We start from the raw sequence: 137,420 nt of genomic DNA on the forward strand, positions 1-137,420 counted from the left end.
TCATGCTTTTAATTTATTGCAGAAGAAAAGTGGAAACGGGAAAGGCTTTATGATTTTTAAATGTTCTAACATTTATTTTGGTGTTTCAGTTTTTATTACAATTATGCTTGTGACAAAGGAAATTTCTCAAGACCAAGAGCTAGTGTTTGCTTTCAGCCACTAATGCATTTTCAGTTATTGTCAGAATATGCTAAAACTATTCTTTTGCTGCCTCAATAGGGAAGAAAAGCCTCTGGCACATGAGTGTGCAACACTGTCAGTCTCATTACTTGTGAACACTGCTCAAACACACCTTTTTCTTACTATCCCTTTGCCTTTGACTGAGTCGTAATTGTCCTCTGTGGAATTTCTCTTGAGCTGGATTTCTCTCTGCAGAATTCTTGGTGACCATTGTGCTAAAGACACCTAGTCCTCTTCAGGCTGGTGTGTGAGAGGAAATCTGTTGTTTTCACTCTGTTCTGATCAGAAATGCTGAATATGCATCTCTTGAAATACTTATTTTCCTTTCCTGCAACCACACCTGTAAGTGCCACATTCCCTGTTGGAGCAATCAGAGCGATTCCAGTGATGTGCAAACTGGTGTCTTCATAGAATCACAGAGCAGTTTGGGTTGGAAGGGACCTTAAAGACCGAACCCCCTGCCATGGGCAGGTATGACACCCACTAGATCAGATTGCCCAGAGCTCCATTCAACCTGGCCCCATCCAAGCCATCAGCTGGTCTGGATCTCATTTCAAGGCTCTGTGTTCTTCCATGAGACATCTGAATCTCAAATAAAATGTTTAATTTAGTCACTTAACTCATGATCCCTGGATTTCCTATCTCAGCGTGGTAAATAGCTTACATCCACTTCTGGCATTATATATTTATTATAGCTGTGGAAGTCACGCCAGCCAGTGAATTAGATCATGTTATTACACTTCCTTGACCTCTGCTTCAGTACAAGCAAAGCAAACAAAATGATCGTTTAGGTGCTGTTCTTCCTTTTTGTGTTTCAGGTAGAAAACCTTGCAGGAATTTCAGATCTCAAAAGATAAGTACCAACAGAGGAAAGATACTTCTCTGTGTTCTGAAGCTTTGCTTGTATAATGCTTCCCCAGTCAACACCTGTTACTTAAATCCTTATGTTTTCCATCCCAGGAACAGCTTCCTGATGCCTGAGATGTGCAGCTGGGTTGTGGTTGCCTTCTTTCGTGGCCAAAGGCAGGCAGCCCCCAGTGCCTGGTGGAGAAGGGATGCGCTGCCCCCCCAGCAGATGTGCTTTGATCCAGCAGCCCTGCCCGCCCCCTCCATCTGTGGATCAGACCTGGCCGCACAACAGACGCTGCTCTGCAGAGGGAGCGGAAACTCAGGAGTAAACAGCTTCCTTGTGCTGCTCCAGGATCACCTAAAATCTTTTGACCCCTAATATTATAAGTTGTGATTGTATTAAATACAGTGAACATATGTGGTGTTCTCAGAGATGCAGGATGCAGGCACCACATCTTGAGCGCGTTAGGTAGAGCTCGGTGTCTGTACATGGTGCACAAATTCACAGGCAGCACGCCGGGAGGGAGGCCTGGACCGGGATGTGCACTTTGATCCGATCCTCTCTGGTGCTGCAAAGCCATTTCCATACATGTCCAGACATATTGGACTTGCAGTGGGCTTTTCCCAGGCGTGTGGATTGGGGTAGATGGTAGGAGGCAATAACACTAAAAGCCTTGCATGAGTCCCATGGTGTAGATAAAGAACATAGGAACTAAAAGAAGGATTAAAACAGTCTGACAGTGGAATAGCCAAGATAAGAAAAATCAGGATGGGGAAAACGTATTTCATCCTGGCAGTAAGACATATGGATTAATGTAAAAATGTAAGAAAGACTACAGTTGGGCACTGAGTGTTTAACTACCCTGGGAGTCTGTAGTCACCTGCAGTCAACACCACATCTGAGGACCACAGACCTGACTGTAGGACCAAGGTGAGTGTGTGGCCCCAGTTCACTTTCCCAGGTTATAGGCAGGGTTTTAAAAACTGTTTTATTTTAAAACTCTACATCCTTTAAACTGTTGTTCTTCTGCTTCCTAAAAATACCTTGGGTCATTTCATTCACCAGCACACTCAAAGGGGAGACTTGCAGGTGGGATGAGCTGCCCAGCTGGCACCTACTCCCATGCAGGGAGTATCCAGACTTTGCTCCCTGTGGTTGCAGAGGAAGGGAGCTGTGGGGCTCAGGGACAGCAGCATTAGTCACCTCCATACCAAGGCCCTTAGAGCTGTTTGCTGTTTGTGAAATGTTGCGATGAGTGTTTGGTTTCTATTGGTGACTAATCAATCTCACTGCCTTGGCACTATTTCTCCAGAACAAAGAATTCCCAGAAAAAGGGAACCCCGCTGCTGGGTTGTATAATATGAATGTGTGATCCTGTTGGCCAAATGGTATTTCCAATAACGATTTTTTTTCTGCAACCAGGATACAGGCAGGATGCTAATGAAAACAACACATGGAAGACCTCAGGATAAGCCCCAGCATCTGCTGAAGAGTACATAGCTCCGGTCTGAGTCCTAAAGCAAACACAGATTCATCTAAAATAACCATCAAAGGAAAACAAATGTGAGGCAAGAAGGAAAGTCTATATGTGCCTGCACACTGATGGCTGTCTTGTCCAGGATGTGGGGTTAAATTCCAGGCTTTGCATATGAAGAAGCAACATGTAGCAATAGGAATGGAAGTGTGTCCAGAGAAGGGCAATGGGAAAGGGGTTGGAGCACAAGTCTGATGAGGAGCAGCTGAAGGAACTGGGGGGGCTCAGCCTGGAGAAATGAGGCTCAGGGTGGACCTTCCTGCTCTCTACAACTCCCTGAAAGGAGGTTGTAGCCAGATGGGGATTGGGCTCTTCTCCTGTGTAATGAGATACAGGACAAGATAAAATGGACTCAAGTTGTGCCAGGGGACATTTAGATTGGATATTTCTTCGTGGAAGGAGTGGTCAAGCATTGGAATACCCTGACCTGGGAAGTGGTGGAATCACTGTCCATGGAAGTGTTCCAAAACTATGTAAATATGGCACCTGGGGACATGGTTTATTGGTGGCCTTGGTAGTCCTGGGCTGATGGTTGGACTAGATGATTTTCGAGGGCTTTTCCAGCCTTTAATCTATGATTCTGTAAGCTGAATGTGTGAGTGGCCAGGGAGAGAGTGTTGGGTGCTGCTTTTCCAGCTGAGATTCCGAGAGGAGCTGCTGCTCCCTGTGGCTGGGGAGAGCTTCTCCCCATCCCCGTTTTGCTGGCTGATGAACCACAGGGAATTGCCTGAACCTTCCCAAAATCCAGCCCCAGAGCCCTCCTGCATCTTGGTGCATTGAACAAGTCCTAGCAGAGAGATGAATTGTGAGCACCACAACTAAAATGAGAAAAAAACCCAAAGCCTCCAATCCTCAAATTGGAGCTCTCTGTCCAGAGGTATTCAAGGAGCAAGCTGTTTCTCCTACTGTGAAGGCTGAGGCAGCCCTGCGATAAGGTCTCCACTAACACCATTAAAATATTTTGACAGACTTTTAACAAAAATTTCTTCAGGGCAAAATCCTTTCTTTCAGGTTAGATCACACAAGTGACAAACATTTTTTTTTCAGCTATAAAACTGAGTATTTTCCCTAGTATTTTGGCAGGCAAATTTTATGATTATCACAGGTGATAGAACACAAATATCCAGAAGCATGCCCAGGCAGGCTGATTTTAATAAACCCATGATTTTTTAGGGGGTAATGTACTCAATGGAGAAATCAATGACTGAGCAGAAGATTACTTCAAGAAGAAAGTTTAAAAGCAAGTCCTTAACATGGCAGAAACCTTCCAGCCCAGTTTCACACTGGTCAGTGTACTGGTGGACACCTTCTTACACTACCCCTGCCTGCTCCAGCGGCATCCTCCCAGATTGCTAATTGGAGATTAATTATATCCTTTGGGTCTGATTCATGCATTTTTTTTCAGAGGGAAACGCTAAAGAACTACAAGTGGCAGGAAGTCATTCGTTTGGGAGGTGGGGCTTGGGGGCTTTTTCTGCCCGAAAATATCTCTGGCAGTGTGTGAAGTACATTTCCATTACCATTGGCCATTCAGTACATTCTTACGGGATTTTATCTTGCCTTATGATATTTGCCAGTTTGCTCCATGGAAAATTGTATTTTTGGGCACATTGTAGCAATACCCAAGAATTCAGAACATGGATTTCAACATCCCCCAGTTGGAAGAATCTTGGAGTGACAGCAGAGCTGTTTTCCAGTTTACACAGTAAGCAGCACTGCTATCCTCCAGGCAACACCTCCCTGCATCCAGCCTTGCTCTGACTCAGTGTGCAGAGCAGACGTTCATGAATTCTGATTTCTCTGAGTGTGTTTTCAATTTTTTCCTCTTTCCCATGAAACCCAAAATAAAATAAAAGTACCCAAAAGAAAAGAAAAATGCAAGTGATTTTACTATGAAACCCTGAGGCACCAACCTTTGGAGACATACCTGCAAAGGAATGAAGAAGCCATCCAAGGATCAGGAGTCAATGTCATGAAATTCGATATTTCTTGGGAACAAGTCTGAAAAAAAGAGAGCTGAGCACTTAGTTTAGAACATCGGGATTTATCAGGGTACAGTCACTGGCACCTGGTGCAGATCCTGGTGTGGATATGCCAGGCAGGACCGGGGCTCTGTGGGTTTAGGAATGAGGTGCAGGTGGGCAGCATCCTCCATGTTACCAGCACCACCAGAAAGTGACAAAAAAGAGAGTCAGGCATTCAAATCCTGAGGATTTTCTAATGCCCCACGGTGTATATACAGTGTACTTTCTGACCAGACTTTGAATATTTGAAATGACTAAATATTTAGATCAGGAAAGTGGATTGAATAGAGACATCCTAGCCTCATCAAAATCTCTCCTGTACCTCTTCTACTCATTAGCTTCAGCACTATATAGCTGCTCTTTTCTTGAAAAAAACAAATCTGTTCCCATATTTAGGTTCCTCTCTTCCTGTGAATCATACTCAGATGATTTTTGAGGACCTTTCGTTCTCTCTCTGCCTTCCATGTTAATCCAAATCTCCTTTCCTAATTAAAGTTTTATTCTACGAGAGTCTTTAATGTTCACTTCTAAGTGGCAAAGTCAAATCCAGCTCCTCTTGATAAGGAAAACTCATTCCTGGTTGATTGACAAGTTTAATTAAATACCAATATTTTCCTTTAATTGCTAGATTATTACTAAGACAACGGCCTCAAGGATTTTTAGGGATGTAAAGGGAAATGGCACCTGAAAGCTGAGCCAGCTGATCTGCACAACTATTTCAGGTTTGCAACTTCCCCTTTCCCAGAAGGAACTTTATCTGCTTAATGTTACCTGGAGGAGCAGGGTATGGGCATGGTCTGAGCTCTGATCACATGTGACCTTTCTGTGCTTACCTGTGGTTGGAAAAGACCTCAAAGATCATCAAGTGCAGCTGTTTCCCCCAGTACTGCCAAGTCCACCACTGGCCCAGGTCCCCACACACGGATGCCTTATGGCCTCTGTTAGGATTTCCCTTTCTGCTCCCTCCAGCTGCAGCCCCACTGAGCTGGCTGGCCCTGTAGCATTTTCAATTTGCTGAGATACAAGATGTGAACAGCCAAGCTGTGCCAAGCCTTGATCTGGATATATCTCTGTTTGCACTGAAAATTGCAATTACTAACCAAGAGATGGCAGGATGGAAACTTCATTATGAAAAATATCCCAGCCACATTCCTGGGGCTTCTCCATATTACAATGTTACGCACTGTTGCAACACAGTGTTCATCTCTGGAGAAAGTGGAAAAACCTGGTTATGGGTCTCTTGCACCCTGTGTGTGCCAAGAATCATTATCTTCCCAAAACCATTGAATTTCCAGAGAAAATAGGGTGGCTGTCACAGACCAGAGATTCTCTAATTAATTCCAACTCCATTTGCCATGAATCACTGTTTATTTCAGTTACAATCTGCAAGTGAAACATGTACATATGTGAAGGTTTGTTTTCAAGGATTTATTCTTGCCACTGTTTTTAAAAAATTACTGGTGAACAGTAGACAACTACAACTGTTTGGTTGTTTTCTTCCAGGAGTAACATTTACTTTGGTAAATTGTTATTACAGAAAATAACCTAACCATAATAAAAGAGGCTAATAGTTTTTTCTTTCAACAATCAACTAAGCCCTTCCCCTAATGTACCAATCTTATTTGTGGGATATGTGTCAGACCTTGCTTTTTTATGAAAAACAGAGGAGCAGAGCTGATTGACATGAAAGGTATCATGGTAATGATCTTGGTGACAGGATAAAGCCCCGAGAGCCAAGTCAGATAAACTTCTCTAGCAAGACCTTCCACCGTCCTCCGTAAACCAGATAATCTGTGCTCAGATAGGAAAGCTACTAAATAACTCTTTCAAAGAGGAATTTCATCCCAAGGCTCCTTATCTTGGCAGAGATGTTGTTGTGATGCCAAATTATTAATCACAGCCTATTAAGACGACAAATCTGGAAGTTCTCTTTAATTTGTTTATGCATCTTAGGAAACTGTTTATGGTTTCCCATCTGTTGAAGAAACACTGTTTAATATGTATTAACAGGGCTGTAATTTTCATATGGTCTCTACCATGCCTTTGATGACAGGGATGAATGAGATGCATTGAGGGGATTCTGATCACTGATCAGAGACATGGAGGGCCCTTGATACCTTTCCCAGGCTTCTTTCTGACCAGTCAATTAAAACATCAAGCCACAGGTTCACTAGAGCAGGACCATTACTGATCACTAAAAGCAAAAAATCTTGGCTGTCTGCCTGGTTCAACCCAATAAGGACTGACAGAGAAAATGTCCAAAAATGCAATTCCCTTAAACATACCTTTGAGATCTTCATTTATTACACACTTATTTGAAGGACAACTTAACCAGATATTTTTAGTTATGATTCTCACAAGGCACCTCCACCAAATTTGCATCAACATTACTATGTAACTGTGATTAGGTAATGGTTTAATTTTCCTTGATTTTCACAAATGAACTCAATGCTGGCAAACAATTCAGATACTCTAATATTGCAAAACCAAGTAGTCTCCTACCCTCCTTCTGAAATCCTAACATGGCCACAGTCTCTGGGCAGTTCCTCCATGTTAATATTACCCACAGCTCAGTCCATGCTTTGCCAAGCAAACACCACGGGTCAGAAGTGCTCATGTGAGTAAGAAGTTACAATAAAGATAATAAGATAAAATCAAAATCACTGGCCATCAATAGTTTCTACCAAGGGCAACCTTGACACATGCAGTGCAAAGTGAGGGATTCCAGATATTACACTCCCATTAAATTGAACAAAAGACATGAGACTGAATCTCCACATACATCACAGGCTTTATGTTGGCACAGAGGCTCAAAATTCAGCTTTCAATTTAAGCTTTGTATTTTATGATTTGTGTTCCCCATCCCATATTTCCATTCACATGCTGCTGTTTTTCTGTTTCATACACACTCTAGGTTGAGCTGTTGAGTATTTTGGAGTATGAGCATATGTGACATGCTAATGGGGGTTATCTTCGTACAACCAAGCTGCTCTTCCTTTTTTCAACAGATTTGATTACTCCTTCTTCAGCATTTAAAACTTCCTTTTCATTGCCAAGAAGAGATTGGCTTCAGCATCTCAAGATACCTTTTCTCACCCACCTCTCCCTGTTTCACTGGTTCCTCAGATGGCACCTGGGGTGGAGGGTCCCAGAGGATCATGCTCATGAGCAACTGCATCCCCCTTCCTCCCCATGGAGCCAACCTCACCTTGCAAGCTCCAGTGCAGGAATGTGCACCTTGGATGGGAAGAGGGTTATCCCCACTGAGTGGGAGCAAACCCCGAGCTCTTGCTCTGTGCTGAGAGCAGCGAGTGTGTGGGAGTGGTACTGGATTCACTAATTAGTTGAATTGTTTCATTTCCAACATCCTGTTATTTTACCCGCGTGGTGATTTTCTGATGTTAAAAGTTTGGGTTAGCAGGTGGAGTCTTCCTTGTTGTTGATAGCTGCCAGAAAAGCAGGTACTTTGTTTCTGATTTTAAGAGGCGCTTTTTTTTCCTTTCCATGGATACCTTTTTCTTTTTGAAAATACTTTCCCCTCCTTGTGGCTTTTTTCTTTGCAATTCCTATATTTTCCTTTTCTTTTGTCCTAATCTCTGACTTTGGAATGCTTTCATATTTGACTGTCACTGGTATTTAAATTACTTCCTAATCTCTAGGATTTCCTTCCTTCTGTAAATTACCTTTAAAATGCAGCAATGCCTTGTTATTTCCCCTTTTGTTTTCATTGTTTCTTCTATGACAAGTGTCCTGGGGTACAATGCAAAAATGTGTATTCTATCACAATCTGTTGAAATGTGGGAGGGGTGGTGATCCTTATCTCTGTGGGAGATATCCTCTGCTGATGTGCCATCTGATAAAATCAGGGGGATGATCATCGTTATCTTTTCACAACCCATCCTTCCTCCAGAAGATATCTTCTGTTAACGGGCCATTCAGTCCTATTGTGTGACTGATAAGATTACATCATCCCACTGGGAGATGCCCCAGCCAGGGGCAGGAGCCAAGCCTTTCCTACCCAGATAAAAAACTGGGGTTTGGGACGCGAGGGCAGACCTTTCTACTGGATCCCAGAGGAAAGTCGGACCATTTCCATATCATCGCTGGATCTTTGGATGAAAACTGCACCTTCTACAGGAGCACTGCTTCAACAGAACCACATCCGTCATCCAGGAGGACTGCAGCCACCATTTATACGGACTGCTACCAACACCCTGACTGACAGGGTGTCAGGCTGTATTTCTGACTGTGTCGGTGGTTGTTTCTTTTATATTATTGCATGTATTTTATTTTTTCTCTTTTCTCCTATTAAATTGTATTACTGACTTGGAGTCTCTCACTGGTTTTACTTTCAAACCAACACAACAAGCAAGATTCAATCCAGAGAGCATTTAAAACCAATTTCAATTTCTGCATTAAAAAAATCCCAACATTTTTTCAAGGCTGAAGGAGGATTTTTTGCCAGAGGGAATATTTGTTCTCTCTAGTAACAAGGTGACATGGTGCCAGTTTGGTCTAATTTCATGTGAGGCCAGGAAGGATTCATAGAAATGGCTGCAATATTCATTCAGCATTTCTTTCTGAGAGTGTCCTAAATAAACTGAGAGCTGCATGATGTCCATGGAGTTGTTTCCTTCCTCCCAGGGAAATGGGAGGACTGTGCTTATTCTCACAGGTAGCAACAAAAGAGACCATCTGCTTGCTTATTTTCTAATCAGCTTATTTATCTGCATGTGGGCACTGCAGGAGGCTTCAAACCTGCCCCCTGACGCCAATGGCTGGAGGGAAGCCACGATGGCTGCACATGTTTTTGGGCAGGGACCAGGCACCTGGTGAGTTCTGTGTAGGGTCAAGATCTGGGCTTTGGTGATCCTTGTGGGTCCCTCTCAATTCTCAGTTTCTCTGATTCTCTGCCCCGAGTGTGCCCCCATGAACAGCCCCTTTGGCTGCACTCCAAGCTGACATTACTTACACACATCATTATGTGCAAAGGAGTGGCTAAAAGCCAAAAGGGCAACAGGTGAGGCAAGGAATCAGCCACTTGGGCATTGCACAAGGGAGGGACTGGAGCAATGGGTTCTCTTGGCAATTTGCTGCCTGCAACCTTCAGAGATTGAAGGAGCCCAGCAGTGACAGTAATTGCAGTAATCAAAGTAAATCACACCTTGCCATTTGCCTACATGACATTTTTCTCCCTGTACATGAGAACAGAAATGAATTTTCTGGTCATATTTGAAGATTATGATTTCACAGATTTTACAGCAGGATTAATTATGCTTTTCAGCTTTCAGCGCTGGAAAAGGAAATTGTATGGAAAAGAGAACTTCAGTCCTTTTTGTGCGATTTTGAAGAAGGCTGTGGAGAGCATAAGTCAGAGCAAAAATGGACCCCATGTACATTGGATTGGTGATATCCTTAAATGAAAAGTCATGCTTTGATGTGCAGGGAGAAAATAGAGATTTTTATCTGAATAAAGTAGGAAGATAATTGCAGTCAGAAGCTTTAATCAGCATGCTTCAGATTTAAGCAGATGGATACACAGGGCAAATCTGTGAAGGATGAATTATTTATTTTAGGCACACTAAAACTTTGTCTCTTAAAGGTCATCAAACTTTCAACAGAGTTGACAAAGTCTGCTGCATTTGTGAATGAGATTAATCTTCTCATTAGTGAGAGGCAACATTTTCTTTTGAACTTGATATGCCTGGTAGGGGAACAAAAAAACCACAGAACAAAATCATTTATGGAAAAGTACAGCTGAAGAGCATCTGTTTGTCTTACAGCAGTGGTTCTGCCCAATTGATCAAAAAAATTAAACTGGAAACCTTAGAGCAGAATAATATGTTCTGACCAGCAGGCACAAATATTTGACATATCTATCATTCTTAATAGGATTATAAAATTGAAAGCCACCCCAATCAAGCAGCATTTATCAATTAGTGGGATGTCCCTGTAGTAGCTAAGGGATTTTGGTGTCAAAGGTAATAAAAGAGTAATTTATACCCAGTATCAGAAATTAGCAGTGAATAAAGAAGAAACGCCATTGTTCATAATTGACTTCAATGAGACTGCTTGCATGAGTGAGCCTAAATGCATGCAGGAACAGTTAAAATTATTTATGATACTTTGCATTTAAATCAGACGTGGGTCAAAACTGGGCCCCCAGCTTGAATTTATCCATCTGGATCCTGATCAGTGGGGGGGGGGCAAATTTTTATTTCTGAGGTTATGTTGCATTTCAGATGACACAAGATTGTTGCCCGCAGAGGCCTGGGGCCACGGTCATGTTGCTAGTCCTCCCAGTTGGAATTTGCATGGGAATTCCACACAAGTGAACTTGAGGTGTGCCCATGTGCCAAAGGGGTTTATAGGCAAAGGCAATTTAGACTCTTCCTGACCACCACAGAGAATCAATGGAAGAGCTAAAGAGAGAAACTGCATTATTAATGGAGATAAGTGATAAGATGAAGGCTCATGCACGACTAAAATACCATGTTGTTCAGTAAAGAAGGTCTCCAGTGAGCACATTGTAATATGGGACTGCAGACAGAACATCTGGTGGTTGAATATATGTGAATATTAAAACTCGTGTGGGATAGGAAAAAAAGCACCTGATATCCCAGCAGCTACTCAGATGCCACACTGAGTTAATGATACAGACCCGAGTTGAGTTTCACTCTCAGAGTGGGACCAGGATAAAATTAATGGTTATTTTTGTGACTTTAATAAGAGCACAGAGTCTTCATTGTGCTCAGCAAACACAAACATTTTAACAAACAATGTCTTTTTTTTAATTGTATGGACCTCAGCCTTACTACTTTGGAGCAAGGCATACACGTTTCAGTCTAAGCTTCTCTTTACTCAGGAAAGTATTTCAAGATGCACAAAAGTCCCTTCTTTAATCAAGAAGTGAGTGAAATAAAAAGCCTCAACAATGAGAAAACTTGCCTTTCATAAATAACTGCTTTGTAATAATTTCTTGAATATAATTGCAAAAAAAATGCTGCAGCAATTTCAAAAACCTGCACCCAACCTAAGTGCTGCCATACAGACAGCTTTGTCTGAAACTCGACCTCCTGAGAGGAATAGGTCACAGAAGTTTGTGGACTTCAACTTAAATGAAAAGCCCTTGGACACTTAATTTGCAACAATATGGTTTGGACGGGAAAACCTCACCAAAGAACAGAAGCCTGAGCACCCCAGAGCCCAGTGAGGGCAGGCTGGTGTCACCCCAACTTTGCTGCTGGTGTGATGCAGTTTGGGGACTTACACATGTTCTGATGACTTAAACTGGCCTCAAAATGACAAAGTCGGGAGAGCTGAAGCATCATTTCCAATGGAAAACTGGTCTGAAAGTTGGATACTGAGCACCCTCCAATCTGGAAATCCCCCAGCTCCATGGCAGGGTATCAGGCAGGGATGTCCCTCACTTCTTACCTGTCCCATGACTATTCATATTTATTTTCAGCGCAAGCCTAGCACTGAAATCCTCAAATTCAACTCTGAGATGCTGTGCATCTACCAGGACCACAGCAGTAATTAAAAAAGGGAAAGATCTGCTGCCTACTATCCCAGCGAGGTGGTTTTTGCATGGTGAGGGCTGAACCAAGTGAGGCCATGTCCTGTGCAGGGATTTTCTTTCTCAAGAGACGATTATAGCCAAACTACCCTGGGAGGAAAAAGGCCTTTGAACAACATACTCAATAAAATTCTAAATTTAAATTTGAACACACACACAAATCATTTCTGGATGTTTATTTCATTTCACTTCGGGAAAATCCCCCTTCCTTTTGTTAGAATTATTTTCTTTTAATGGATACCAGAATATTTGCTCACTGACATAATTTTTCCCAGGATTTTTCTTCCTTTGTGTGTCCACCGTGTTTCCCTGTTTTGGTCTTCCCAGGGACATGCTCTGTATTCAATTCAGTGGGACAACTTGGTGATTTCTGCAGTTCCTGAAATTTCCAGCCAGGTTAGAATAGACAATTTAGACAGGGGTTTTAGACTGGAGATTAGAACTAAAATAGCATGAAAAACAAAGGGGTAAGAGCTAAATGGTTGATATTATTAGTAACTTTTTTTGCTGTAAGGCACTGCACAAAACAGAGAGTGACTTTATGATTTCTTTGCAGTTTAGAGGTGCAATATTTGGGATATCTGATGTCCCTCGCTTAAAAAGAAAAGACAAACTGGTGTGAAAAATCAGTGGACTGGGGTGACATTAACTCATGATTTCTGGTTGTGTTTTTAGCAGAAGGAAATGTGGCATGTTCCTGGTATGGGCATGCAGATCTCCCACGCTGGAGAAGACTTTCAGCCCTGGGAAGGGGCTGGGAGCAGGATGCAGCAACACAGTCCCTTGTTGGCATAAGGGACTTGGAAATCACACTGACTTAATTTATTGCATGGAGGAGGGTCTGGAAAGTGGAAAATTACCCAAGACTGAACAAAGAGGCTCATCTGTAACCACGGGGGCACACAGAAGGGCAGAGCACCACCCAGGGCGACTCAGTGCAGAGGAAGGACTCTCAGAGGAGCTGCTGTAGAGGGACAGCTGGCTGTGCTCTCTCTGGGGACCAGCATGGTTACAGCATGCTGAGCTGGGCAGGGACAGAACCATCCAGCTGTTCTACAAAGAAGTTATAAGATGTAGGATAAATGTCTTGAACATCCCTGGATGGGTTTGACCCCTATGACTGTGTTACAAATGAGAGACAAAAGTCTCGATATTTAGCAAAATTTAGGTTGTTTTATTTGATATGGACAGAGCAAGCAGCGCGCTGGGGAATGTGAGGTGTCACTGCCCACTCCACGCTCCACTGAACCTTGGTTTGCAGCCTCTTCTTAGACTGTGGTTTCTCGTTGTAATCAATAATTTTGGGGTATTTTGGTGTCATAATTTTGCCAGGTAAGCAGTGGTGGTCGAATAAACATCCTTACATAAATTCACAAAGTCTCCGGGTGATATTCAGTCACAGATAGCCATCCGGTCCTTGTAGATAACCACCAGAGAAGTTCTGGAAGTCTGGTCCTTGAGATAGGAGGTATTGATTAGACAAAGGCAGGAAGGCCTATTGAGAAGTCTGATTTTGCAAGCCCATAGCCGATACAACTTATTTGGAAAACATAACATAACATAACATGACATAACGTAACATAATACAACATAATATAATATAACAAGGTGATTTTAAACAGAATGATTTTATCATATAATTTCCTTTATTTAGTGTCCATGCTTCACTTCAGAGCTTAGTATTCTGGTTTATACAAACCCCAATGCTTTTGTGATTAACACGAATCTTTTATCAATTATCACAACTGCAATGCATGCGTCAGTAGTGCATATACATATTTAGGCACCAAAAGGTTGCCCAAATTTGCCTCAGCCTCGCAAATGAGAGCTGTGGTGAGCAAAAGCAACCAAAAGAAGCAGAGGCAGATATGGGAAACCTGATGTAAAGCCAGGACTTCTTGTCTTCTTTCATTTAAATAAAATAATTACCTCTCCTAAATCCTATCCTCACCTTTCTCATGGAAAAGAAAGGACAATCCCATTTACTCTTTGAGAAATAATCTAATACATTAACCCTTATCTTGGTGCCCTGGTCAACCCCAACATCATCACAGGATTTCATTGGATTGCTGGAACTATTTCATTTGTTACTGGTAAATCAGACTTCGGTTTACCAAAGACTTAGTAAACTCCACTTACCACCTGTTTATCATCTGTCTAACACAATATTTTTTTAATGAAGAAATTATTTTTAAATCACTTTTTGGTCAAGGCTGTTGTTGCATTGCACTGTTTGTTTCGTAAGTTGCACTGTTCATAGTTTTATATTGCACTGTTATATTTATACATTGCACTGAGAAAATGGTTTGCCCTGTATCCCCCGGGAACTCGTGAAGTTGGTTCAGCCCACCCTTAGCCCCTCCCCATCGGGGGTGTCCCATTGGTCACGGGTCTGTTCCTCCCCGCCCCTTTCCCCGGGTTTAAAGGCGCCCGCCATCTTCTCTCGCTGTCACTTTCTCCTCACATCATGTGCGTGGTTGGATAGGATGTTGATAACCTTCCCACCGGAGAAAAGAGCCTTCTTTGGTTTTTTGCCTTGTCTATGAGGATTTCCCACCTCTCTCTGGTCCAGAGCTAGCTGGGCTAGCTAGGAGAGGAAAAAGGGATTTACCTCAGGCTGTCATTGCTTGAGAGAGGCACGTTACAAATACATTGCAATTACAAGTGCTTGAAAAGCTGGCAACAGGAGATTAACACTCTACAGACGAGTAAATGTTTGGGAATCTACTGTTAAAACAGTAGGAAATGAGGAATTGTGAAGAATCCAGAAATTTGTTCATAGTCTCCTTTTATCCATTTCAGTGGACCCTCACCATGTCATGAACCCTTCTGTACTCGCATAGAGGCCCACTTTGTAGGGAGAAATTAATTTATATGGAATAGGAACCAATTCCCAGCCTTGCTCTGAAGCCAGCCGCTCTCAGTACAGCCACAGAAGCAGCTTCCATGGCCAACATCCCTGCAAGTCATTAGAGCACTTGGGATCTGGAGATAGTCTTCACTTCCCAGACCCACTCCTGGCTTTAGGAAGACTCTGCAAACATCATCTGTTTGATTTTATCTGTTCGTTTTCACTTAGGGGGTGCAAGAAAAGACGACACCAAAAAAAGCCTTTCAAAACATTTCTCTTTTTTGATGTGGCTACTATCAGAGGCTGACATAAAACTGTCAGCCTCCATAGAAATTTCATGCAAGTATATATTATGCAGATACGTTGTGGAGAATAGCAGCCAAATTTTTACTCTCTGTCAAGATGATGTAAATCTGATTTTCTGTAGCTAAGCTGTAGGAGAAAGAATAATTCTTTGCATGAATGAGCTTTATTTACACGGGCAAATAGTGATAGGACAAGGGGGGAACAGTTTAAATTAAAAGAGGAGAGATTTAGTATAGATGTTAGGAGGAAATTCTTCCCTCTGAGGATGGCCCAGGTTAGTCCGAGAAGCTGTGGCTGCCCCATCCCTGAAACTGTCCAAGGCCAGGTTGGATGGGGCTTGAGGCATGTTTTAGTGGAAGGTGTTCCTGCAGTGCTGGGTGTAGAGGAGAGGCACTGCTCTTCCTGCAGCTTCATTTCTAGGGGATGCGTTCCAAAAGCCAAGGAAAGCTGAGGGAAGGGAGGACACTGCAGCCTGCCCATATCAAAGGGATCTGTGAAACGTGTAGAGCTCAAGCACAGGAACCCCTGCCAGGACTGTGATGTCTCCTAAATGACCAGGGTTAATTGGCTTAGCCCATAACCCACAACACAGCTCCCTTGTCCTGTCCACGAGGCACCAGGATCTCCCCACAGCTCCAGGGAGCCGGCAGCCCCGGCTGTCAGAGGAAGGACCACATTTGAAACCTATTTCCTGGAAAATGATGATTGCCAAATGGTCTCACAAGCCTGGAGAAACTCCCACTCCCACCTCTCATGTTTTGACAGTGCTCTCTGGCTTCAGCATGGGCAGCACAAGATGCTGAGCTTCAGTACCCCTTTGCAGGAGCAGGATGAGCCCAGGGGAAGAATCAGGCTGGGGGCAGATCTAAGAGGGGATGTGGGACAGAGCAGAGGGACCACACAGCAGAGAAGCCCATGTCTGTAGCACAGCTGCTGAGACGCCTCCTCACTGCGAAGCTGACAAGGAGGAATCCACAGCTGACACATACATATTATTGCTGGAGCATTCCATGTCTTTTCTCAGGCACTGTGACTAATTAGGAGAATGAAAAAAAAGCCCCCCAAAAACAAAAACAACAAAAAACCAACAAAAAACCCCAACAAAACAAAAACAAAGCAAAAAACCCTCAAAAAACTAACAGACAAACAAACAAAAAAAATCCCACAGATTTTGCCAGAAGATGTTAGACCTAAAACAAACAACAAAAAAAGGCAACCTACCAGGGGACAATTCACATGATTGACCATTAAAAATGATAAACAGCTGTGCCTTAGCATCTGTACTGTGGAGTAAGACTCTGCAAAAAGGAGTAAATGACCAGAACAGAAATTGTTAATAACACCTATAGGTCTAGGCCTTGCTTCAGGGAAGGAGGAAGCCAAGAGTCAGGCAGGCTCCTTTCCTCTCACAGGACAGAGTGGCTCAGGTTGAGATTGGTTAAAGGTGAAATTTCTACCACATTTGTCTAGAAAGGTTGACTCCAAATTCAGAGGTTTAAGCTCTCTTTGTTCCATCTCCCCTCTGCTGATACCTCCTGGATGAACCATCCTGGTGGGGACATGGTGTTTTGGTCTGTCACCAAAGCCATGTAACGTGCCTGTAATGTTCTTAAATTACAGAAATGAAAACTGTCATTGGTTTGCTTCTTGCATTTGCTCCTGTAGGCAAGATGGAAAGGAGTCCAACAGTGAGCACTTTAAGCAATCCCAGAAGATGCTCCTTACTCATAGGAAGCTTCACTCATAGGAAGCTTCATTGCTTCAATTGGATCCTGGTCCAATTGCAGTCAATTAGAGTTGTTGTTAGTTTCTCAATCTGGAGTAATGAGATTACACTAGATCCGGTTTTCTCAAACCCCTTTGGATGTACAGTGGAAATCTAGACATCCTTAGCCTGATGGCTCAAAATCAAAAGACAACCAACTTCTTCATTTACATTCACAGTTATTAAGCCCATCTTATGACAATTAGGGCAAGATTCCTCAGTTTCTAATATTTATGATTTGTTTTGCTACCAGGACAAAAGAGAAGTTCATGGATCACTGGCTTCTACTGCCTTTATAGACTCAGGCAAACACGTATTTGTAGAACACACTTATATGACTAAATCAATCCACTGGGCCATCTTGCCCTCAAAAGACTTCTAAATGCTGTCATGAATGCCTAGATTTTTTAAAAAACAATTGTAATTGCTACATGCTGAGGCTGCACCCTGGGTGAAGCTGTGTGCAGTGCAGCACCATCGCTCCTGTGCAGTCGGGATCCCAGGGATGCAGGGAGCTCCTCAGTCACGTCCCTCACAGCTCTGAGCTTTGCCAACACCTCTTAAAAGAAGGTATTTTTAAGCATCCAAAAGAGGTGAAGGCATATTTACTCCCCATACGCTTCTTTTTCTAATGATGAAAGTAATTAATGCCCTGTCTGTTGAAACGCAATGAAATGAATTTGCTGAAAACTGCACTTTAGGCCTGTTTGAGGTGAGATGAATTAATTAAAATACCAAGTAAATCCAAACAACAGACATATACAGAATTCAACCCAAAGTGATCTGAAACAGCCAGTAATAGCTTCTCATTCACAGGGGTGAGGCTTTTTCTCAGACTTTTGTAAAACAGTTCTCAAAAATAGATTAATATGTTTAAATTACATAATAACATATTCACTTGGCAGTATTTCTAAAAAGAAATATGAATATTTCCAAAATTGCCTATGTATTTTTTCAGCATTTCCTAGAAGAAATAGTTTAAGAGTTTAAATAAAATGAATAATATTTCTTTTTCCTTCCCTTTACAGAGGGAAGAAACAAAAGCCTAATAATTTGAAATGCCTGGAAACAATTTTTTCAGGAATGTTTTAGATCTTTCAGCTAAAGAAAAAGTTGCTGTATCTTAACTCTGACTCTCTAAAGAATGCACTTTGATATAATAATTTTTAAAAGCGTCTGAAGAACAGGCTACTGAGTTTGCCTCAGAATCTCAGGTTGCATAAATCAGAGGAGAACCATAAAAAGGCACTCGGTGGTTTACACAAGCTGTGAATCTGTCCCATTTTTGCTATAAATACATGCACTGGAATGTCACATACACTTCCACATGCTAATGGCAGTGTCATATTAATGCTGTGAAACCACACTTGTGAGACACAACGTTATTTGCTTGAAAGGATTTTAGAGAAGAGCACATAAGTTTCGAAGGCCTTTTTTTGGCTGAAGGATAAGGAAAATGGACAGCCCTTTTACACTTTCATTTGTGACTCCTGTGTCAATGATGACTGGCTGTGGCTTATCACATAATACAGCTGGCAACTTCCCAAACCCCAGTGAAACCAACAGAGAAAATCACCGTGAACATTTTGGGGCTAGCATTATTATGAGTTTTGGTAATGAATGTTTTAAGCTACTTTTGCAGCTCTCATTCCCAGGGCAGAAATGGATTTAAAAAACAAGCAGGGGATTCTGATGGGCTCTGACTTGAGCTGTCATGCTCAGCAAAACCATCTAATTCCATGAGTTCTAAAGTCCTGCAAAACCTGCTGTTTCCATGGGTAGAGCTTAGGAGTTAATACAAGTCTCTTCTTTAGATCATTTCTTGCTTTGCATTTTGTCTGAAGTGCTTTTTGTTGTTCTACATTTTGATGTATTTAATTAATTAATCCACTTAAGTGCTGTCAGCTTCATGTCAGATGGAGCTCTGTTGTGAGATGTGACTGAGCTGTTTTCCTCTGATCCATTGAGAGGTAGGAGAGCCTTGTGCAGACCTTGGAGATGACCTCTCCCACAGGATTGTTGATTGCCTTGGTAAACCTGCATTGTCCCCAGAGGAGAGACTGTATCTGATATCTCACAGGCTTTGGCTTCAATCTCTAATTTTACCAACTGTTACACCATTTGACATCATCATCATCATCATTAAGTTCTTTCATTTTTTCCCCCATTCTGTGGGCTTGAAATTAGGCACCTAAATTGATATATGGGCTTTTAAAGGCATGGCCTGATTTTCAGAGATCTAAGTACTGCAACATCCATTACTTTTCACTTTAGCACCCTAAAAATCAGTGGCCAAGGCTCCTTACTCTGTATTTCTCTATTATTTAAGAGTGAAAGCAATTGAGAAGAGAAATATCTGTCTGCTTGCATAACAAAAACTAGTGCAAGTAACTTTACCATAGCTGCACTGATCCTCTCATTTTGCACATAGAACCCACATTTACCACTTTTGCTTGGATTTTTCCATGCCTAATGCTCTGCACAGCTCCCAAGCCCAGAGCCTGCTTGCTGCAGGTAGGAAAGAGCATTCAGGCTCATGAACCTGCATGCCCCAGTCCCCCTGATAACCCAGAGCTATTGCTCTGTCATAGCATGTCACCATAAAATAGCAATGGAATGACTGGGAGTGGGCGAAGTGTTTATGTCTCCTGAGCCTCAAGACCAAAAAGGGAAAATTAACTCAAAATAGAGCTTGAGATGCTCCTCCCACAGAGATAGGAGATGTTCCTCCCTGCAATGTGGGAGTCATCCAAATGTGAGGAAGAGACCCTGCACAAATCTTTAAGGTTAGAACTAATCTCATGTTTCAACTCTGTAATCTAGGACCGTTAAATATTTATGCTGTTGGAATAAACACCAAGAAAATTAATACCCATTCAAATGAAAAGGATCAAGCTAGGATGAAGGCTAAAAGCAAAAGAGAACAAAATAATCAAGCTGGATTTTCTTTCTCTTTTTATTCTCAGCTCTCCTTCTGCTAATGTGTTATTTCACCCTCAATACCTCCAACAATACTAGCTGCTTTGATCCCTAAGGCTTATTTGCTCCCTAAGTCAGCAAGTTTGCAATAGCTTATATAAATTCGGAAAGGTTCAAAGCCCAACAGGAAAGAGAAAATATACTTTCAAAAGACATAAAGTCAGGAAGGCATGTGTTCCTTAGTGACTTTCCTGGAGGCATTATCTCTTCTTCCCCCACTCTCCTCCTCCTCATCTACCTTCCTTCTGTTTTCTAGCTTAAATTAGACTGTAAGATCTTCTGGAAGTGAACGCATCCTTCCTGTGCAATGGGCCATGATCTTCACTGGAGCCCCTGGTAATACTGGGACTCATTTTCCATCTGTTGTCAAGGGTACTTTTTTGGTTCCATTAACAAATATCAAAACAAAGAAAGAAAAAAGACCAGTTTACACATGATGTATTAATTCCCATCTCCACACTGCTCATTTCTTGTCTCCAGACACTCCTTTTAAAACACAACAGGTATTTTCCATGCATACCAATGTAGTAGAGAGGCTATGGACAATCAGAACAAGCCTAAACAAGTTATGCAAACTTCAGGAACTGCTTCTATACACAGTGTAATTTATTACCTGTTGCATTCTGCTGGTGGCAGGATTATGTCTGTCACAGGAAAGAAAGGAGGACTGAGGAGGTGCCACAGGAGTAGGATATCACACACAGAGTGTCCTAAAGCTGCAGCTGTAAAAAGCAACTGAGTGTAGGTGTGGGGAAGGAGGAACAAATGCACGAGAGATTAGTTGGTTTTCTTTGAACATAACAAGGTTTTTTTTCTATGACAGCAGTGAGATTAAAGCCATGTTTTACCTTGAGTTATGGCCCCTTCTCACCCTCTTTTTGGATAGTGATGCAAATACTGCACTCCCATATATTGCAGACTTCTACCCTTCTCCAGGCTTTCTCAGAAGTCAAATGCTAAGGGCATAACCAGACAGCTCTGCCAGGCTCCCAGGACTTCAAATGCCTCAAGTGAGGCCACATAGTCTTAAAACACAAGTTCTCCAAGACTGCAAAACTTTGCCATCCCGCAAAATGCCTGGGGAGGGTTAATGCTGTGAGAAAGTTGGGACTGTAACTTTCCACTAAATGGAGGGAAAAAAAGAGTTGAACATTATGTTTCCTGCCAGTACTCAAGCTTGGCTTAAGATGCTCTCCACCCCACCTTATCTCCTACTCTGCACACAGTGGCAGCGGGATGGGCCAGGCTGGACTGGTGGCACCACAATCCATACACAGTGTCAGCAGTCTGGAAGAGAGATGCCAACATGCCATCATGTCCCAAGGCCCCTCACTAGCCTCTGCACAGCAGGCTCCATTCTCCCAGAATTTGGGAAATCTGGTAAAGATTAAAATAAATGCTGCTCATTTTCTCATTAGCAAATACAGGAAAATTCTTTATTTTGTTTCCTGGCAGAACACAGTTTGTTAAATTATAATTGTTTTCATTTCAAGTAAACTGGTTTTATGGAGAGAGGTTGTTCATAGTCCTGAAGGATGATGGCATCTTCCCTTCTTCTTGCTTGAGGAGAATAGGGAGTCTATTTCACCTCATCTGGCATCCAGCATTTTGCCATGTAGCCCACACACATTGCTGGCTACCGCTGATTCATTTCACATAGAACTTTTGCTCATCCAGTTTGCATAAAGGAAAAACACTGATGCACAAAACTTTGGCAGGAAGGGAACAGAGAGGCACTAGGAGACACAAACTTCTTCAAAATCTACAGAAAATTTGGTGTATTTATATATATCCCTGCTACACCCACTAAGGGAACAGTCACAAGTCAATCTGAAATCATTACAGTCATGTCCCCATGTGCAACCTGTCAGGAGGTTGGAACTAGATGATCTTTAAGGTCCTCTCCAACTCAAACCATTCTACAATTCTATTCACAAGCATCTTTATCGAAACAGCCTCTGATTAACAACCTTCTCCACACAAAAGCCCATCCAACTGTCTTCTTGAAGAAGCAATTCCTGGACCCGATCTTAATCCAAGGCTTTCCAGCGGTAGAAAGTTACTGTGTATTGGAACCACATGTACATCTTTGGTAGATCATGTCCAAAAATGCTGGGAACAACAAACATTCACATTCAACCAGTAGCCACCAACTTTGTTCTAAATATATATATAAGAAAACAGGAACAAAAAACCTTCAAGCACTCAAAATTAAGGAACATTAAAGTGTATATGCAGCATTTGTTAGCTGAAAATCTGTTCTTGAAGTGAGAAATCCTGGGTTTAGTTACAGTCAGACAGTTTGATTCTCCTGAAGTGAACCCAAGGACTCCATATCATTGCTAGCAGCAAAAACAAGCTTTCATGGTCCATTCCCAGCAATGGCCAAGTAAATGCCCTAAAGGCTCCCAGTAAATATATTAAGTCAACATGTGACTGTATAGATCCAGCTTCACCCAGTCTCCTTCTATGGTTTACACTATGTTCACATCACAGTTCACAGTCCTTCAGAGCAGACTAAAAGATCTTCATTGGCAGCACTGTACCCTTTCTGATACTTTCATGAGGTGCTTATGCAGAAAATAATGGTCCAGAGCATAAATGGAGCCACAGCCAGCAGACACTTCCCAACTTGCATCTTTTCCATGTGCATTGCATGGCCTGGCTGTTGGAGCCAATATAGCTCCTCGGGATCCTATTCCCTCTGGTTTTTGCCATGAGTTCTTCCTCAGGCCAAGGCATTTGGCTGAAGCTGCCTCCCTTCCTTTGCTGCAGGGCAGGAAAAAGCCTGAGGACCCAGCTTCTGATTCCAGATTTGTAACGGAGCTAGAGATCAATCAGTGGGATGGCAGGAAGTGGACACCACCCCATCGACACAGAGTCAAGAACAAATCCTTCCTGATGTCTGTGGGCTCTGCTGGTTTCTCTCCCTTTTTCTCAGTCTATTGATGAGAAAGAGAGCTTTGTAAATTTGTGTTGGGATTTTTTTCCAGGATCCTCAAGGACAAGAGACTGGGCAGCAGATATAATTGGCCTGCCATCCATCAACCAACTGCAGGAAACTGAGGATTAGTGATCAACCCACAGATGGACAGTTGTTCCTTGAACCATCAACATTTTTCGTCTTTTGTGCAGCAAGTTGCTTTGGCAGATCCAAGCTTTAACTCCCCAAGCAAAGGGCATGGGTGCATGCTAAAGTAAGGGGATGAAGCAGCCTGTCCTTGGGGGACAGGGAAGTGCCTGCTGTCACAGCAGGGTGACCTGGACCATGCCCTGGAGAATGAACTGAATCAAGAAATTAGACTTTAATACATACAAAATTAATGGAGAGGGGAATATTTTTTAACCCTTCATTCATGACCACACAGAGGCCTTTAATGAATGGGTCACCCCTGAACACAGTTCCCAGAAACAGCTTAATGAACTCAGTCCTTGAAAAGAGAGAGGAGAACACTGATGAACATCTGACCTCACATAGGGACTGGCTAAAATAAACTTTTTTCCAATGGAGAAAACAACTGACTGTAAAGAACACAAAATAAGCCGCAGATGATCAAATCTGGAGTATTTCGCATTATATGTAAGGAGACAGTATTAGCTAAAGGATTTAACTTTACCTCAGTACCCTGTCCTATTCCTTTGGATTTCATAATCTTGATAATTTCCTATTTTGGATGTAAAGAAATAAGTAATAGTCACTTAGGGAAACTGTATCAAACATAGGAGAGGATTTTTTTTCACTTCTGTTGCTTAATAACTTTAGGAATGTGGGTAAAACTATTTCTTTCTCTACTTCTGTTACATTAGTGACACATGTAGAGTCCCATTCACCCCATTCCCCAGCATCTTTTTAAACTGCATGAACTTAAAGCAAGCTTCATTGTGAGACACCCCCAAAGAGTGCTATATACTTACTGGCACAGGATTAGGCTGTGCTTTCAAAGGTCTTGAGACCCTCAGAATAACATGTCAAATCTGATACATCACCAGACAGTTACCCTTCCTAACCTTGCTACCAGAGTGGAATTTGGCAGACTTGTTCAGTGAAAATCTTTGAGCGTACAAAAGCAGCATGTAGGAAAGAAAGGAACTGCAGGAACCCACAGAAAAGTAGCAAAAGAGAAAAAGAAGCTGATGCTTCTTAAAGACAATCAAAAAGCCTGTCCTCAGAGAGTATCCCAGAGAAAGGCACCCAAGGCAGCACTGAACAGGATGGGAGCAAGCCACAGATTGCCTGCTTTCTGTCAGAAGCAGGCAGGGCAGAACTGGAAGGAAAGGGAGTCCCTTAAAAGCATGCTTGGAGGTTAAACCCATAGGATGAATTCCCACCTGTGTAAGAAACAGCTCCCTCTCTCTCCTTGGATCACTGTGTAGAGGGTTTTTTTTAATCAGAAATACATACTAATCCTCAATTCTGCTAGCCAAAGGATGGTCTTAGAGCAAGGAAAGAGCTCAAATTAAACTCTGCTCCCAGCCTAAGCCAAACCTTGGTGCAGAGGGACTGTATTCACTGGATGCCACTGCTCAGCCTAACTCCAGCCCCCTGTAATCCCCTCAGAACAAACTCAGAGCTTTATCCCTATCCTACCTGGCTGTGGCCCATCAGCATCCATTGACCACTTCAAATGCCCCTCACAGATAAAAAGGGAAGGGCTCTTGTGTTCTCCTCCCCAGACCTTCAGTTGCACTGGCAGAGTAGGAGCCACAGGGAAACATTCACTGTGTGCCTTCAAAGCAAAATGTACAGTTGCTGGGTAATTCAGTAACTCTTGGCCTGATTCCTGATAAATGAGATCTGGCCAAGTCCTTCCATGGTGGCAACAAGATGGTAATGAAAGAATTATATCAATAGCTCTCAGGTTGTGTCCTTTATTTATACTAGAAGCTAGTAATAGACACTATTACAGTAGATTAACTCTGGCATAGCTTTAGCATGAAAACAACATACCAGGGCCAAATTATACTCCAAGTATCATGTATCTATTGCCCTGCCTGTGTTTCTATTTATTTTGCTTGGACTGACAAACTTTAATTCAAAGAACGTAATTACAGCATAACTTGCTGCTAGGTTTTTCCAAGACTATATTATTCATTTGAAGGGAAAGTAAGTTTACTTCTCATTGAGTTTAACTATGAAGGTTAATTTTCTTTTTGTTAAAGGAGTTTGGTTTTTGACTTGATTTCTATGCATTTGGGGCAACAAGCACAGCTGTGAAAACATAATAGTTCTTAAAAATTTTGGGATGTTCATCCTCATTTTCAAAATTGCTCACTCTTTTGTGTGCTTTCCTAATTTCAGCTCGCTGAAGTGGCTGCTGATTAGCAACCACAGGTGCAATCCTTCTGGACTGTTCACTACCTCCAGCTCTAGCATTTCCAACCACATTCTGCACTGCAGAAAATAGCCTAATTAGAGGCAAAAAGCTGATCTGGTAAAATAGCAGAGGGACCAGCTAGAGAATCAGGGACAGTTGTTTGCCCCATCAGAGTCAAGGGGAAATTTACCCTTACATCAGCAGAGAGGGACCAGGGAGATGCAGGGGATGAGCAGCTCTGTGGATCCACGGTGTCAGGAGTGAAAGATCAGCAGTAACCTATTATTTATGAGCCATTAATATAACTAATAACTGTACAGTAGCAGCATCCCCAGGACCTCACCCCTCTGCAGTCTCAGGACAGGACAGAGGCTTTTCTCTGTGAATATACAGAGGTGAAGTGATGCCCCTGTGCCGGTGCTGAGGCGTTGGGGGACAAACCAGTGAGGCACAGGGCAGTTTCCAGAGCTGTGGCTGTAATGAGCGCTTAAATCATCCCTAACGAGCCCTGAGCCAGCCAGCCTGCGTGGGGGACAGCGAGCTGGCCCACACTGCCGTGGCTGCTGGAGAAAGGCTTCAGGTTGCAGTGAGCATAAATGGCTCTTTCACACGTCTCAGCAGATGTTACTCATTTTCGCCTCATCTGACTTTAAGATTTGGCTCCATTCTTTCCCTGTTCCCAAAGCCTATCAGTTGTCCTAGAAACCTCTCCCAGCTCTCCATGGGCAATGGGCTATCCCAGCATTCGACAGGGGCTGGCCCATCTGCAGGCAACCCACTCCTCCAAGTCCTCATCTGGTTTGCTTCTGTGTTCCCCACTGAAACTCGCCTCATCTACTGACCATTTCCGCTGCTCCAGTGCACATGGTGTTATTCATCAAGGTGCTTCTCCTCCTGCACAGCCATGAGCTCTCCAAAATACTTAAGGACATTTGCAAAACTTGGATGGAGGTTAGATTAGCAAGCAGGACCAGATGTTCACTGGGAAAGACTAACACTGCACCTCTATAACACAATGTCCAAGGCTCACCCCTGGACCATAGGAGGATGAAGAGCAGCCAGCAGGGACAGTGCAGCTGGTCCTGGAATGGAGATGCACAAGAGCATCATCTGTACAGCCTTGACAGCCACACAGCTTTGGCTGAACAGTCATCCAGGTGAGTAGGAGTCTGTAATTTGCAATTCACTTTCCCATATCTATCTTTTAATTTCTTCTAAGGATCCCAGAAAAAAAAATGCAAAACAGCCTCAATAGATGCTTCAAATTTTCTGCCACTTTGATAGCTTAAGCTGTGTTGCACTTTGTAAAAGGAAAAGATAATATTGAGCAAACTCTTAGAAACAGATTGCTGACAATATGTGTGTGTGTGGTTTAGCTCAAATCTATGTACCAGTTGTGCACCATATGACATAGGAGTCACTAATCAATCTATAACTCAAGAAATAACAGTCCCTATGGATTCTGCTTGCTATATTAAACACACAGATCACCCAAAGTCACCTGTCATCACCAGCAGGAATTGACTTAAAATAAATCATCAGTGATAGCTGCAGTGCTGAGACTGGGAGCCCAGGGTGGGTGGAAGAAGATCTGATTCCTCTGGGTTCAGGGAGCAAATGTTTGCCTGCCTTGGTACTTAAAGCCCCCATGCTCAGCAAAGTGAAGGGACCTTCCCAGCCTGCAACATCCCAAGCACATTCTCAGCAATCCACAATTTCACGAGAAATCCTGAGAAGAAAATAAACTCCACAGTAAGGTGTGTTCATGGGAAATACAATTAAATGTTAACACGGAAGAAGGAAACAATCCATACACAGTACATGTTTTAATCCAGCTCTAAGTTCTCCAGAGAGGAGTTGAGAAAAGCCCTTGGATCCAAAGTAGTAAAATAAAACCAGTCAGAACCACAGTTAACCAATACATAACTCAAAGTTTGCAGCAGAACTTTCACATGGAGGAAGATGCTTACAAAGTCACTTTGTGATTGCTACACACTGTTATGAATGAGAAAAATACAGCTCAAGAATGGCTTCAGGTAAACAAACCCCAGCTGTCAGAACTAAAAGCTGTGTCCAACCAGTGATTTGTTTTTCTCTGGGAAGAGACTTGTGGCGATCCTCAACACTAGAAATGTGCCCACCAATTGCTGGGTTTATGAGCATGCCTCCACACCATCAGAAACCCCACAGTCACCAGTGAGGGACAGCACATCACACTGTCATCCCTGCAGTATTTTAACAAGGCTGTCATTTAATGAAAAGTTGTGAATATTTCACAAGTAGGGTGTCAGATGTTTGCCATACTCCAACCCAGAAATTAGGAATGCACAGCCACATACAAGTTCAGAAAATTACCATGTGCAAATCCAAATGCTTTGCTCCAAAATCACCAACTTTTGATGACAAACCTCAGCTCTCCTGTTGCCTACAGAAACTCAAAGAATCATAGAATCATTAAGGTTGGAAAAGACCTCTAAGTTCATTAAATCCAACCTTTTACTGAATAGCCCCATGCCCACTAAACCATACTGCGAAGTGCCATATTTACTCTTTTTTTTTAACACTTCCAGGGATGGTGATTTCACCACTACCCTGGGCAACCTCTTCCAGTGTTTAACTGCTTTTTCAGTGAAGAAATCTTTCCAAATATCCAACCAGAACCTCCCCGAGTGCAACTTGAGACCATTTACCCTTGTCCTGTCGCTGGTTGCCCAGGAGAAGTGACCAATTCCCACAACCTCATTTCCGGCAGTTCTGAGTGCATCCTTTTCTCAAGACTAAACAGCCCCATCTCCCTCAGCCACTTACCACAAGGCTTGTGCTCCAGACCCTTCATCATCTGATATATCCCATCACGTTACCACACCAAGGAACGTTTTTCCCTGGATGCACTTCCTGCCATCCCTGCGGATGCAGCGCAGGCAGCTGCAGCCTCAGTGCAGGGAAATGCTGCTGGCGCACTCGGTCTCCAAACAAAATGAATTAAAAGGGAAGCATTTCCCCAAACAGAGGCTGGGGGAGCCATCAGAAACAAATTAAAATCAAAACAACTTTTCAGCAGGAAACAATGGAACAGATGGAATAATATTTATTACTGGAAACTGCTAAATGTGCCAATTAATTCTGAAGGGGCTTAAGTGGATTAAGCATTTTTTACTGGAAAATATGAAGAAAAAAATCATGAATCACAGCAATATCTTCAGCGTTCTCAATGTATTTTTCTATAAGCCTGTTCAGAAATTAAAGAAAAAAACAAATCCAAAGAATCTCAAAGTGGACAATAATATTTCTGTTGCATAAATAATATCAATGTCCCCACTATAATGCCCAGAAATATTAGAGGAAGGCAAAAACTAAACCATTGCTTCTATGTATCAAGTTGGTAATTTTTGTCTGAGCCAGATAAGCTTTTGACTGGGGCAAAAATTTGCCATGGAAGCATTTTGTGATGCTGTAAGCACAGAAAGATTTTTGAGTTCATTTGTATGTTGAAAGCTGTACAGATGATTAAATGCTTGGACAGACCAGTGTGTAATCCAACCCTGTTACCACACGTAGTATTATTAAAAGTAGGAAATTAGTGAGCATCTTTATTTATTTTAGCACAAGAACATGGAAGTCCTTTCCCACAAAAATGTGTAATGTTTAAAAAATATTCATCCTACGCTAAGACATGGAGTAAAACATGAATAAAAAATATGTAATAATCCAATTCAATTTTAGGAGCACTTAGGGTAAAGGTTTTTAGTATTTTTACATGCTTGCTTAGAAACCTTTTATCTACATTGCTTCCTGCCAGAAAGAGAATTGAGAAGTGCCTTTCCGGTAAGGCTAGGAAATCAATTTAATTTTTCCAAAAGGAAATTAAAAATACTTCACAGCACTGAAATTTGCCCATTGCAAATATTGATTTTGCAAAGGGTCATTCTCCTTCACAAAACTATCCAGAAACATTCTGCTCAGCTCCACTTATCATCATTGCCTTCCCTTCCTTTCACATTTTATATAACACTTCGTATTTTCTTATGCAAAATGGTCATGTTCCTCCCAAAATAGTGCTATGTTTAGAGAGGTTATAAGGAGTAACTAATAAAATTGTGGTTATTTAAAGAGTACAAGATAAATATGACACACACGCTTTCATATATAGAAAGCAGCTGGAAGAAAACTAACAGTGTCAGGGTTATGTGTAAATTCCATTTTCTTATCAAAAATTATGGAAACAGAAAAAGAACCAAGAAAATTCACTGTTTGCCTTAACTTGCTTAGACTTATTGCTGCTGATTCTGAATATGCCTCATACAAGAGACAAATTGCTTCATGTTTTCCATGCTATTTGGATCTCAGCAAGAAATTTCTGATTTCTTCCTTAGTAGCTTGAATCTATTTTCTTTGCCAGATCCATTGCAATTGTGAAAGTATTTTGTCCCTAAATGTGAGCAGGCTTTCTTTTCCACTAAGTTACCCAAACCCCTGAGATTTTAACCTGTTTATACATGCTGATTAGCTGCTCAGTGGGAACTTTGGCTCTGTGAGGAACCTAAGATAAAACTTTTCACACAAGAGCATGGTGGTAGTTGAGCTATCTCTTCACAGTCCTTAAACAGGAAATGAGGGGAGACACTTCCAAAAACGAAGGAGAGATAACTCCTCCATCCTGAAGGAGTTAACTGGGAGGGAGGGAAGTAGAGAAACAAGACAAAAGTTCAATCTTATCTTGTTCATTCCCACCTGAGTTCCAAATATTACCATTATGCATCAGCCACAAGAGCCAGACTTGTGGAAAGGGTTAAAAAAGCCCCTCAAGTAATAAGACATGAGCTGCCTCAGGGCACTTCAGCTGTTGAAGTGCAGGTGTCACTTATGGAAACCTCACAAAATACAATCTTTTTCCTACCACCAATACTAAAGCCCACAAGGAATTATTCTCACACTTACAACCAGATGCTGCAATCAGCCACACTCAGAGAATAGGAGAAAGGATCCAACTCATCTCACAGTTTGGCTTTCCTCAGGCCGAGGACACCGGAGCCACTTCACACTCTGGGTGACACTGGCCATGCTGGAGCAGCACCAAGGATGCCAGAGGAGGAGGTGCTCACCTGTCTCCTACAGAAAGAGGGAGCCCATTGAGACAGTTTGCTCTTACTTATGGACTCCACTAAACCCATTTAGTTGTATCCCTTCCTTGTTTATTAAGTATTTGACTACTAACTCTCGATGCCTCTACAATAAGGACTCTTTTAAAATTTAAACACAGCTCAGGTTCGGTAAACTCTGGCATCATGGGACATTGCTCATCACCTGCTTTCTCTGGGTGATGCCCTGTTGTTTCCTCTGTCCTCCTTCAAGTGATGGGTGAGACTACAACATGGATTTAAATCCCAGGGGTTTAAGTAGTGCTCAGGGTCTGAATCACTGCATAAGACCCCACTGAGCAATCCATCCTTTTAGTCCCTCCCTGGGCATCAGGCACAGCAGGGCACAGTGCTGACCTGGGAAGGGAGAGGAGTGGCAGGTATAATACAGTTCAACAGTGTCCCAGCATCCAGACATCCTTCACTGGGCACTTTCTGGAGCTTTTTTCAGAACTAACATCACTGGTAACCAATAGCCCCTTGGAGTATACCTCCATTTCCAGCCCCTTTATACCCCCGTGCCCATAACTTCTCTCAGTTATGTATGCACCGGGTACAAAGCTGAAATAAATCTTTTCATTTAAAGCAAGCCTGATTTTGTTTGTCCTGTGCCTCTGTATTACAAAAGGTAATTCTGTACTGTACTCCTCCCATACTGCTCCTGGCTCAGCCCTCTTCCTCCCAGGTGATTTGGGAAGGGTGCAGCATCTCAAATCCAGATGCCCAACCATGAAACCTTTGGACTTGCTCACAGATGTCTTCCCTATCCAGAGCAGCAACTCTGTGCATAATGTTCAAACATTGCACAAAAACATTGTTTTTCTGTATCAATATCTCCTCACTGGATGAAGTATGACAGCAGATTTTACAGGAATGAAGGAATTAATCTGGTTGAGAAGGGTAATAATATCCATCACCATAGGCTAACATTCAAGTTGACATTGTTGCAAAGGCAGTAAGACATGTTTGCAGCCCACATTTCTTAACTCAAACACAAAGCAAGGAGCATGATGAGGAGAGGGAAAGGCTGAGGATGCCCTTCACCCACTTCTGCCATGTGGTGTGGTGCCCACAAGATGGGTGTTCACAGTCCCTTTGCTCACATCATTCCCTGTTTTAAAGAAGGACAAATCCACCACAGAAGCTATGAGTACAGGGAGAGAAACTAAGCAACACGATACTCATTTGACTCAGTCTCTGGAGAGGCCGTGTTTTACTAAATAATAATATAGTTAGATCTGTTCAGCTTCAGCTTCTTAAGAAACTAATCCGGACAAGCCCAGAAGTACTAATAACATTTCAGTCTGGGCTTGAAGAGAGATTAGAGAAAATTTATTTTGCTTCCAATATTTTCTGATTGCTCCTAACCTTTCCCTGCACAAGCACCTAAATGAAGAAATATGAACAAAATTACTAAGTAGTAGGGCTTATGTTGAATTAAACTCCATTGAGAAAAAAAAATCACAGGAAAACTGAACCACTTAACATTTAACAAAATAAATATACAGGAACATGCTGGGCTGTGCATGGAGAAAATTGGAGATTTATAGGTCCATATTTCAAAACTACTGCAACGAACTCTTTCATCTGCCACTTAAATCTCAGCTCCCAGCTCACCTACAACTCATAGAAAAATGTCAGACTTGAATTTTCTTGCTTTAATTGTTTTGGAGGGAGTTTTTTGATGCCTTAGCATAAGCATGTTGACTGAGGTCATGGAAATCCCTGCTAAGTTGGATTTTTTTAACCATAGAAAACACTCAACTTTTTCATAGAATCCCTAGTTTTGTCCTGAAAGGCAGCATAAATATATCAAGGCAAAGGAAAGTGGGAAGGTTCAGAAATGCAGATCTGGAATTCAGGTTGTTCTGACTGCTCTGGCCATGCCCAGGCTCAGGGAGAGGGCAGAGTGGTTTGCTACCCATGGGACAACGAGTGAATGAGGGTGGGTGCACAGGAAACATCTCAAGGTGAGAACAGCAAGCCATGCTGGCTGGAGAATAAACCTTACCCAGGTTCATGGCAGGAAGAACTGGGGCAAGGTGTTTGTTTTAAGCACCAGTGCAAAAACAGATTGTTTAGAAACTGCCTGAGTGCCACAGCCCAAGCCCAGGAAATCAATACCAGGAACCAGTGAATCCACCGTTATCCACTCTTTGGCCTTGCTCAGATTTATTGACTCATAAGTGGATCATGCAAGCAGGTACAAAGCTGTAACAAGATTATATGTGAATGATAGGGGGGGTTTAGTCTCTAAGGAAGCACAGGGCAGCCCAGGGAAAGGCTTTGGTGATTAATGGCAGGGAGGCACGGCAGGGGCTCGCACAGCACTTGGCAGTGGGACAAAATGCAAAAGTTGGATGAGGTTGTGTTAGAGGCATGAAAACAGAGGTGTGGGGCCAGTTTCACTTGCCCTACAATAGAGTGAGATAAATCATGGCTGTCAGCAACCACTGAGCCCTGGGGCTATCATCTCTCTGCTGACCCTCAGTAGGTTTTTCCTTGGCTAGTGCCTCCTGCACAGAGGAGCTGCTGCTCCTGCATTTCATGGGGACAAACCCACAGCAAGTGTAACTGCTGCATGGCATGCCCAAGGGTCGAAAGGTTTATTGAGGCTATTATATTGATTATGCACATTTCACCCTGTTTCAACAATTTCAAAACCTTAGAAATCCATAATGAGATTTTTTTTTTTAAGGAATCAAACGGTGTGATTTTTTGTCCCCACAAACTCATAGTACAGGATTGAGGAGCACTTCCCAGCCCTGATACAAACATTTCACCTTTGCTGCTTCCTTGTCCCCATATACCTTGTTTTTCACTGTGAAAGAAACCCAGACGTGTGCTTTGGAACAGAACTGCAATACCTGCGTATATATATATATGTTTAATCATATATTATAGAATCATTTAGGTTAGAAAAGCTCTCTAAGACCATTGAGTCCAACACCTAACCCAGCACTGCCAATTCTCCACCAGACCATGTCCACAAGGGCCATATATGTGTGTGTTTTAAATCCCTCAGGGGATGGTGACTCCACTGCTGCCCTGGGCATCCCATTCTAGTCCTTTAGGCGAAGAAATTTTTCCTAATAGTCAACCTAAATATTATTAATATAATCCAAATAATCTAATGTATTATTATTAGAATATTGTAAGCCTATGTCTTGGAAAACAAATGCTTACTCATACAAGGACGGTTCATGTTAATTCTGATTCTGATAATCTATTTATATATATAATAGTTTACAACCTTTGAAGGACCTTAACACTCCACCTATTTTTGGACACTAATTGGCACTGCTAATTTACAGTCAGAGAGAGCAAGACAAGTGAGCAGCACACATTTTCCACATTGAGCCACAACCTGGGAATGGAGAGCTGCAGCCCCAGGCTGTGCTCCAGGCTGAGTTTTTCCCCAGGTTCTGTGCTGCCAGCCCAGCATTGTGTGGGCTGGAAACAGCCCCAGGAGCTTCAACAACCTGGCAGTGACATGGTGGAGACAGGCAAAGAGAGATACAGTGGACATCACCCTAAGATTAGAAGAAGAAAATTTTTCTGTAGGGGCAGGAAAGCACAAATACATGCAGAAAAAACCCTTAGGGCTCTTTTTAGTGCCTGCATCCACCATCTCGCTAAAGGAAAGCTTCAGGCAGGGCCACAGGCTCTACTTCAAACTCTTGTGGAGGTGAGTAGCCATGTGCACAGCACAGCCAATATCAGACCTTCACATCTCCAACACAACACATAAAAAATCAGACAGATACAGGTGCCCAGAACTGTCACCTGCAACTCATCAGGTATAAGCCCTCTGTTAAGTTAATCTGAAAGTATCTATAAAGTTGAAATATTTACTGGGGGAGAAGAGAGTGACAGTGCAATCCTACAACCTCATTTCTGTAAGCACATGGCAAGAGTTGCTCATATTATCAGGTTACTAAAATGTTGCCTCAGTACAGGATACCTTCACCATGCCTCAAATAATTGCACACTTAATCTGCTCTAGAGCAAGAAGATTTATGGAGGTATTTAACATTGCTGACATCTGTCTTACTATATTATATGGTGTTTTCTAGTAAATCAGGTTCCTCACTCTAAGACACAAGTCTTAACATGAGACACAAAGAGCTGAGGAAAGACATCCACATGGACTCCAGCTGAGCACTTATCAAACCCACAGAGTCCTGGGCAACAATAGCCAGAGCTATCAGCAACCTACCCATTGTCATAAACAATGTTTTGACAAAAATTGATACAGAAAGGGATTTGTCAAGTTAGTTTCCTTCATGGGTCAGAATCAAGGGTGATTTATAGTGTGCGTCTTGAATGAATTAGGGAAAGACACACGATTTGGCTGGTGAGTTTGTTAAAAGTATGCACTGAAAAGAACCAGAATATTCTATACAGAGTTTCAGCTCATGGAGTTATGCTGGCTTATATGTCCTGGAGACCTCATACATGGTTTATGCTGTTCAAGACATTCTCCAAACAATGAGCAATACCCTGTCAATCCCATCAACTTTGTGTCCGCCATGAAAATTAGAGAAGGGAAATTGCTACGTCTACTTCTCCTTTTTTTTTGCTTGGTGGGCTTCTGTCAGCTTCCAAGCAAGCTGGATGAATCATGGTGAGATCAGAGAGGTGAATATTAATATCTAAACAAGAAATTGGTTCTACTGCATCTTTTTTTAGTCCTGGTAAGGAACGGTACCAAGTGATCTTGGCATGTCCAGAGAAGGGCAACAGAGCTGAGACAGGGTCTGGAGCACAAGTCTGGAGAGGAACAGTTGAGGGAGCTAAGGGGCTCAGCCTGGAGAAGAAGATGACTCAGGAAGGACCTTCTTGCTCGCTACAACTCCCTGACAGGAGGTTGTAGCCAGCAGAGGATCAGCCCCTTCTCTCAGGTAACAGCAGAACAAGAACAAACAGCCACAAGTTGCACCAGGGGAGGTTTAGGTTAGATACAAGGAAAAGTTTCTCCATCAAAATCGTTATCAAGCCCTGGCACAGGATGCCCAGGGAAATGGTGGAGTCACCATCCCTGAAGGGATTTAAAAGCTGTGTAGATGCATCACGTGGGGACATCACTTGGGTTTAGTGGTGGGTTTGGCAGCTCTGGGGAAATGGTTGGACTTGATTATCTTAGAGGGCTTTTCCAACCTATGAAATGATTTTATGGTTCCATGATTCTAACAATTCAAAGCAAGAGCTGGGCCTGTCAGGAGGCCAGGAGGGCACCTGAGGATCTTTTTGAAGCACAAGCACACTAAAACACGTGCCTGCCCTGTCCTGACCTGCGTGCACTTGAGGGGCTGGGCTCCCTGGGTTGGTGCAGGGGTAGGATCACCCCACCATGGTCTGGGCATGCAGGAGCAGACCCAACTTCTGTCTCAGTCATTGGGATTATTGTAATTTGCACCACAACTGTCATATTGCTTCTTTCCACTCCATCTTTTCTCCATAAATGTAAATCCAGCTGCATCGCCCTGAAGGTTGTCTCCTAGCAGCAAAGAACAAAAGCTAAAGAATGCTAAAGGGCAACTTGTTTTATCATGCTTTAGCTCTAGATGGATTTGTATAGACAGAAGCACAAATTACAGCTTAAAACAGTGGGGATTGGCATCAAGAAATAAACTACTTCACTTTTTTGCAATCTATTCTCATCAGCCACATTCTCTGCAACTTCAAGTGTTCCATCCAACCAAATTGCACATGAGGCCAGGGATGAAGTACAGGGCTGTAATGGAAATCCCTGGTGTATGTTATACTTAGTGGACAGAGATCAGCCCAGAGGGGATGAAAGTTGATATAACAGGCTTTAAAAGTGACATAGGTGTGCTACACCTGTGAATGGCTGCTGCTTCTGCATCCATAGTTCAAAAGAGAAAATTCTGAGAAACACTCTGAAACACCCTTGGACCTAACCACGGGGTTGAATGGAAAGGTAAAGAGATGGGCTTTTAGCTTGAGCTGGACCATTTTAAGAGCTTTTTTTAAGAAAAACAAGCCCACCCTGTCCTACACATACAAGTCAAATTAATACTAACATTCCTATCTAATATAACCCTCCTGACCAACTAGCTCAATCATGGATACAAGATCAGACTAATGTTGTGGGAAAGGCAAACCTGTCCTGGATTTTTCCTTCCTGCATCCAGCCTTACCCAATACCTACTTTGGAGCAATTTACATGCTAAAGAAATTAATACATTGGGTACAACATGGGTTTGTTTGGGTACAAACAGGTCTAAAGGCTGCGTGGGCTGCTTCTCATACTTAGAAACTTTATTTACTCTTCAAGAGCATTAAAGAATTCAATTTTCACTTCCAGACAGCATTTCCCAGGCGACTTTCTTCCGCTGCCCTGCTCCGGTGAGGAACATCAAGAACCACTGCAGACCTTTGAAGAACCAGCCAATAATTTCAACATCTCCTTGGCAAAAACAGACCCCACCTGACAGCTCTGGAGCAGAGGGGTGGGCTGTGCAGGGAGCAGGGGCACAGCTGCATTAGCAGCAGAACAGCCTTTCCCAAGCCAGGCACTAAATGCAATTAGAACAGAAAATCTCAAGCACAAGATATCAAAACAAAACACATTCAACGTCTGGAAGCTGAGTGTGGGGCAAGGCTGGGATTGTTTGGAGCTGGCCTCCTTTCTGTTGGCACCCACTGCTTGCAGACACAGAGAGCAGTGCAGTTTAAAAGCTTTTTTTGTTGTTCTTCTCTGTATCCGTGGGGAGTTTCGGTTTTGGAGTTTAACTGCCTGTTGTTAAAGCCAAGGTATTCTTACTGCTAAAATGTGGCTTCTTTGTCATCAAAGTGCCATATCTATGGGATGTGTACCGTGTCAAGGGGAAGAGACACTGCCTTGCATAGCCGAAGTCTCTGCTGAGGAAAGAAAAACCCATTCAGACACCTGGAAGGGAAACATGCCTAATCTATCGGATATCACCAGCAAACACATGCAAAGTACCCGAGATACAAATGCTAATGAAGAATTTATGAAAGTAAAGATGCTCATTAGAGAGACATCAGTCTCAAGAAACTCTGACAGTAGCACAAGGACAAATAATTCATCTTAGCCTCTGGCAGCAGTTGCCTGCTACCAGCCAGCTGGTCGGGGCATGAGGCCAAAGGCTTGTACATCAGGGAAGGAGGAAAACCGGAGTGTTTGTGAGCTCCCGAAGAGGAGGTGATTTGACAGCAGTGTGTGGCTGCAAAAACCTTGAATCTTTGCTCATCAAAGGCCAGTGCTGGCTGGAGTTGATCACCAACAGTTGACTGCTGGTGCCCCGAGGACCCGTTTACCCAAGAACACGGAAAGTTCCTTTTCAGCCTCCAGTGTAAGAATTTTCCCATTGACTTCCACCTGGCAGAAGCATAGTGGTTGCAGAAGAAGACAGGGAGTGTATGATCCATACAAAGCTCAGCAATTACCTGGAGCTACGGAATGGGCACAGCAAAATGCTTTAAAAGAAACAAAATCACAGCCCTAGGGAAATACGGGAACCAGAGCTACTGCTGGAATGACAACTCCTAGAAAGTATTTCTTTCTGTGAGGGCAAGTCCCTTGGGACACAAGTGCCAAAGTTCACACCTAACCTGAAGTCCCAGAAAGGATCTGCTGGATCTGCTTTAAGACATGAGGACTGTGACTGCTGAAGCACCACTGAAATGCTGGAAGGGAATGTCAGGAAAATTAATCCACAAACACCAGAGGTTTATGTCCAAAAAGGAGACAGAGGAGTCCTTTTTGCTTTATTCGAATAAAGGGAGAGGCCATGGGACATTCCCCTGGGATCTCTCAAATTTTCGGAGGACGCAGCCTCCTTTTTATCCTATTTTCCCGGCCGCATTTCTCTCTCTCTTTCCCCATTGGCTTAGGTACTTGAGAGGCACAGACTTCCCGGAACGCCTGATACCTGAAATTCCCCTCTAATGTATAACCCTCCCTTTTAATTTTTAATTCTTATAGAATTCATAGTTTTCCCCCCGTTGCTTCTTTCATCTTTCGATATCCAATTTCATTTATCAGCAGCCCTACAGTTTGTTTGTAAAGGCAAATATCTCTTTCCATTCATCAATCAGTGGAATCCATCCCATTGTTTCTTTTATCTCTCAGTGCTAACCTTATCTACAGGCTGATCCACAACTCATTTGTAAAGACAAATTCAACATTCCTCTCAGGAAGGACAGAGATCCTTGTCTCTGTCTTGGTTCTGAGCATCTGCACACTGCTCCATGAACAGCCTGGAGAGGGGAGGTGTGTCTCAGCCTCCCTGAGATGCTGGGAGCAATCCCCTGGTGTAGCTGTTCTGATGGCCCTGGACTTACAGCTCCAATAACTCAGCCCTCCAGGGGGAAGCCACGCTCTGGCAGATGCCACAGCTCTGTGTGGTTTCTGAGAGCACCAGGGGAGGAGACGTCCAGCAGTGTCCCACCACTTGTACCTGAAATGGATTGTTTCCTTCTGAATCTCTGCAGGGAACCAGTCTCCATCACGGGTTTCATCTTCACAGTCATGAGTTATCCAAATATGTTAAAAAAATAAGAGAATATTTGATCCCCTGAAGGGCAAATTTCCCAATTCACCATATGAAATAAGCTGTAAAGCAGCAATTCCTTTGATTTCTCATTTCCTTTTATTTTTTCCATTGATCTCATCACATTCTCTCATTGTCTCATCTTATAGAGCAAGGCAAGAGGACAGTTAATCTGTTTTCCCTCTGCTCTTCTTAATGGCTTCTTAATTGAAATTCATGTTAACTCTTAGGCACCCTGATCTCTGAGAGTATCCATAAAGCCACATCCACGTCTAGAAAATTCTGCTGCTCTGAGACTTCTCTTCCAAGCTACTGAGCTCTGGGAGCTCTCAGGAATGGGACAGATACTTGCATAATCCTGAGCAGGCATCAAAACAAATGCCGGCTGCTGAGCTTCTCCAAAATTTTCCTTGGGACAGAGCATTGGTCTGACACAGGAGATGAAGAAGGACAGAGGGGGACTTCACACCCATCTTCTTGCAAAGATGAACTGCTAGCACAAAGCCAGCCTCATCCACAATGGGAACAACCTTGGGTGCTGACCCTCTCCTGCAGCACTAGGGCTCCAGAGCTCCACTTCTGCCTCCAAATCACTTTAGCAACAGCTGCCTGCCTTTTCAGAAACAGCCAACTGCCAGGAGAGGCTGCCAAAGGCCTTTGGAAGGAATCACAAGCCGGACATATTTTTGTCCTCAAGAGTGAAAGCAGCAAAGCCCTGTATTTGGGGAAGACACCTAAGGCAGCCTACAAAAGCAGGGGCTGCACCACCAGTTTACCTGTCCCCAATCCCAGTCCCATGCCATCATTGTCCTTGGCATTTAAAGACTTTATCAGCCCTCTCTTGCTATCTAGGTGATTTCTCCTTTAATTTCTACAACAAAAAAACACTCTTGTTTCACCACATCAGTTCTGCACTGTGACATCTTTGTGTGATTCTTTTTGGGTTGTTAATAAAAAACCCCAAAAGTTCACTTCTATCTACTCAGGGGTATGACAGTACAGCAAAGCACAGCATGAATTTTCTGTGCTTTAGCTATTCTTGATGCAGGCACAGTCAGCATGGCCAAGCAGAGTGTAAAGAGGAGGGGGATGCTGCACAGTGGTCCCTGCTGTTCCCTTGCTGGTCTCTCTCTTTGATGATCTGCAAGCCTGGCCAAACCACCCTGTTCCTTGGGAGTGATAAACTCCAGAATATTTGCTGGCAAAGTGGGCTTGTGAAGTGCTTGGCCCAGCTCTTTTGCAGCCCACCCAGACCACACATGAAGAAGAGATGGGTGGCAAGGCATGTTCACACTTGACTAGGTAACCAGGTGGAAAACTTGAGAAAAGTGGGCAAATCCAGCCTGAGATTCAGAGCAATGAGGCTCCCCACCAAGTCCCTACTGGCTAAACCACTGCCAGAAGTGCACAGCTTGGCTGTAGCAGTAGGATGTCTCTTGGTTTGCTTGCAGAAATGCTGGTTTATTTGCAGAATGAACTGATTTTCTTAGGAACACTATGCATAACTACCTCCCTCTTCCCACTTCCCAAGTGGTATGGTAATTAAGCTTTTATCTGAGTAGTTAAAATAATTAACATATTTATTACTCAGAAGAAAAATATCTTTTTTTGATTGATTGCAGCCTACTAATGTTCCATCAAATATTCAAAGTCTGTATTGTTAAGCCATTAATTTTATTTATTTTTAAAGACACTACATATGTTTTCTATCCCAAGGGAAGGAAAAAAATCAGCATATGAAAAATTCCCATCATTACTAACACACAGCTCAGCAGAAAATGAACAGAGATAGGGAGCACCCTTCCTGTCTGCAGGAGAGTGGGCTTCATTAAGCTTGCAAGGGATTTTTGCACATTACAGAAAGCACTGAGGGGGTGGGAGAAGCCCTGCAGAGCCTTGTGGGCACCTACAGATGTTGTGGCTTTGTGCCCAAGCCAGTCTCAGTGTGTTGCAGGGCTTGGTCCTGGCACTCCCATCCTTGCATATACCCCTCTCCAATGGCACCCCAGGCACTCCTGCACATCACAGGAGATGCTGTGAGACAATTTCCCTCTATACCTAATCACTGTATTATGATAATTTTTATCTAATGGCTTTAATTCTTGGTGCTGGGTAGTTTTGTTGCTGTGCTTACTCTGTGGGCAAATGTAAACAGCTCCCAGTCAGCAGGAACAAGCACAAAAATAAACCTCTCAAAGGCTGCTGAGAAGATCTTCGGTCGAGTGCTGTATCCACACACGTTTTCTTTGGAAAGATAAAGCCACAAGTCCAAAAAAAGATGCTAGAAGCCACCAGAGAGAATAACTATAGAATACATCCAGGTAATCATCATATCCTCCTGGAGAGGCAGTCACCCCTTCCCAATCATTTCCTTGTGTGTGGGATCCCCAGGGCAGCTCCATGCCTGGATGCCACCCCCTGGGTTATGAAAGCAAGACTTGAGGTGCAGCAGAAAGGTGGATCTGACACCCTGCATGGCTCTGCCTCTGCAATTTCGTATGTATCAATCATTTTAAATCTTCATCTTTTTGCTTCAAAAGTCCTCCTAAAAGACATCAGAAAAGACTCTCACTGCAGGGCTCTGCAAAAGGCCTTGAAGATCTGCAAATATGTCCCTGCCACCAGATCTGCTGTCACTACTGCAGTGGCCATCACCCTCCAGGCACTACAGCTCCCACCCAGAGTGCCAGCAGGGCACTCTGCTGGCTCTGCTCCTGCCACTGTAGCTCATGGTAAATGGCCCCATACACACCAAGCATTGCTCCCCTCTCACCCACAGTCTCAGTTTCCTTACATTAAGGCCCATTAAACCATTGCAACGTGGACACTTCAGCAGGGTCCTGCTCGCCAGCTCTCCAAAGGGATTCTCATCCCATGGAGCCAGTGCTGGAAACGGATGTGCTGAAGCACGTTCCTGCCATTCCTGGAAATGTTTAAAATTATACCCAGCTCTATCAAGCTGCAGAAAGGAGAAGGGTCAGTAATGGGTTTTCTCATGCCTGAACATTTGTGGATATTGCTGTCACAGCTCCCCACCTGAGCAAACACTCACCTGTAATGGATTAGAAACTTTTCAGGTGCTGATCTCATTTGGTCCTATTGTCTTGCAAAAATAAAACACCTTGTGGTTCAGTTTTCCCCATTCCCTGTGCTTTTGAATATGGATGGTTTGGCAGCAGAGCCATTCCTTTTGAGAGATGTGGCATTAATAGCACAGAGACAGGCTGACTGTACTTCATTACATACAGTGACACCCTATTCTACTCTTAAAGCCTTTCATTGGAAAAGCTGGCACCCACAAATGACCCAAAACTACCTCCACACAAACGGAGATGTAATTAGCAAATCAGGATGGCACAAGGTGTTTTCAATCCTGGGGCAAAATGAAGGGTTTTCCATCCAATTGCTGATGTTTTATCTAGTGCTGTGATGTTCTAACTGCACACCTGGGCACTAACACCATGTCCTCACCTCAGTTCTCTCAGTCTGACTCAGGAATTAAAAAATAATTGGGAAAGGGAGAATACACAAACAAGGACAGGGCTTATGGCATCCCCATCCTTGTCCCAACTGTCTCTCATCCCATACAACTCTATGGAGACTTCTCAAGACTTTGGCCAGCACTATCAGGAATGTGAGTCAGTCAGATCAAACATATTGCCTTTCTTACCTTCACATTATTCCCTCTACACTACAGCAAGCATCGGGGTAGATGGTAAAGAAAGCCACCCAACTTGTTGTGTGATTAGGCACAAAATAAATACCTACATTCACAGTTGAAATGCCTATTAACAAAACTGTGTAAAGTGTAAGCTGTGCTTGCACATAAAAACTAATGGTAAGTTGTAACATGCAAGGAAATGAGTCAGTAGGAAATTAAACACAACTTATTATTCTCTCAATGTAAAAAGTCACAGTTGGGATTAATCCTTTTGTGCATATCTAGAAGTGACTCTCAAATCACCTACACAAAGAGCCAGTTCTCCCTTTTGCCATTTTATTGCAGCCCTTTTTAATGATTCATGACAAAGAGCTTCAAAGAGCTCCAAGCCATGACAACAGTCCCAGATCTGACCTCCTTGTTCTCATCTCAGCAAAAAATACTCATCGGTGAATAATTTAGGTTTAGGAAGAGAGCTGCCTTAAAGCTATTCCCAAGGGAAGAAGTAGTGTCTAGAATTTAATCTCATTATGGAAATAAAAATAAAAAGCAAGTATCAAAAGAACACAGCAACTGCAACAATACAAGCCTTATTTTGCAGAATTCATCCATTGTGAAACTCCACAGAAGGGAACACAGCTGTTTTCCTGAAATATGTTTCCTATTTCCAAAGACCAAAGATGAAATACAAAGCTTTGCCTTGCAACTTACGATGGACACATACATGCAAGGATGACACAACTACTGTTCAGGGCTATTGAGGAAAGAAAAAGGTCATTTAGAGCTAGAGGTGAAAACATGGGCTTGACCACAGGCTGCAACACATCCCCCAGTAAGTTCAGCACCGCAGGAGCAGGCTTGCAACAGCCTCCCAAAATCTGAGGCAATTCACCCCTGCCTTCAAACTTGGAACCAAGTTTTATATTTCCTCTGTTGCAAAGGCTAAGAGCCCATACAGAATGGTTACAACACCAAAAAGGCATAAAAAAAATGAAGTTCAGGACCCAGGGAAAAAAAAAGCATACAGCATGCATCACATCTGCACACTTCCACCTTAATGCTGAAATTTCTAGTGAGCATTTAAGTCTAATTCCTCCTCCAGATTCCTGACATGATATGCAGGGATTTTGTCACGTCACTACTAATGTTTAATCTTCTCCTTGATGAGCTGATAGGGATATTCTTAGACATTAAACTCAGATGAGCCATTCACAGTTTGCCTCAACAGCAATAAGTAGCTTCGGTTTCATGGCCATTTTGCAAAAATTTCTCATCATGATGAGCACCTTCATCTTCCCTCTACGAAACACTATGATATTTGGAAGGACAGTTAATCCAAATCATAGATTGCCCTGTGCTTGAAATAACCAGCATTTCCAAATCCAGCTGAATACTGAAACATTTCTAATAATGGGGAGGACTGAAATACTGTGTATCCTGGTCCTTGGGATGCAGATGAACACCTAAAGGACACTGTGTGATGGCTTAGGAAGTTGTGTACGTTCACAGCAGGAGGAAAAGCCTCACCTGAAATCAAATCAGGGTGTGGATCCCAGCCAATCTTGTTTTGAGCACAAAGACACAAATGTCCTTGCCCTGGCAGATTTAACAGTTCTTTTGGAGCCCTCCCATTTTGCCACCACAACTATTTATTTTGGAAGAGAACTGCCCCATTCCAGTAGCTCCCCCTTCAAAGGGCAACGTGCATTCGGGGGTTGTCTCCCTGTCTACAAGCACAAATATTTTGCTCCAGCTCAGGTACACATTGCATTCAACAATGTATGATTTCAGTTTCCAAGTGGACAAAAATTGTGAGGATTTTGCTTCAAATGGTAGTCCCTTGCTAAAACTCTTCTTTCTTATTTAGGAAGAGACAATCGCTCATCCATGCCCTCCATGTCACAAATCGCCCTCCCAGCATGGCAAATCACCTCTGGTCCCTCTGGGTCTCACCCTCAGAGGCAAAGCCAGGCTTCAGCCTTGGTTTTCTAGAGAGCCTTATGCTGGGGCAGAGACCTGAAAAGATCAGAGGATGAGATGAAATGAGAGTCCTTTCAGCAGCAACAATGACCCTCTAATTAGCCAGGCAGAGCAGGTGACATGCTCTGTGCACAGGTAGAGTGATGCTCCCCTGGGGACGCATGACTCTCTGAGCATGTCCCATCTGCAGAGCCGAGGACAAAAGCAGAACCCTGGTGACTGTGGCTGCTCTGAAACACTTCTTTTGTGTCGGGTGAAACCCAAGCCCTGATCAATTACCCTGCAACGGGGTGGCTTTGTGAGGTCTGAAAGGGATGCTTCAGTTGCTTGCCCTGTGCTCACCTGGCCAGCCCTGCACAGCCTGTGGAGCACTGGCTGCTCGTCAAAACACATTTGTGGGGCTTAGCAAATCTGCTGGAGATACCCCAGGTGCACCAGTGTATGCTGAGCAATTCAGCATATGATTGCACTAAGAAAATGTATCTGAATTATAGGAGATTCTTTTGGGCCAGGACTGTAGTGAATTCCATATATGTTTCTTTTTCCTCAAATAATTTGCTAAAACTTCTTCCGTGATTGTCATTTTAAGACAGAGCAGGTGTCAGAGACAGCTGTACATGGCCACCAAAATCTGTCACACTAGGCAAGAGGCACCTTTGAGCTCTCAGAAATAATTACTGTCAAAAACAGTGCCTGGCATAAAGACACTGAACTGCTTGGGCACACAGTGAAAGTCACCCTATGTGTACATACACCTCAAATACATTCATTTCTACATGAACTTTGCAATCAAAGCAGAAGTTTGCTTACTCCATACTTAATAAGCTTGGCTTATTCAGCATGAGAAGAGTCATACAAGAAGATAGGATTCACTTTTTGAAAGCACGAGAATTTCCTTTAATTTTTTTCCAGCCTATACATGAGTTCTCTGGTTTGGGGAAAGTTCAAATTGCCCTCAGCTAAAGCTGCACCCAAATTCTTATTAGCAGAGGGGGAGGGGAAAAGATTTTTCCTTGCCACAATTCTCCCTGAAGTTGTTCCTGCACACAGTGGAGAGAAAGGTGCAATGAGAGGATTGCCCTAAGATGCAGCAGGGAAGGATTACAGCTCTGGATGTGGATGCTTTTCAGCCAATTCTCCCCTCCTCACACCAACCCCCCCCCCCCCCCCCCCCCGCTCCCTCCCCCCCCCACCCGTGCCCAATGAACATCTTCACCACCAGCTGATAGTAATTCTTAAAAAAGCCTTTTGTACTCTCCTTGGGGTTTTGGGATGGTTTTTTTTGTGAAAGGAAATTGGGAATTTATTTGAAAGATTTGAACTGAGACCTTTCATACCTCATGTGCCCGTTTTCATCCCAGGCTCTTGAACAAATCTCTCTCTTGAGTCCTGTTGGCATTTAATAACACAGCCCACAAACCATCCCTAGCAGGGTGCAATGATAGCTGCTAGAGCTGGTTTAGAGCTGTGCAGCAGAAATACCGAAAGCACAACACAAACTGTACCATACCTTCCACCTCTGCCCCATTGCACCAGCAGCAGCCTCACAATCCCGAAACAGGCCTTTCATCCCAAAAGCTTCATGCCATGTCAGCCAGTGCCCCAGCCTTGTCCCCAGTGTGCAGCCCCTGGTGTTCCCCCATGGCAGGCAGACAGAGGAAGGATTGTGCAGGCAGGGCAGTGCAGGAAGGGCAGGGAAGTGCAGGCAGGACAGTGCAGGCAGGGCTGTGCAGGCAGGGCAGAGTGGGCAGGAAGGGCAGTGCAGGCAGGGCAGTGCAGGCAGGGCTGTGCAGGCAGGGCAGTGCAGGCAGGGCAGTGCAGGCAGGGCAGTGCAGGCAGGGCTGTGCAGGCAGGGAAGAGCGGGCAGGCTGTTCCCGGCGTGTCAGCACGTCTCGCATGGGAGCCAGGGCCAGGAGCACGGCAGCTGCCTGTGCGCAACGTGCAGCCTGTGTGTGGTAGGGCTGTACTCGCAGCCTGCCAACACCCGGGCCGGGAACGCAGCGGGATGGCCGCTGCCAATGGGAGCCGGCAGGAACGAAGCCATGTGGGAAACTTAAAATGCAAGTAGAGCTGGGAGTGCGTGGCAAGTTCTCCCCAAGCGCTGCCTGGGCTGGCAGGGTGGCTGGTTTCGGTCGGTTCTAATAACGGGAATGGCTGTGAGTGGGGAGCGCGGGGCTGGGAGCGGGGCTGGGATGAACCGCGGACCCGCACGGGCGTTTGGCTGCGGCGTGTTTGGAATACACTGCTGTGAAGGCGATTCGACCCCACTCTGATCTCCACCCGTTTCATATAGTCAAAAATTTGGAATCTGGATTCAAAGATGTTCTTTTAGCTGTTTCTGAAATCAGAAACAGACTCCGCAAGGGAGGAGGAACATGCATTTACATCCATGAAGTTCCTGAAGTTGATACCCTGTTCTTCATGGAGCAGAATATCGTTCGAGTGTTCATTAAAGCAACGATAAACCGAGCTTATTTCCTAAAGCATTCCACATGCTAAACCCACATAACAACGCTTTTAGGAATTTTCCCATTTGATTCACTAAACTTTGCTTTAGATTTAAAAGCCTGCTAAAGCTAGAAAAATTAATATTTAAGTCAATCTGTGACAAAAAGTGACACCCCTTCCCAGGTAAGACTGTCCAAATCTTATTTCCAAGGTACATGGGAATTTCCGCGGAGCGCGGCATCCCCGGAGCGCTCACAAGCGGATGGTTTTCCAGATAACAGCCCTATTCATACAAATGCACACACCACCCTCCCCAGCAGCCCTCCTCTGATGGGGAAGGTCCCAGCTGGGCAGGGGCAGAAGCAGCAGCCCCATCGCCTGCGCTCCCTCCGGGGCGTTCGGGGCGGGGATGGGGGATGTGTCCCCCCCGGGGTGCCGGTCTCCCCCTCCCCGCCGGGGGTGAGGAAGCGGAGGGAGCCGTGGAGTTGCTCTGCATATTAATGAGCCGGGAGCGAGGGCAGCGGGAACCGCTTTAAAGGAGGAGAAGGGAAGGCGGCGGCAGAGCGCAGGCAGCGCCGGGCAGCCGCTCCGCCGGGAGCCGCTCCGCCGTCCCCTGCCTGGTGATCCAGCCCCGGGACAGCGGGACTGGGGGGACGAGCCCCAGGAGAACAAACACATCAACCCCCAAGCGTCTCCTTGGGTACCTGCTGTCTCACAATGAAGCTCCTGACAGCAGCCCTGCTCCTGCTCTTCATCGCGATGTGCTTAGCCAGCGCGGAAGGTAAAGTGGTTTAATCTGCTTATTCCCATGTAAATCTCTTTTCCAGTAATTTGTTTTTGTGTCTTGATAGCCCTGGCTTGGGTTCAGCTATCCCCTGCACGGTGGAAAGGTGCGATGTATGGAATCTGGGAGTAAGGGAGTTGCAAGTTATTTTAAGGTGAAGTCGAGGTAAAACACAAGGGAAAAAGTTGTGTCTCCATTGTGTCTTCACTGCAAGGCAAAGAGCTCGCAGTGAATCAAGTCATGCCACGTTCTTCATTATTCAGGAATAGAGCTCAAGCATCTCCTTTGAAACTGAGGGTGGCTCTCAGGGCAAATAGAGCAGAGCTGGATGTGAGGTGGTAGCAGTCTGCGTTTTCTGCTGTGCACAAAAATGAGGATTAAAAAATGCTCAGCTTTTGTCCTACGACTGCACCACAGCATCTATGCAAAGGAGAAATTACTCAAAGTCCTACGAAGTCCAAGTGAGAGACAAGTCAATGAGAAGGTAGCCCAGACATGCACTTGCTTGCTCAGTTTAAAGCTAGTTCTGATTCTTTAATTTCCTTTTGTTAAATACAATTGTATTTAATCACAGCAGGTGCACTTTAAAAAATCTGCTATTTACAAAGTCCTAGAACATATGTAGTGCTCTAAAACATATTTCCCAGAGAGTCACTACCTTTTTCTGGGATATACCAAAGGGAAAAAAAAATCTCTTTTTAAGCTCAACAGCATTTAAAAAATTCATCTTTTCCCACCAAGGCTAGAAAAGCAAACTGAAGTTTTCCTGGATGCACATAGGCGGGAGGAGAAGGGACGCTTGGTATGCAGGAGGCTTTGCACGCAAATGAGAAAATGCTTTCTCTTGTAGGCGTGAAGTGCAAATGTTCAAGAAAAGGTCCTAAAATAAGATTCTCTAATGTACGGAAGCTGGAAATAAAACCGAGATACCCATTTTGCGTGGAAGAGATGATTATGTAAGTTTTCCTTCATTTACTGCTTTATGTTTCCCTGTCAGCTGAACTGCTTCACCTTATCTGCAAATTCCTTCTTTGTTCTTTGTTTTCCTCATGCCCTGGCATGCAAATTCCTGGGAATAGTAATTTGCTGCATCAGATGGAAAAAAGAAAAGGTGCAATTCCGACCAAAACCCCAGGTATCATTTTTTGACACAATATTTTTTAAATCAAATAAATATTTCCAGAATGGGGAGCAGAAAAAAGATTAGCATTAGTTCAAGTGAAAATAGGGACAAATTCTACTCCAAGCTGCCGGATACAAAACTCAGAACTTTTCACTCAAGTTATTCTAAGCATGCAGAATAAATATGAGCAGAGTTTGGTCCGTGGTGGCTTCTGCAAGGAAGAGTTACCCCAGCCTGCATTGTACTAGAGGAATCCCCTTCACCTGGCAAGTTACTCAGCATGTAATAAAATGTTTTCCTCCCAGTGTCCTTGCAATTCAGGACCAATGCTCCTGTGAAATCTCAAACTGATGTAGTGGGTAACTAAGCTGAGGCAGGTACAGCAATTTTCTACGTAACTGGCTAAAAAAGGAAGGAGTTTTTAGATTTTTTTATATGGGTCGGTTTGTCTTTTTTCCTGTCCTGTTTGATATCTTAAGATTCCCCCAACAAAGCACCATCAAACCAGCACATGATGCAGCTGGATAAGAACCAGAAGGGCAGATAGTCCAAAAAGACTGCACTGAGTCCCCCTGCCACCTAAGACGGGGGAAAGGGTCCCGGGGTCAGCCACAGCCCAGGACACCAAGGAGTGCTTTGATCTAGCTCCCCCATGGAACAGTTACTTAACAGCGGGATCTGTGCAGGCTGCACACCACCTCCAGCACCTTGCCGTGCCCATGGGCTGAATCTGCCCATCCACCTGGCACAAATGCAGGAGGTAACACAGACTTCCCACATGGAACTGTCTCGCCAGGCTCAGCAGAGGGCTTGTGGAGAAGGAATGGAGATTCAAGCTTCCTTACACTTCCTCCAGAGGCAGAGCAGCATCACTGGGAGCAATGCTGAGCTCAGGGAATGTCAGACCCACATCTTTGAAGCCCAAGCCAGCTGACGGTGACCTGAATGGAAAAATTCTTGCAGAGCAACTCTGCCTGAATCAGCTCCTCACAGCTTTACTCTCTTTGCTTTGGCCCTTCAACAGTAAAATGATGTCATAGAGGGACACTAACTCTTGGCATCCCACTCCAGTTATTTGCCCAAAAGCAGATGGTGACCAGGGGGTATGAAATAAATCTCATTAATGCAACATTTTACTTCCAATCAGAAATCAGGGAAAGCCAGAATGCCGTGTAGGAACAGTTGCTTTTCCAGCCTGACAGGGCAGATGTTGAGCAATACCATTCAAGGCTGAAGGTTGTCCAGGGTTTGCAGCAGCTGCTGGGATAGAACTGTTCCATTGCTGTCTCATCACTGGGGGTATCTGTGGGGCAGGCAGGGCAAACCCACTGCCATCACTGCCTTTCCAGCTACCCTGTTGCAGCCTGAACTCAGCACTGAAAGCACTGAAATTAATATTCTGGGAACCAATTTATCCAGGAGTCTCTGGACACGGCACAGAGGAGCTAAATTCCTGCAACCGAGTTTTTGTTGCTGCAGAGATCATCTAAAACGAGCTGTCGAAGCTGCGTCCCCTTCTGCCCTCCTTAAAAGCTCCCGTATAGCAGAAACATGATACACAAATTAGGTTGAATAGAGAAACTTTGGGTATGGGGAGTGCAGTTAGGGAGGTTGCAGCCATAACCCCCCCAGCAGAGCTGTGCCACAGGGTAAGAGACAGTTAAACCGAGTCCTCAGTCTAGTCAAAACCTATCAAGATTCACGGTATATCTAGCAGTAATTGTGAGTGTATCTGTCTCCTGGCATAAGGGGAAGCAACAGAAAATAGGAGGGAAGTTTAATTCTTTCTACCTGAAATGTTCTGAAACACCCCCACCCACGTTTGCCCCATCCCAGAGTGTGAAGATAGATCAGGCTGAGAAGAACTGATGGGAAATAGGTTCACAGTAGTGCATTTCTCCAGAGGCACTAAAGGCAGATGGCAGTTCTCACACCAGCCTGGGATGAAAGGACCAGAGCCAGGATCCCTGAGGTCATGTTGTAGGCAGAGGTGCAGCCTCTCTGTCCCTGCAGATGAGATGTGTGGGGGCACAGGGTGCTGGGGTAGCAGATTGACTTGGGGTGTTTCTCACAGCCCTGGAGGCATGGAAATACTGGGGAGAATTTTGGCACAGAAACACTCAGACACCAGGGTGAAGGCTCCAGCCACCAAGCCCTGGGCAGCAAGGGACAAATCCCATTGGAAGAACCTTACTGGAGGCGTTCTGGTGTTTTATTTCTTCATCTCTCTCAGCCTCTTCTTGCAGCCCATCCAGGTAACTCCTCACTCAGGTAGAAGCTTCCACAGCATGTCTTAGGCACATTCCCTTACCTTTGTCAGACCAGCATCCTCTAAAGCAGGTCCAGGTCATCTCAGGGTGCCCAAACACATTGCCAACCCAACCCTGCATCCATCAGGGACTTTCTGAGAATGGCAGAGGACCATGGAGCTGCCTTGGGAACATTTCTGCTGTAGATCCTCCAGAACCAAAGCAGAAAAGTTTCGTGTGATATCAAAACAATGCATCTCAGCCTGAGGAAAGAGACAGTTCACCTGAGAGGCAAACCATGGATCTTTTCCTGCTCAGACTGCAGACTGGTAAATCCAGAGTGTTCTTCACTGCTTCTGGTGCAAATGTAGGGCTTGCAGCTTTTCAGAGGTGGTCCTCTCCTCCTGCAATTCAGCTTGTCGATCACTTTCTGGAAATATCCTCTATGGTCTGTCAGAAGAGAAACCCACACCAAGGTCTGGATCAGCCAGTGCAGATGGCACAGCTGAGGAGGTGGCTGGTGCATGGAGAAACCTTGCTCTGCCCTCAAACCCCTTAAAACTCTCATCATTCAAAGCTCCAGGAAAACTCTCCTTCTGAAGCACACACTGCTCTCAGAGGAATAGGCTGAGAACACCCTTAGAACAGAGTTAGTCCATAGTTATTAGCTCTGACCCTTCCCTTTCTGATGCCCACAGCCATTAAAGGCTCTTCCACTGCTTTCCCATGCAGTGGGAAAAGTCCACATACTCCCAGAAGATAACCTGGAAATTACACCTTAACATTTTGTGACCTTAGCTGGAGATAGAACAGAAAAGGGGAGCAAGGAGGAAGGTTAATTGAATAGAAAGTCCTACTTGAACACCTTATGAAACCTTGAAATTGAAATCATGGTGAGACCCTCAGTTCAGTTCAGTTCACTCAGGCAAGGCCTTCTGTCTTCCTTTCTGAACCAAACCATTAAAGAAGCCCTTCGGTATATGCAGGTATTTCTGGGTTTCTGCTATCATTACACTCATGTCTCTAGCAGCATTTCATTAATTCCACTGTAGGGTTTTAGTTAAACCAATGACTGGTTTTCCCTGTTATGGATGGTTTTTCCAGAAAATTATTAGTTCCAATAAAAATTGTCATTGTGGGTTAGTTTTTGGATGTTGTTTTGGGGTTTTTTAATAACAAAATTAATAAGAATACCAGAAAAGTGCTCAATTTTGAGCCCCAAAAGTGGGGTGGTGTTGATGTTTCTGGAAAGCTATCCTGTTGGGACCAGTTCCAGATTCCTCATGTCACCTCAGCTGTGGCAGCCTCATTGAGCCCTCCAGGAGGGAACCTCAAATGATGAAAAGACTTTTGCCATGTTTTGTCTCCCAGCATGCTTGGTTCTGACAATAAAGGGACACCAAGCCGGCAAGGAGAGCAGGATCAGAGGAGGCTGAAACCCCCAGGGCTGATGCTGAGACTCAGAGCTTGCCTGTTGGGCACACAAGCACTCTGCCACATGCAAGTTTTTAAAATACTACAGAATTAAGGGGGAAAAATTAAAAATAATCAATGAAGCAGTTATGATAATTTCTCTTGGATGAAGTATTGTTGAGTGTACTGGAACCGTCTCTTCATGCATGTTCCTCAAGCATGAGGTTGCTTGAATGAGCTCTAATTAAATTAATTAGGCTCAAAAGGTGATATCTAACACTTAGGCAGAGCAAACCCACTGATTAAGACCAGTGGGTATGTCTTCATCTGGTACAGCCTCAGTGCCCTGCACTGAGTTCTGACCTTATCCCAGTAAAATATCTGCATCCATAATGCATAAAGCTGGAAAACCCCTATCCTGCCCCACTGGGTGAGAGTCCCCTGGCCCATGCTGGCACGGAGTGGAGTGGGAGCAGGGGAGATTTTCTCATATTCTGTGACCTGTCCCCTTGCCTTGCAGTGTGACACTGTGGACACGGGTGAGGGGAGAGCAGCAGCACTGCCTCAACCCCAAGCGCCAGAACACCGTGAGGCTGCTCAAATGGTACCGGGTATGGAAGGAGAAAGGCAGGTAAGTCCCAGTTTGCTGAATGGGTGACGATCTTGGAGGCAAGTCAGGCAATCAGCAGCGTTCAGAAGTGGAAAAAACAGGAAAATGCACATGCTGGCAAATGCTCCATCCAGCACAGAGGATGCATTTCATTACTAAAATTACAATTTTAAATGGGTGTTCTTGATATTAATTCTTTCCTGCTACATGCAATTCTCACTTCTATTTTGGCATTAGGCTGTTCTGACTATAAATAGTAATTATTTTTGGTTAAAATATTCATCAGCTGACGTTCTCAGTTATTTACATACACTCGCCTCCCTTCTACGGGTAAAAATCCAAGATGAAAAGCTAAACTTCTTTCACACAGTCATGAGAAAAGCAGTCAGGAGAGATGGAAAGAGGGAGCCCTGTCCCACACTTCAGTCACACCACCTCAACGTCATCAATACTTGATGATGCACGTATATGCCAATTTTATTAGTGTGTCATTCCCAGAAATATAATAATTTTATGATAAAAATCTCTGACAGCTTCTCCCTTGTAAAGAGGGTTGAGGTTTTTTCTAAGTCATAGGCAGAAGACAGAGAGCAAGATACAAATCCCTGGTGATGTCCTCATAGGTAAATAATGGGAGCAGCCCAACTCCTGCCATGTCTCCAGCCATGGCCAAGAAAGAGCCTCCACAGGTCCATCAAAGCCTCATCTTTCTCATCTGGTAGGGCATTTTCTCCCCAAAGTGAGCTCAAGTAAGGCCAGGGATCACAGGCTCCTGTCCCTGCAGGCCCAAGGGTGCCAGTGATCCCCAGCACGGCCCCGGCGGTGCCTCAGGCGATGCCAGGGCACAGCAAGCCCCTGGCCATCTCCCCGAATTCCTGCCAGCTCCCTGCATCTGCTTCACAAACAGAGCACGTGGAGAAGCCTTGGCTATTGCATAACCACATATTGACACTCTTCCCCTGTTTGTTTTTTTTTTTATTTTTACATAAAGCAGTCATTAAGATGACGAAGGATGCTTAGCCCCAGCCTTGTGCCCGCAGACAGACAAACCCAACACGTTGTGCTGTCAGGAGATAATCTAGAAAAATTAAATAGAGTAATATTATTGCAAACAACAGCTATTGTGAATGTATTGTAAAATATATACAGCTCATGATAAGCTTCAACATTCGTATACAAGATAGGGATTTTCCAGCATTTAAAGTGAATTAGTAGATGTGGATTTCTTCATGTTATTTACCTAGATAATTATGGTAAAGTGTGTCACTCCCCACATGCCTCTAAGATGTGACAGTGTCGAAGTTCAACACTCCTCCCGGATGCTTTTTGGATATAGGTAGCAATCTGGTGACTGATGAAGTCAGTAACTTACTTTCCAAATTACTCAGGAACAGGCTAAAAATCAGGTTTTTTGGTTTTACTATTTTTATTTATTATTTTTTTATAATTCTTATTTGAAATGGAATTTTTACATTGCTGGTTTAAATACCCAGGTCTTCTTCTTTTGTTTAGGGTTTATGAAGAGTAAGAGAAAGTGGTACAAGGAATGGAGTGGACTCCCTTGGCTGGCATAGGACTGGGCTCTACAGAAGATCATTTCTCTCTCGCAGGCATAAGACACAAATTCTATATTATTATAAAGCACTTTTTACCAAGGGTCAGTTTTTACATTTTATAGCCGTATGCAAAAGGCTTCTAGATTTCACAAGCATCGGTTGCATTTTTGATTTCATACCCGTCTGCTCTGTACTTAAATTAGGAAAACACATGTTTTTCGTTTTAAATAATTTCTTTTGGGAGTTTTTTGTTTTTAATTATTATTCATTCATATTTCACTATGATTGCAATTGAGCTTTATAAGCTCATTAGGCAAACAGAACTGTTTGTGACAGTGTTGTACAGCCATGGCCCTCACCCCCTGGCAGTGGGAAAACTTCAGGCTGGGGTTGTTGCTCGTGTTTGCAGCCTCCACCTCAGTCAGGTAGAGCAGGGACCAAAGATGAGTTTGCTGGGGAAGATGCCACTAAAATGCTGTGGCTGTACCTGCAGAAGTGAGGTCCCTCAGCACCTTGTCAAATGAGCGTGAGCATCACTTGTGTACCTCTTCTTTAATGGACTTGAGGTCTCGCTGCAAGGCGAAGCGTCCTGTATCTCCCATTTAACCTCTCATGCATTAGAAAGCATTTCTAGGTCACTTTTATTACTAAGAAAATGTTTAATTTTTTTTCACCTGAAGCACTTACAGAAAGTTTGTGGCTTCAGTACTGAGACATCTTAAGCTTCAAGACTATTGTGTATGTTTTCCTAGATTTGTAGCAACAACAAAAAAAAGCCTTTAAAAGGTACCTTTTTATGAAAAATATGATAGGGCAAACATATAAATACCTATGTATGTTTTAGTCACAATACCACATATTAATTATTTTGAATGTAATACTTTCAATGGTAAGCAGTGCATTCCTCTTTTTAATATAACAAAACTACCTTTTCATTTGTAAATATACCATAGGAAGTCTCCCTATATTATCTCGCTGTATAATGTACTGTACTGCTAAATTATCATATGCTATTTAAATGTTTGAAATATTTAGAAAGTTGCATGCAGATTTCATATTTCTTTCTAAGACAAATGAAAAAAAAAGTAATAAAAAAAGTATTTAAAAAAATTTTACAATTGCTTGTAAATTTCCTTAAGCCATCAGAGAACTCCTGCCACTTTCAATCACTTGGTAGCTGAATTGGTTTTGGGGGATGGGGGGAAAGAGAAGATCAGAGAAGCTGATTAGAGATAAGATATCTTGATGACACTGGAATTAGAAAACATTATTCCAGTACAATTTACTTGCCTTTCTCATTTTAGGATTTGGACTTTAGCCAAACACTGAGGAATGCTGAGACATAAAGAAGGGTGATGCCATTTGCCTATAACCATTGGTCTAGTGTTGTATTAGGTAAACATAAATCAACAACTTCAGTTCATAGAAAACCATGTAAAAAGTGATTTGGACAAGAGCTGGGTTAGATTAGGGATGGTCATACAACAAAAGTCAGGCAACCAAAACCTGTGAGGCACCATCTCCTCTTCCTGCCCCGTTCTGCCTTCAGCCACAGGGAGGGACTTTGTACCCAACAAGGCTCCTACATCACTCCCCAAATGAAATGAAAGTAACAGCTTAGGATGGTAAATCCAGCAAGAGTTTAAACACATTAAAAGCTCCTGGTGCTCCCTGAACAGCACCACGGGCCTTCCTGCCTTCTCCCAGCTGTGCAAGGACAGCTGCACACAGGACTGCTCCTGGGATTGGCACGAACTCGGTGACAGCAGCCTTGTCCTGCAAAACCAGGACAATGCCTGGCCGCAGCTCAAGGGTTCCTTTAGTTCAGACACCTGGCAGAGAAAGAGGATTTCAAAGTAGTTTCCTATTCTGCAGAAGGATGAAGATCAAGCTTCAGATACCTATGAGTAAAAATCTTGAGAAATATCCCAGGGTATTTAAGAAATTTAATCTCTGGGGATATCAACCACAGGGGGCTATTTCTGGCTGATGATCTGAACCCAATCTCTGGGAAAACCCAAACCTGTGATTGAGCCAAGCTGCCCCTCTCCTTTCTTGAGTCACATTTTAGGAAAACCAGTAGCTTTTCCTTGAGAAGATTTGATTTCAACATGCTGGCAGACTTCAAAAAAATTTCATTTTATTTAGTGACTACTGGGCAATATATTTCCTGGGAAAATATTGATATGGTTGCATAAGAGGTAGTTAAACTACACAGGGAATGATGTGCCCAGTTCTGATTGCCCAAGCACAGGACTCACTGACTCATACCTCACAGGGCAGAGCATATACAAATGACTTAGCTCCAGGTTCATCTGCCAGACCAAAACAACCAGTGCCAACAAAAACTAAGCACGGAGGAAATCAATTGCAATTATTTTCCACTTGACAGATTGGGAGACAAAAAAAAAACCAAAACAAACAACCTCAAAACAACCAAAACAAAAAAAAAATTACAACAGACAAATTAAAAACAAACAAAATTGCTTGTTTCAATATTTTTGTTTCCTTTAACTGAAAATCCCTTGAATAAAACAACTCTCAGAAACAAGAATTAAAAACCTAAAGAGAAAAACCTGACTCTGAGCTGGTTTTCCCAAGCCTGCATCTCCAGGCAGGGTTGTTAATTTACTGGGAACAAGAGGAGAATCCCTTGCTGTCCCTGATATGCAGTTGTAAAGGGAAATACTGAATCAGAAAGTAACAGCCACACACAAAGCATCAGCCACTTTCCCTCAGACTCAAATATCTCTGCTAAAACATTTAAATAAATTGTATATGTACATGTACATGTAGGTACTTCCTCTACCGAGATTTAGCAGCAATCTTAAGCTTTGGCTTTGTTTTCCCCAGATTTCAGGTTGTGAAGCCTCAGGAGACCCTTCAGTCCAGCCTCCCTAACACACAGAACATACATTTGTGCTCTGAGACTGAAAATGAAGCCGCTGAAGTATGGTCTGAGCACACACCAGCCAGCCATGACTGCTCCCCAGTTAGCAATTTACCTTCCCAAGAGCCTGAACATTTCAGGGTAAGCAGGAGCCTTGCTTCATCCTGGGGAACAGGAGTAGGACACACAGGTCCCACAGGTCCTTTACTTGAGCACCAGTGCTGCACCACAAGGGTGTGAACCCATCCCAGAGCCTCCAGAAAGGGCAGTAGGCAACTGCAAATCCAGACGGCAAATCTGCTCCCTGGCACTCTGCAGGAGCACCAAGCCCTGCACAGGAGACCTGTCCACACTCCCCATCCTTCACCTGGGCATTGGGTACCCACAGGCTGCACCCATTCCAAAACAGTGCTATTAGATTTTATTTCACTAAAGGCACAGCCTTCACCCGAGCAGCTGCAATGAGAGGACACAATAGCAGGGAGACCTGCCTGGCCTTTTCAGTGAGAGCACTACATGGGATTAGTAATGTTACACAGAGCCTTTCACCACTTGCTTTTCACTACTTCATATATGGTCTAGGTCAGCAATGGTCAAAAAAGTTTATTAAGAAATGATGGTTGCTTGGTGCTCTGTGTGAGATGGCTCTTGGCAGGTCCTGCTGTGCCCCAGCTCCCACAGGCTCCCTAAATCAAGGCATGAGGCCATGCCAGATTGTTACACACATGGAGACCTTTCCTGACCACGTCCATGTGGTGGAAGTGCTGGTTCCACACCAACAAAGTTTTATCAGGACTGTGGGAGGAAACGTGGGGATCGATGGTAAAGTCATTGTTGGGGCTGGGGGTTTGCACTGGTCACCCCTGAGACCTGAGTGGGAAGTTGAAGGCAGTGTTACAGAAACACAAATGCTCTCTGAGCTAATTCAACAGCAGAGTTGGGTCCCTTCCGGGCCCATATTTTCAGAGAATAGGAACAAATGTAAATAAAAAAGCCACCGTCCCCAGGATTCACCATCCCACTGGGATCCAGAGCCAGAGAGCTGTGCCTGTTTAAGGGTAAAGGGCCTCTGTGCCTCCTGACATCACTTAACAGGTTTTATATGAGCCCAGACAGAGGGCCCTTGCACTCTCCAAAACACACTTCCCCTGTAGTCAAATGAAGCTTCAGTCACGTTTGGGGTATTTTTCCTCCAAAGCCAGTTTTCAAAATTGAAACACTGAAATCCAGCATCTGACGACCTCACTTATTCCTGGTTGTTTCAGCATCTTTGGGAAAAGTTAAGATGGTTTGGGCTGAGTTTGGGCTTGAGATCCAGGAGGATGGACAGCCCATCTTGAAAACCCTGAATGCACCAAGGTCATGCCAGGGCTTTCTGTAGATCTTCCATGCCTGGCATTCATGCTGGGATTTGTTGTTCAGTTTGCTCCCTTCAGCGGGTTAGGGTGTGTGTGGCCACAACTGGAAATACAGGTATTTTTGAGGACTGCTGTTTGCAGTGCTCACTAACTCTGTGTTTGCTCCATCAGAAGCTCTGTGTCTGTTATTCATTGATTTCCCTCTGATCCTAAACCGCAAACAGCCAAGTGTTTCCTGGAAATTCCTTGGTTTGCCTAGAAAGGCTGCACCCCATGAGCCTCCAGATATCCTTGTAACCAGCACACATTTCTGGCAAAGATCTCCCCTAATTCCTTTACCCAGAATAGCAACAGGGATTGCCATTGCCTGAAAGACAGTGGATGCAGCTGCATTTTCAAGCAGCTCCAGGTGCTTAGAGGGACCACCAGTGCTTGTAGATATCAATACACACCTCACAGAAATATGAACTGTTTTCAAAATCCTGGGCATTCAGGCAACTTGGAAAACACCACAAAATTTTTGGCTGTGCTTTCTGAGAACACATACCTGCATCTCTATGGAATATGCCTGCAAAGATATCTGAACTACAATTTCATGGAGAGATAGTTGAGAATCTGCATTAAATGGGGTCACCATCCTTTTACCTTCCAAGGCTTTCCCTTGGATCATCACCTCTGCTATCCACCAGTGCTATAGCAACAGTTCCTGAGTCATGCTAGAAGTATTAAAGTATTTAATATCCCATACAGTACACATCCAGAAGTTGGGTTTTGAGCATTTCTATGAGCCAGCACTACTTGAGGCAAAGCCCAATGAGATCAAAAGGATGGTTGGGAGGCCCCAGCAGCCTGGGATTCAGGCCCCTTGTTTTCTCTCACTGGCACTTTGGTGTCCAGCCGCTCCTCGGCCATGGCCATCAAATCCCAGCCCAGATGTTCTGAAAGAGCAGTGGGGAAAGCAGGGCTGAAAGGACATCTAGTGGCAATCAAAAGTCTTCTCAGTCAGCCAAGGGGCACCTCTACGGCTGTCTGCACTATAAATCAATTTGGAGCCTGCTCATTGTGCTGCTGTTGCTGAGAATGCTCCTTCCCAGCTCTGCAAGAAAAGCCTCAACTATTGCATTTTGGTTTAGGAAACACCTCCAAAGAATTAAAAAAAACAAACAAAAAAAGGCAAAGCAGCTGTGGTTTTGGGAAGCTTGCTCAGAGGTTCACACAGTTATATTAGGCTGTCAATTTGGACCTTGTACTCTAATGGAAAAGAGAACACCTGGCTGCTCTGTCTACAGGAGCCACGTCCCTCACACCAGTATGGGAAACTGGATTGCAACACAACTCAGGGCAGACTAATTCCCAAAACACCTGCCCCAAATCCTTTAAAAACACCAAGCGTTTCTGATCAATATGATTTTCTTGCCCAGAGGTTCTCCTTCCTGCCACCTGCACCCCAGCAAGCCCAGCACCCCATGTGGTTGCCATTACTCTGGTGTTGCATTGGTGTCCTGTCCTCAGGTAGGTCCCTTTGACCTCTCAGCAGTAAAACCCACACATGCACAGTATCACCTGCAGTGCCTGAAGTGGAGGACTTGCTCCCTTTTGCTGGGTACCAGCACAGCTACATCCAACCAGCACAACAAAGCCAAGATCCCTGGAAAAAAATGCCTGTAGGGATGTAACATGCATTAGTTTTTTCTCTGAACATCCAGCAACAGGTTGCATTTCTAGTCCTTTCGCCAACCTCTGAAGTCCTCAAATCCCCTTTGATTTTTCTCTCATGTTTTGCCTGTTCGTGTTATCAGTTCTTTGGGCAGTGACTGCTCTGACGACACACATGGAGGGCGTCCAGCCCAACAGGAGCTACTCCCTGTGAGCAGGCACGCAGGACCTGGGAGAGAGCAGTGACATGACATGAAGTGACAGAAAAGAAGGCAGGCAGCCAAGGCCTGGAAAATCACCATGCCTGTGTTTTTGGTTTTCATCCTGCACAATAAAAGAGGTTAGTGAATTCCTCTTGAATGGTTTTCAGAATCTCCTCCAAGTAAAAAAAAAAGAATCCTGTTCATGTTCACTTAAGGCTGATAATTACAGGAATAATTATGATTTATTCCCATCATAAATCTTGGAAGAAGAAAAAGGTTCTGAGGTTTTCAAGATTTGCTGGATGACAAAAGAAAAACACAGCTCTAATTGCCCTCCTTTGTTGTGTTTAATTAAGGATTCAGAAGCAACTGATCTCAGGGTTTTTTTCATGGTTACAAACCTGCAAGGAAAAGAAAATCTTTCTGCAGAGGCACCAATCAAAGCTTTGTTGGGTTACTAGGCACTAAGTGTGCTACATCTGAATACTCAGGACACCCAGAAAAAGAAGCTTATTAAAGGAAAAGAAATGCTACAACAGGCTTCTTTCCACCCCCCCCCACCCCACCCCCCCCACTTCCAGTAGGCCTTGGCAATTTCGAGCTCACTTCTAATCCTGGAAGAAATGTCTTTTGTCTTTACTCATGAGCATTTTTACCTCATTATTGACCATTCAATTGTGTTGCATAAAAACACTTCTCCATTTCTATTACCTTCATAATTCTACCATTTATATATTTTCTTATGGTTTGCTTCAACTTCCTATATTATCTCTCCAGACTTACGACTTCTGCAACTACATCAGGAAAATCAAACCAGCCCAGAGCTCTTCAGCTCCTTCCCTGGGCCAGCAATTCCCAGTCAAGCACCACTTCTCCCGAGCAAGAACCAGTTTGCCAAGTGCTACTTCTCCAATTCAAAGTGTAAGTGACTGTCAGGGTGTTCCCTCTCCATTTTGTGCAATAACTAAAACAGTTCTGCCATGAAAATCCAGTTCCTCATTATAGCAAATTATAGTGTGAAATCATCACGTCTGGGTCCGAGTGATGCCACCAGCCCACAAATTACATTATGCTCAGCCAAGGCTGCAGGAAGTTAGAGAATAAAACAGGCAAGAAATCCTTGGGATTACTTTCAATCTGAAGGCACTTGGGACAGTGTTTTTGCAGAAAGCAGTGGCACTTGAAAAGTGTGGCACTCCCAGGCTGAAAGCAGGACCAGCCCACACCGCATGCCCAAAGGGAACACAGAAACACAGAATATTCTGAGTTGGAAGGGACCCACAAGTTTCATCGAGTCCAACACTCGAGTGAATGGTCCTGTGAGGAAACAGAGGTTTGGGTTGCCCAGAAGGTAAAATCCCAACACTTCCACTGCACAGAACATCCTAGATAATGATGCCTTGAAATGCTGCTCTACAAAGGGAAAATACCAGCTTTAAAGGAGAAAAAAAAAGACTTCTTGGGTTTGTCATGATGTTTGGGAAATGTTCATTTAGGGTCAGGAGAAAAGGATGAAGGGAAACACTGAATTTGGCTAAAGCTTGTTGTGGAAAATAAAAAAGCTAAATAGAAATGAAGAACAGCCATAAAGCAAAGAATGGAGGGGAAACAATCATTTTTCCGTGTTACAGGAGATATTTTCCCACTTACTTGAAGCAGGTGCCCGGGTTTTCCAGCAGAGCCTCTACACAGGGTTATCCATCCCAGCCACTGCTGGGAGAGCAGAACCGGCTCCAAGCGGCAGCTTGGTGGAGGTTGACACCTTGTGGCGATTCCCATCACTTACAAGTCAGGAAAACAGGGTTTATTCCTTTTTTTTTTCTTTTTCCCCTTCTGGCGAAGATGGTGGGTGGGGTTCATAGCCGCAGAGCTAAATTCCCAGCACCTGGCACGTTATCTGTGGGCTAGGGGTTGGGGGTCATTAACAGTTTAATGAAGATAAATAACACCAAACACTGAAAACTATATAAAAAGACATCCAAGTCATATCCCATCTGTTTATGGGGGAAAAATAAAGAAAAGGAAATAAAGATTCCTTGGGATAACACCAGCTGTATATACACAAGGCCCACAAGACAAGTAATAGAAAATGATCTAGTGAAAGATATTTCTCACCGATTTTTCAGTCTTATTGGATCCCCTCCTGTTTGCACAGTGGGGTAAGAGGGGCAAAGCCCTGACTAACTCCAACAGCTGCTTTGGAGAACTGAAGCTGCATCAGCTCCAGAGAAATCATCTCTAAGGAGTAAACAGAAAGAGGCACAAGACCTGCCATGCATTAAACCTGGGGTGAAGGAAAAATTACCCTGGGTTTCATGTCTTGGGTTTAAGAAGTACATTCACTTATTCATTTATAAATAGCTATTTTAATGCAATTTACTACATCCTTAAATTGGAAGAGAAAGGGCATCCCCTCACCAGAGGCCCAGCAGAAACATGTCAGCCAAACTTGTCTCCCCTCATTAGCCAAGTACTTGTTCCAAAGGAGCTTCGTATTGTCGAAGTGCATCCAGCCCCAGGAGAAAAAAAACTTCACCTAGGACATTTACTTTCCCTTAATCATGTTGCTCCATTGTCTAATTTCCTGAATACTGAATTCCTGAATACTAGAACTAGTACTTTGTATTTACTTAGCATTTTACCCCTGCAAGCCATTCCAAAATATGTATTAGCAGGCCTAAAACTCAGAGTGGACAAATGTTCAGGTATTATAAGGGCTAATATATACCTTGAAAACTCTTCTTTCCACTTAACTGTTGGTCAGGCTTAGCTGCATCCCCCGATCCTCCACAGTCCCACTCCAGGCATAAAGCTTAGCACCTTCTCTGTCTTCCTAGAGAATTTTTTCTTCTCACTCTCTCCCCAGTTCAGCTGCACCATTTTGTACTGGTGCCAGCAAATCCAGCAGTTTGGACCTATATGCTGCCTGAGAGTTTTCAAGGGCTGTTACACATGTAGCTTAAAACTATTACTTTTCTCTTCTTTCGTCTTTATACCTGGAGGCATTATCATGAAGAGCTACTGAAAGAGATGGTACCTGGCTGTGAGTATGATGGAGAGCAAGAGGGACTCTCTCATCTTCACAGCTGCTTTCACCAATAAGGGGTTGAATCCAGACTAGAATTTCAGATGTTCAAACCTGTGGGTTCGTCCCTGAAAAATGGGAACTTTAAGGGATATATTGCCCATATAATATTAAGGTAAATGGTAAGTTAAATGGATAACCAGAGGCCATTTAAGTCAGTACAAAGGGTTCCTTTAAATTCCAGACAGTAGAGCAAATCTACGCATTATGTACCATACGCTGAGATGCAAACCCTTGTCCCTGCATGGCCGAATTTGCAGCACTGAGCCTTGGGGTGTCACCCTCATCCCTCTCATGGCCAGAGTGGCAGGACCTGCACCCCAAAGCGTCATCCCTGAGGTCAGGGTGCAGGACCCTGAGCCCAGGACTGTTGGCTGGAGCTGTCTCCTCTCCGTTCCCACCTGCCCACTTTGCCCAGGCTCTGGGGCACCTGCAAGCACTGCAAGCACTGTCAGGTGCCTGCCTAGCCCTCACATCTCATTTGGGGTGAATTCACCTGCTTTTTTTTTTTTTTTATTAGAAATTGTTAGCTTCTTCCTCACTAATATAATCTTTTACTATAGATTGCCTCTATTTATGTATGTAATACATCCAGTTTCCTTTGATGTGAAAGGCATCTGGATGGTTTCATACTGATGTCCCTTTGGAGAAAAACCTTTCCCACCTGCCCCAACAGCCTGGAAGTGGATGCACTTCAAAATGGCTCCCCACTTAAAACTATGTGAAGCATCTCTATTTTCTTTTATGTACATTGTGCTCTAATTGCTAGGGCAGAGCAGCAACTGAGGTGTGACAGGGAATTTTGATCAAGGCTCCCTGGGAATGCGAGTGACCCAGCCTTCCTCTCCTACTCTGTATGCAGAAGTACATACATTTATGTGTGTACCAGCTGGTATCATCACAAGAGCTGCACGTGTGCATGTGTGTGACTGTGTTTCTGCACACATCTGAGTGTGGGGATGTGGCTGGGTGGCTGCACATGTGGGACACGTGTCTGTGTGGCACGTCCATGGGATGATGCTCCCCAGCCTTGCCCTCCCGGCCCAGATCCTGAGGAAGGAAGCAGGCAATTCCCTTCGGGTGTAACCCTTGTCCATACAATGCCAGAGAAGGGATTATAGCAGGGATTAACATTTTAAACTCTCCTTCTAGACCTACTCAATCAAAGATCCTCAGGCCAGTAATTGTATTTCTGTCCTGGGATTACTGCGTTCCTGAGTCCAAACCTCAATTTCAGAAGTTGAGGTGAGCTTCACCCCCCAGTGCCTGTGTACCCCAAACTCCCTGGGTCGGGGCAGAAGCCTCTGCATTTGGGTTTTCTTCCATTTTTTAGCCATTCTCTCCAATTCCCTTGCCACAGTCGGGAGAAGACTCCATGAGTGTTTTTCTTGTCGCCTGCCTCCTCCTAATTCCCAGTAATTTATCCCATATTAAAACTCCCTTAAGGAAGAATGGCCCGGGACCCAACACCTGCTATGCAAATGGCAGCAAATCTCCCGGGACCCCGCGGCGGGGCTGACAACGCTCCTGGGCCATCCTCCCCAGCTGCAAGGCTGCATCCTCAGAGCCCTCCAGAGTTCAGGCTCAGTTTCACCCCCAACATTATGGTGCTTAAGTCTTTCAGGTTATCTTTGCCCCTCCTAAGCTGAATTATTGATATGGAAGGTATAAAAGAAAACCTGAGTATCTCAGCACGTAGTTAAGCTTCTTGTTTTGGATGTTGTTGGGGGATTTCTTCTGCAGGGCAGTTAGTGAATTTTGTCCCTTTCTTTCAGGATAATTATCCGAGCTTCAATTAGCAAAATAAAAATCAACAAAAGAGGGAGAATTGTGGGAGGGAGAAGGTGGAAGGGGAAAAAGAGAAGAAAAATCTCTTTCACAATAGAGGTGCAGGGGGAAAGGGCTCGTTTCTCAGAGGTGACATCCTAATCTCATTTTTCCCAGTTAATGTGGTAGCCAGGAAGCTGGGGAAGGGCCAGGCAGGGAGTGTGGCTCAGCAACATGACCGCAGCAGGAGGGTTTGGCCCTTTTCCTTGCACAACTTGGATTAGGGTTGTTGAAACCTTGGGCAGCCAGTTGCATCCCCAGGCACCTTCACCCCACACGGATCCAGCCCATCTCCCCGGGGGATCCCATGCTGGGGAGCCCCACAGGGACCCCACAAGCCCTCCATCTCCACGCTTTCTTCCCATGGCCCTTTACCATGATCACACATTTCCCAGCCCTGAGCACTTGAGTGACATTTGGGCTATTATTCGAGGAGATAGATTGTTTGGCCTGAAGATGCATTGTTTGGGCTCCTCATAAAAGAAACAAGTTAAATGCCACAGCTACCACACACAAAAATGACTCCTTCTGGCCATAAAACCAGTGGGACAAGGAAGTGGCTGTAAGAGTCAAACATAATTGATGCTCAGAAAGATGTTATAAATAATCTGCGCCGAGTCCTCCTCTCTCATGTGCCTCAAAACCACAGAAAGTGGCACTTTTCTTTTTCCTCTTTATCTCCCCTTGAATTCAGAAGCTTAATACACCGTGAGCACCAATAATTGATGTATGTTATAATTCTTCATTACCCTATCAGTAGTCTGGGAAAATTGGAAGAAAAGAAAATGCCAGAAAGTTATGGTAAAACTTAAGATGCGACAGAAGTAGCTTTCTTTGCTCATGCTGTGAGTGTTTGAATAAGAAGAATGTCCCTGCACTGTAACAAGCTAAAAGAATGAGGAAGACAAAGGATTTCACGAAAAAGGTTTAGATAGAAGACAAGGCAAGTGAAACTGAAAGGAAGGGAAAAAAAACGTTTACAATGGAACAATGCGTGTACTAATCGCTTTGATATATTATACAAACCCAAAGACCCAAAACATTGTGTAATTATTTATAAATGACTTCTCCACTCCTGTGTATAATACCACAGCAAGAATAAAACTGCAGGCTACTCTCTAAACTATTTCTAAATAGACCTAGCTCAAAAGGAAGCAGAAGTGTTTGAAAAAAAATAATTAATGGTTGATTTTATGGTTGTCTCATTAAAACATTTTAATTACAACAAACAAAATACATTTGTGCTTGCAGGGAACAATCGTTTACCAACTCAACCCCCACTTCTAAAGAGAAGCAAAATGTTACATCACATGTTTAAAACCTGAAAATAAAGCATTCCCACTATTTCTGCAGATCCCCCAGGAGGGGTTGAGCCCTGACTGCAACTCCTAGGCACTTGAGCGGGATTTCAGAGAGGATTTGCCTTGCTGGGCCAGGGCCCCACTGGTACATGGGGACACTCCCTGTGATGCCCCCGTGCTCTCCACCCCAGGCAGCCCCTGGCACCCAAGGCCTCACACTGGCCACAGGAAGGTAGGAGAGAGGCCAAATCCTTTACAAAGCCCTTGAGCTGCTCCCAAAGTGTTTCCCTGGCAGAAGAACTGCCTCCTGTTCCAAAAAGAGCTAATGCTGCCTCCCTGCAGGCTGAGTTTCCTTTCAAATATTGGGCTTCCAGGGCTGTCCATTAGCCAGCAGCCACAGCATCAATCCCTGAACCCCCTGTGAGCCTCGGGCTGGAGCTGCAAGGTGACTCCAGCTGCGTGAAGGGTCCCAGGAGCACAGCACCGTTTGTCCATCCCTACCCTCACAGCCCTCACCACATGGCTGTCCCCAAACCAGGCTGGACAGAAGCCACTGTGCTCTGCACCTTGTCCAGACAAGCACAAGGAGACAAGCTGCCCCACTGAACCATCTCCTGGTTTTCTACCTGCTTTTAAAATTCCTGCTGCCTCCGCCCAGGCATCTCCAGGGGTGAGGGGACCAGATCCTTCCTTTACTCCTGCAAGGCACTGGGTCCAGCTTTCTGCTCCGGGTGACAGCTTTGCTGTCAGCCATGTCAGCTCTCCAAATTTAGTTCAAGCATTCTCCACAGGCAGCTCTGCCTTCTCTTTCTGGCCATACTTTCAAACAATGAGGGAGCAAAAAAGCAGTATTCTTCTGGTTGATTTGTTATTTTGACACTCATCCCAAGAACTCATCATTAGTTCAAGCCCTCTTACAATAACGTAACAAAAGACAGAGTTTGCTGAATTGCTGTAATGATGTGCATCTTAAGACTTGAGAAAATAATATGTACCTCTGACTTCTCTGAAGCATTCCAGTTGCAGGAGCAGTTTTACTGTAACCTGCTAATTTCCATGCTTGAAGAGTGATGCTAACACTGCTCTAATGACCATAATTCTGGTTGAGTTTGAAATGTGAAGCTGAATACCTTGGAGTTTTATTTACTTTTACAAGGTACAGCAAACACTTGCCAGGGAATGGCATCTTCTCACAGACTGGCTTTGTCTTGGAAGGAAACAGTGCATCCCAAGAGCTGCAGGGAGCCTTGTGGCACATTTTCTCCAAAAGCCCTTCTTCCACCTTTATTCATCAATTCCTACTTTTTTTGGAGTCCAGCCACGAGTGAGACGCCACACATGATGTCTCAACATGAGGGCAGAGGAACAAGCTTCATGCTCGAGGCCTTACAAGCGATAAATGTGCTGCATGGAAATGCACCCACGACAATTTGGATTTTGGATAAGCAGTTTGCCATCACTTGTAAGGGAGGATGGGCCAATCCAGCCATGCTTTTGTAGTTTTCTTAGTAAAAAAAAAAAAATTACATCTTTTTCCCTCTCACTTTTTTTAAGTGCTGTCTCTCAAAGCAAATTATGAGGTATTTCTGAAAACTTCCTTAGAGTTCAAAATATGAAATTAATAGCATCCATGAGCACAGCTGAGCCCAGCTACATTTTCATTAAGGTGGATAAATTAACATCAAAGGCTAAAACTCAGGATAAGGCCATCACATCACAGTGAGATGTTAGCAAGACACTGTGTGTTTCTTGCAATCATTGCTCATGTTTCATTTTGGAATTTTTTCTTTTCCTATCCCAGAAAACTTCACATAACTTCAGCAGCCGACTTCCATAGGAGCAGGCTCATAAGGTGTAAGAGCTATTATCTGTGTTGGCTGAATAATTTATCTGCAAAATTAGTAGAGGGCTTGTGATAGAACTGGTTGAATTATTCATCGGGAATAAATTATCCAAGATATTTAGCACTTCTTTCTGTTTGCGAAGGCTTCCTGAAACAATTCTGGTTCTGTGAATGCATTCGTTATTCATAAGTACGTAGTGAATAGATTATGCAAACAAATTTCAGCCTATGGGTTGTTTGTGAAACATTCACTTCAGCCCTGGCTATTCATGGCTATGACTGATCACAGAGACACATGGTGCTCTCTCCCCTCCTTGATTGGAGCACAAACTTTTAAAACAAGAGAATAACAAATGACAAACTGCAAATGATGGATAAGGACTAATGAATAATGCGCTTTCACTGCAAACTTTCAGACAAGTGATTGGTTGTGCCAAAGTCTGTGAAACTCTAGGGAATCATAAACATTTTAATGAATAAACTATTGACTGCTCAAACACAACTAAAAAAAGACAATAAAAGTGTTGCAGACAACACTGGAGTTTATATCACTATATATAAAACGCACAGTAACAAAAGTTGAACACTTTTTGCCATATGCTTCCATAACCTTTAAATTTTGCCCCTTCTGGCTTTCTGGTTACTGCTGGAAACTCCACTGTCGGTCTCTGCCTGCTGACAGAATCCTCTAATTGTGCCGTCACTTAAGGACATGAGTAACTCAGTGAAGTGGAACTGCTTAGTGCAGAAAGTCACTTATGTATGCAGAGGCCCTGAAAACATCAGCCTGATTGCAGGTCCAGTGAATGAGATAGCCCAGTCCCTCCCGAGAACAGCCAGGCCCCCCCACCCTGTCGCCTGCCGTACCTGGATATATTGCACAGCCCTGGTCTGCAAGTGTATAAAGATATAAAAAAGCAGAAAGCGAGCTGATCCTGCAAGCTCGGCCACTGCCAAACTACTTCTAGTTTGAGACTCGTTAATATTCATCACCCAGGGCTTTTTGGATTGCTCACTTCTGTGCATGATCTTCTTGGCACAAGGAAAACAGTAATAACTCTCATAGCAAACTCCTCGCTCAGGTTCAAGTAAAGAATGGTTGCTAAGAACCTAAAACGCAGAGATATACAATAATTTATTGTATAACTATCAATTTTCCCTGTTTATCAAAGATCAAAGGCATAAGAGAAAATCAAAGGAGAGGGAATCATTCTACATTTTGTATAAGGGGAAATCAGGTAAATACATGTGTGTTTAGGCATAGGCATCTGAAAACAGCTATTGATGGGCGATGAAACTGAAAACCTTCCAAGGACAGAAGTACCTGAGTGCTGACAATGGGACTTCTTCCAAGCAGGGAGAACAGGATGCAAAGAGCCAGATGTCAGAATTAGGAAACTTTTTAGCCACTTACAAAACTGTGGCTTCCCAAAACATGAGAGAGTGATACCCTGGTTCTGAATGGGGACTAGCAGAAGCAGCAAGAACTTTACAATCAAAACAGTGCAATTCTTTGGTTTTATCCAGACAAAGAAGAATTCTATCTGTACATTGTATACATATATTACAACCACCGAATCTTATAAATGTCCCTTGGAACTTTTAACTTTCTGAACACCTGCAAAACCCTTTTCAAAGCGAAGCACGTGAAAGCCAAAGCGCACGTGTTGATATTCACCTCAGAAACGCAGGAGGGAAATACCTGCTTTGAGTTTCACCGTTTTTAGAGTATTTTCACTTTGACGGGCGGATGTAGAAAAACCGCAAGGTGCAACGAAAACTTGACAAAATCTTACGCCCGCATCTGGCTGGGGAATAATCCACGGCTCATCCTCTGGAAATCCAGATTAACCTTTCTCTTTCCCCAAACCCCGTGCTCTCAGCGGTTTAAACTCACACTGGAGCCCCTCCGGCCGGAGCGGGACGGTGACCCCTCCACCCGCGCGCTGAGCCGCGACCCCCCTGCCCCGCTTTGTCCTGCCGTCTCCCTGCCTGCACACGGGGGGGAAAAAGCGGGGGGACCCCCCCTCTCTCCCCCGTCCCCCGGGGGCGCGGCAGATGCGCGGCCGCCCGCGGTAATTGCGGGCACGCTCCGGAGGGCGCGGCGCACGGGGCCGACCTGCCGCCTCGGCGCGGCCCCGCGGGGCGGCCACGGGGCCATTGTCCGCCCAACGCTATAAGAACGGGCGGCCGCGCCGTCGTGTGCCAAAGCCGCCGCTCACACGAGCGGATCGCAGCCCGCAGCACTTCAAAGCCACGCGCGGTCGCGTGTCCCCCCGCCCCGCCTTTCCCCGGGCTTTGGCTTTTTTTTTCGCCTTTTTTTTTTTTTTTTCCCGGTGCTGAATACCCTGCTTTTTCCCATAGCGGCCGGCTCGGCTTTTTCCTCGCAGTGTTTTTATACCGTTATTGCTTAACCGCATCCCCGGGAGTGCCTTTCCATGTGAGTACAGGAGCGCCGGCACCTGCCAAGCACCCGCACCGCCACCCTCTTCCTTATATTTACTTTTTTTCCTTCCCCCCACCCCCACATTTTCCCCGGCAGCTTCGCACCTTCCCCTTCGCTCCCCCCTCCATCCTCCCGTGCCCCGCGTGGCAGTGACGGGGCTCCGGCTTCTCTCCCGCAGGATGCCCGCCGAGGCGCCCAGCAGCGGCGACTGCGCGGAGGCCGGAGCTCCGCGGGAGCGGCGCAGACGGCGCGGCCGTGCGCGGGCGCGGACCGAGGCGCTGCTGCACACGCTCAAGCGCAGCCGGCGGGTCAAGGCCAACGACCGGGAGCGGAACCGCATGCACCACCTCAACGCCGCCCTGGACGAGCTCCGCAGCGTCCTGCCCACCTTCCCCGACGACACCAAGCTCACCAAGATCGAGACCCTGCGCTTCGCCTACAACTACATCTGGGCCCTCTCCGAGACCCTCCGCCTGGCCGAGCAGTGCCTCCCGCCGGCCCCCGCCTTCCGCGGGGCCGCCGCGCCCCCCAGCCCCGGCAGCGACGCGGGGTCCTGGCTGTCCAGCGCCTCCCCGTCCGCCCCTTCGCTGTGCGCCTCCGCCTCCGGCCCCAGCAGCCCCGCCACCTCCGAGGACTGCGCTTATGCGCCCGCCGACAGCCTCAGGGGCTTCCGCGGGCTGCCCGCCGGCCCGGGCGCGCCCCTCCGCTAGCGCGCACCGCCCGCGCCCCCCGCACCGCCCGGCGGAGGGGGGTGAGGGGGGCCTCGTCCCGTTGCACTTTTCATCACTCTCCTTCCCCCCAGGCCCTTCCCCTCGACCCCCACCTCGTCTCCCGCACCACTCTGAAAAACTGGGAAGAAGAAAAGCGACAGATTTGCTGCCGCAGACGAGGTGAAAAGTCAATTTTACAATTTGTAGCTCTCCAGCGAAGAAAAACGAGCATGAAAATTTGGTTTGAACGCCCTGACAATGCCATGAAAAGGCTTAAGGGGCCGATGCGGGCCGGGGCGCAGCGCGGGGCTCAGTGCGCCTCCCCGGCCCTGCCCCGGGGCGGCTCAGCCCCTCCCGGGGGTCCCAGCACCGGCCCCGATGGGACCCCGCACCCGGCGGACAGCGGAGAGGCTCATGCATTATAGATGCTGACCCCCAGCGCGGCCGGCCTGCTTTAGACTGGGAGCAGACACGGGGTATTCAGCGACTGGACCAGACAGCGGTTTAATTTATTCAAGATGTTCATTCATATGAAAATTGTATTTTTGTACATAGAGAGCTTTATTCTATTATTATAACTCTTATCAAAGTGGAGGTTTTGTTTTTGTTTGGATTTTTTTTAAGAAATTGTACTTTACCCTGTAAATAAAATTTTTAACGTTTGTACTGAATTTTGGCAGTGCCTCTGGAGTTTTGTTTCTTGAACTGGAGGGGGTCACTCATCAGAAGAAGGCTGGGGTGGAAGGGAAGGGATCACCCCAAGGCAGCAGCCAGCACCTCCCACACCCCACTGGCCACAGACACATGCGGCTACCTGCGAACATCTTCTGGCCCCCAAGTCTCCTAGAGAGGGGATTAGAGCCTGTTGAGGAGATGCAGGCAGAGAACAGGAGCAGAGTGGTGACGCCAGCAGCGCTGGTGTTTCAGGCTGTCCTTGCCATGGTTCACAGCAGGAGCTGTAAGGCGTCAGGAGCTTTGGGGCAAGGAGAAGGTGCTGAACTCCTGAACAGGGTACACAGCTTGTAACTTTCCCTGAACCTGTAACACTGGCAGAACTTGACTGGCATGTGCCCCCTATTTTCCTCAAGTCACAAGGTGGGACGGCGGCTCTCCCAGTTCACTCACGGGCAGGGAAAGGAAAAAGAGTGGCCAAAGGTGTCATGTCATGGTCTCGGCACAAGCTGTGGCACAGTTCTGGCTCTCAGATAGAGATTGAGGGTGTCAAGAGTACCCTCGTCTCCAGGAAATCTGATCCACCGTTGCAAAATCCCAAATTTCCCTTTCTCCTGCAATTGTGTGTAATGGGGGAGCCCTCTGACCCCCGAAATCCTACCTTGTACTCTTCCTGAACTCCATCCGCCCTCTCTTTAGCAGTACTCAATGCTCTCATATTGCACTGGGCACACAGACCCTTAAAAACAAGTTTTATCCTCTTTGCCTTGTTTTATGGGGCAAATGAGGCAGCTCAGACATGTCTCTACAGCCATCTCCAAAACATGGGTGAGCTGGGGCTGTATGTGCAGTTAGCAGGGAGTTTTGTGGGAAAAGATGGAGAGATGGTGTTGTGCAAGCCCAAATAAATCAGATCTCTGATGGGACTGCCAAGGATTATGGCATGAATTTACTTTCATTTTTCTGTGCCTCAGTTTCCCATCTGTAAAACTGGGGTACCACCATCCTTTCATCACTGAATTTAAGGATTTAATTATGCAGAGCTTTCAGAGCACTCAGGTGCTCAGGGCTACAGGAAAAGCCCAGGTAGAAATTCTTTAGGACATGATCATACATGGTGTGGGGGAAAAGGCAGAGGGCAAACGTTGAAAGCATCAGACAGAACACTGAGAAGCTGTTCATCACACAGGCACACCTCTGCCTGGAAGTTAAACATCCTGTGGGAAGAAGATGGAGATATTATTAAAATTAGAAGGAGAAAAGCTGAATTAAGTTTGCATAGATTCTTCAGTGTCAGCATTTCCTCCTCTTTTAGTGCCTCAGCCTGCAATATAGATAAATATTTCTTTAACACAGTTTTCATATGCATGTCTATACAGACACACATCCACCTCTGCTTCTCAGCAATTAAAAATGCTGAAAAGTGTTATTTTTTTGAAATCCTAATAGCAGCATAATACTTGTATTAATTAAAGACACCATCCACCAGTATAGGGCAGTTCCTTAATGATGTCCTGTTAAATAAAAGAGATTTGTGAAATCTAATTCTGGCAGTAACAGGTCTTGATCTGTGACGCAGTGAAGCTTTGCTTGCACCTGCCCTTGGAAGCCAGAAGGTTTTGTATGCAGGAGCCTCCAGGGGCTGAAATTTAGTACAGTCCATGGAGGCGGAAGGTCATCTAAAGTCACAGGGTCCCAAGACACTGGACTTCAATCTCAAAGAAGAAAAAAAAAACCACTCCACAAAACTTCAAAATATCCTCTATTCTTTTGTGTTTTCTTAGCTGCCAGCAGAGATCTGTGGACATTATGCAGTATATAAAGACCATACATCTCGCAGGACTCAGTGTATGATGTTAATGTTCCTAATGGGCAGTGAAAGCTGCAAATTGCATGAGGACACAATTAGATTCATACATTAACATGAGTCAGAGAACAGTTTTTCCCTGGAGCAGTGATAGGTTCAGACATAGTTGAACAAATCTGCCGCCAGGACAGATGGAATGCCCATATTCAGAGGCTGCAGGGCCAACCTGCACCCCTGTTTGCAACAAGGAGGTTTGTATTTACTTTTATCAAAAGAATAGTTTGGTGAATTGGAACAGGCTTCCCCAGCTGGAAACAGGCGGCTATTTTTAATTAAACGAAAATCATCTCCTTGCATTAGTACGGGGGGTAAAATATGTGAATTAAATACTAGGGCTGATTAAAGCAAATGTTTTTGAAATACCAGATTGTTCTGTGGTAAAAAATAGCTATAAACAGGCAACAGTCTCAGTCCCACTGAAACCAGTGGCAAGATCCTTATTGACTTCAGAAATAACTGAAATAGAATCTTGATTTTTAATCCTGGCACCATATTGCATGTATGTATATGCAATTTTTTTATGTCTGCTGATATGTGTTGTTAACACTTTAGCTCTGTTGGATCCATTCAACCACCTCCAGGGCATGCAAGCATTAGGGACCCTCTGCCAGGAGATTCTGCAAGTCCTTAGGTCTCTCTTAATTCCCCTTTAGTTAGGAGAGAAAGTCTGAGATGGCTCCATTGATAGGGAATCCCTGCTGGCTGGAGACATCCAGCACAGACTTTCTTGAAATACAACTGGGATTATCCCACTTTCTCTCTGCTGGAATTTACTGGGGTGAAACAGTCCCCTACCAAGTGCAAGATGCTTGTGTGCTCTGATGTGAAGGACCCACAGCAGCTGGAACTACTCTGTTTCAGCCTTTTCCAACTGATTTGAAGCTCTGGAGATTCTCTGTGAATTACCTGTGCTCAACAAGTGAGCAATTAACTGCAAATCCAAAATTCTGTGCAGGTTTTAGATAACAAGTATTATCTGTAGTTTCAATGTCATGTGGTGCCCTACTTAGTGTCATCCTTGCTGTGATGAGGCTCAAATGATGTTTAGCATTTAGTTATGAACAAGAGCATCCTCAGAAAGATTTTCATTATTGGGCCTCAATCAGTCATAGATTTTGATTTTACTCTGTACGTGATCTGTAAAATACAGTCTGCACTACTACTTCTGAGTGCATGAAACCTAATATTATAATTACAGACCTCTGGGGCTCAAATGCTCCATTTAGACTGATTTGTATAGTAGGAAGAGCTCATCAGAGCAGAAGCAATGAGAACTAATTTTCAGGAGCTTTTTTTTGTTGGTGGCACGTGCAATTAAAAGAAGTCATCTGTTGAGCAGATCTGCTAAGGACCAAACAGATTTACTGTCCGCACTGTATGTGAGCAGAAGAGAGATGCAAAAATACTGCGTAAATACTTTCAGCTGATACTTTGCCTCTTACTTGTATAGTCTTCAAACAACCCTGCTAGAAGTTTTTTAAGTCTAGATTAACAAATTAAATTACTTGTTAGAACCAGGTTTATGTCCAGTAGCCTGGTAGCAGTGCCCATGAACAACTAATCCCTGTTCTCTCTTCCAAAAGAGACCAAAAGGTCTAATGGTCAATGAACTACTGAAGACCCCACAGATGTCACAGTACTTCACATGGTGAAGTAGCAGATCCCTTTAAAAGCCCTGTGGGACCCAGCCCCAGGGCAATGAGGAGTGTGACACGGAGCTGAGGGGGAAAAATAGCCATGCCCCTGGAAAAGGGGGTTTCCCCCCATGCTGAGGGTACTGTTCTCTCAAGAGAAATAGCAAAGGGTTCATATGAGGCACTACTGGTGTAGACCAAGACTCCACACACCGAGCAATGCTCCTCTATTATCATCTCTATTATTTTTCACTTTTCAATCTTCCAGTTTAAGATCCACTAGACAAGAGTAAAAAGACTCTTCCCAATGGATAATGCTCTTCTCTGACAGTGTGGAAATGCTGATGGCACAGCACTCGTTGTAATTCACTTTTGCCTCTATTTGACTGTGCAGAGCCTCTGTTAGAACCTCCCATCTTACTGCTTGAAAATCTCATGAAACTGGTCATTTGAAAAGGAAAATGAAATATCACATTAGAGAGGCTGGGGCAGATGCCACCCTTCTTCATGCCATGTGTATTGTTCCACAAGTACAAGAAACTCTTCTCACTCAGCTCCTATCCCGTTTGTTTTACTCATTGACTGCCTGTAGGAATTTGGCAAATGTCAGTAGGACGGAGCACATGGCATAGCTCTGCATAGAGTAAAAACTCGTGGAAGAAAGACTTTTAGAGAAGATATTAACTTTATTCTTTGAGTAATCATGAGTAAGGGTACACAGACACAGACTTGCATGCACTCTGCCAAATGGAAGTGTCAAAATCAAGTCCAGAACTTTGGCATCCTATCACAGAAATTGGAAAGAAAATGCTTTGGGTATCTCACTAACATCCCTGCTCCAGCTCATTCATTTAGTTTCACTATTCAGCCTCCTGATCTCTTGCTTTCAATCCAAGAGATGCATTGTGCTTCAGGGAAGCCTGTGTCAGTGCATGGTCTCCCTTCCACTCTTCCTTCATGATTGTGAGAGGTACTTAATTACAAATTGAAGCATGTGAGGGGACTGATGCCTCTATTTCCCAAACAGGGATTTGGCAGAGTCCTCAGGACTTCACTGTCTCTTTCTTGGATTATTACATTCTGCACATTCCAGGATAATCTTTTTCTTTAACCTGAAGATTTCACAAAATTGCCTTCTAGGAAAGCATTTAAAGCTGTCTAATGGCAGTCCAAGGTGATTACAGACCTAAATGGTTTGTTGCACAAATAATGGATTAAGTTCCATCTGTAGGAGTTAATTGGACTTACTTTCATAAACAATCCACCTGCTCTGCCTCTCTCTATATGGCAGATGTCAGCAATCTTTATAAAATCATACCCAGGAATGCCTCCAGCAGGACTGTCTAGGGCAGCACCTACAGCTGCATCTACAGCCCAGCACAAATCTGGCAGAACATAGTGCTTTTCCAACTTGCAGGTTCCATTGAGATGACAAGCCTGAAGAAAGACAACATTTGCAAATATGAAAATACAAAATCCCAAACCTAAGATGGTGTTAGTCCACTTTTGGAGGTGCAGGAGAAGAGACACATAACCAAGGGACACTGCGGAATTAAAAGTTTGTCCCTTTTTCTGTTGTATGGACCAAGAGATCTGGGGGCCCTTGATGAACACTTCAGTTAGATAAATGAGGCCAAACAGAGGAGGCAAATATTACTAATTAAATGGAGGAAGACAAAATTCCCAGTGTGGTCATTTTCATGTTGGATTCCCCATGCTGACCTTCAGGATAATGCACAAATAAGAGAGTCTCAAAAACAGAGTCAGAAATAATGAAAATCACCAGTTGCAGGTAAAAGTTGATCAAACTATCCTAAACAGTCCTTTCCCACCTGGATATCTCCTTTAAAATATTCACTTTTGAGGAAGCAATATGCTTCTAGGCAAGGCTGCTGTCTGTGTGGAAGAATGGGACATGGCTTTCCAATGTAAATTTAACATGGACCAGAAGAAGTCTCTCTTCCCCTGTAGCTTCCAGTTTGGTCTCTGGGACTCACAGAAAACAGGTAATATTTACCTATACATTATTTTACTCAGACCCTAGAAAAGCTAGAGACCTTGCCATAAAAACCAGCAACTACAAGCAGCTGAGCCAATCCCTTCTTTCAAAGCCTAAAACCTTGATTTACTTTCCTACTTTTTCACTTGACAATCCCTAGGTATCAAAGCAGTTTTCTCTACTTCATTGGTAGTAGCATTCAAACCGAAGGGATTTAACTCCTGAGATAAAAGAATATGGGTTTTTTGTCCTTCCTATTTGAGTACCATCTCTTCTGCAACAAGTCTTTTGTAACCTGAAAGGAAAACCCTTCCTGTCACAACACCAGTAATGGATATTGCTCTCTAAATTACCACTTGCTTCACCAGGAGAGCAACTGATGCGCATCGTGTTTATCCAGCTCACTGAAGTGCTTTCATTATCTAAGAAAAGAGGTTAATTAGTATTTAATCAATCTTTTCACAGGGTACAGTTTCCTCCTCTCCTATTTGCAATCCAAAAAGACGTCAGCTTCCAAAGCCATAATGCCCTCTTGATAAATCAAGTGGCAACTAATGAGGTCTGTAGTCCCAGGGAAGGAAGGTCTGGGCTACCTGTCATCAGCACGGCTGTCACCTGCACTGCTTTCCCCCGGGAAGCACTTGTTGGGATGCTGGGAGATGCAGGGAGCCATATGGGATACAGGGAAGGGAAGGGAATTATCAGCTGGAGGAAGGTGCTGGTGACAGTGTACACTCCAAACTGGAGTGTGAGTGTGTATATCCAGTGCATGCCTCACTCTAATCCAGCTTGGAGGATTCACAGATAAATCTCACAGAAACTCTACCCTTAAGAGGAAAGAGATGGGTATTTATTCTCTCTTTCTTTTCTTTTCTTTTCTTTTCTTTTCTTTTCTTTTCTTTTCTTTTCTTTTCTTTTCTTTTCTTTTCTTTTCTTTTCTTTTCTTTTCTTTTCTTTTCTTTTCTCCTTTCTTTCTTTCTTTCTTTCTTTCTTTCTTTCTTTCTTTCTTTCTTTCTTTCTTTCTTTCTTTCTTTCTTTCTTTCTTTCTTTCTTTCTTTCTTTCTTTCTTTCTTTCTTTCTTTCTTTCTTTCTTTCTTTCTTTCTTTCTTTCTTTCTTTCTTTCTTTCTTTCTTTCTTTCTTTCTTTTCCTTCCTTCCTTCCTTCCTTCCTTCCTTCCTTCCTTCCTTCCTTCCTTCCTTCCTTCCTTCCTTCCTTCCTTCCTTCCTTCCTTCCTTCCTTCCTTCCTTCCTTCCTTCCTCCCTCTCTCCACTTCTTTCCTCCTTTCTTAAAGATAACTCAGGAGCCATCCCTGCATCTGCATGGGCTTGAACTTCAGAGGTAAGAGCCACTAATTATGCTTGTTGCCCAAAAGTTATGGATAATAAAAACATTATCCTGTTTCAAAGACACATATGTCGAACAATAGAGTTTTCATCATTAAGCAATAGGCAAGTATTTGTTCTCTTCCCTGAAAAACGCCAAAACCAAACCTCTCTCTCTTACCATTTCCACTGTGTTAGTTCTGTGGCTGTGGCTCTGCACAGGTTTTGCTGAAGCTAAACTGAGCTGAGACAAACACCTATTAAAGCAAAAAACCTTAATTTTGACCAGTCTTAGAGAGGATCTTGAGTGATCTGGTCCAAAAGAGCTGTTCCAACTGCCCAACCTTCACTTCTTTAAAAATACCCAGCAGCACTTGCAGTGGTATTTTTTTCTGAGATACCTAAACAGATAAAGTGCCCATGTATCCATATGCTCAAGCCCCTTTGGCTACTGGGCTATTCTCCCCATAGCCACCGCTGTTGACAATGAGGGACTGAGCAACATGCCCTGTGGTGGCCATGCTCTGGATTTCTTTCCCTGACTTTGGGAAATTCATTGTCTTTAGCATCATCAGTAGGTTCAAAGTCCACTTTCACTCCGTGGGGCGCCCTTTCTGGGTTCATAAAGCTACGTTCAGAAATCTTTGGGCAGACCCAAAGCTGACAAAAGTGTCATTAAATAATGCCGCCAATGAATGAAGCTACCAAAGAAGACATAGTCCAGTTTGCATCTCAGTTACAAGAAGAAAGTGCAATGACAGAGTGAGTAATTGGCTAATTGTCTATACGAGCTCTATTTTAACAGTGCAGTCGTGCGATCGCACCATCTGGGGGGAGCTTGGGGAGGGAGCCCCAGCGCACACAAAGCCAGCACGGCTCCCGACACGCAGGCCAGGCAACTGCCTCCTTCCCGGGCCAGAGGTGGAAGCTGCAGCCCCGAGTCTCCCCAAATATAGGCTGAGATGCTGAACCTCTGCTGATGGTGAAAGTTGGGGTGGTTGCCAAGCAATATCTGCGTTTTTTGAAGTGCATGCTGAAGCCCACCTAAGTTGCACAGTGCAGTAACCGAGTGTTAGTGCACAGCGATGCTGCCTGATTGCAGGGCTGCTAATGAGCACAATTAGACGGGTGGTTGGTGTCATGAGCCAGCATCCCTGGCCCAGATGTGCGAGGGTGCTGCCGGTGGCAGCCAGGGAGCTCAGCACTGGTGTGATTTCTGGGACATTCAGAAATGATGGCATTTCCCCCTCCTTGTCTTGGAAAAGCTGAATTACTGCCTTTCAATTCCCACCTTTTTTCCTCCAAAGTTACCATGAAGAAAAAAGTATAAAAAGTATAAATCACACTTCTAAGTGGGGCTGGCACTCTGCTCACAAGAAGGAAAAAGGAGGAAAAAAAAAAAAAAAAGAGAGGTAATGCCATAATGTAAAATAGTTAAAAGCTTATTAGAGCCGTTCAGGGCAGTATGATTTCCACTTTGTTTCAGAACACCCCAAGCCCATCCTTTCATGCTATTGTGAACGCAGCAATTCAAATCTCCCTTTGTCAGTATGAATGGCCCCTCTTAAAGCTCTTTTATGCCAACATATTCCCTACAGGCATATGCCCTTTAGCTCTATTACTGATTTACCCAAGTATTCAGCCCATACCTTCTGCTTTTCTTTTTCACTTACTGAAGTTCCACATGACACGAGCTGCAGGCTCTGCTTTGGTGCCTGCCCCACACCCGGCCCCAGCCAGGATGCTGCGTGCTCTGCTGCTATCTATCTCACCAGGAAAAGCCACCAAAAAAACTAACAGAGGAAACTTTTCAAATGATTGATTTTTCTACTCCCCCCGCCCTTTCTACCTCTCCCCCTTCTTTTCATCTCTACATTTGTTAGCACAAATAAATGGGAGAGGGTATATACCACCACCACCCCCCAGCCACAGGGGAAAAAAAGCCTTGCAGGCTTTGAGGGAGGAAAAATTCGAGTGTAAAAAACGCAAGTGGGCCTATTACCTCTACTTACCCTAATTAGACTTGCTTTGAAGGGCTATTCAGAGATTTTGAAAGGCTGTCCTCTCCCTGCATCTCATTGTGCAATGTTTGCAGAGACATTTGCATCTGTTTGTGCTTCTGAAAATAGCAATGGATGCTTTCAAGAAAGCAAAGCCACCTCCGAGCCCCTTGCACCAAGCCAAGGGCCGCAGTAGTCGAGGTATGTGTGGCCGGCGCTGGGCGGGGGGACACCCCGATTTCAAGGGTTTCAGGGTTCTCCACCGGTCCCCATTTAAACAATTCTCTTTAACAATGCAATTTTAGGCATAAAATCTGCTAACTAGATTAAATCCAGATGACACAGGACGTAGAAATGGAATAAAAAAAATCAACGCTAAAGTAAATGGTAGGCATCCTAACAGGATAGAAAGTGTGAAATCCATGCAGAGCTAGAGAGAATAGCTGGCAGCACAGCCCAGGCTTTCATACGCATATGGCCTTGACCATTTGACTCTGGTCCCATTGAGGTGATCAGCTGGAGACGTGAAGGGGCATCTCTGGCAACACACACGTCCCGCTCGCTCCTTGAAGAAAGCCCACGAAATAAAGCTGCATGAAGGTGAATGGTAGTAAACATTTTGTAATTTGGAGGGATTAAATTTGAGGGATGATCTTGATCAGGTTCTCAAGGCATTGCCAGAATGCACTTACATTAGAATAGCCGCTGCTGGATCGCTGCTGGCAAAGCCACAATATCCGCCAAAGAAAGGGGGTGTGAATGGGACAAAAGGGTTAATTTGAATACGTGCTGAAAAGACTGGAGGTGGACAAGGAGCTCTGCAAGGACTTCATCAGGAGCCATGGGCAGAAGGAGACGGTTTTGCAAATACAGAGGGCGAGTGGGGAGGATGTTTTTAAAGCACACTTGGAAAGGGGAGAGAAAAGGAGAAGAGAAAAGCCCCACAAAGCTCAAACTGCTTCTTTCTTACACTGCCCTTGGCTACGCTCAGAGAAGCACTTTAGATGGATTAATCACAGGGAAGAACAATGGGATAAAAGTCTTCTCCTCCGTCTGTGCCCAGCCGCGCTGATCTTTCCCCACCGGCACAGGGTGAGCTCTGGCTTCTGGCCTGGGATGGACCCAGCCGGGTCACGGCGGGAGACCACATCTCCTGGTCTGCACGTTTGGGAGCTGGAAGTCCCACTGGCCTTTTCTGAGGGACATCCGATCAAAGTTATGCTATCAGCAGGTTGAAGATTTTATCAGATTACTCCTTCAAAAATGCTTAGTGGGAATTAAGCATGCAAATCCACTTGGCCAGCTCTGGGGACAATACATTCCCTCATGACAGTGAAATTCTCCTTCTAGCTTGGGCACCCATGACATGAGCTTTTCCACTCATCTTTTTACACTTTAAACACACACTGGCATCTGGAAAATGCTCTCATGCATGGACCAGGCTCGGATGTGCTGGGTGGGCCGGGAGGGGGCATGTTCCACCTCTCTAAAGTGATGAAAAGTTGTTGCACTGTCACCTCCTCCCGATCTCTGTCACTGAGGCTGCCACAGAGGCAATGCATGGAGCACGTCCTGCATCTCTCAAAGTGCAGAATCCGAGCAGGGACTGAAGCCAGTGGGGATGGACGGCACAGGTGGAGAAGCCCAGATTTCAAGAGAGGAGATGGGAACACGATGACATCACTGCTGGCTTCTGATTTATGACAGACCTGACATTCTCTGTGCAGTAGCCAGAGGCTGTATGAGGATGTCGCTGTCTCAGTGAGGCAGAAAGCAGCAGCTGGGCATGGGTTTGGGGCCAGGCAGGGTGGTGACCCTCAACACCCCAAACCGGCACAAAGGTCCTGGAGGGATGTGGCTGTTTGCACAAGCATCCCTCTCTGCAGGGAGCCACTGCTTGGGGCAGGGTGGCCTCTCTCAGGCATTAAGAACAGTTCAAAGTGAAGCATTGGCTGTGTGTAACAGCTTACAGACCCCTGAGCCATCCTGCCTGCCCCAGCCACCATGCCCTGCCCCGGGACAGCGCCAGACCCAGCGACAGTGCCCAGCCTGGCCCTCTGATCCACTTATTGGTGACCGTACCCTCTAAGAGATCAGGTCAGGGTTTGGCATCCTCCACAGCACGGGCGCTTGGGCTGCTCCAGCCCCTTTTCGACATTTGAAATTCCAAATGAAGTTTCAGCGTGTTTTGTGCAGGGCTGAGCTCTGATGTTTTCCTTTGGGACATCTGGATATAGTACATAATTTCCACACCGTATCTCTATCCCCAAAACACTCTTCAAATGCAAACCCAGCCTATTTTCTTTTTATATTTAGAAATGCAGAACCCACAGGGAAACCCATTTTCCATTACCCCATTTCAGCTTGCTGCTCCTAAATCCAGCAGAGACTCCTCGACAGAAGGACCCAGCTTGTCCCCCGCACCCCCAGCAGTGAGCTTTCCTGGGGTGCCTTTGCCCAGAGCACGTGTGCCTGCGCTTTCTCCCCGGCTGTCCCTCGCTGCCAGTGTGGGGAGGGTTTTTTTCCACTGGGTTTTTGTTTCCTTTGAGAACACCCAGTGTTTGTGTTGCTCTTTCTCCGCGGCACAATGCCCCTCTCCAGTTCGTCAGATCCCGGCAGAGCCAAGGCGCAGGGGTCGCGGGTCACCCGAGGGCATCGCGGACAGACAAAGTCTCTTCAGCCGCTAATGTAAGCCGGGGTAACGGCACGCTGAAAGCGCATCCACTTGAGACTATCTACAAGGCACTCAGCCCTCTCTAAGGGCTTATAATGTTGACTCTCCTGTCATTGGATCCAACCTTACTATAAGCCCTGGAGGTATGAGGGGCTTAGAGACATTCATTCAGAAAAATAAATCCCCCTGCTACCATTCTCTTCATGAAGATAAATATACCACAAACAGAACAAGGAAAGAGGCTGAACTCCTGATCTCTGCTCCAGCCGCTAAAAAACGGCCATTAAAAAACAACGCTTTATTAGACTCCTCTATTATTTGCCATTAAAAAACACAACACAGTTCATGAGTCTCCAAAGCAGTTTATTAGTATATTTTACTAGCAAAACTTGCCTTCAGTTCAATGCCCTTTCTAGTTCACTCAAAGAGAGAATTTTGCAAATAAAATGGGTTTTGTTTGTATTTGAACATGCTGTTTCTTGAGATGCTGCAACCTGAGCTGCTCCAGCCTGGGGAGAGTTTGTATTCCATGCTGGAGGGGTTGTTGCTCAGCTCCATCCTATTGTGCTTTGCGTTGATATTAAACATAGAGAGGCTCCTTGGCCTTCAGGACTGCAGCTTCTCTGGGGCTCTGCAGACACTGGGGAACACAGAGCACCAGTTCAGAGCCCAGCAAAACTTTTTTGGCACCATGGCACGTGATGTAAGACTGTCACCCTTTCTCATTACCTCTTTAGCCTCCATATATCTGTCCAAAGCTGTGTCAAACTGGAATGATAGTCTGGTGTAAAACCTGCGCCAGAAGGATATATTTAGCTCATATTCAGTCACAAGGGAAAACAGCTGCCATGGGGATGTTCTTCCATATAGCAATTGGAAGTCAGTCTCCATCCCCACCACTTCTCTTGCATCAAATCTTGCTGAAATACCCCACACCTCTGGTTGCACTGGTAGAGTTTTTGGTGGTTGTGAATCTTTCCATATTTACAGATTCTTTCCTGAGGAAGGTGCCTTAGTGTCCCCCAGGAGTTCAAAGGGCAGCAAGTTGTCTCTAAGTCCCTGTCTTTAAGTGCATCCAACCTGGCATGTTCCCCGTAGATACAGGTCCCAGTGAGGTGCCTTCTCCAGAGCATCAGCTGCGAGGATGGAGGAGCCATGTGGCCAGAGCTCCCTGCCTCATCCTTATGAACAGAGGTTAGAGATGCCCATAAGCTGCTTTAAACTCAGTCAGTCTGGGAAGGGGGATGTGTAGAAGGTCTCCAGCAGATGCAAAGCACTGACAGGTTTCTGCTCAACAGACTTGGGCTGGTGTCAGCATTTCTTCTTCCACTCCTCCGTAGCTGGCTCCCTTAAAAATCACCCAGATCATTGATTTTTAGCACAATTTCACCTTTCACTGCAAACACTTAACTCTGGATGAAGATGTGAGTTTTATACTATCTGGTTTTGTCTCCAAACATCAGGTGCTAAAGTAAAGTCTAAGAGCATTTCACTTTTAAATGTATCACATTCTTTCTTTTAAGAAAAATATCCTGGTGAATGCAGGTGCTCTTGCAGGCAGATTTCCCTCCTCTACCTCTATCTGTTCATTTTCTGGCATGATGGGGACAGCAAGTCAATGCCACTTTCAAGGGCTCAGGGGAGAAGGGGACCAGGCTCTGGGCATAGTGTGTGTACATGGTAAGGTGCTTAGATTTTGGGGGAAAAACATGCACAAAGGGGTAAAGTTGTTGCCTTGGGGAGGGAAAAGGCTGAACTGATCAAACTGCTGATATAAAAGAGGAATAATGGGATTTTGTGGGATTCACATTGATGTTCAGATGAGAAGAGACTTTGGTTGCTTTTTTTCTTTCAAGCCACTGAACAAGAACTTTAAAGCCCCTTTAAAATCTGCTTTGGGTGAGCTAATTATTATCACAGGAGTTATTTGACAAAAGCTCAATGGCTTTTCCAGTGCCTCTTCAACAGTTTCTGGGCTGATTTAACAACAAGAACCAGAGCTCCCTTTTATCATTGCTATATTCCTTCTCAGAGTTTTCAACTACTGATCTTTATGTTAAGCCTTACAGGAAACACAGACAGACAAGAGGGGTGCCCATCAGCCTGGCTCTCTCTCACTCCACAGCTTGCAGCATCACTGTTCCCCAGCACAGCTGGCCTGCACACAGCTGTTTTATTTTCTGAGATGCATCAGAGGAAAAACAAATGTCACAACAGAGTATCTGGTTTTTGAGTAGTGAGACAGCAACGTACAGGAAACAGCAGCCAGCCTGAGACTGGCCAAGGCTATCCAGTGACTTATTCAAGGAAGCCATTCACACCTTCTCCCCAAGGAGAGAGCTGCCCTGCGAAGTGATCAGCCTCAGCACAGAGACGTGCTTGTGGGTTTTTATCTGAGGTTGCCCTCCTGGGACACAGCCTGGGCTCTGAAGCCCCAGTACTTCAGCCTTTGTTCTTCACCAAAGCTTCAAGATCTTCCCAGTTTGATAAACTTTTTTCCTTAGGAGAAGCATTAATTGCATGGGTTTTAAACAGGGATATCCAAGGAAAAGCAAAAAGCAATAAACAAAGCAATAACAAAAAACCAAAAAAACAAACAAACAAAAAAAGTGAGGACAGTAATAAAGGCTGCTTGTAGTGGTATTCTCCAGGAACTCCTCAGCATTGAAGGGGACCTGGGACCTCATTCAGCTCCACTGAGTCAGATAAACCTTCAGTACTTCCCAGGGGGGAGAATTTCCTCACTTCCAAGCAGAATGGCAGTGCATGGAAAATGGACACCAGCTATCAGTGCCCTTGCAGCTCTCCCATTCCACACCTCTGCCCAGCCCAGGGGCTGTGGGGTGCTTTGCGCATCCCACTATCCAGAAGTGAAGGCACCTTTTCCCATGCTTTCACCTCACAGGTGCAAATTTAGCACTGCTTTCCCTTCTTTTTGGAAACTTCTGCTACAAAAAAGCTGCTGATGGCGTAAGCAAACTGGGAATGGGTGGTGGCACTGGCTGGAAGGTGTTCTACAGCAGAATGGGAGCTGCTGGCTCCATCCCGCTGGTCCCAAGTCCACAGGCTGCTCCTTGCAGAACTCCCAGCAGTAGCACCAAGCTTCTGCAGTGATTTCTTTTGCATTGTTTTCAGAGGGTCCTACAAGATAAATGGACATTTTTTTCCTTCCCTAACTGGACATCTAAATAAAACCTTTCCAAGGACTCGGAGGAGATGCCTGATGAACAGACAGGAAATGGGAATGATTGATCAAGTGCTGATGGCCACAGCACTGGCACCCGGGCTCAGGTTTCAGGACAGAGCTCATTAAGAAAGCACCTTTCACCTGCACAGCTGCCACACCCTGGACTGCCTGCAGCTCCCTGCCTTCCTCTGCAGAGGGTGACCACAATTTTTTCTGCACCTGCAGCCGCCATCCCTGGCAAAGCAGGCGCTGGGGCAGCCGACACAGGCACTGGCTGGGTGGAAGGAGGAGCCTGCCACACTTCCTTAGACTTATCTAACCAAAAAGTTATCTTAAGGCAAGAGAGGAAAGTAGAGAAAAATCTTCAGTGCTAAATAGTCTAGCGTTCACCCATGGGAGGGGTGTTGGGGACTAAATGATCTTTAACATCCTTTCCAGTCCAAACCATTCTGAGGTTCAATGATTCTGTGAAATAAATCACAGGTGAACTGAAATGGGCTGCTCCTTCAAGACCTGACAGTCGTTTTCAGGTGTCACTGTGGCTATATCGTCAGGCTGGGACTAGGAGATTTAAATTCCCACCTGACTCATGTCACTGATGGGGTAACATTTACTTTCTCCCAGACAAGGCTGTGGACAAACCCACTGCCTTTTGCAGGGGCAGAGACCAAGCACATACCAGGTCAAGGCTGGCTGGTGACTTCACCATGTCCCCACAGAGCACCAGGTCCAAATTTGCCAGAAGGAAACACCATTCTACTTGGATTGAGCAGTGGTGGGGGTTTATGATAAGCTGTGCATCCTGAGCATGCCAAGATGGGAATTTTGAAGAAAGATGAGATATGTTTTCCCCCACTACCTTTCCAATTAATATTTTAAGTGATTTTTAGGCTTGTCCTCTCTTTCTGCCCGGAGCTGAGTTTGAGTTGAAGCGCTGACCAAGCAAGAAGAAAGCAACACCCTCTTCTGATTTCCTGGGTAGGGGTAGGTGCAGAGCAGCATCCCCAGTCCACAGCCTACAAATGCTCCAAGACAACTTTCTGTCTCTGCAGAAGGTCAAAGCCTTCTGCAAGAGGGAAAAGGCTCATCACTCCTCTTCCCCCTTACCTTCTTCTGACCCTTCTCCATCTCCCTCTGTTCCTGGAGTTGTGCACTGGGAAAGTCATGGACTGCAGGGCACTGACCTCTCCCTCACGCCAGTGACACCAGGATGTGCAGATCTCCTGGCCAGGCCCTGGCTCCTCTCCCTTCCCATCTCTAGAAGTCATCTATTTTGTTGTGTGTACACACAGAAAACAAGGGGCTGCCCCTTGTTCTCCTCCAGCCATGACACATCAAATTATCCAGCCTCCACATATCCCATCTGGCTGTTAGTTTTTAGCTTTTTTTTCCTCCTTCTAGGTTGTTTCTGCTTTCCTCCTCCTCCTTTCTCTGCTCCCCAACCCATGTGTAAAAGTAGCAGGGGGGCCTTTATTAAAGGCAAAGCCCCACGGCAGCAGCTTCCCAGCCAAACTGCTCTTGTATTACTTTTTGATGAGTTTTCAATTTAGGCCTTTGCAGACAGGGGTAAGAAGGCGACTTGAGAGACAGAGGGGGGAAAAAAATGCAACAGATGGGGCCGATTGTGCTCTCTAGGCAAATTAAGGAAGACATCTGTAGCTCCCAAATACTGGTGGTCTAAAGCAATTAGTCCCCTGTGAAAAGGGGCCTCTCTGAGCCTCCTCCAGCCAATCCGCGCCCCGGCAGCACTCACGTTACAATGGCCTTGACCACAATTCACTGAGCCAAAAAAAAGAAAGATTAATCCAGGAGGAGCTGTGCAGCCAGGCTGGAGTTGCTAGGCTTAAAAGGGAAGGTTACGTCTGTTTCTGCCTGAGTTTGGAGCAGAAAAGCAGGGCGGGGGGAGTTTTTTATCCTTCTTTCTGATGGTCACCCACAGTGTACCTGGTCTATGTCGGATGTGTGGAGCGGGCCTGTGTGTGTACACACACACACATGTCCCTGTACCAGGAGAGAGCTGTAATCTGTAAATTGCTCAGGGACCTCAATTTTCCACTGGCTTGTTTGGAAAGTGATGAATGAAGACGCAAACCCCTGTGGTTGGAATTATCTCCCCCAGCCCCCTTTGGTCCCACTCCATCCTGAATAAAAAGAAGTTGTCATATGATAAGCCCCCTCTGCAAGTGATAATTATAATGATTGTTATGATGCCAGGGTTCTGCTTTTACAATTGGAAATAGGAACTCCGGCTGAGCTAATCCGGCGGTGTGGTCCCTTATTTCATTCGACGTCAGGAAGCCGAGAGTGGAAAATTTAGAAAAGGACTTTATCCAAGCTGGTTATGAGCTCCCTTCCCCCTCCCCTCCTCTCCCCTGGCTCTTTTATTCATGCATATTTATGATCAGGAGATTTCAGTGGAGGAAAAAAAACACATACAGAAAACAAAACCAGTCTCACAATGGGGAGAGCTGCTCATGGGAGGTCACAGCACCTTTAAATTACACCTCTTGGCTTTGTTCACCCCCGCACAATGGCGCTAAGAGATAGGAAGAATAGCACTCTGCACCCTGGTGCATGACAATTCTCCCAGTGATTTCAAAAAGGACACAGAGCCTCAACTAATTTGATATCTTATTGCATTTCTGCTAACCTAAGGCCATGCCTCATCCCAGCCACAGAGGCTTGGCAGGGGCCGAGCTTGTACAAAGAGCATGGCTGTGGCTCCGTAGAGCACTGGGGTTTGCCAGTCAAAGCAGATCTGTCTTGGTCAGCTTTGAATTTGAGCTGAGTTAACTGATTTGGAAATACAAAAGCACCACCCGCCCACTGAACCTTTGCCCCTTTAAATTAATTAATTTAATTAACATGTTTATTGTCATGGCGCCCATCAGAATGGGATCTTCCCGGGGCCACACCAAACTCTAGCCTGCCCTCACACACAAAGGAGATGGGCTTATGGTTTTGGAGATGAGTCGGAACCAAATGACTTCTCAAGACTCTGAAATTTGAGCCTATAATTTATTTTTCCTAGGATAGGAAAACGGGTAACCAAAGCTGCGGTTCATGATGGAGGACATGAAGGGAACAAAGTTAAGGTGGAAAATTGCTGGAAGTAAGCTGCTGTCTTGAGGCTGATATTGTGCAATAAGCTGGTAAATGCACTAACCTGAATATTTGGTAATAACTGTCTCCGAAGGCAAACTAGAAGGGAAAAGGTGAAGCTGGTGCTGATAAAGAGCCAAATAAGGGACCTTCAAGGGAGAGCAAGGCTCTTTAGGGGAGGACCTGCTAATTCTCCAAGAATACCAGTGTCTTAGGGTGACTTTATGACGCTTATATCCCCAATTGTCTGTTCTGATAGTATTGAATATTAAATTCTTCAGCTTTAAGACTGGTTCCAAGAGTGAAGGGGGAGAGAAGAGGTGCAGAGTTTGTTTTCAGAGACTGCACTTGCTCCCCTGCATCCTTCACACACAGACTGTGGTGTCTGCAGTGGACAGCAGGAGAGAGCTCTCCTTTGCTCTTAGTTAGTTTTCTGGCTAGCTAAGACAGAAAAACTCCCTAGACTAGTTTTTTCCTTTTTCTTAAAACTGTTCGAACCTGCTCTAAACTGAAAACCCAAAAAACCACGAAGAACTCACACCTATAGCCCACCAGTCCTGGCCTAAACCACGACATTTCCCAGCACTGGAGGGACTGAAAACAAACTAAGTAAGCTGAGCTACAACCCACGAAAAAGCTCTTCTGAATCTGTCATCTCTTCAGAGCGGCAAAAAGTTTTGCTGTTTAGTATTGTTCATTTTTGTGCTGGAAAGTATTTTGCCTATTAAATAAACAGGGTATTTTCCCACTTCTCTGCAAAAAAATATTTCCCTGAACCAGCTGGGGGAGCGACTGCTTGAATCTGTTTCCTAAAAGAACCCCATTCAAAAATTTCCTCCCAAATTTACCCTAAACCAAGATAACCAGGTAGTCTGTGAATTCCAGCCCATAAAACCCAGTCTTTTTCCTCTCTCTTGTCCATTGTTGGCACAGTTTGCAGATTAAAATCAGGACAGGGGAGCAAATAATCCCACAGCATTTTCAGATCCTGCATGTTGAAAATATTTAAATGTTGCAACCTAGTTGCTGCCTATGTTAAATATGAAATATATTACTTGGCCAAAGGGTTGCTGGAAATTTAGAAAGTTATTTAAATTTACTAAATGCTTAATGGAGTCATTACCATCCCATGATGAGCTGGAAGAGCATAACCTTAAATCTCTGTACCCGTGAGACATACAAACCTTTTTGGAGTCCAACCATATCCCATTGGGTCGGGTTACATTGCCACGCCTAAGAGACACTAAAAACTCTTTGCTATAAACAAACTCAGATTTCAAAGTGCAGAAAAAACATATAAAAAAGCAGTATTCGTACTTTATCACCTTACTTTATTATTCATAATGACCAAAATAAATGTTTAAATTTATTTGCATTTTAATAGCAACAAAGTTATGTCCCTCCAAGACTACAAGACTCCCAAATCTGCCTAGGAATGCCATTAGAAGAAGAAGGAAAGTCTCCTATCTATCCCTGAGGAAGGAAAGAGATAGAGAAGCTTTCAAGTTCCTTCCAGCAGCAAGAGAATGCTGCTTAGCAATATAATCATATCTGCTGCAAGCATCCTGCAGAAAGCCACTCACCCTGGCCTATGCAGGAGGCTAGCTGGGACAAAGTATGGATTTCTCTGCCCAGGAGCTGGGGTAGGGCTTGACTGACATCACCATGGGGACTAATGACAGAAGATTTCCCCAAAGACGCTGAGGGCTTTGAAGAATGGTCTTTCATTCTGTGTTGAACATACAGATAAAATGTCCACAGCAGAAAACTAATCAGATCATCTCTGGTTTGCTTTGCTGTTTGCTCAGTTCACTATCCCGTGGTTACAATTATCTCAGTAAAAAACCATACAGATGTCCAAATTGGCTTCCTGGCTTTTACCTTGAAGAGTTCTGCTTCAGAGAATAGTGATTTCTACCAGGAAGTTCTTGGCCAAGTCTCTCACATTTATACCTGTATCCAAGGAGAGAGTCTCTCTCTGGCCTCCAGGCAAGGCTGGAATATTCCACCACCAGACATTGCCAAAATAAGCATTTTAAAATCATAACTCTCACATCAGAAGCACAGATTTATACGTGGATAGGTAGTGAAGTAGGGAAAGGAGGTAAGACACACAAGATGCCTGCGGAACTAGACATCCTCAGCTTTTTGAAACAGTTGGGAATTCATTGTGCACGTTTTTGGTGTATCTCTGGGAATTTCAGAATTAAATTCTGCAGCTTTTCCAGTGGGCATAATTGCTCATCTGCTTCACTTCACTCTCTTCTGGTTGCTCAGGATTGATGTCTAGTTAAAGCAACAGCAGTGTAGCTATGGAAGTCTTGCTGCTTGCTCAGGGCATCAATCTTTCCACTGTAAAATTGCTTTATAAATAGGATAACCATTAATAATGTACTTAATTACATTGATGGGTATAATGAGGATGCATGACCATGAGGAAGCTTTTGCCTGTGCTGGATCATGATGGGGATATCCTTGGAGACACTGAAATACTGCTGGTAAGGGAAATAAAGGGCTGCTGGCCCCAAAATTCAGACTCTCTGCCCATCTTTCTCTCAGCAGAAATCTGGGAATTGTTTCTGCATTTTAATTTATTCTGTTTTGCTCAAGACTTTGATCCTGCAGAAGCAGGATGGGGCTTGGAGCAACCTGGTCTAGTGACAGGTGTCCCTGCCCATGACAGGGGGATTGGAGTGAGGTGAGCTTTAAGTTCCCTTCCAACCCAAACCATTCTGTCATTCTGTGTAATTTATTCTTTTAACCACATAAGAATTTACAAAGCTGAAACAATAATCCTAAACATATATAATACCTAATATATCCTTAAATTTGATTAGTGTGAGACAGAAGATCATGACAAGCAACCTGTAGAAAGTTAAGTAAAAACTTTAGAAACGCTTTACAGGCCAAACTCAGAGATCTCCGTTCAGGGTGAGTTGAGGTGGAATATTCCCCAGATGGCCCAACCCAGGCGGTTGTTTGTGCTGCCGAAGGCGGAGTGGGCGCATCCTCGCCGAGCCCGCTCGGTGCCTCCGCCCCGAGCACCGCCCGGGAGCGGGAGCGGGAGGCAGAGCTTGTGTCGAGCACCACCCTCTGGCACAACGCTAAAGTGGAGACCAGAGGAGAAAGGACTTCGGTCCGTGAAGAGAAATAAAAGTTGAGTACGGCACCTAGGGCTGCGGTCTCAGCACGAGAAGGACAAGGGCAGGTCCGAGGAGGCCATGGAGATGCTCCGAGGGCTGGAACCCCTCTGCTCCGGACACAGGCTGAGAGAGCTGAGGGTGTTCGTCCTGGAGAAGAGAAAGTGCCAGGGAGACTTAGAGCCTTCAGTGCCAAAGGGGAGCTCACCAAAACGATGGAGAGTGACTTTTTACACAGGCAGATAGTGACAGGACAAGGGGAAATTGCTTTAAACAGAGAGTAGGTTTAGCTGAGTAGGTTTAGCTTGGACATTAGAAGGAAATTCTTCCCTGTGAGGATGGTGAGGCCCTGGCATAGGCTGCCCAGAGAAGCTGTGGCTGCCCCATCCCTGGAAGTGTTCAAGGCCAGGTTGGATGGGGCTTGGAGCAACCTGGGATAGTGGAAGGTGTCCCTGCCCATGGCAGGGGGCTGGAACGCGATTATCTTTAAGGTCCCTTCCAACCCAAAGCATTCTGAGATTCTACAAAGACTCCTTTGTGCTGATGCTGGGTATGGCACTGCAACTCTGAGAGGGGCAAGGATGCTCTTGTGCAACTACAGTAGTTACAGGATATTAATAAGTACCTCTAAGAGAATCTGCAGGGCTTAGAATTTGCAGGCAAAATGCACCCCCAGAACAAAAGAGCAACAGGAAACTTCTAGACCTGTGCTCCTGGGGCCTGTGTTTGACTGTCTCAGTGTACTCCAGATTTGCAGCATCCCGGGCAAATGTCTGCTAGGCACAACACAGCAGCAGCACCCACAGCTAAAGGGAGGTCAACCACAGGAACCTAAATCTGGCAGCATAAAACAAAATGAAGCTAGTGGAGGAGGAGTCTGTTTGGCAGACACTGAGCATAAGGCTGTGGAAAATCTACTGCATCTTAAATGGAATGCTGCCCTCAGGCAGCATCCTGACACTGGGTGGAGAAATGTCAACACCTGGGCTGCTGATTTTTGCACTTAGGATGCTCCATCCTGTGTGTGCTGAGGCTACTCAGCAAAGCTCTGAAATAATCTCTTAGCTATTTCTCTTCTTCTTTTCCTAACTGAAAGGCTACTGAGTGACCACAGTGCTTTTATGCTTTGGATCCCCTGTCATCCCATACCAGTTGGGGAATGACTTAAAAAGGAGACAGAAAATACTGTTTCTCTTTTGGCTTTGCTGCCAGATACATCAAAAAACCCCATAGCCAACCTGTATGGTTAAGCTCTGAAATGCTTCCTCTCATGCTCCTTACCTGCAGCTTGGGTTTCACTTAAATTCTGCCATGTCCTCCTTTCATATTTTCTTGCAGAGGTGTTTTACAGAGATGAACTACAGGTTTCATACATTATGAAAGGGATTTATTTGTGCCAGACATATTGCAGGGCCCACATTTGCATGACATTGTTATAAACTCATTATACAAGCTCAGGCTTTGAGAAATCTCTACTTTGTCTCACTTCCAGAAGATGGAGCCAGAAAGCTGGGAGTACTTGCTGTGGCGTGGGAAAGCCACCTTATCCTCCTGCTCATGCACAAACCCTGCTCCTTCTCAAGAGCCATCCTGAGGTGATGCAGGTGGCTCAAAGTGGGGAGAGGAGATGTCGTGGGGTACCAGTGAGTTATTGGAAGAAGACTGATTTTTCTCTTTTCTGCTGCACAGCCCTCTTCACCCTGTCAGAGGAAGAACATGCAGCTAATTAGCAGGATGGGATCAGAAGACATGAGTTTTATTTGCAGTCCTGTGGCTGATTTTGTCCAAACCAGAACAAGAGCCTGAACCAGTCAGTGTCTCTGTGTTAGCTGAGGGGACAGATTCAGGAGCAAGGGATGCTAAACCTGCCTGTGATGAAAAGCAGAGGTGCTGCACAGAGCACACTGCTGTCACAAACTATAACTCAATGCCAGGTTTTATCCTCTTTTCCCAGCCGATGGCCTATCTTTGATCAGAGCATAGTTTCTGGGAAAATATTCCTCAAACATAGTAACCTGATGGATATTTTCAAGGCATTTTGGTTTTGGATTCATAGCATAACTTCAAAATTTGGGAGAGGAAGTGAATGATTTGGATGATGTTTTCATAACAGTTATCACCTATTTTTTTCTGTCTACAGAGCTATCCAGTTTGTAATTTTCATATGTTTCAATTACAAAGGTAGCATTTTTTTTAAAGTGACATCTTAGTGGAAGACTTCTTACTGGTTTCCTTCTTTAGGGCTCACTGGTTTTATTTTGGCAAGAGGACAAGTTAGACCAGACCAGTGCTAGGAGGATTTTGCAGGAAGACTTCAGCCCTGTTACCTTGGAGGTTTGATGAGTCTCAAGAAGGGTCCTGCTGGCTGCTCTGTCCCCTTCTCCTCGATATCAGGGTTCAGAGAGAATCTGACAGCAGGAGGCAGACAGAACACCTTGTGTGTGCTTTGCAGCCTGCAGGGGTCTCCTGCTTTATCCCTGCTCCTGCTTCGTCTCACGGGATGCTGCCAGTGCGGCAGCATGTCTGCAAATCCATCCAGGGTTGAGTGATGCTGATTTGGGTGAGCACCAGTTTGCATATCATCCAGGGTAGAAAAGCACTGGAATGTTCCAGCTTTCCTTCCTCATGCCAGGTAGATGCCTGCAAAGGGCTGCACCCCTTTTTTGGCTACCATCCCTTCTAGCATGCATAACTTCTCCAGCTAAATTTCTCCAGCTAAATATAGCCTGACTGACAATTTGAAGGCTTTTTTTTGGCTGTAATACTTTCCTCTTTCTAGTAGCAAGAAACAACTTGTGTTTTGTTTTGTATATTCAGGTAACAACATTGTTTCAGTGCTGCTGATGATTTATGTCCCTTTCAGCAGCAGGACTCTGGAAAACTACTTGGAAGACATGAACAGCAAGCATTTTTTCATTTTCTCATCAGATTTCAATTGTTATGATATATGCCCTCAGGAGACGGCGAGGAGGGAAGGGGGGGGTAGGGGAAAATCTTTTATGGCATATTGTGATCCATATGGAAAAAATATATATTTCCCACACATCTGATTCAACACAGTGTGCACATTTGTAAGGCACATGTGAATGAATGCCAAGAGAAGGGAATTTTTATGAAAGCAGACTGATTACATGGCAAAAAATCTATCAGTTGAGGTTAGATTTATTTACAGCATAGTAAATTGCGTGTTCAGAGGGGCTGGTACTGTTCTGGTGACCAAGATGTCTGGGGAAATGTTGAGTTATGTTTGATAAAACCCACCCGGGACAGCCAAAGTATCCATGTATTATGCTTTTCTTGCGTCACAAGAAACCCAAGTGCTGAATGTGTCTGTACCAGTCTCCTGCACATAAAGTTGGAGAAGGGAAGGAAGGATGGTGTAGGATTAAAATGTCCACTAATGCATTAAATGAGGCTCCAGAGACTTGGGGTCCTGGCCAAGCTATTTTACTGTCTTCGTATCAGCTAGAAGAAGCAAAGTGCCTCCTCCACTGGGATTTCAAGAACTGCAAGGGAAGGGGAGGAAGAGGAAGATGGGATCCTCCATCCTAGATTTGTGTGCAACCACCTTGGCACCATCTTTCCAGGTCAGAGATGCTGCCCACTGCAGAGCTGGACCCAGGATGGTAGAGATGAAGCTGGTGGAGGATTTGACTAGGAAAATGGATTTCCAGAAAAGATGGGGAAAACCCTGTCTCCTCTTAGTGGCACACAACCACTCCTGCCAGTCTTCCTCCACTCCAGAGAGAAAAAAACATCTGAAGGAATAGGAATTTTTCCATTTTCCTTTAGCAACTTCAGGCTATGGGTTTTCAGTATTAGAAAGAGTTTTCTGTAATTCAGAGTTGTTCTTTGGTTAGTTTTTTCTTGTATTTCTCATTCCTGTTGTCATATCTTCATCTGTGTCCCATTTCCAAGGTGTAAAAAGAGACTTGTCTTTTATCTCCCCAAGATCAGGGATTATTTTTAAATCCAGTCCTTTAATTAGGGGATCCCCTTCTAACTGGAGATCAACTGGAGGAAAAGGGATAATGAAAAACCTGAAGGAAGCATGCTGAACTACTGAGCACCTCTGGAGATGCTCAGTAGATGGTAAAGCTCTTACTCTCTCACAACAGTATGTTGTTCCATTGGATTTCTTTCCACTGAAATGATAGGGCAGGTGGAATCTATCATCCTGCTTGGAATGAGGCTGATTTGGGAAAGAGCTAATGAGCTATGAAATATTTATTTGGATTGCAAAACAGTGAAAAGAGTTTGAAAGAAGACATCAGAATCTGGATTAAAAACTCCCAAACCTAACCCTAAGCCTAATGGCAGCTTGATGTTGGGGCTCAGATCCCCAACACCATGACTGGTGCAGATCAGAAAGATGTAGGAGCAGCAATGTTGGGGCCCTGCTGGGTTCACCTTGGGACACCTTTTCCAGCCCCAGTGCTCCTGGAGCTGTAGGTTATTTGACTCTCAACCCCAACCCTAATCCTCCTGGCATCTTGTGCTATTGCTGAGATCCTCACCTCCAGAGATGGCCCACATTAACACAGGGTAGTGTCAACAATGCTGAGGCCCTGCCATGGTGCCCTTACAATGGCTTTTCCAGCCCCATTGTCCCTGGAGCTCTCGGCTCTCTGGCTCCCTGAAACCCTAACACCAAACTTCCAGCAAGCTTGGGGCTGCCACTGGAGTGCCCATCCCCATGTGTGGCCCTAGCCTGGAAGGTGTGGAGGCAGCAGTGCTGTGGGCACACTGGTGTGTATGAGACACACATACACACACACACAGGCTTTCCTTTAAGCAAAAGCAAACCAGATTGCATTACCCCATAAGATTAGTACTTTATTGAACCTCATTATAGGTTCACGTCCTCCCATAGTCATATCCCACTGTGTTATTTCTGGCATATGTAGCCATCATGATTTAGTATCCCGTGTGAGAAAAATGAAGTCTCTTTCTAAAATATGTTGACTATTATTCCAGATGTGGTAGTTGCCTGAGTTTCTTTTCAAACAGGTTTTTATAGCTAAGGTTGTTTGAATCAAGCATTATTTATTTATATGTTCAAACTAAAGAAGGGGCAGGAGCAGTTTTTAATGAAAGCTAAAGCAAAAGGGATAATAAAGTGAGCTTGCTGGAGAAAGAAATATTTACACATAACTTTTTTATGTTCCCCAAGAAAAATAAAACAAGGCTATATTAAAAAGCATAATTATTATTTGGCATTCTTCTGCAGCAGCAAAATCAGGAAAGGACTGAATTTTAAGTAATTAGACTTTACAGTTAATTAACTGTTTAGAATTAACTGTGTTATTGACAGGAGAGGCAGTGAGTCATTACAGATTTTTTCAAGGCAAGATCACACATTTGGAGATATAAATGAGGCAGATGCTGAGAGGGAGAAAGGACCTGAGTTCCCTACTGCCATACAGAGCTTCCATGTCCTCACCTGGAAGTTTGATTTACTATGGACCTGCTAAAAACAGAAGAGTCATTTGCACAATCAGATCAGGGGCATCAATGCATGAAACAAACATACTGGGGGCAGAAGAGAAGTGGGAATAAAGAAGATTAATAAATTAATGTATTGGATGAGAAATAGTGAGAAATGAAAGTGGGGATGAAATACACCCAGAGGAAGAGGATTTTGCCATGATGTCAGTAGGGCCAGACCTGATGCTGGTGTGTGGGACAGGACAGGGCAAACATTGGCATAGCAACGCAAAGTGCCCATCGTTGCACTTCTGGGCATTAATTGAGCTTTAATTATTGCTATTAGGGAGTACTTTTTCCATGAGTAAACTCTTTCTAAATGCTCATGGAGGAGCAGTACATGGGTGGTCCCAGGCAGGACATGTGATACAGAGCAGCAGCTCCCCTGGACTGCAAACTGTGAGCCTCTCCACAGAGCAGTGGGCTGGGATTTCGATTTCAGGTTACAAAGAATCCTCTTCAAAGCAGGCCAAAAATAAATTATTAAAAAAAAAAAAAAAAAAAAAAGCTGCAAATGCTGAAGAAAACTCAGCCAGAAGACAAGCTTACATCAGACTCGGAAACAAGGATTCAAGTCCAAATTTCCACTGAAACATCCAACTGAACCAGCCTCAGGTCTGTTACTACAGTGATTTTGTCATGTACCTTCTCTCCTGTGTGTGTTGAACAGATCTGGAAATGGAAGCAGAAAAACACCAGGTGGAAACCTATTTCATGGACTTTCCTCAACTTCTAGGAAGAACAAAGCCCTGGAATCCACACTGCACTTCTAACCCTTTTTGTCAGATGGAGCAGGGTGAGCCAGCAGAGCCAGAGCTGAGCACAAAGGTGGGTTTGAATTGTCCTCCAAATGTGCTTCCTTCCCGCTTTTTGGTTTCTTTGGCTTTACCATAAGGAACGAGTTTGTGTATCTGATGATTTTAATTTGAGCACAAATTATGATGGAGCAAATTCTCCTGTGTGGACCTGGCACGACATTCCCATTGCCTCCAGTTAATCAGGGATTTTTAAGCACACTAGCAAATCCGTCACCTGTCTGGCAGGAGCAGCACTGAGGGGAGGATGTGCAGCTGTAAGAGGCCCCTTTTCACCAGCTGGGTGGGATGAGTGGAGCTGCAGCCCCTCACCTGCCCATCCACAGCAGGACACGTCCCCAGCAGGAGCCCCTTGTGACCACAGGAATGATGTTGGGATGCAGCCCAGCAGCCAGCTCTGTTCCATGCGCCTCCCAATTTCCGTGACAGCTTGTGTGCTAGGACATCTCCTCACCACTAGTAAAATCAGGAATGAGTCTCTTTCAGTTTTTCCTTCCCCCTTGAGATCAGAAATTCTTCAAACAAAACAAAAAAACAAAAACCAAAAAACAACAACAAAGCAAAAAAACACACAAAAAAACCAAAAAAAACCCAAACAAACAAAAAACAAAACCAAAACCAAAACAAAACAAAGGCAAAAAAAAAAAAAAAAATAACCAACCAATTAAATTCCACATCTGTGCTCACAGCCAGGCTCACTCCTAGTTATTGTGGATCTCCATTCAGTGGGGCTGTCTGCTCCACAGCTCTCCACATGAGAGGTGTAAATCCATGTGTTTGCACACACAGGAACAGCCTGGCCTCACTGACATCCCTCATTCCACTAGGGGAGCAGAGCAGTGCTGGAGATGGATCACACACTGTAGGCAAAGGAGAATTAAACCCTGTGCCTGAAGCTCCATGTTCATCTTCCCCCATTCCACCCTCTCCGAGCCCCCCACACAGCAGTGGGGTCACACTGGGCCTTGTCCTGCCTCAGCCCACACAGCATCTCACTGAAGGAATGAGCATGGAGAGGTAAAATATTGAGGAGGTGGAAGGCCAATGTTAAATGTTGAGTTTTAATATCTCTGGTCTTTTTGTATTTCAGCTAAACCCCCTAAGGCGGTCCACACAAAGCTGGGAGATTTTAGAGACACTGAACCCTGAATCTCCACATTTCACCTGATGCTTGTGCCTTTAGAATGCTGGTCCATCACTAAGCCTTAGAGCTGGGAGGTTGAAATTGAGATGAGAAGTAGGCATCAAAACTATACAAAATCAATACAAATTCATTCATCTGCTGTTAAAAGACTTTTCTACTTTTAATTAATGACACCAGGTCCTAAATTATCCCTGAATTCAGTGGCAAGATCTGGCTTATTATTAAAGCATCTCAGGGCTGGCAATACAATAGATGTAGAATTTGCTTTTGTAAATTAATCCCTCACCCACTTAATCATCTGCATCAATAATAGTCCCTGTGAGTTTAGTTCAGTCTGCACTGGAATGGATGAAGACTCAAACAGTTATCACAACATCTCAATACAGTGGGAACAGGGGCTTCTCAAGCTGTTGTTGCTGTTTCACGCTCCATGCTTTTTTCAAATCCAGAGCAAAACAACCTCCAGAGGAAAAAATAGCTTTCTGCGGTCTGGCCTTCAAATAAAATAAAATTCAGCCCAGGCTCAATGCAATTCTGATTCGCTAGCATCTCTGTGTGAATGCAATAAGAAAAATGGAACTCTCAGCATCACAGTGGATCCCATGGCAGCAAGGAGAGCCTGTGGGGAGTGAGTGGGGTGCTGCAACTCTGCAATAAATTTGTGAGGCTGCTTCTGCTGCCCCCCAACTCTGGGCTCCTGCCCTGAGCTCCTGCAGGCCTCCAGATGGTTGTACCTGAGCACTAGCCCAGCTCACTGGCACATAAGACACATTTGCATGGATAAAAGAGCTATGAACTGCTTTAGAAACAATCCTGAGGAGAAAACCAATGACCTGCGTGGCCATAAGAGAAGTGGGCTGGGTTACCATAATTTTATTTCCCCTTGAGCAGCACCTGATGGCACAAGCAGCATCCCCAGGCTGAGTCTAAAAACACCAGGATGCCACAACAGGTGGCTCTTGGTGACCTTGGGAGCCTGTGCCTGATTTTGCTTTTATTTATGCCAGACTGACACCACCAGCAATCTGCAACTGGCCTGCACAAGTGAGAAGAGAAATTAGGCGGTTTTTTGGCAAAATTTCAAAAGAGTCATCAGCAGCTCCTCAGATTCTCACTATTGGCAAAAAAATAAAGGGGATATATCTAGAAAATTAAATAAATATCTGCTGTTCTAAATCTATTTGCTGATAGCCAGATGTTAGCTTCAGTCTAGGTATTTCTGCTAGGAGGCACAGAAGGGCCAGCTGCAGATTAGCTCCAGGGAGGTTAGCTTTTATCCTACATTGTCAGGAAACTGAGGAAAAAATAGATATTATGCACTTCATAGTGTGATAAGGTGGAGTAGACTGAGCTGAGGTAAGGGCATGACATGAAGGACTGTTGTCAAAGGAACAGACCCTGACACTGTTATACCCTCCATTTTTGGCAGCTTTTCGTTTCCTCTGCACAACACCTGATGAGCTTTTTTATGCTGAAGACTCTTTTTGGGGTAAAGAAGGGAGAATTTCACACTCTGGCCGTTCCACAGGCACACTGAGGTACTAGTATGAGGTTTAACATTACTCAGCACTCGGGGAAAAAAAAGTCAGATGACAGATTTACATCTCTGAATTTCAGTGGATGTGAAGGGTCTAAAATCTCCCTCATGTTTCTTTTTATTGATTGCTCCCAAGATGAAACAATTGCTAGTCTGAATGAATTTATAACTAGCTTGTGAAATAAACCTCACATCTAGCAAAGATATTACATTGTTACAGGAAACAAGCCCACAGAAATTCATTATGTTCCTAGAATTAAATGAAAACAATATAGTTTATGGACCATAGAAGGCAGTTACAGTAAAAAATGAAACGAAAATCCCTGGCCTGTGCAGAAAGGCAGCACAAAGGTCCGAGATCCTCCAGAGTGAGGACGTTTCAGCTGCCAGTTTTGTGTCATCATTTCAGCAGTCCTGCTCTCAGGGTGTGCAACGCAGCACAAAGCACAGGCACACACTCTCGTGGCTCCATTCACCTAAGGAATTCAGCAGCAGCACTGGGAGTGCCGTTCACATCCATCCCCGATGTCAGGGACCACCAAAGCAGAGAGGGATTGCAGGGGATGGCACCGCAGCAGCTGCCTGAGCCAGAGCACAGCGTCCCTCAGCTCCCAGCACCTGGGGGAAAGAATCACCAGAGCTGGAGCCTTTTAAGCTGGCAATGAAAGAGGGAAAAAGGTCTTGATAACCAGCCCTCCTGTGTTTATTTTTAGCAAGAAACATTCCTCTCCCAGCTCTTCTGTGACTGGCGCTGGATTGCTGCAGTGGGCAATGCGTGAGCTGAATTTCCAGCAGTGGAAATCTCCTTGCTCCTCGGTAAACACTGAGCAATATAAATATATATACCTATATGCATGCATATTTATGTATGTTTCTTTTGGGAAAGCCAGATGACAGCAGCCCCAGCAGCACCAGCCCATACCTGTCTGCTGGCATTGCCCCATGGTTGGCTGGGGGGTGACAGACACAGCCATGTCACACCTGGGGAGAGGAGCAGCTTTTGACCCCACATTTTGCCTCTGGGAATAATTAACTTCTCATTGCTGGGGTCAGCCTGAGGAGGTGAGACAAAAGCCAGGACAACAAAGATGTCCACACCCAGAGAAAAGCACGTGAGTATCACTGAGGGGACACAGCACGGTGTCCCCGAAAAATTCATTCATGTCAGCAGACATTTTATTTGGTTATGAAAACAAGTTGGAACATGAAAAAGAACTAGAGTAAAATGCAGTCATCTCACCCATTCACAGTGCAGCAGCAAGGAAGATTTTAAAAAGCTGAGTCAGAAGAGGAATGCAAATGGAATTAAACCCCAGTGTTGGAGAGCAGGAGACACGCAGAGCTGAGGCTGCCCCAGGGGCAGCCTGAACTGGAGGATTTTTTCCTCGAAATAGGCTCAGCTGAAGCGCTGGAGGTTTATACAGAACCAGAGCACTGTGCAAGTGATAAACGATGTTTCCATATCACAGACAGTCGCTGGGATATAAAAGAGTTACTGTAGGTTTGAAATGAGGGCTTTAAAATCCTGACTTAACCCCGTCAGAAGCAGCTGTGTGGTATCAGCCCTTCCCTGGGTCAATAAGCAGCACGACCTGGGCTCCGGCTGTGCCTTAACAGTCCTGCAGGTGAAAGAGCAAGGAGTTTGGCTGTATTTTGCTGCCTTTGCCCAGCTTCCCACCCCCATTCCCAGCCTGTGCCAGTCCTGTGTGTCCCTCTCGCTGCAATCATGGATGGGGCACTGCTTCTGCTAAAGCAAAGCCTTTTTTCTGGCTGATAACTCAGGTCCTGTTAAATCTTGTTAATTAAGAATTGACTTAGCATGAGAAACCCCTGCTTGGTGGCCCACAAAGAATAACTGACAGGCAGCATTTAAAAAGTGGCTGAGGATTTCAGGGAGCAGCAAGCCCTGGGCACAAGGTGAAATAAGAGCCAGCCTTGCCAGCTCCATGTCCCCACTCAGAGGAGGCTCGTCAATTCCAGCAGGGAACATTCATACACTCCAGGCAGCATGGCTTGAGAGATGTTTGCCATCAGCATGCAGGAGACCTGCTTCCCCTCCCAGGTCAGCCTCTGCCTGGAATCACAAAATCATTTAGGTTGGAAGAGATCTTTGAGATCATTGAGTCCAGCCTTTAACCAGCACTCCCAAGCCCACCACTAAACCATGTCCCCAGGTGCCACTTTTACATGTTTTTTGAACACAGACCTGCTCCATGGCTCAGCCTCCTCACTGAGAGCCACAAGATCAATGTCAACCCTTTCTGGAAAGCACGTGGAGATCTGCTGGTGAAGACAACTGCACAAGAATTGGCCTTAAAGGATTGTTACATACCTGTGAGGCACCCAGCACATACAATAATTCTAACAAAACCAAAGGAAATGGCTGCAGCTCCCAGCTTATTGAAACAGGGAGAGAAAAAGCTGTTCTGGGAGCCAGACTGCCTGGACAAGCCCAGCAAGCTGATGGAAAGTGTGAACAGACCTGATGGGCCTGAGATCTCTTCCTAATCTATGTCTCTCGTTCCTTCAGTCCTCCAAACACCCAGCTCCAGGAAAAGGGAGTGACAGGGGAAAGAATGGTGTTATGGCAGCTGGGATGGAGCCAAAGTAGAACTTACACCTTGGCTACCTTTGGAAAGCCCCATGAGCAGCACTGGCTGAAACTCAGCTTACGAAAATGAAAAGCCACCAACTGGTTTCATAGTCCTGGCAGTGAGGCAAGGAGGAGTGAAATTCCAAAACAAGAAAGAGAGCTTAAAGAAGGGACACTTCTTTGGGAATTACTGCATGGGAAAAACAGAGTCAGAAGTGAATTGTGATCCCTTCTGCTCCCAGGCCTAGTAAGCAGAGCTGGGTGGGGAAGGGCTTCCCTCCAATACTGCATTTCCAACAGTATCCTTTTACCTTTTAGGTTTCACAGCTACTGAAATAAGAGACGATGTAACAAATATCATAATGGAAAAGCCAGCAAGGCTGGTTCCTCCTAGAGAGCTCCAGAAGTTCAGCCCTTGGTTTTCCCTGTCCGCACAGTAAGTTTCCAGAAGAAGCCGTGGGCATGAAGAGAGCTCTGGGGGCAGGCAGGGGCTCACCAGGAGCTGCATCCCTTGCATGAGGAGTTGCTGTTGCTGCAAAGGATTCAGCCAAAAGCATCAGCTTCCTAGCTTGGCATAGGAAAAGGTTCCGGCATTACAGACCAGGAATCTGGGAGGGCCTTTAGAAGAAACCAGATTACCACTGCTGAACACCTTCCCCCCGCCCCTGTAGAAAACTAGAAATGAGAATATTAACTTCTTCATGAGCTTTAACACAGTGATTTAGTTTGTGAACAGCAAAACTAATAAAGCCTGGATCTCTCCACTTTTTCTCTGATGATTGATTTTAAAGGTGAAGCAGGAGCTTCAGTCTTTTCTGGGGTTGATCACATATAGGAACTACAGAGTATCATCTGCATAAGCTGGTTCTGTAATGTTTGTCAGCCATTATAAACAGACCTCACAAACTTTAACGATTTCAGTATATCAGAGCTTTCTTATCGTTTGCTCAATTTGTATAAAATTGATCAATAGATTCACAAGTTATAGGAGGGCAAGAGAAGTAGGAGAGGGCAGGCACAGAGAGGGATACAAGCATTAGTAAACTCACTTCCATGAGAAATCAGGGGCTGATTTGGGCTGCTCTGTCTTAATTTCCAAATGGCAAAAAGTTTCCACAGCATTATACTTTCCAAAATTATGAGGAATATGGTCTCAGCTGTGAGCAGTGCTCCTGGCCAAATTCAGCTCTGAAGTCACTGGGATTTGCAGTGAGTTTGAACTGGGTTCATCCTTAAATATGTCCTTCCCTAAGCAGGCATAAAACAGCTTCCATCACATGTCATGACTAAACTGCCACAGGAGACTGCTGGGTTTTCCAGACTGAGACTCTCTTCACACTGAAATCAACAGAAAAATTCCCATCTGCTCCAGTGAGGGAAAAAGCAAAACACTTGGGAAAAATCCCACTCCGTGATGGGGTTATGCTGTATAGCAATGAAAATTGCAGACATGCAGACAAGGTGTCAGACATAAGTGGCTTTCTTAGATGAGATATCATTTATCCACTTGCAGACAAAAGTCACAAAATTATCTAATTCCTTAGTAGCCTCTTTTCGAGGTCACCAAACCCCCAGACTCTGTGCAGCTACTGAGGGTCAGATGCTTTCACCACTTGAGCCAAATGAGGCCATTGGCAACGGAAGTCATGTCTGCTTCAAACCAGGGACACACCACAGCCCCATCCCATCCCAGGCCACAGCATGAGACAAAAGTCTACAAGCCCAAACTTATGTGTCCAGAAAAACCACAAAAGCAACCCAAAACGTTTCTGATGCTGCTGGATTTTTTGGAAACAGTGTGGACGCAGAAACTCAGCCTGCCAGGCTTCACTTTTAATATTCAGAGGGGGGAGGTTATCCCAGATAGAAATATTCATCCCAATTTACAGTGGTTTCCTTTTATTATTCAATCAACTTAGGTAAGTAACTCTGATGAAGCCAAGCTATATCTTTTTCACATCACCAATTACTGTGACATCTGTACCAAGTCTGCCTCCTTGCCCTCAGCCTGCTGAGGTTCAGCAGGACACTCATTCCATGGCAGAGGTTTCTCAGGCTCGTGCACATCCACAGACTGTACTCAAACAACAATTTTCTCAGGGTGACTTATGTGGTTGAGCTGCTGAGGCCAGTACTGGCAGGAAACACATGTTAGAAATTAGTGTGTGTCTGGTACTGTCTCCCTTCTCTGTTTCTCCAGGTGGCTTTTGCTCAAAAGCAAGAGAAAGAGCATTTTCTGATGCTGACCCTGGTTATTGTGAGCATAAATACAAGGTTAATACCCAAAGGATGGTTGATGAAGGAAAAAGTGAAGAAAAGTAATCAGGATGAGAAAAGTAATTCAAACAATTCCTTGAAAAATATGCACCTTTGGCTTGTATTCTGGCAACAAAGAGGGAGGATTACCATGAAATAGGAGAATAGCATATCTTATGTTACTTACTCCTCAGGAATTAAATCAGCAATGTACAGAAGATGTTAAATCTCTCAGCAAAACTAACTCAGTCCCTATTTTTAATCAAACAGTATGCCTCAGCTCCAAGCAGAGTGTGCAGGCCCCTTTGTGGCTTTCCTTTGTGAATAGATAATGTTTTCTTGCAGCCTTACTTCCTTGCAGTCCTGCTGTCTTACAGCTCAGCTTATCCTCAGGGATTTCAAAATTCACCACACAGAAATGGAGCTCCTGCTGCCTGAAGCATTTGTGGAGCCAAGTGCATCCCAGTGCAGCACCTGTGGGTGCTGACACCCCACACCTGCCCATGCAGGAGCCTCCAGACATGACACAGAGAACACAGGTATTTAACACACTGATTTGGAGAAGGAAATTATTGTACCCAGAGTGTTTCCACTGGGAGAAGGGAAGGAGGAGTGCAGAGCTGCTGTGATTTTACTGTCAGGACATTGGTATAGCCAAAGATCAGTCAAAAGGCCAGGCAGCTTCAAAGGAATTATGTCATTTCCATCACTTTCTTTTCTTTTTTTGTTCCCCAATATTATGCTTAAATTTTTTAAGGGAGAGATATTCCTGCTTCCTCCTTTCCATATATTCAGAAAAAGCATAATCTGTCTCAAAGCCTTAATAAATTTTATAGATACTTCAAGCTCGTTTTGGCTCTCAAATCCATCAAGGCAAATTTGGAATGAGCAGACTTCAGAGGAGCTGCTCCAGCTTCCTTGAGAGCAGATTTGCCCTCTCTCTTCCCAGTGCAATCAAATAAAAGGGGTGAGAACCACATCTTTGATGTTCCCTTTGCAGTCTGGATCTCCTCAGCTGACCCCCAGTTTGCTTCATCAGCTGTGATCTTCCATCAGCTTGTCAGCTCCATTTCATGTCCCAGACATGGGAGTTGATGCAGGACATAAAGAACAGGCAGCACAAGCATAAGGCTGGGCTGCAGAACAGACTCCAGGCCCTACTGAGAGCTTCTCCCCACTCTCCAGCAGGATGCCAGGAGGGCTGCAAGGCCCACCAAGAGCAGATCACCAGCCCTCAGCACCAGGTGCAGAATGCAGGGTGTCTGCAGGGAGCCCTTTGACGTGGCCACAGCCTGTTTGTGGCAGGGACACAATTCAGTGCATGGTTCAGGATTGCTGCTTCTGCCCAGGACTGCTGCTCACTCTGGAAACATCCCACAGCATCTGTACACTCTGCAGGCCTTTCCACCTAGGGTCCAAAGCAGATCTATTCCAGTGGACTGAGGGATCAAGAAAGTAGCTCTTTCCATAAAAATAAACATTTCTAGACTCTCATGGCCAGTGCAGGAAAGAATGCATGTGTGCTCATTCCAGCTCCTGATTTACAGTGCTGTGGGTGAGCATTAGGAAGTGCAATTCTTTTTCCAGGACAGAAGGTTTCAGCACAAACAGTAGGTGAAGATATGAATACTTCTAACAGTGCCTATAAATTCTTGCCGAATGTGCAACAGTGATAGTTAAGAATGAACTTGGTTGGTTACAGAAACATATTTCAAGTCACTTCAGACAAAATGCAACGAAAATTATTGCAATATATGTTTTCACCTTTCTGTAAGGCAGTAGTCTCCTCAAACAGAGATTCTGCTTCTCTGTCATCTTTGGAGGCAACAGACTACATAGAAAAAAGTAAATTTCTGGAGTCATCGTTTCTTTGGGGTTTAGGTTCCCTCTGTCCTTTACAGCCCCTCCGAATCAGCACTGTGTCACCTTTTCTGCTTTTAAACTGTTTTTGCTCTACTTCCTTCTAACCATGTTAGCCTGGGAGCATGAAAGGGAGGGAATCTAAGTCAGAAAAAATCCTGTTTAAGGCAAAAATCCAACTCAAGGCAAGTTCCCTGGTGCCCAGCCAAGCCTTGTGCTGTTCTCCGGGCTATTCTCTCCCTCCTTGTTTCTGATGGATCTGTGTTACAGCAGCAGCAGCAGCAGATCTTTGCACAGTCTGTGAAATGAGCTTCGTCAGACCTTATCAAGTCATCCGACCACCCCACAATGCATTAAAATATATCACATCACTTCTAATCTGTAGCTGTAGACAAAGAGCCTGCCTAAACCCACTCTTCTCTCAAAGAAAACCAGACGCACTTGCAAGACCTTCAATTACCGCTTAAGCCACCTCCTCCGTGCTCCTCGTCCCTGAAGTCCCTGGAAAACAGATGGTCCTTCCAGCTTGCCTGCGAGTTTCATAAACCTGATGGACCAAATGAGAGGAAGCACGTTTCAGAAAGCAGAGCTGCGATCAGGATGCCTTCTCACCTACTCCCTCAGCCACCATAGATTTTGGCCAGAGCTCCTTCACTGGCCTCTGCTGCTACGGGTCCCTGGAGGAAGGAGCTGCCTCCTCCCCCCCCCCCCCCCCCTTTATTACCCAGGTCACGAAATGGTTAAGGCAAGCTCTGCTCCAGACCTGGAATTTCACCCAGAAACCTAATGGCAGCTGTGCTGATCGAAGAGCTCAGCATGAAATTCAGCTTAAGGAGGGGGTAGCTGCAGGCTGTAAGGGTTCCCTGAACTGTTCATTCCCCAGGAACTGCGGCATGGACACCTTGGAGACAAAGGACCACACTCACATTCCTGAGTATTGGCAACTGGGAGCTGTGTCCAAGATGTACCTGCTGCATCCCAGTTAATTCACACACTCCTGAGAAGGAAGAAGGCTGAATTCCTCTCCTGCAATGCCCCAGGGAAGCATGTTCACTGTCTTTATTTGGCTCATTGGGCACACAGTTCTGACATATTTCTTCGTGGAAGAGATTTTCCTCTAAGGTTTTGCCTCCAGGAACTCATGATGATCATTATGCAAATCTCTAAAACCACCATCTGCATGTTGCTCATATCCAGTAACAGGGAAAAGCCACTGCATGTACAAATGTGGGACCACTGATGAGAGCAATGGAGCAGCTCAGGAGCAAGCACCGCAGATATCAGCATCTAACTCTCATCTGTAAAGACTCTTGGATTAAACATATGCCACAAATATGAACATCTTCAGCTCAGAGTAATGACAAAACATATAATCGGCTCATAAAATGGACTTTCATCAGCACTTCATGTGGCTTTGCTGGATGTGAGACTGATGCAAAATGACTTGTTGAGGAGCAGTGCCTCAGGTGCAGCAATGGTGGGGCAGAAGCAAGAAAAAGGGTGAATTTTTCTAGTTTAAATGTAAATCTGAGTTTGTTACAGAATATCAAACATCTCTTACAGATTTATTTTCCTAATGCAGCTCCCAGAAGAAAGTCCGTTTCCAGTTTAACCCAGTGGGTACTGAGGTTCCTGTGTTGGGTAATGAACCCTTGATTGCTTTTTTACAGGAGAGGGATGTCTGTGCAAGTGCCTCAACTCTGAGGTCACCACATTCTGCACAAGGACATAAAATATCAGCCGAGCTCTATTTCCTTCCTGATTCTGTGGTAACAGAAGGGAGAAACAGCAGTGATCTCCAAACCTTCTTTGAATAGAGGGCTCAGATACTGTGCTTTAATGAGCTGCTATCACCCTGACTGGAGAGCTGAAGTATTTCAAGACATCTCTCAGCAGCTGCATTGCAAAACTTAATGATCTGTTCATTGCAAAAGCACATACAGGTTCAGGCTGAATGATATGGAGTCAGCCTTCTTGCCTTGTGTCTTTTGATATTAACCTTTTCCTGGTATTCGACCTCAGAATGTGACCAACGAAAGTCACCAGCATAAAGAAAGAGATTTATTGGAATTGCAATGAGGTGGTGAACTGCACGTTTATGAAGTCCAAGTAGAATGGATTTAGTTATGGATGTCATCACAAAAGAGTCTTCTTGCTTCAAACCTGGAACTGATTTTCCTCAATCCTAGGCTGATAGATCAATGCAGCTAAAGAAAGGTGACTGATGTAAAAAAACCCAAAAATGGTTTGTGATGATAAAAGCTAGACTAGCAAGACCTGAACTAGCATTGTTTCCATGAGTGGACAATGCTACAAACCAAAGCAATATAAAAAACTCACTAAGTCTGAGATGGGAGTTCATAAAAAAAGAATTGTTTTAAAACACTGAAGTGTTAACAGAGAAAACAGGACTGTGCTTATATCTCCAAATTTGCCCAGAAGAAAACTTGAATTTGCAATCAGGAAGTTACTAAGAGAAAAGTTTGTTATATCAAAGAACACCATCTGAGTTAAAGGTACTTGGATGCACAGAACACAAGATCATCATCATCAAAAGCTGTTTTGTTGATGTACAAGTATTTCAGTTTGCTGAAGTAATTTTGAAGTGTTTATATAAGAAGAAGAATTGCAGTGAACTGCTTTGAAATCACCTCTAAGCACTGAGAACTGAGCACTTGAGCATCTGAGTTGGCAAAGAAGGAAACTTCAGGAAACAGAAGCTTGGAGTAGACAAGGACATTTCTCCATAGAGGGAAAATTAAGTAGCTAGGACAAGAAATAGGAAAGGCTCTTGGGCATGTCTATGAAAACAACCTCTTCATAGATCTGTGCCCTTGAGGACAAATAACTTTCAAGTGCTCTTGCAAGGATCTGAGCAGAGGAATACAGGAAAATGAGAATTTACTATTAAAATGGTTATGACAAACTGGAGAACTTCTTGGCACAAACCCAGCCTTTCTCAGCAAAGTCTGAAGTGCTCCATTGTTGAATGGATGAGGTTTTGCAGGAGGTGAAGCTCCAAGCCTACTTAGAAAGGGCAGTAGCCATTGGCATCCCAGTAAATGATCTTGCAGACCTTGATCAGAGGCCTGTTAAAGCCATGAAGAATTCTTCAGAATACACTAAATCTGGCATTTGATGCTTAAATGACTTGCATTTTCACTGATATTCTGTGGGAAGTTTAGGAATAATGAAATTGTTTAAGGGAGACTTTTATTTTCTTGCATGAGGTAAAATGAATGTATGGTGCAATATTTTAAAATTCGTATTTTTAAAATGTCACATTTTAGTTCTTGAGAAAGGCTTGTTTTCGAGAACCTCACACATGTCATGCATTTGTTGTGAAACATGATTTATTTTTAGAGAGAAAACCCTTTCACTGTCAGCTTCACATGGGAATAAAATTTTGTTTCCCTGGATGCAGGGACAGGCAACAACAACCAAAACCCAGAGCATTGAGAGAGCTCTTTCTGTTGGGTGCTCCAGTGAACATTCAACTTTCCAAACCATTCACAGTGACTGAAATCCACCATTCAACAAAATACATACAGAACACGTTCTTCTGAGGTTTGTACCTTGCTGATCAGCCTGGCACAGTGATAAGGATATAGTTTCATGCCCGCATGCAGAACCAAAAATATGTCACCCTCCCTGCAGTAATCAGCCATCTCTCATCCCCAGGTCCCACATGTAACATGTCCCCAGTGATATGGAGATTTTGAGTGAGCCACAACTGTCATGGAAACACAGACTCATGAAATAGTTTGGGTTTGAAGGGACCTTCAAAGGTCATCTAGTCCAGGTGTCCTGCAAAGAGACTTAAACTACACCAGGTTTCTCAGAGCCCCATCCAAACTGACCTTGAATCTTCCCAGGTATGTAGCATCTGTCACCTCAATGGGCAACCTGTTCCATTTTGACTTGCACCAAACACTGCTGTCAGTTTTGGAGATGCTCCAACACTTCATCTCAGATGTGGAAGAAAAGGAAAAAAAGGAACATTAAAAAAGCATTTATGGCTTCAAGCTGAATCTCCTCCCAGGTGCATGCAGCCAGGGGCTGAGGTTTGCACAGTGTCTCTGAACGAGACCTGCCAAAAGGATAAGCAAAGGCTTAGTGCCCCTGATTCTGCAAAGTGGCCAGAGCTCAGGTCCCAGTTCTACAAGGCAGTGAAATGAAGACTTAACTGTAAGCACATGAATAGTCTCTCCCACTTAGTTGAAGCTCTTTTCCAGAACACATTTAAAATGAGATTGGACAGAAAACCAGAAATAAGAAGGAAAAAAAAAAACTAAAAAAAAAATTTAAAAAAAAAAAAAAAAAAAAAACCAAAAAAAAACAAAAAAAACCAAACAAACAAAAAAAAAACAAACAAAAAAAAAACCCAAACCATGCTCAATTCCCACAGTAAGTGGAAAACGGAAAGAAGACTAATAAACGTTTGTAAACGTTTATAATTTCTAAAAGCAGCATTTGCAGTGGTGACTGGCTTGGAGAAAGTTCTCAGCTGGGTCTGAGCTGACAATGCGCTGTGTTTCTGCCAACTCTCCCAGTGCCTGAGGAGCTATAGCTGCTTTTTTCTGGGACAAGAAGGAAAAGAGGAAAAAAGAAGTTCTTTTTATTTGGTGGGGGAGGAGGGTGTGTGGTGGTGGTGAAGACTTTTACAGTTCAGCAAAAAGAAATATTTCCCAAGTGTTGCAAGATTTTTCTCAACGTACTTGGTCCCAGTAAGCTGATGTGCTGTTGTCCTTGCTGCACCCTTTGGGCCACTTCCCAGTTGGTTTTGCCCTCAGGAGCACCCTGGAAGCCTTCACACATAAACAGAGCCACGGCTTCTTCCAAAAGGAGCTACAGAATTTAATTAACTCTGTGTTTGCAGTTCTGTGATTTCTCTTACCTTTAACGTGAACTCACATATGGATTAAAGTGAAATAAACCCTACAATTTGAGTTCAATTCAAAGCTGATTGGAAACATGTATTACCTTTCCTTGACCCGGCAGTGGGAAGGGAAGTTATTACAGTTCTTTAGTGAGTTTGTAAACTCTTTACTGCTGTGGCAGTTTTAATCCTGCTGAGAGAAAATTTGATCTCGACAATAAATTGCTCCCATTTTATTCTAATATTTTAGAGTTACAGGTTTAGATAGCAAACAAGTATCAAGTTCTTTTTGGAATAAACAAGTGAGAGTATTACCAGGATCCTCGTGGAATTTTTAGGTTAAACAATAAACAGTGATAATAATTGGAAATGAATGCTTCAGATCATGCAGGTTCTAATATGCCGATGCAGAAAAATTTGGAAATTTTAATGGTTTTATTACACCATGACTAAGAAAAAAGATGCATGTCTGAACTAAAGTAACTGATCCTGCATTCCCAGATAAAACAGCAGATCTTCACCATTCTTTGGAAGTTTGTAAACATTTCGGGATCACACAGAAAAAAAGTCACACATTATAAATGAAAAAAAAAAATACTGGCAATGCTCTCAGGAAAATGTGAGTTTAGTCCAAATGAGTACAGAGCAAACTCGCAGGAGTTCTAAAGCTCTAACAAGCCCTAATGGCTGTTTGCATGTCAGCTAAATGGAACTGGAACCCCAGCACTCAGGCTGAGTGATGGGGGTGATTACACATTATAAAAGCAGAATTGGATTTTTTTATCTCTTGAGGTCTTCAGATGAAAGCAGGATGTCTTCCTGGAAGACGTGCTTTGGGAAAACAGAAGTTATGAGGTTGCAAACAGAAATGAGCTGGGCAACATTTATTGGCCAATGATAGATGAGTGGTACCTCATCTAATGTGCTTCCAGCTTCCAGTGCCATGAATCTCCCAAGAAAAGTCCATGAAGAGTCTCACCCAGGAAGTCTAAATCAAATCTCTAATCTTAAATTAAGCAAATCAAATACTTTGTACAGGACTGATGTCTCTTAAGTGTTTGCATTTATGCACTTGCATGGTGATAAGGCACAAATTTCCCATGCAGTGTAAGGTTCCCAACCTTTCCTCTTAATTTAATGGGATGAGCTGGTTCTGTGTATTCTGACAGGGGACAGACGTCAGGCAGCTCAGCATGTCACTGTCCCCAGGAAAGGAGCTGACACTGTTGGGGTAGAAGAACTGGCTACATTTTAGCAACAGAGTGAAATGCCACCTGTGAAGCATTTAATTCCTTAAAAATAATCTAACAAAGAAGGTACTGGCAGGGCAAAAAGACATTTTTCCTATACTCTCAATTTTCTTGCCAAGATGGATGCTGTGTAAACCACCTGGGCACAGGCACTTGGAAAGGCACAGTCCACTAGCAGGATTTTCTATCGCATCTGGGCACCAAATAGCCGCAGTTTCTAGATCCATTTCCCACACTATTAAAACTAAAATATTAAACACTCCATGATACTCAGCTGAAAAGTGAGTTTTATTATTCTAAATGAGTCTTAGACTTGCCAGGCAAAAATGCTCAAAACTATTCCTTTTTAACTCAAATAAATTATTTGTTCTACACAGAGGAGTCAACATAATATTATTTACAGGAATATAATCATGCCATCCCTTTTACTATCTCTGGTTTTTTGCATGGCACAAGTGTAAAAAAGGAAAAACATTGATGCTGAAATCAAATCAGACAGAAGACAATCCAGTATAAATAGAGCATAAGGGAAGAACTTTTTGGATTTGTTTTCATTGCTGGCATCTGTTTCTTCTGACACATGCAATTAAAGAGAATGATAATCTGTTTTCATGGGTGAGCAAAGAAATAACTGCAAAATAGAAATAAAATCAAAAGTATGCAAGAATGGGTTACACAAAGATGAACCAACTGACAGTGGCTGGTGCTCAGGCTTGTTAAAAAGAAATGAGGAAGAGGATGAATAGTGTGATGATTCTCCTAGTTCTTCCATGCTAGCATGTAGAAACCCCCAAACCTGAGGTTCCAGGTTGGAGCAGCATGTTTGCCACCAGCCCAGCTAAGCTCCAGTACTGCTTCCAGGATTTCATGACACTTCCATTTGTTCAGGAGTGGTTGCCCTGTCATTTCCTGAGCAATCCCTCCTTTTGTCTGAGGACAGAAAGGACAAATCACTCCTTACTCAACATGCCCACATACAGTTTTACCAATCCCTGTGTTTCTTTTTATGGCAGTGGTTACATATTCCCTGTTCTCTGGATCACTCCCAAACTACTCCCAGTCTGAAATGTCTACTGTAAGAGGGGTTACCAGCCTCCACCTCTGAGTACTGCTTAAGCAGGAGGGGTTCAACAGCCCCTCCTCACCCATTCCCCTCAGTTTCCCATGCAAGAGGTGATGTCTTCGTAAATCCCTTTTTACAAACGTCAGACGACTTTCAGACTGAAGGAGAAATTATTTTCCTTATTGATAGATGATGTGAGACTGAAGACTGTCAACACGCATTTCCCCACAAGCATCCCTGATGCTCTCAGCACCCTGGACCATGCCAGAGGCTCAGTCCTTGTTCTCTGGCTGTTGTGCTCTCTCCCCGATCCTACTTCAGCCCAGCTCCCCTCTGGCATTGCTCCTGCTGAGGCCGCCTGAGCATAGGGTTTGCATGCACTTTCTCCAACATCACTGTAACCAGCTGACTGCCCTCCTCTCAGCCCCAATTTAATTTTATATCATTAAACAACAAGATACAGTCCAGAATATCTAAAGCCTTTGAGTGGTCAATGTAACCTACAGCAGCCAAAAGCTCCTGATCCCCAGCCAAAGCTAACTTATTAGGTACCAGAGAAACGGCCGTGGCAACACTGTTTTTCTGCAACCAGCAGTGCTGGCTGCAGTGGGGATATTATGTGAGGAATGTTCAAATGGAATATAATTTTTACTTGGCCGGTAATAATTCTGTGAGGTTTACAATTGCTCAGGTCTTGAAGGTCAGGAGTTATTAAATGAAGTTATGAATTTTGCATACCTACCAACGTAGGAAATGGACAGTGACCTCCTACACCACTGAGACACACTCAAGTCTGTGGGGCCCGATGGGATCCACTGAAGGGTACAGAGCCACTTTCCACCACTTATCATCAGTCCTGGCTCACTGGGGAGGCCCAGTGAGCAAATGTGATACCCAGCCACAATGCCTGGCTCCAAGGGTCCTGGGCAGTGTGACAGCAGGGTGACGTGAGCATGGAGATGGGATGGGGGATGGGGATGGGAGCATATCCTTACCTGCACTGCTCCCTCCCTGCTCCTGGCCTCCCCACTTATAACTAAACATTTCAGCCAGCCTTTCAGGGTTGTTTTTGTTCTTTCTGCATCTAAAAACCTTCCAGGGAAATGCTGTGCTAACACGCTGGCCGGCGCTGTGCTCAGCACAGGGAGGGAGCAGGGAGGGAACACACAGACACCGAAACCCAGAGGTCACCGCACCGATGGGAAGCACAGAACAGGCTTTGTGCAGACTTGCCCTGCCAGCTCCCTTCATTCTTGACTTGAAACACTTGCTGATAATCCACTCCTTGACCTCTCCTACACAAGATGCAGTGTCACTATATGGAAGCCATATGGAACAAAGGGATCACTCTCAAAACACGCTGAGCATAAAAAATAAAAGTTTGCAATGGCACTGTCACCACAGCAGCTGGGTCAGCTGTTTGCCAGTTTGCCCTCCTGTTGGCAGCTGGAAGCTCGTGTGCCTGGTATGACAAAGCACAGGCTATCAGGCTTCAGTAACAGGAATTTCAGTCAAGGAATGTGTTTTTACCTCTAACTGAGCTAGCTCCTGAATTTATTGTCCAGATTTTTTTCCCCCTTGAATAATCATTAAACCTGTGAAATGTTTTCTAGAACATGAGAAACAGATATGAGCCTTGATGGTCCTGTTCCTTTGAAGGAGGATACCTGGTTCCCATTAATAACCTCTATATTATGGGATGGAGTTATGGACAATTTGCTTTCTAGTGATTACAGATTGGAGTACAAAGCTCAGGAATAATCAGAAAATGCATTGAGTTTCTGCTCCAAATGCTTAAATGTGCATACATATCTCATTTCTAAAATTTAAACAACTCCCACCAAGACAAATGACCTACTTGTGCTTTGAGAAGAAGAAGGTAAAAAATCAACTAAAAAGTTTAATTACTTTGCAAAGAAACAGTAAGACTCTAACTTTGTCCCCACAATACAGAAATAAGTACAATGCTTCAAATAAGCCTTAGAGGGATGGAGCTACAGGTAAGGTTTTGACCTTCTTGTTCCATATTTCTTCCCTAATCTAATAGTAGAAAAGATGTTCTACCAAATGCAAAAGCCACCTGATGACCAAATATGAGTTGAAGTTTCCACAACACTTTAATCAACAAGGTGCTAGTCATTCCCTGCCCTGCATTCCCAGCACTTCTGGAGCAGATGCTGGAGCTGGATTACAACCAGGGTCTTGTCTCTACCTTCCTCTGCCTTTCAGGAAGGTTTTATTGGAAATCTCATCTGCTCCCATTGGTTTGGTCCTGTGCCAGCTCTAAATGAGAAATGGCCCATTTCCCACTTCATTTCCCCTTCAAAATTCACGGGGAGTGCTTGGCAGTTTTCAAACCAAGCCCTGACCAAAAATCCCAGCAGAGGCTAAATCCACAACTCAAGGGAAACCCAGTTACTCAGCTCAGTGCTGCTGCCCTGGCACCACTGCAGAGAAAGCAAGTTTTGCTTGTTTTCAGAATCTGTTGCAGAAACTCTTCTGCCCACACCAGAGAGGAACACACATAATTTTTGCTGATCATTTGTATGCCTGATAATGAGAAATTTCTCATCATATGACAGAGTACAAGCAGTTCTTTCTTCAGCATGACAAGCCAAACCCTTCTCCAGTTTTCAGCCAGGAAGGAGGGTTTGGAGTCAATTATTCAATTATTAGGCTTGGAGTTCGGTATCCCTTATGAAAATGATAGAGAAAAATGTGATGAGATTTAAGATAGAGTGACCTTCCTTGCACACAGATCCCAGCTTGTTACTCCACATTTTTGGGTGGCAAAAAAAGAGAGGGTAAAATGCATCTTTTCTTGTATGCTAGCAGCTGACCTCAGAGTAGCCTGAGGGCATTTTAAACCTACCTCTGCCTTTATTATGTGTGTCATATGCCCCTATTCATCCTTTGTAGTTTAAAGTAAAAATGACCTTTTACAGCTATCTAAAGTGTAATTTTGCTTATGTTCTCCACTCTCACCATTTGTTTCGAGTTAAATATCAAACATATGTGAACTCATTTTTAACAAAAAATGTTTAATATTAGAGAGCATGCCCTCATATAAGACTGGGAAAGCCTTTCAGGGAAATAAGCCTTTCAAATAAAAAGGCATATTAGTAAATTTTAAAGTGATTTTAACTGTATATTTTCAAGCATTAAGGGAAACAGATCCAGCAAGCCATAAAGTGGCAAGTGGGAGGTGGAGAAAGATATATGGTACTAGTTTGAAAGAGAAATTAGACCTGGAACAGGGTGGAAAAATCCACCTACCCTGGAGCTATTTGAATTCACAGGTTTGGAGGTAAGGAAGTTGAAGAGAGGGAGGGAAGGCTGAAGACTGGAAGGGGGCATCAGTTCCATGCCTCACCCCCTGGCAGACATGGGTTGCTGATAGTCAGAATCACACCATGGAGAAGGTAGCAACATCCAGGTTCATTTTATATCTCATGACTAAGAGGCAAACAGCAAAGCTCAGGTTTTTCAAAGCCAGCTCCCAGCTGGAATATTGTGCTGTGGCTCCATGAAGGTATCAGTCAGCTCAGTACCAGCTTTGCTCTTGTTCCCCTCCTGATTTTGCAGCACTGATGGTGCAGGGCTGTGTTAAACATTCCACATCTCCTAATATTTCTTGGTGCTGCACATATTTAAAGTACAGAACTGAATTACCAGGCTTCCATGATCTGCAGCAGCCGTCTCCTCTGATGGTTAATGCTGAAATTAAAGTATTTCCATGTGGCAGTTTGAATTTCTTTTGCTGTAGGAAAGGACTTTCTCAGCTGAGACATGCCTGCAAATTACATTTCCATTTGGCACCAAAGATGGTTTGCACAGATTTACTCTATTCTGGGACTATTCCACTTGCAGCTTGGAGGAGAACTGATACCTCTGGTGTTTTACAAACTCGAGTTGTGTCTGCTGGTGCAGTCCAGGAAGACGTAACTGGTTATCACTCCATTAGGCTGCTACAGCAATACCTGAAACCCTGAATAATCTTAAGTCATTTTCCTTAATGACTGCTGAAGAGAAATGGTCCTGTTTCCATCCACTTAGCTTTGACAATACAACCGAGCCCAGGGGTCTGCAGGAATTAGAGCTTTGGAGGCTTGGGGAAATAATTCTATTCTCCCTCGCTCTGTTTGTTTTTCAAGCCTGGCTGCCAGGTTGCACATCACAGCAGCTCCCAGAGCTGGCTGCTGGCTTCCCTGCAGTACATGAAATACAGGTTCCTCAGATTTGGGCAAAGGAAAGAACATTTCTGTCTCTTTTAATACCTTTATTTCTCATGAGTAGCCGAAGTGGGAATGGAGCACTGTTACATTTTGAGAAGTGTATCAAGGCAGTAGAAGATTTATTCCTGGATATTCCACTCTTGCTGAGGGATCTCTTGACCAAGGTCTCATAGTTTGGAGGCTTCTCTGCCCAGGACAGACAGCTAATTTTCTATTTGGGGAACCTTGGCATACTCCTGGAACAGACCACACAGAGGACAAAGGTCATTGTTGCCACAGGACTGGCTAAAGGAATAGCTCCATCATATAACCACAGCACTGGGGAAGTGCATTCCCAAAGCTGGGGAAGGAAGGGAAGTCAGTGTGTTTTTTCCGTGCCAATCAGCCTGGCCTGCCACTGCATGGCACGTCCATTGTATCATGAATTTTAAGGTCAGAAAGCACTACTTTCATCAAGGTGTATTTTTTTCTCTTTTCACCTGCTTATTTGAATTATGAAGCCTATCATCACGACCACAGTTCAGCAAAGGGTCATCAGTTCCTCAATTAGAACTTGTTTTGATTGTCTTCACTCACAAAAGAGCAGCTCATCCATTTTGACACCTTCCAGCCTGATCCATCTCCCAGAAAGTCAGTGGAACTAAGGTTGAGCCCTTCCTGCTTTCATCTGGAAGGAAAATAGCACAAAGGCAGGCTGGAGAACAGGAGCAGTAGAGTAGGCCACTTCTTTCTTAAGGCAACTCAAATCATAATCCAAGAGAATTCAATAATGATTTTTAAATTCAGTGCATTAAATCAGGACAACCTAATAAAACCAGTTTTCCACCCCTAGTATTGAAAAAGAACAATGGAATTATTGCTGCTTGCTGGACTTGCTGCCCAGCTCAGTAGGATTTCCCATCCTTTGCTGAGAACAAATACAGAGCTGACAGAATGTCAATGTGTGGTACTAGGCAATGAGAATCATTTAGATTCCAAACCATCCCATCCTAATCCTTGCCTCCCAACCAACCGAACTATTCATCGGATAACCAGAAACACCTGGGTACAAGGAATTTCCTGCTGCAATTCAGCCTTAATTTCCTCAGATAGTAAAAACCTTAGGCTCACAAAGGTGAAAGAAACCAGCAGTCAATCAAGTAAATCACCACCACCACCACTGCAGCAGTGATAGTACATTCTAAATTAAATTTTAATTCCCACCTGATGGTTCATTGGGAGTTACTTATATAGAAACCATTCATCTGACCCACCTTTGTATTTCAGGCAGTTTGTTGGGGTCCCATTAGTTATTAACACCCACCTAAGTTCCAGAATGTTTTTTTTTATTTATTTTTCTGTGATTGATCAGAATCAAAATCAGAAGCAAAGAAAGCCATGTCTGCAGGTATTTGCTGGACAGATACATTAAGGTACACAATCTTACTGTGGAAAGCAATGAACAACAAAGCCAAGAAAACTCCCAAGATCAAGCACAAAGTATAAGCAAGACAGGTTTGGGATCTTTAATTTTTATTCATTTTGGGGTTAGAAAGAGCTTATGGTGCTTACTAGGATTATGACTAAGTCACAAAGGTCACCTCTCCCTGTGGTCAACAGTCTTAGTGGCAAAAATATTTGAGAGTTTGGCACATGCAGAGAACATGCAGAGAAGCTGTTGTTGCCCTGTCCCTGGACATATTCAAGGCCAGGCTGGATGGGGCTTTGAGCAACCTGGGATAGTGGAAAGTGTCCCTGCCTCTGGGAGAGGGGTTGAAAAGAGATGGTCTTTTAGGTCCCTTCCAATCCAAACCACTCTGTGATTCTCTGATATTAATTCAGATATTAATTAGAAAATGTGATCAGGACTGAGGCGTGTGGGCAGAGCTGAGTGGAGAAAGGCAAGAGGGGGCATTTCAAACCAGCACTTTCAGTCTCTCATCACCTGGATTAATTAATAAAATAAATAAAAGTAAACCAAGTCCTTAAAGCCAGATTTTTAAGAGTGATATTCATGGAATTTCCATTTTTACATATTCAGCACAGAATATGCAGTGATTTCTGTTTGCAATTCTGCCAAATCTGTCAAAGTAATGCGCATGATCAAAGTAAGTTTTTGGCAAAATTTATTGCAAAAGAAAGCTTAAAAGAAAAAAAAAAAGTTAATTCAGTGTAAGAGTCATCCAAAATTGCTGATATTCCTTTTTCCTTCTCAGTGAGTTTAAATATGAGTAGTCACAAATGCCTATGAAAACTGGATTCTTTATCCTTCTTCAGGAAGAAGCTGCAAGGCAGCTTCTGACACTATCGAAGACTATTAAGACCAGGGAGCTTTCTGTGCAGGAGCTGGGTTAACAGACAACTGCCAATACCAAAGGAGTGAGACCTTCCCAGAGAAGGTGCTGTTAGGTTTTATTGATGGGACCCATGAGACAGGAATTTCAACAACATCTACTGCTGCTCAGCACCCCATGCACCCGGAAATGTCACATCGAACTTCTGTGGTAGGAGACTCTTTACCTTCTGGGGGAGGTGAGAAATAAGACTTTCTCCATCAGCTTTAAAATTCTTTAGAGCTGAAAAATGCTGTGGTGCTCAATGTGAATGCAGTAGCACCTTTAGGGAGGTATTTGCTCTGATATGTTGCAATGTAGGCTTTTAAAGGAAACACTATTTTGAAACAGTCCTATCATTTGTGTCTGAAGAGCAACAGTGTGGCAGCTTGAATGGGAATTTTTAGCGGCTCAGTAAGAGACTTTACACACCAGTTGCCTCTCACTTCGTGATCAGAGCAAGACAACAGATCCCTCCAAACTCCTAGACAAAGCAGCAAAGCAGGTGTCAGTGATAGTCAGTGTCAAGCCAAAAAGAAAAAATAATAGGAAAAAAAAAAACCCCTGCAACAAAGCTGTATGGAATTCTGTCATTGCAAGCTAGGATACAGAATGGGATGTTACAGCAACAACTGAATGATGTACTGCCAGTGTGAAATTCATGTTGAAAAACAGGAATCCTGCACTCACAAGGAGAAAACAAAGAAGACACTACGTTCAGGTCTTTATCCTTTCTGGTTTCTGTCATGCTAAAAAGCTGATTGAAGCCAGGAAGGGCTCCCAGAGTCCCTGTCACCATGAAATCTCATAGAAAATGCTGGGACCTTCTCAAGGAGGAGGAAGATGAGCAGATGTCTCTGTAGAGCCCTGCTCCTTATGGGTCAATTACCTCCTTGGGACCCTACTGAAGTGAAGATAAAGAGAGACTTTTCAAGCTACCCGGGCAGTATTTCAAATCCACTTGGTTCTTATTTCTCAAGAAAGAAGGTCAGATAAGCCCTGGTCTGGAAGGGGAGAAATTTTGCAGTAACGAACATTTTCCACAGACAAATTCCAGCCTCTGATGCACCAATTTGCCAGCAGAGAGTGATTCGTTTTCTGCTATAATGAAACACACACACGGACAACCGTGTCCAGCAGTCTCTGAGAAGGGAAGGGTAATGAGTGGACTGAACAAGGACTGCACCAGGAATAACAAACAGAGTCATATGGAAACAATTAGAGCTGTTTCTCAGAGGAGGAGATCTCTCTCTGCTTTTTCAAGCTTTTCTTTTTATTCCTCCCTTAGAGTTATCCCGAGCAATTTTTTAAATTCATAAACTATATTATGTAGGTGGGGTTTTCCAGCCTCCTGCCTGTTTATAGCAATCAGGATTGCCTCTGTCAGGATATCATGTCTATTTAAAAATGTTTATCACTCACTACTTCAACCAAATTTCAAAGTATATCTGTGTTGCCCAGCAACAGAAAGAGCTGCTTCTGTTTCCTGCACAGAAAATTAGGAGTTTAATCACCTAATGTCATCCTGTTCGCTGGTAATTAGGTAAGTTATGTTCAAGGGAATGCCTTATATTAAGGTTACAGCAATGAATTTCACTTCCACATGTAGGATCAGATCGTGGCTTCTCCTCTGTGGTTTGTGGGAGAACTTTAAAACTTAATGTGTGATGAAAAGGGTTTCTCCTAAGTCCTATTCACTCAGGACCGTCTCATAGCTTAATTCCAACCAGGTCATGAGAGAGAGGGAGGAACCACACTCAGATCTCTAGAAATTCATCTCAACACGCTGATCACAATGTGAGCCCATCAGAACTGCTTGCAGATATTTTCTCTGTTTCCCATGGCCAGATCTGCCTGCCTCCACAGTCCCTCATGGCCATAGCTCAGTGGTACATCAGTAATGCTCCTTGAGGTCTGCCCTTCCACATAGTCCTCTTGGCCTTAATTCAGGTGGTTTGATCCTTACATGTCACTGGATTTGACAGTTATTCACTGTCTTGGGTGGCACCGATGATCCCAACGAAGCCTGGTCCCATTGTGCAAAGGACGATCAGAACCGGCTCCTCCAGTGCTGTTCGCAGTGCCTGGGAGAGGAAGCCACGGGCATCCTGAACAGTTTAGTCTCCATAAAATGAGAGCAATTAATTTTAATCCCCACTAGATGGTGCAGGAAGTCAATAAATGTCAATCGTCCGCTAACACTGGACTTGTCTTTCAAGTGCTTCCATATTCTCCTGAAATATCTCATCAGATCATTTCTTTCATGAAGCCCTAAGCAGGGTTTGAACCAGAATCTGAGCAGCACCTGAACTCCCTGCTGTGCACCAGAAAGAGTTTTTAAACACCTTTTGGGAACAATTCTGTGTTTGTACAGCACATTATTATTTTGAAAAATAATAAAAACATTGTTATTATTATTAATAATGCCCATATAGATGTTACTTGCAAGACTTAAAGGAAATCTATTTCTGCTGACATTTAGAAATCCTTTATGGGATATAACAGGCAACTTCATTCTTTTTCTCTATTAAGGTGGTTTAATGTATCAAAGGACAAGATCTGTTATCTTATAATTAGATTACGAATGATTTGAAAATACAGACTGCACAGCTTCTTGTACAAGTGCTTTAATTCATGATTAAAGATTTCCAAGATGCTGAAATAACATACAAATATGCATAGAGATAATAAAATCCTGATGGATTTTATAATTATTTCTGCCTTGCAAGATTATAATAGCTTCATACCTCCAGTTCAGTTTTTGGAATCTCAGGCCATAAACCAGAAGGGTCTTGCAGGATCAATATGCAAGTTATTTAGAAGACTGTTTGATGCACATATGATTTTCTGTAACACTGACACATGGCAGCACAGAGATCTAACCCAACAACCAAACACACACATATTGGGGTAAGGATGAAAGAGAGAATGAGCCTGGCAGATGTTAGCTGGATCACATAATGCTTGGCTGGAAGGCACTCAGATACTCTCTGGTGATGAAGGTGGAACAACATCCTGTATAGATGAGAAAGCAATTTACCAAAAGAACTTGCAAGCAAATAAAAAAATATAGTACCATACTCATGAAATGACCCCTCTCTCTTCAGTCCTAAATTCTGCCATGAGGCAGTGCTCTGAAACATCTAAATCTATATGGATCAGATGAATTTCCAGTTCTGAATACAAATCAAATCCAACGAGATAATGAACCAAGCAGAGAAATTAATTATTTTTATGCTGTCATTTATTTTGCAACATTTAATTAATGTCATAAAAATATATACTATACATTTTCAATAAAGAATTTAAAGTACCATAATCAAAGATCACATGACCCTAGTTTCATTATGAAAAGTACCTGGATTCAATAAAAGAAGGACATAGCTTTATCCAAGACATAAATTTGGTTCAAGCAGCAATATTGAGAAAGGTTAAATGGTAAAGAAAACTAATCTCTTAAAGAAATACGAATCATAGAAAAAGAAGTGGTGGTAAGGCGATAATAAAACATCAGAGCTGTAATTTTCTTCTCACAGAAGCAATGCCTGCTAGGGAATGTACAGCACTGCTTGTGCCTTCACACCACAGCAAGAACCAGCAGGGTCAGCAGGGACCAAACATGCAGCATTAGGAGTCACACCTGGGAAAGGATGATGGGGGAATTTGGAAACAGGTTAGACTGCTTAACAGGGCTGCTTTGCAACCTCCAAAGTGCCACTGGCTGTGGGCACATTGTCTCCTAGTGTCAAAGGGTGCAGAACTATCATTTGTGTGGAGCTGTGCCAGTTTACCCCAAATGGACAACTCAGTGCCATATATTTCCAATTAGTATAATTGCTTATTTATATTTTTGAAGCCAGTTTAATCAAGGACAATTTAAAACTTCTTTACTCTTCACTGTACATTCTCTTTGCTGTCAGCCTGAAAATGCAACCACACCAAAGTAAGTTGTTTTCATTGCCATTTTTCTAGAACTTCAGACTTTTATGAGTTCAGAACTTTGAGTCTAGCTGAGAAGATCCACTTCTCAGTTAGCACATCTGGCCAATCACTAAGATTTGTTAACATCCAGTTACAGATGTAGAATCTTCATGTTGTTCTGGTTTGCTTCTCACTTGTTTCCAATATTTAATGTAAACCTTGGCATGTTTTGCATTCAAGTTTTTTTAATTCTCTTTGGAGGGACAAATTTGGCCTGACTTATTTTGGTTTACTTTCGTCTTCCTGAGCTCAAACAGGGAAAGCACAATGATGTGTGGCAAGGTTGTCAAGCCACAGTCATTAAAAAGGCTGTGTCTTGAAACCGTTGCTTCCTGAAAGGTGGAACTGCAACATGTCTTCTCAGATTGACTCTCTCATTAGGAAAATGCAGTCTGGTTTCCTTCCTGCCATCACAGAAAGACTGATTCTGAAAGCCGGTGCTCGTGAAAGTATGAAAAGAAGACTTGGACTAATTCTGCTTCTTTAACAAACCCGTTTGTCCCTGTATTTTCCTGACACCTATCTGAAAATCTTTGCTGCACATTCATTATCCTGCTATCAGCTGCCTGAAAACATAACAAGTGTCTCTGGCACCAGCTCTGTCTCCTATCCAAATGTCTTTGATGAAAACTTTAGATGCACAGGCTGGAATTGAGTTGGCTCATGAGGAAAGGCTTCTCAGAAATAAAAATCCCAGCTCTGTTAGCTGGATGTGGACAGCATCAGCTCATATTCCTAATAATTTCATATATGGGCATCAACCAAACCATGAAATGGGTGAAACTTGAAACCTCCTGCAGTGAAGCCTCTCTGGGTTGAAAAAGAGAAAGAGCTGAGTGGGTTTCAAGTATTTTAAGCTCTTGATCAAACCAGGGATCTCCTGGCATGGTGGCTGTGCATAGGACATGACCTGTCATCCCCCTCTCCCCCTCATCCACCCTTGAACTTGTAGTAAAATATTGTATATATTCATAATTTCTCTAACCCTCTTACTATTTAATGCCAGACCCTGAGGAAACTGTTCCAGCATCCCTTCATTTCCATTTCCCTGGCAGCTTTTTCGCTACATTCAGGATTTATTTCTTGAAAGTGTAGACTAAGTCCTAGACACAATCACACTACATGGCTGCCCTGTGAAGAGGTTGTCTTCACATTCTGCAACAGTCCCTGTAAGTTTCTCTATTATCTTAACACTGAATTTTTGTTTAATTACATTAATTCTTCTTTCATAGATGGAAGCTTCTCTGATAACCAAAACAGAGATATCGGGGTTGTACATTTAAGTGTTTTAATATAGTTCCATGTCTCCTGTATGCCTTCTGGAGAAACAGACTTAGCCCAGCTAATACTCTGGATAATGGAGTCCAGGAGCCAGGGAGAACAAGCTCCTTCAGCTTGTTTTACACAATCCAGAGCATTGACAAATAGCATTATAAGGCAAAATAATAAATACCTCATGTGATACACTGCAAGTACTGCCTAATGAAAGATTCACATTTTTAGGATGCATATCTGACAGAGGCCTTTATTTGATAACATCACCAAACTCTTTTCTGATGAACACTCTTGCAGCCTCAACAGCTCAAACCTGCTTATTCCAGCTGCAGGGTTCTATTGCTTTGCTTCCCATGCTATAATCCCCTCCTCCAAGCAGTCAATAGCAATTCTTACACACTGCAAACTGATCATAACTTCCTCATTTTAATTCAGTAATTATCTCAGAGAGCAAAACTGGGGTGCCCTTTGCCTTCTGAACAACTGCTTTTGCAGCCATGGAGCTATTTTCTAGATTTAAAGAAAGGAGTGTGACACAGGAGAGCTGTGTGTGTATCACAGCAATCTCCAGCACAGCCATCTGCAGGAGACCTGCACTGGGGCCTGGCACAGCCACAGGAACCACGACACTCTTTGCAGCAGGAGGGGGACATTTCAGCCTGAGGAGAATAACCTAAAAAAAGCAATAGACATTCGTGACGAGCTACCATAGGTGTCCTGAATGCTTAAAGCTACATGATACGAGACCAGGAACTCCTCATGGGCCTTTAACAAAGGATAGTGAGTTTCCTACAAACCAAAGTGATGATGTCCTATAATCCCCTCCCATGACCATTTCCCCACCTTAGATTCCTCCCTCGTTATTCCCTCTGACTGCTAGAAGTCAGCAAAGACATGATAATAATAAAAAACCCACTGTCTGCTTTGTCTTCAGATTGAGGTGATGGCAAGGATCTCTGCAGAAACAAAGCCTCGCTGCTGATGAAGTCATTTTAAAACCATCTGTCGTAATTTACTGATTAATGAAGTGAAGGCTTGCTCTCCCCAACCTCACTGCAATTTGCCTTTTTTTTTGGCACATGTAAAAAACAACACTTGCCTCTTCTAGCAGTCTCTGTGACAGTCTCGAGGTGACTGTCCAAATATTCCTCAACCCTGGCAAATGTAAAACTACCAAACTTTGTTTGACCCTCACTGAAAGACATTACAATAGAGCTAGTTTTGCAATACTCTAACAGCAATTTTTCTCGCAGCAGCTGTGTGTTGGCAGTAAAGGACAAGATCACACAGAATACACAGCAAATCCAACTAAAACTGGAGTTCATGGCAGAATTGATTGACTGAGGTTCAGATGCAACCGAAAAGGTGAAATTATGTGTTACCTCAGCATCACGTCTTTTATCTTGTACAGTAATTCACCATCTTTGACTTTGAATCCTTTCCTTCTTCTGTCTTTTTTTTTTTTTTTTAATATTTGTTCATTTCTTTTGATGTCTGAAATAAAAATGATTGTGCTGGAGATACTACAGTTAATATGTGGGAATCCAAGCAGCATATTACTTGTGGAATCCCATCTGATTTCAGGTGCATCCCACTGACCTCATACCCCATACACTGGCAGCTAGATTTTGTTTAGAAACTGAAGAAAGAAAAATAATATAGAATCATAGAATGGTTGAGGTTGGAAAAGACCATTAGGATCTTCGAGTCCAACAGATATATGAGAAGAGTTTCTTTAATTAAAAAAGAAATAGCCTGATCTTGCCAGAATTTTCCACTTCTAGTTTAGGGAGGTTTATAGCTTGCCAGTAGCTCAGTCTTCATCCTTTGCACATTTTTCTTCCCTTATGTCTGTAACTCCCTTCCATTCTGGCAGGCAAAATGATGTTGGAACTGTAAGCACTGAAGTACACAAGTATGCTGACATCAGGCATGAAGCATTGCACCAAGAGGCTGGAAAGCCTGTTTATAGTGTATCATTTCAAGAGTGGAATGCCATATATTTTCTTTGCTTTTTGTAGCTTTCTTTAAAACGTTTTTGTGGAGTGAGCTGCTGATTCAGCATTCCTGGTGAGCCATGAGAGGGTGATGATGTGAAACTGAAACACGAGACCCAGCACTGGACCAGATCCTTAAATCAGCAGAGTCAGCCTTCTGCTATGGCAGAAAGCACATCATCCAGGCCTTTGGATTGCTGAGGTTTTCTAAGGTGGCAAGCAAAACGCTGTTAATTTTTGCAGCTGGCGAGACAGCAGGAATAAGCCAGGGCTGGTTGTCTGAGCCCACCCAGGCAGCGATGGCCTGCCCCCTGGAACACTTCCTAGCGTTATTTATGACAGCCTCCATGGCCAAGGCTGCTCTCCTTCTCCAGCATCGGTTGCCAACTTTCCTTTTTTTGCCACTTAGTAAGAGGAAAATTCTTCTTCTTGCCGGGTGAAATGTATTCACTGAACTCAGGGTATTTGGTAGTAAATTCTGGCTCTGGCTTTGTTTAATGCTACTTTGGTCTAGTGCTGTTTGTCCATCTGCTCCCTAGTCCTGCATCCATTATGGGTGCTGAGATGCTCATTTTATAGCTTCTGTTACTCCCTTGTCTCTCCTGAGGCGTTCTGCTGACTAATTTGAGAATACAAGCATGTTTTCAGATCCAAGGATCTGAAAAACATTTCAATGCTTCCAAATGTCTGGACATTTCCTAGGTTTTCCAGCCTGCATCATCTGCTTTGAATATGATTTTTGTAGTGCTTTGCACCTCTCCTTTGAGATCTTTGTCACAGGTTTAGTGTCACTAGTTCAGGACAGACCTGGTTTAGATGAAAGCAGTAGTTTTTCTGTAGCCTCTACAACTGAAATTTCAGTCAGTATAATTTGCTTCAGTGTTTTGCCTGTAATTTGCATTGTCTCTGCATCAATTGAGTTGTGTCATCATGTGCTTTCAATGGCTGCCAACTCTCTTTCTTCTCCTGCATAGCTCAGAGGAAGTCAAGGTAACCTGGCACTCCCTGATTTGCCCATCTGGTTTGCTTTCCCTTTCCTCTTTGCATGTTCCTGTCTGATTTGTGTCCAGAAGGACTCTAGATTTTATAGACTCCATTTACGTGAGGTTCTGCAAACCATTCCTGGCCAAAAGGATGCAAAATTTCACATTTACATCACCACAGCACAGTGTAACAATTTTTTCCCCTAAAAATTGTGACATAAGGTCTTCCCTGGATGTCAGTACTGCTTACAACTCTATTAACCAAAGCAAATCCCCTCACTGTTTTTCTTCACAGTCTTACACACCTCTTACATTGATTCCTGGATAACAGCAAAATCTGCCTCCAGAATATAGTAGCTTATCATAGCAGCATTTACTACAGAGTTCCTGTCTTTAACCTCAAACCAGAACTCACAGTGCAAGATAAAGTGATGCCAGACTGCACAGTTCATCTCTAAGATTGAGGTATAAGCCTTGGAGTCTGGCTCCATTCCCAGGCAGATGCCAACCATAGCCATATCCTGCTCAGAAGAGTTGGCCAGCTCCAGTCTCTCTTGCTTTGGCTGGTGTTCAGCAAGAAGTTCATAAAAAAGCTCAGTGACAGATGCAATAAAACCTTGCTTTCATCTACCTCCCATTGCTACCAGTGCAGTGTTTTGATTTTTGTCAGATACTTCTTGACCTTTCCATCTCTTTCAGTGCTTAATGCAGGTTCTAGTGAAGCACTGCCATCAGATCCTACACTGATCTTATCCTAATTCTACTTTTTGCCATTAAGGCAAAAAATAAAACAGTTTAAATTGGGAATTCAGTTCATCTGAGTGCTCCTTCTCCCATCATGTCTGTTCAGGTATACATAAAAATGACAGATTACTTTTAAAAAAAATTTTATGTACATATAAAGACAATTATTTAGCACTCCTTCACATTACTCCAACTTTGAGGCAAGCAAGTTAATAAACTGCCCATGCTACCTTTGCAGCAGCAATGTGGTCTACATATAAACAGTCTGACACGTGACAAAACTTTACCGACTCAATGTTCTTCAACAAGTGTGCATAAGAGGCATTTCCAGTAGCATAGTTTCAGATAAACCTTAATCGAAGTCTAAAACCGATGTTTAAATGTAATTTAAACTCCACCTGCTGGCTGAGCTCCTAAATGGCATCATGTCTGCACATACAGATGGTAAAGGGGCTTAAGGATGCTCCCCTTCCAGTGCTAAAGGGCTTAAGAAAGATCTGTGATACATCCCATTAGGAAAAATATCAGTGATTAAAGTGATTAATGATCTCTATAGATCTGTTTAATGAAAACATGTCTAAAAGATCTGATTCGCAAAATCACTAATCACATTTGAACATGTTGGTAAAAACAATCCTGAAATACTCTGAAACACAAATGGGTCTAAGGAGAAGCAACAAATGTCTTCTCAGTTAACAAAAAGGGAATGTATTTCATGAAAAGGGCTTGAAATAGGGGTTTGAGTGACCAGATGTTATTTAGTTTCCCATATCCAGTTTCCAGAGATACATTTCAAGTAACTGTAGAACACTAACTGTACATACATACACATAGAGAACACAATGCACACACATGACAATGAGGGATTTGTGTAGAGTTCACATTTAATTCCATTGGGACTCCTAAGTGCCTGTGTTTTTACAAAACCATACATTGAAAGAAAATTAGGATTTTGTTTTCCTTTTTTATTTTAGTACCTAAAAATTAACTTCAGTGGAAAAACAATCTATAGAGCAGTTTGAGAATATGAGGTGCATTCAGGAAAAATGTTAGGTATTAGTAAATTTTTCCGTGTGTGATAAGGGTTATTTAGCATAAAACTACGGATCTTCTATTTTCTTAAAACTAGCCAGACTTTAGAAAAATATTAATATGGTACTAATGGTACTAATGAGACAGGAATCTCTGATAATTCAGAGCATGGCAAACAAGGAGATAAAAAATTAATTTAAGAGGAATATTTCCAAGCCATAAGGGTTATTGACAACAATCAGTATAATCAGGAAGTCATCAAACACTGACAATTCTCTTTTCAAAACTGCATAAAAAGATACTAATTTGGTTTCATATTTATATTTCATATTGATTTATTATCCAAACAACAGTTTATGTGACTGTATTTATATTGCATGAATTGTTTGAAAAGTGTTCACCACAACTATCACCCAGAGAATGCTTTACTTTCCGTAGCTCAATTTGTGGGGCAGGTCAACTGACACTTGAGAGTAATTCTGCTTGCTTGGTTAATCCACAAGCTTCAGAATTATCCTCTCAGCACTTCCAAACAAATACCCTGGCCCATTTCTCATTGATATTCACCCCAGTGTTTCCCATAAACCATTTTTAATGGATAAAAATGTCATCAGATGAATTAGCAAGAAGCAAGTAGAAAAGAATAACATATCCTGACATGAATTGTAGGGCTTTATCTACACACACACACACACACACACACACACACACACACACACACACACACACACACACACACACACACACAAAAGAATATATATGTTACAGGCACCTGCTGATTCTTATTGTGACTAGTGACAGAATCTAAACATGACAGAAGGATGGACCTGTTCAGCTGATAATACCCTGTTATCTTGATGCTGCTTACCCTTTTAAAAGAAGCACATGTGAGGACAATCATAGTGCAAAACCTATTTGGGGAATAAAAAAAAACCAACAAAAAAAAAACCCAAGCCAGCAATAATCATAGGATTCCTCATTAATGTGTATAAACTCTTTAAAAGCACTGTCTCTAAGTAGCTGTCAAGAAACCAACACTTTAGTTAGATATAATTAGTTACGGTTGATACCCTCAGCATCTGCACCCCATCAGCCCACCCAGCCTTTCTGGAAATTAGCAGGAGCAGCGGAGGCTTGGCCAGACAGGTAAGGCAGCACTGCAGGAGATTTCAGCTTCCCAGTGCCTGAGGCTGCAGAACAGGTGGTTCCCATAGAGGGAGATGTTGCTTTGTTTCTTCCTTATTTTAAAGTTTTTCTGTCCACGACATAGGAAAAACTTCATGTGCTCCAGTCATGGCACAGGCACTTCCCAATATTTAGATTTTTAAGATGAGCAAAGCATTCACCAGAACTTTTCAGTCATGTTTATTACTGAATTAAATTTTTTCATTGTCCTACCACATGGCTTTTTTGAGCCAGCATTACTGAATTTACTAGTCCTGACTGTTTTCTTAACCTGTCCAAAGGAGCCCATGAGGATGCTCAGAGGGCTGGAGCATCTCTGCTACAGAGACAGGCTCAGTGAGCTGTGGATATTTAACCTGGAGAAGAGAAGGCTCCAGGGAGACTACATTGTGGACTCTCAGTACTTAAAGGTAGCTTATAAAAATGCATAGAAACTTATTGCAACAGCAATGTCCTATCCTTAGTGATAGGACAAGGGAGAATGATTTTAAACTAAAAGAGTGGAAACTTAGATTGGATGTTAGGATGAAATTTTTCCCTGTTAGGGTGGTGAGGCCAAGACACAGGTTGCCCAGAGAAGCTGGGATTGCCCCATTCATGGAAGCGTTCATTAATGTTGGGTGGGATTTTGAGCAACTAGTGGCAGGTGTCCCTACTCATGGCAGAGGGTTGGAATGAGATGAGTTTCCAGGTTCCTTCCACTTCCTCATTCTGTACCTCCACACAGAGAACATACTTCAAAATAAACATAAGGAATGAAGGACTGTCTCTGACATAATGGATTTATGAAGCTCAAATTAAACTGAGGACATCACTCTCTGGTAACCTGTGATTTGCTATGACAGCCAATGATCTTGCATCTGCAAGAGAAGTTTTCTTTAATTCAAGGATTAGGCTTTGTCTCATGAGATGGATGAGAAAGTGCCTGATTTCATTGCTGCCTGGTATTATGGTGGACTCTAATTCTCTTGCCTACTTCATGAACCATATTCTATATAATATCTGCTGCCCAGCACAGGAGCTTTTTAAATTAATATTCCTCAGAGAGGTGATCTGATTTTGCTTTTGTAGGCAAAGAAATGGGTCTGCTTTAAAAATAACCTCTTATATGAAATGATGCATCATAGCAATTCCATGCAGAAAAGCAGCTAGGAAAGTACTCCATAGCAACGGCCACATCTTAATAGAAGATCATCTCCTGGACATCTCCCTCTGCATTTCTGCAATTACCAACTATGTCTCGTACCATCTGCAATTATATAAAATCCCTCTGGCAAGTACAGCTATTGCTTACATGGAAAATTAATGTAGTGGAGCAACAGGACCTAATAACTAAATATAAGAAATGTGAGTTATTACTACATTACTATTTGCCAAGCTTTATGCCCGCTACCAGGAACCATTGAGCTGATCATAGTGTGAAGTAATTTTGAATTCCTTGACTTAATAATATAAATCATAACTCTCAGATTTAATATTTTCTTTGCACACTAATGCAGACCTTTTCCCTGCCACTTGACACTAAAAATGCAGCAAGGTAAGAGGCTGTTTTCAATACCAGAAAGGAATAAACTGATCTGCTCAAAGCACAGTGTGGGAGTCAGGTTATGTTGGGAGCAGCTGTGACCACAGGAGGAATAGGTGCGTCTGTTCCCTGGGTGCTCCAGGGTGCATCAGGCTTGTTTCAAAGCACACTTCTTCCATATTGCTGGGAAAGAGGCATTTATGTTTCCTGATGCTGTGTCATACTGCTGTTGGGCTACTGGTTTTATAAATCAAAAAGCACTTAGATTCTATTTAAAAGAAGCAGGTTTTGAAATGCATTATGTTGCAGGTTAATATTATCCCTAATCTACAGATTAATAATGATTTTACAAACTTTGGCTTTTTCTTTTGTCCCAGCATCCATTAACTGCATGAATGACTTCCCAATCTGGGTTAAAAAGGTGCAGTTATCATAGTGGCTCTCATTTACGTCTCAAAAAATTTAAGGTGTTTGCCTTCTTTTTTAAAAAAGTCTCATTTTATTTAAAGTATTTTGAAAGCAATTAAACATTTTCTGACAGTGGGTATAAACATTGATAAAAAATTTCCATAACTGACATTTTTCTAGAAGAAAGCAATGATAAATGGCATACATGTTTGAAATAGTTGCACAAATTATCATCTTAGGGAAAACAATAAGAAGTCGGATGCCTAGAAAGATTTGGAACAAAGTAAATTATTGGTACTAACTTACCTCTGAGAACCAGCCTGGGAAAGAAATCCCAGACATCCACTTTTTGTGCCCTGGAAGTATTAATCTCACCATATCAGCACCAGTCAGCACATCTGCTACAGAACAACATGCTTGGCAATTAATAGAGTCACCAGTGCCTTGACAATGTCGAGGCAGGAGGAAATGTTCTGAAGAGGGAGGATATCCCAATTGTCATGACTTGGATGTCAGAGCAAATATTGACTATTTGAAAATGGAATTAATCCTGGTCACCTGTGGCAGACAAAGAACGGCTGAGTGTAAAACAGCAGCTCAGTTCAGGTTTGAAACCAAACTAAATTCTCTTGTGGTCTAGATAGGAGATAAAAAGAGATCATTAAGCTCAATGGTTCTGACCCTTAACCGAACAGGTACCAAACTGGTGCTTCCAGCACCAGTTTGTAGGAAACCTTAGTTGCAGAACTTCCTGATCTTGATGGGCTAATTTCGAATACCAAGGAAGCTTGAGTACCTTCAGAGTGGCTCGAAAATAGAGGGAAGTGAAAGCAAAGGCCTAGCCCACACACATACAAATCCTGTGATTCATCATTCCTCAGATGGTAATGACACCGGTGGATTACAGCAAGCTGCTGGAAGGCCAGGGTCATAGACCTCTGAAAGTCATAGCTAATATTCCCCTGGGACAGACAGTAGGTCTGTGGGTTATCATGCACATTAGAAGCGTGATGAGCACTGAGTGAATTTGGTATGAGGTCACTGTGCCCCTCTGA

The 137,420-nt window shown here is 43.9% G+C and overlaps 2 protein-coding genes and 1 long non-coding RNA gene across 3 annotated transcripts; 2 read left to right on the forward strand and 1 right to left on the reverse strand.

Annotated features, from left to right (window-relative positions):
- Nucleotides 1-13,320: 13,320 nt before the first annotated feature.
- On the reverse strand, nt 13,321-46,663 carry LOC148221976 (uncharacterized). The gene is made up of 2 exons (XR_015806983.1): nt 46,043-46,663; nt 13,321-14,754 (listed from the first exon to the last, which is right to left on the reverse strand). It is a non-coding gene; the product is annotated as an uncharacterized LOC148221976 (long non-coding RNA).
- Nucleotides 46,664-47,476: 813 nt separating this feature from the next.
- CXCL14 (C-X-C motif chemokine ligand 14) lies at nt 47,477-56,003 on the forward strand. The gene is made up of 4 exons (XM_014883375.2): nt 47,477-47,934; nt 48,788-48,893; nt 53,243-53,353; nt 54,845-56,003. Exons 1-4 carry the CDS (start codon nt 47,871-47,873, stop codon nt 54,858-54,860), a joined length of 297 nt encoding a protein of 98 aa, XP_014738861.1. The 5' UTR covers nt 47,477-47,870; the 3' UTR covers nt 54,861-56,003.
- Nucleotides 56,004-71,676: 15,673 nt separating this feature from the next.
- On the forward strand, nt 71,677-72,207 carry NEUROG1 (neurogenin 1). Its single transcript, XM_014883370.2, has one exon. The coding sequence runs from the start codon at nt 71,677-71,679 to the stop codon at nt 72,205-72,207; it is 531 nt and encodes a 176-aa protein (XP_014738856.1).
- Nucleotides 72,208-137,420: the final 65,213 nt, after the last annotated feature.

This window comes from Sturnus vulgaris, chromosome 15 (assembly GCF_052056855.1).
Source record: "Sturnus vulgaris isolate bStuVul1 chromosome 15, bStuVul1.hap1, whole genome shotgun sequence".
Taxonomy (NCBI): Eukaryota; Metazoa; Chordata; class Aves; order Passeriformes; family Sturnidae; genus Sturnus; species Sturnus vulgaris.

What these genes read in the sequence shown, in the direction of transcription:
- CXCL14 (XM_014883375.2), top strand. Translation starts at nt 47,871, where the DNA reads ATGAAGCTCCTGACAGCAGCCCTGCTCCTGCTCTTCATCGCGATGTGC. An exon ending in GTGCTTAGCCAGCGCGGAAG is followed by an intron (nt 47,935 to 48,787) that starts GTAAAGTGGTTT and finishes TTTCTCTTGTAG; the next exon opens with GCGTGAAGTGCAAATGTTCA. An exon ending in TGCGTGGAAGAGATGATTAT is followed by an intron (nt 48,894 to 53,242) that starts GTAAGTTTTCCT and finishes CTTGCCTTGCAG; the next exon opens with TGTGACACTGTGGACACGGG.
- NEUROG1 (XM_014883370.2), top strand. Translation starts at nt 71,677, where the DNA reads ATGCCCGCCGAGGCGCCCAGCAGCGGCGACTGCGCGGAGGCCGGAGCT.